We start from the raw sequence: 144,179 nt of genomic DNA on the forward strand, positions 1-144,179 counted from the left end.
AACTGTTACTTTATGATTATAGAATTTTAAATGTACAATGATATTTGTAGAGGAAAGCGTTTAATGATCATATCTGAAGAATAATATTACAAACCGTACAGCAATTCAATCTGTAATCAGAACAGAGGAGGTAACGTTTGAAAGCTCCATACATAGTCCACAGATAATATGTTCTTCTTGGATTGAAACTACATCATGTATGAGTTAAGGAGCCAGGAAATTAATATTGTGCATATTAAAATTGTGAGATTAATCCTGTAAAATAAAAAAAGCTCTTGTATTTATTACTTATACTTAGATTGAGTTAACTACTGTGTAATAATTATTCATTATTCTGTTTGCATACTGATGCAAGGAGACTTGGTTTTCTTCTATTAAGATGTTTGTTCAGTCTATGATTTTAATGGTACTATAAAATTTATTTTTAAATGATTCTACTTGCCATGACTTCTTGGACATTTCCATCCTGTAGTGGATAAGTTTGATCAAATAATTCCTTACTTCCCTAAATGTGGTAAACACAGAATTAGCTTACAAAACTCTACCCCACTAAGGGAGAGCAATGTGGATGTCAAATCTCTCAAGGCAAAATAATGCTGTGTATATAGAAGATACTTATAATCAATGAGGTCAGTAGTTCAGAAGGGCAAACATTATAACATGATTAAAATTAGTTTTAATACAGTAAAGTAAGGCATCCTGTATGGCTCAGTAATCCCTGCAAACAACCCTAATAGAGTATATTAAGCCAAATAGATGAGTAAAGAATTTAATTTTCCTCATTTATACTTTATATGTGTGTGTTTTATGACATTTTCTTGACCTTAGAAAATGTACATACAGAGCAGAAATGTACTGCAATTTTCTTTAGTAGGAATGATGGTATAAGTAAGATACCTGACTTCAGTGCTAATGTGAACCACGTTTATTCCTGGTATTGTGATGAGTGCATGTGTGTGCCTTTGTGCTATCTCACAGGGAAAATAAAGCAAATCTAGAAAGCAAAGGAAAGAAGAAATGAAAGAGACAGACAGAAGTCATAGGCTTAAAGAGGACAAAAGTGAATATAGGCTGGTGTCTGCAAGAGCATGTGTCGCTGAGAGGTGTGGAGGAAGAGGTGGACAGAAAACCAAAGACTATAAAGGACATTGCCTCATCAGTTGAAGATCCTATTTTCACAGTCATAATTCTATACACTATAACACATACAGAAATCCTGTTGTTTTAGTGATGCCCTTTTTCAGCTTTACTGAAGTATAACTGCAAAATAAAAAAAAAATATGAGTTTAAGGCATACAATTTGATTTTTTTGATATTCATATGCATTATATTATCTCAATGCAGAGCATTAATAGATTAACAGTCTCATCACTTCACATATCTTGGTGTCTTTGTGTCTGTGTTATCTCCTAAGAACTTTTTAAAGCATTTTGATATGTCAAGGGGAAGCTTTTGCTGAAGATGGATTTTTTACAAAAGTAAGCCTTTCAGTGCTCCAATAGTACATTTATATGTTGAAAAACATATAAACTTAATGATAGGATATAAAGACTGCTTTTAAGACATACAAACAGATGTGATGGCTTATCATATTCCTTAAGCCATGTGCTACTATGCTGAAGTTCATAATGGAGAAAATTAATGGAAATATCAGTTTATGAATGAGAATGTGGACATTGAAATAAAATACTTATTCTGCAAACAGGGATTCTAAGATTTTATATATAAAATTATACATGTGTTATATATTATGTTCACAAACAACTATATTATATGTATAATACATAATGTTTTACATATAATTTAAAAGTTTAGATATAATCATCACAAAATGAGACTTACCAGTGAAAGTAGATGCACACTGAAGTCTTTAGTAGCATAGACTCTCAAAAAGAATTTTCCTTATTTAATTCTATTTAATTTTTCACACTGTGTGTTACTATTGTGCCCAGTTTTTGAAAGTGGTGCTTCCTTTGGGTCTTTCATTTCCATTCTTCTCTCTACAACAACTCATAAATTGCTGTCAACTCTCCCTCTTGTTTCTCTTGGATCTGTTACTGCTGTTCCTCTTTTTTCTCTGAGCACTAACACAGTCTGTAAATGTGCTTCCCCACCATGAAGTCCCTTGCCATCCTCTTCAGGGATACTTGCTCTACATTCAGCATCAAAACTCTACTGATCTCCTTATTGTCTTTGGAAATATGGGCAACCCTGATGAAAGCTCATTGAAACAAAAACCAAACTCTCTTCTCAACTAAGATGTACTCAGTTGCCTACACATATCCATGTGCTTCTAAAAGATGCTGTAGTTCTTTTGACTTGGACCATGATTATGTCCCACATCTGAACAATTCATCCTTGAGCTGTGCTTCTTCCCTCAGTCTCTCTAGCCTGCAGATTATCAAAAATGACTTCTATTCTGACATCTGCCCCGATCTTACTTTCTGTAGTAGTATCATCCCTTAGCCAAACAAGTCTGACCCTTTTTAAAATATATGGTTCATTAATTCCCAAGAATACCTAGTGATAGCTTTCATATATTAACACTAAATTATTAATTTCAAAATTGGGCAGACACAGAGAGGAAGGATTTCTGAATTAATAAGCACAATGGAAAGGTACTTATAAATGTATTGTTTTAGTATATTAAAATACTGAGTTTTCCTGCCAGATAACAAAAATATATATGTCTTTAAATAAATGACGATTGGATAAAAGTCATCATGTTTACATCATTTCAAAGTAAGAAAATGGAACATTTGAGTGTGCTCAGTTTAAAAATATGAAGGCAGATAAAGGTTGCTAAATTCTAACAGAAGATGTTTTCAACTTTCCCTCATGGACTTTTGCACTTCTAATTTGATCCATTAGGGGATATAACATTTTCCACAATCATAAAACAGGTTGTGCAATGTGCAGTAAAGAATAGTCTTTCTATTACAACTAAATTGATGACCTTATGGGAATAGCAAAATATGAGGACAGATTTGGCTCAAGCTTTCCAAAGGAAAGCCATGCCAATCATCTAGAAAGCAAAGCGCAGTTTTAATGGTTTCTGTCACATAACTTTTTATTTCTGTGAGCCCTACTGAAAGCTGCCATCTTAAAGCTTTTATTTGGAATGTTACATGTAAAGAAAGATTGTAAAAATTAGTATAACATAAATTTTTAACTTTTCATATTTAATTTCTGAGATGTTTTACAATGAATTTCAAGGGGTGTATTTTATTTTTCCCAACCTGCACCACCCACTCAAGATGGATATTATTTAAATAAATCCTATTATGTTTTTATACAGTCTAAATTATAGTATTATTAAATTTCCCTTAACTATAAAGATACTAAACATAACTGCCAGAGCTGAATATGTTGTTTATAAGAGAAAAATTATCAGAAAATCAGTGTCAGTTTGCCTATTTTATGTCTTTTATTTTAAAGCTTTCTCATCCAAAGATCTACTAAGTATAACAGGAATTTTAAAGTTCACCTCAAATCTACACCATCCTAATTTACTCCAGAATATTACCTATATATCTTTAATGTTTTGAGTACTGCATCAGATGTTAGACTAAGAATAGCATCTTAGTGGCAAGGCACAGTTTCTTTAATTTCTCAAAGTTTTAGAGTATGTTATTCTTGTCAATTTGTCAGAGTAAGTGAAAAAATAAATAGAAACCTAATACTTCCCTTCTACAACATCAAGCAGCAGAAAAGGTAGGAGTCAGCTATTTTATATCATTTGATGATTTAGGACCCTCTATTTATTATCAGGGTTGTGGAAAAATAGGCCAAGGATGTGTTTAGCCTGAACAACTTATATATCTTTTGTGGGGTCCTGACAATGTCTGTGTCATGATGTACAAAGACTTTAGCTCTAAATTAGACTATCTGTATAAAAGTGGTTTGAATTTGAGTAGTAGTTAGTTTTAGTGTTCAAATACTCAGAGTATCCACTATGCTGAGCATCCACTAATTTTCAATATTTAACTGCCTGTCATGAACTGTAAGAGAATAACACATTCCAGCTAGATTTCCAAGCATTCCAGATATCCGAGAGACTCTTTTATGTCAGTCCCAAATAGTGAAACGTTGCAATCAATCCTATGCTCGTGAAAAATTTTCCGGTTTGGTGTGAGGATGGCCTCCTGGCCCCATTAATATCTTTAAAACTCTTTTATTGGGCTGGCTGTCTCCTCTGTTCTCACAGAACACTACCAAAAACACGCGTTTAGTTTTTGTTGCAGCAAAGATAAAAGGTGAGCTATATTTCTGAACTTGAAATTTTCAGATCATAATAGTATTTTCTCTCCTTGGTGCTTCTTTCATTTTGACAACTGGGTGACTTGTTGAAGGGAATAAAGAAAGAAGGCTCCATACAGGGGAAGCCACTGATATCATTGGCAAGTGAAGCTCACGACAAATGACATATTGTACAGGCAAACACAAAATGAGCTTTCACGCAGGGCTCTGTCAGCGTCGTTCATTCAGCTTTGCCTGAATGGATCACCCTCTCACGATTTATCTTCCATTCATCAAGGCAATGCTTCGCATCTTTTCAGTTGTGATGGATAAAACCTTACTAAATTGACTACTGCCTGCTGAGCATTGTGGAGCCTGAGAACTGAACAGGAAGGGGGATGCAACCATATTTCATTCATCTAGTAAGTCAGCCATACTCAGTAGAACTAAGGACTCAGAATTACAAAGATCCCGTTTCAAGTGGCCCACAGATCTGGACCACAGAGTGGTCAAGGATCTCTGTTAGTTTTGTGGACTTGAGAGGAAAGTGGAAATGCAGGTTGGTAGGAGCTGACTAATAGGCAAACTATGAATTGAGAACAATTGGTCAGCAAGGAACCACCGTTTCTTTAGATATTGATCTAGATAATATATATTAAGTACATTTATTTTAAATATATCTATTTTAGCACATAAATAGTTGTACCAAATAAATACTAAGATTCTAACCTGCATTACAACAGTAAAATTAATTGACCAGTTCTTCAGTTTCTAGAAGACTATCCAAATACCAAGTAAAAATAACGTATCATATATAAAAGATACTAAAGAATTCTTAAGTTTTTGGTAACATGAAATTCTTACAAGTCTCATTAATCTATTCACATAGAAATTAATTTTTTCGCATTAAAAAATAGGAACAAGTATGTCATATATTTAAAAAAGAAGAGCAATCACAAAATTTGTTTGCATATTTGTGTGTCACTTAAGAGTTAGTTAAACTTCCAAGCACAATGCATTGACATGGATAATTTTTTTGTTTGTTTGTTTTAAGGGAAGCAGAAGTTGAAATTAGGAGGCTTTGGTAAAAATGTATTTAGTATTTTAATGAGGGACACTATTCAAAAGAAAGTAATGGACATAAGGTGGTAAAGAAATATGTGGAAACTGAGTGCTTATCCTTGTTGGTATGTTTTTAGATTTTTTTCTGGCTGAAATATTCTTCTAGTTATATTTGCTTTGAATTTTCACTTGAGAAATAGAATGTACTTTATGGAGAAATCAAAGTAAATAAAAACAATCCTCTATAGTTCTTTAAAGCATAAAGAACATTTCAAAATTGGTCAAATGTAAAAGGAAGGTATGTATGCTGGCATATGTCTTCACACACACACACACACACACACACACACACACACACACACACACACCACACTACCACATTGCTAAAGTAAATAAATTAAGCTAATTAATCTCCATGATTTCTTTCCTAGATTTGGTGACAAAATTTTCAAGGTTAATTTTTTTCTGATAAAGAATGAATTACCTCAACTGAATATACCAGGTTCTGTTGACTCCCCATGGGAGGCCTTGCTTTAGAGGAGGTGGGAATGGAGTGGGTTGAAGGGAAGGCTAGGGGCCAGGAGGAGGGAGGAGAGTGGGATCTGTGGTTGGTATGTAAAATGAATAGAAAATTTCTTAATAATTAAAAAAAGAAAAAAAATGAACAATTCGTTATATAAAGGAATGAGCTACAAAAACCTTGTGTTATATTTTTAAATAATTTTAAATTTGGGTAGCAGAATGTTAAGGACATAACTTAAGTAAAGTAAATATGAGGAATAATCAGACTTCTCTCTAGCCTGTTATTAAAAGACATAATGAATGGGTTTTATTTCATTACAAGGGCATTATATGACATTATAGTTATGATGGTATTATTTTGACTGCCAACATTAGTTAATAAGCAGAAAATAATTCAGTAATTTTAGTCTATGTGGGTTTTTTTGAAAGAATAACTGCTGATACACAGTATTACCTGCAAAATATAGTAAAGCTCGTAAGTAGGTTTTATTCAATGTTTTCTACCAAAAATATTAACAGAACTTTTTTTATTTCTTTTTTAAAAATATGTATTTAATCTGTATTTTATTCATATTTTTGCCTGCATGTTTGTCTTTACAACACATATATGCCTTTTGAAGAAGGGATCAAATCCCCATAACTGGAGTCAGGGTGAGCATTGGGATTGCTCGCAATCGAACCCAGGCCCTCTGAAAGTGCAACAAGTGAACCTGTGTGGCTGCTATCCAAACTCCTTTGCAGAGTACTTTCTATGTTCCAGGTTTTATTCTAGGAAACTTAGATGAATTATTGAATTATCTTTATTTTTATATTTGTTTATATCTATTATTTATCTATCATCCATGTGTCGATCTGTTATCATCAATCATCTATATCTATCTATCTATCTATCTATCTATCTATCTATCTATCTATCTATATTTATCGTCATCTATCATCTACTTATCATCTCCATCTGATTTCTTGAATTTGAGATATAAATTACAGTGCATGTGAAAATCATGATTATTATCAGCCATCATTTTAAAAGACCCAGTATTTCAATAAGCTTAACTAATAGCCAATGTATCTTTCTTTAACATAGCCTCAGAGCTGTTGACTTTCACCATATAGATTTGTTAGCCTTGGGCATCAAATAATCAAAAAGATTAAATACATAATGCCTCTAAGTTGCCAAAACTAATAGTTTCAGAGTATCAGTTCTTATTTGATTTTCTTTATTCATTTGGATCTGAGTTTTGTGCAAACTGAAAGATAGAGATCTAACCTCATTCTTCTGATATTGATATCCAGATTTCCTAGAACTATTTAATGATGCTGATGTTTTGTCTCTAATGAATATTTTTGGTATCTTCTAAGTCTTCCTCAGTTTCTCTCTTCAGTGTCTCAAAGTGTTCATTGTAGAGGTCTTTCATTTAATTGGTTAGGCTAATTCCATTTTTTTAAAATGTGTCTATTGTGAATGGGATTGATTCTTTAATTGTTTTGTCTTTAGGAAGTTATATTTTCTCATCGAGACATAGGAAAACTGCTGGTTTTTGTTTACCAAGTTTGTATCCAACTGCTTTGCTGAAAGTAATTTTGTCAGTGCTAAGAATTATTTTTCCAGGAATCCTTAGTGTCTCTTATGCATAGAATAATCTCATATGTAAGTGGTGATACTTTGATTTATTTTTATAATATTATCCCCCTTTTTATCACTTATCCTGTTGCTCCAGCTAAGACTATATACATTATATTGAATGAGAGTAAAAAAGGTAAACATCTATGTTTCATTCCTGACCTTAGTGGAAACAGTTCCTGACCTTAGTTTTTATCCATTAGTGAAACCATTCCTGACCTTAATTTTTATCCATTTGGCCTGATGTTGGCTATTTTTTTTGCCATATGCAGATTTCATGACCCTGGCCCACAAGCACTATCAAGTTACTAGACTTAAATATCATCCATGTGATCTTTCTGAGTTTCATGTAGCCATGTTCTTTTCCTAAGCTGCACTGAATAAAGAAAAGGGGATTAGTATCATTCCTGACTGCTATAAATAGGCCTCATTATCCTATGTAGAATGTTTATGGTAATATTTTTAAAGGAAAAACAGGAATGTACCTTACCTAGCATCTCCAGCAAAATACATGCATTCAGTGGCTGCTGTACACATATCTATTGAGTGAATAAATAAAGAAAAATAAATATCTAAAATAGTTGTTATTATTCCTCAAAAACCTGCTTTCTTTTTTAGTCCAAATTAACTTAAAATTAAAAATATTTTCTCCAAAGCTTCAGAGAGAACTATTTCAAGGTTCTAAATCTACACAAGTGCTTTTGATGAAGTAATTTTTGTTGAAACAAACAAAATCCCTATTTGCATTAATAATAATTAGCATACTGTTCATTAAATCATACTAAGTTGCTTTGGTTTTCATAATTATGGGTATGAAATTCTGATAACCAACTGCTTGTTGAGTACTACTCATTCTGCAAGGAGGTTTAATATATATTTTAGAATTAACAAAAGTCTCTTGCATATGCTAGAACCACAAAATCAAGTGATAATGGTGAGATGCTGAGGAATTAAGAACAACTAAAATCTACACTCGGGCTTGCTATAGATTAAATTTGTCTTTAGGTACTGTGGTACTCCAAAACCTTGGTGTCATTCCTTTGGTGTGAAAAATGACATAATTAAGTATTGAGAAAAGTTCATTTCTCTGACCAGTTCTTCAAATATCAAAGAACTGACAATTGGGGGTAGAAAGGGGAAGGTGGACAATCTGGACGCCTTACTCTGTCACTGAGCTTCAGCTTGAATCTCAGTTACGTGATCAGCCACGCATGTGAACAAAGGAGACATTCTCAGAAGAGAGGAAGGGTTTCTGATGGAAATCACACAGGAAAAAAGAGAAAACGGTTTGGGAAATAAAGCGAGAAGATGGCTGTGAGGGCCTTGTGGGTTTTACTAAACGGGTTGATGGCCCCACACTCTTTGCACTAATTCTTTGCTTCTTAATCTCCATCCTTCCTTTTCAGAATGCATTAGTCCCAAGCTCAGAACCTCTTATAAAAGAAAGTTTTGTGTATTTTTGATGTCTGTGGGAAAGAAGAGTCCCTGGGGAGACTTTACTTATGAACCCACATTGGAAGCATTTTCTGGGAAGCAAAAAAGGTTTAAGGGGAAGATGTACTTGGATGATTATTTAGCCTGAAGTTCTGTGGAGACATGTTGGATGCTTTTCTCATATATGATAGTATATTGTATGTCCACAAGAATCAGTGGTCTACCTCTACACCCAGCTGAAGGACATGATATCTTTGATGAAATGTCTTGAGCATGCACAGTGCCAGGTTCTTCTTTTGACCCCAGTTACTGAAGGGATTGTGAAAATAAGCTTACTGGCAAAAATATTGACAATAATGAAAAAAAGATGCAAATAAAAAATATAAAAACCTGTTCAATACAAATTCTTATGGAAAATTATAATATAGAACCATGAGAAAGCATAGTTGATGTTTATTCTACTCCAAGTTAGAAAAACAGAATTAACTCTGTGAAATATAGTCAGTTACTATTATGGACAATGTATCTAAATAGATTCTCAGCCAACAAATACGTTCAGTACTGAAGGACTGCTTTAATTTATTTGCAGCATGAATTAAATGGAGGTATAAAATGGAGTTTTGTACTTAACTGTACTGTTCAGGCTAATGTTAGCACTTCTTTGCTGCTCTTCTCAAGTTCAAAAAAAACAAAAACAGAAACAAAAACCAACAACAACAAAAACACACTACCCAACAGGTAATCCTCAAAACCTATTGATATCCATTGAAAATTCAAGATATTTCAGACAGAATAATTAAAATGCGTTGAATTCAGTGCCTAGTCTAAAGTTATTAATACTAGCTCTGTTGGAAGAATTGGAAGAATTTTAATTTTATATTCAAAATGTAGAATTTCTTGTGTGTCAAACGTTGAAGTGCCTCCTGTTCTAGCTAAAAATTATAACTATTCAGTCACAAGCAGAGGAGGAACTTGATTGCTCTCATCTTCCTACTCAGCCTATTTTATCTTGTAAATTTTAGCAGAGCTTCCTCCTAAATACCTGCTGCTATCACTATAAAAATGGTTAATAATGCTGGCGAAATCATAACTTTTTTTTTTAAAAAAAGACATTTTCACTATCTTCTCTAGTAAACTTACCTTTAATAAAAAAAGAAAATTCAAGTAATTTTGTATGTCATTTGTAAACAAAACCAGAGAAGATTTGTGTCTTGGGATAAAGCAAAGCTTAGTGAATATCATTGGTAAAAGATGCTTTCATTGATAAATGAACCAGTAAGACAACTTTCTTAGATTTAATGGCATGCCCAATGCTGCTGTGAAAGATTTTATATATAATCTTCATTTATCTGTGGGAGAAACTCAAGAGTAAATACTACTGAGAATTTCCTAAATCTGCCATTTCTGTGTTTCTTCCTAAAACTGCAATATGTGGCTAATAATTTTTTCCAACTGGAGTTTTTTTTTTTCTCCCTAATCACAAGGCTATTTGTAGGGAAAATCCCATGGCATGCTCTTATTGAATCTTTGATGATGATTATAATGGTAATACAATAAAGACTAATGTGTATTTTGTGCCATTTATTATTAAGAGGATTTAACAGTTATCTAATAAACAATCTTCTTCTTGAAAGAAACCAAAGAAGCTACCGCAAATTTTATTAATACTTTTATAATTTGCATAAACCAGGTGGTCACTTTTACCATTGTAATCAGTCAGTTTCATATGCCTTGTCCTAATATAATGCATGTATTGGTTGTCTCTGGCATAATAACATTTAATTATGTAACAAACATAAACACATATGTACATAGTACACATATATGTGTTTGTATGTGTGTGTGCATCAAATTTTATAACAATGGAAAATTACTGAGCCAAGAGTTGCTAAGTAAAATTTTTATATCTTATGATTTGGTTTCATGAGCTATTTTTTTTATGCATGGATATTATTGGCCTTTAATCAACTTGCACACACTGCCTATTAATTTGACTTGTATTAAATCAATGAGCACCTTTTCACAATGTGATCAACACAGTCTCACATTTTTATTGATCTCCTGTTTTATAAGTATTCCTAACACTTAGAAGCAATATCTTTAAAAATTATTCTGCTTATGATCAGACAGGCAGTTATGGCATTAAGCAAATGCCTAGATCATGAGGAGAACCCAAAACTAGTTGGCAATGAGAGTTCTCTGTTGACCTGATACAGTACAGGTAAATGAGTTCCCATACTATGGACAACAATATCTTTGATAATAAGCTTAGTAAAGACATGAATGTTATTAAGTTTTGTCTATCATTATTTTTCTTGCCTTTAATATTTATCATTAGTGAAAAGCATACAATCCTTTATTTTTCAGTATTTTTGTATGTTATAATTCTTTATTAATAAATATACTACTATTTTAGTATGCAACACACAAAAAATAGCAGTTAGCTAATTCTTTCAAAGAAATCAAATTAATTAAAAAGCAAAGCAAAATTGATCTAGTCAACAAAACTTAATGGCATTTTAAATAGTTAGATTTGATTGTCAGAGCAAAAGTATATTAACAGCAATAGTTGGTTTCCAAGGGCAGATAAATGTTCTAAAATATTTGTAGCATATTCCCCACAAGGTTCAAAAGACAGCGTTTTCTATCATCAATCATTCTCTTTGCTAATAATGAGCCATTTCTAACCATAAAATATAGATCAGATTTGCTGCCCTCTCATTGAAAGTCCCTGGGTCTCCCCCTGCACTGATTACAGTACTGCCATGCCTAAAGGAAAGGTATTCGAAGAAGAAAAAAAAAACCCAAGGATCCATTAATCATGAATCATTATGTTTTGTCAGTTGGCAAAGGAATACTTTGCTCATTTATCCTTTGAATGAAATTAGTTCTGGCTCAGACCTTGTAGAAGGAAATTCTAAATTGTCTTGGCATCTTCTTATAGCAGTTTGTGTATCTGCCATAAAATGGCAGATGGGGCTTATTAATGGCAGATGAGTTTACTTTGCAAGGGTTTTCTCCTCCCCTTTCTCTATTTGATCATTTTAATATTGGATCTACAATAAGGCTCATACATTATTGCTGTATGTTTATCTGTGGAGATATGTTTTAATGGGAAAATAGACAAATCTGGCATTATTCATACTGCCAAACACCGTCAAGGTTTTTCCTCTCCCTGCTATGAAAGAAAGGCCCTGTTTCTTTAAACTTAAGAATTTTACAGAACCTAATAGTTAATTGTTTAAAAAAGGTTCAATAATATAGGCAAATGATACTTATAAGCAGATACCTGATAGACAAAAGAATAAGTCAAAATGATGACTATTTAACAGGCACTTGAGGAAGTTTGGGAGAATAAGTCCCTTTCATGGATAATTTCTTCACTAGTTTTGCTGTCCTGGTCATTTTAACTATGGAAAAACTAGAAGACTTTTACTATTAAACATTCAAAGTTAATTATGTACTGAATCAATCAAATAAGAAATTGGTATTAGTGATCAACAGATGATTTACAACTTACTAAGCTGCCTTATAGTATAATTGAAGTTTAGACAGACATATATTTTTTAACCATAATGCATATCTGGCACCTGTATGTACTGGGAAATATGAGGGTCTTTCAACTACTTATCTAGCTTTCACAGAACAGACATTATTACTGGAGAGAACTAACATATAAAAGTGTTTTACTATCTTTAAAGATCCACAGACAATAAAGATGCTTTCCAGCCTAAAAAGGCTTTACATTTTGTGAATAAAATGCTTACTTTGAATGTCCATGTATTAGATATGGAAAGAATTGCAAAAGGTTCAAGCATTTTAAAACATCGTTTTGATATGTGGTAGCAAAGGATTAAAATGTGTTGTGAGTCATATATTCTATATTTAGAAAAATTAAAGAAAAAAGGATACGACATAACTTGTTTCATTTATTTCTGTATTTTTGTTGTTGTTAGAGACCAGCTCTGACTGGCTTGAAACTCTGTGTCTGGGCTTGCTTCAAATTCACAATCCTCCTGTCTCTACTCCCCAAGTGCTGGGAATATGTAGCTGGAGTTTTCCTGGTTCTGCCTTGCCCACGGTCAGGACAAATCTCTCTCACCCACCAGTCCCGCAGATGCTCAGACCCAACCAAGTAAAGACACAGAGACTTATATTACTTATAAATTGTATGGCCGCAGCAGGGTTCTTGTTATCTAGTTCTTATATCTTAAATTAACCCATTTCTATTAATCTATATGTTACCCCATGGCTTGTGGCTTACCGGTATCTTAACATCTTCTCATGGCAGTGGCTGGCAGCGTCTTTCTGACTCAGCCTTCCACTTCCCAGAATTCTCTTCTCTCCTTGTCCCGCCTATACTTCCTGCCTGGCTACTGGCCAATCAGTGTTTTATTTATTAACCAGTCAGAACAACACATTTAACATACAGAACATCCCAAGGCAAATATACACCACCATGCTGGGATATCAACAAAATTACTCCAAGTCAAAGAGAAACTGTGCCTGAATAAATAGGCAGGTATACAAGCTCCATAACAAAATATGTGCTTATGGGCTGCTAAGATGTTTCAGCCTGTAAAGGCACTTGCTATTTAAGACTGAGGACTCGAGTGTCATCCACAGAACCTCTGATGGAAGGAGAGTCCTGACTACTGAAACCTGCCCTATCATGGCCACAGGCTTACTCTTTCATAGGCATAGGAACATTCAGACACAGACATATCACTCATTCACACACACACAGACACATACACACACATGCCCACACAGGTGCACACAGACATACACACACACACACACACACACAAACACTAAATTTAAGTAAAACATGCTTTCAGGAAGGGATAAAATACCAAACTATTATCATAATGTCTTTCAAAATAGTAATTTTTCAGTACAGCATTGAGTATCTTCTTTGTCTATTAAAGACTTCATCATCTTCACATAACACATATTTTATAATAAAGGAAATTGCTAAGCTCAGACTTGGTAGTTTTGAATGATAAAATGAATTATAAATATGATTTAATGTCTTAAAATAAGGAAAAGACTAGAGTATTATTCAAGTTCTTTTAAATGCTATTTCCTTCCCATTATGACAATGAGAAAGGCAATTTGGAGTTTAAGCCAACATCAAATGAGTTTAATCTGTCACTTTTTTTTCTGAATATACTAATGTTAGAATGAGAACTGAATTATCCATAGTGGTACCAATTACTTGTTTTATGGAAATAACATAATTTTTTGCTAATAGCAAGAAAGGATATGAGATGATTTACAGATATGATGGATATGGCTTCTACACTTGTGGAGATTTTACTTAAATTCCTTATAACTGCAAAAAAAAAAAACCACACAATAAAGCTTCTATTGCAGTTATTGTTAGTGCTACATGCATTATTCCTGAGTCAATCCACATGTAAGGAAGAGTTTTGTGGTAGTTGTTGTTTTAGGACTGAATAAGTAGAATATGTCAGGATCCAGCCATCACAGCCTTCACCTTTAACTTGTGACGAAATGCGCATCTCCACTTACATATAAAAGGGTAAAGGAACCACCAGAAATCTCATTACCTGCAGCTGAATGGTATTCTTCTTAAGGTAGAATACTGGGGAGGGAAATGTAAAGTTGCTTCAAGAACTGGAGCTGAAACTAGATGCTGTTACACCATCATAACATTACTATTTCTGACAATACTTCACATAGACAGAAAGCTTTTCTTTGGTGTTTAAACCTCTTTTAAGGTTTACATAAATGCTAATATTTTCTTCTCCATGGTGCAGAATATGTGTTTATACACTTTTCTTCTATAACTTCCTTTTTTTTTTTCCTTTTTAATAGGGTCATTCTTATTTCCAATATGCTTGCTCCTACTTCACAAGATTATAGAATGTTAGAGCCCATGCGTTACTAATTGTGATGGGATGTGGCAGTAGGAGCATTCATTGACAGGAAAAAGTGTAAATTTATCTGCAGACACATTATGCTTGAGATCCAGAATGTTTGCTAGAGAGGAGGTAACAAAATACATATGCTTTATATGCAAGACTGTGTTTATACATATTCAATTTTCTATTCCTCCTGACAATTTTAGGAGATGCAGACACTTAGCAAGGGTTTACAGAAAAGGTATTGCAACATAAAGATGGTGCAAAAGCCACACCTCTTCATTAAAAACTACTTTGCATTTCTATCTGTTACTGAGAATCATCATCTTGCAATCCTGGGCAGAGACAGGAAGACCCAGCTCCCAGTCCAGTTCATAGTCTTCTCAGTCAGGATGTTTAGTGGCTTTGTTCTCTTGTGACATTGGGGTGTCATCTCATTATCAGTGAGGGAGCAGCTATGTAGAAAAGAAGTAGAAGGAGCACAAGGAGGAGGAGGAGCAGGAAGAGAAATAGCTAATTACTCTAATTGGAAGTTGATGTGCATCTTAGTTAGGATTTCTATTGCTGGGTAGAGACACCATGACCATGGTAACTCTTATAAAGGAAAACATTTAGATGGGGTTGGCTTACAGTTTCAGAGGTTTAGTCGATCACCATCATGGCGGGGAGCATGGCAGTGTGCAGGCAGACATGATTCTGGAGAAGGAGCTGTAAGTTCTGCATCTTGATCTGTAGGCAACAGGAGACTGCCTCACTAGGCATAGCTTGAGCGTATGAGACCTCAAAGCCTATCCCCAAAGTGACACATTTCCTCTAACACTGTCACACCTACTCCAACAAGTCCGCACCTCCTAATAGTGCCGTTCCCTATGGGGTAAGCATTGAAACATGAGTCTATGGGGGTCATTCCTATTCAAACCATCACAATGTGTAAAAGAGATCATAAACTTTTTCTGTTTGTATCCTCATTAGAAGACCTACTTCAAATTGGCCCCGAGGAGGAGGAATGCTGAATTAAGGGATAGAACGGGATTATGACATAATGATATTAATTAATCTCCTGGATCTCAAAGAAATGGGACCTAGCTGATTGAAAAAGAACTGGTTCATGCCTTTAATCCCAGCATTAGTGGGGTTGGAGGCAGAAGTAGGTTGATCTCCATTAGTTCAAGGCCAGTCTAATCTTGTGTAATGAGTGCCCAGATAACAAGAGATATATACAGAGACCATGAGAGAGAGAGAGAGAAAGAGAGAGAGAGAGAGAGAGAGAGAGAGAGAGAGAGAGAGAGAGAGAGAGAGAGAGAGAGAGAGAAGGAAGGAAGGAAGGAAGGAAAGAGAAAAAAGAAAGAAAAATAAAGGCAAAGAAAAAGAGCAGAGAAGCAATGATGCACTAAACATGTAACAGAATCATTGTATCAAGTACAAAACTCCATGCTCACTCTTAGTGTTACCATCAAATTATTGAAAACGAAATGCTTTTTCCCCAGTAGCATTCATAATTCAATAGGCATGGTAATGTTAAATTAGAAGAATGAATTTCTAGCTGGCAGAATTCTGTGTTGAGTCAAGATTTTATAGTGAGACATTATCTCCTTGAGTCCTTTCAAATCTCCCTAGGTTCACACTAAGCCATGTACTTGGACCCTGTTATGTGAAAGTTATTCTGGGTGAAAGGTCACAGAGTCAGAGACCTATGTGGCCAGACTGATGTGCAAGTGAGTGAACCAGACCACATCTGCAAACTCAGGTAGTTTGCAGTTAGTTATTATGTCCTTGTTGTTGTGCTTGAAAGAAGATGTGGCCAAAGTAAAAAGGATCACATAATGACTACAGCAAGACAGAGAACACGCTGCTTCCTTTCTGAAAGTTTTCAAATATTATACATTTTTTTTTAAAGAAAAGGACTGAGATAGGGATTTTATGAAAAATTCTAATTATTAATCACTGATACACTTGTTTTACTAAATATTGTCATAAATAAGAGGAACAAAATAACAATATACCAAAATAACAATAATAAAACCATGTTGTCATTGGTTGCTTTACACTTATCATATGATATATTGACTTTGGTAATGTTGCAAATTAAGAAATTGACAATCTGAAATATATCTTTTTATTTGTTACAATAACTCACTGTCAAGTTCTTTCCAGTTCACAGAGAAGAGGAAAAAGTTCAAAGACATTAGGTGAGTTTTTTCAATAATATATCTGAAAGCATAAATTCAAATTAAAACGCTATAAATCAAATTCAAAATACAATGTAAAATAGCATGCTATTCATTAAGTTGCTTATATATCTCAGGGAAAGCATATTTTACTGAACAACTAGTCCACATCAGCTCCTATAAAAATTGAGAAACCCTGTGGGAATGGGGTGACACGGGAATATTTTATCAGAATTTTTAATTGTTTAAAGGTATTTTTATCACTTTTTGAGAATTTCATACACTGTATTCATTTTCCTCCCAGATTCACCACCTATTCTATACCCACACAACTTTTTGTCCTCATTCATGTAAAAACCCATAAAGTCCAATTAGTGTTGCTGATATGCTCTTGGGTATGCAGCAATCCACTGGAGCCTGTTAGACATATCAGGAGCCACACCAGAGAAAACTAGCTACCCCTCTCCCAGCAGCACTAAAATGGCAGTAGATCATCAGAATAAGGTAAGCCATTGTGTCAGCCTCTCACCTCTGTATGAAATTGCTTCTGGCTTGTGCTTATATGGCTCTTGGGCAGGCTGTCACAACTGCTGTAAATTCGTATGTTAAGTTGCCTTAATGTGCATGGAAAGCAGTGATTTCTTGTTGTCATCCTCCTTCTCTTTATCTTACAGTCTTTCCATCCCCTCTTCTACAAGGATGACTGAACTTTGGGAGGAGGATTGTTCTACAGACTGATTCAGGGCTAAGCCCTCTGTGGTCCGTTATTCTCTGTGCCTTGAGCAGTTATATGACTCTGGTTAGTTACCACCTACTTCATAATGGCTTCTTTGATAAGATTTGAGAGATGTACTAGTCTATTGATAAAAGCACATCTTTTAGTCACTATAAGCATGCATGCAATTACAGATGAGACTGGACATCCGAAAACCTAGGTTAATATGTAAAGTGTGTTGATTCCTGAGATGAGGGCTTCAGAGTTGAGTAGTTGTGGACATAATTTATATATAATCATAAAAATTCTCAATTTTGAGTCACTCAAAAGTTGAAATAAATAAAATACCCATCCAGTACTCAGTGTATGGGCTTATACACACTGCCTCAATTGTATTTGAAAATGTGTATGTGTTTCTGCACATATACAAAGGATTCTATGAAGAGAGTTTGTTATCTATCTCTTAAAAATGTCTGTGACCACATGAAAATTAAAAAGCATAATATTTGGGTTTTTATTTAAAGATATTAATACAGTAGCAATGGGAAATCAAAGGACATTGGAGAGATTATCAAGTGTTGATGTTCTGGTAAGAGGAGTGTACAAATTTCATTTGTATATTATAACTCAGAGGAGAATCATTTAGAAACAGAGAAATGTTAGTAAAACATTTATTCTACTCAATAAAAGGCAACTGTGGAATTCTTAGAGCAGAGGATACAAGTACCAAATGGTCAGTCTTGAAAACATACATTCAGGTAACATTACCCAGACTGAGTAGGTTGTATTACATATGTATTATATATAATATGTATGCTACAAAAACCAACGGAAAAAGAGGCCATGAATTAAAGGAGAGCAATCAGAGTTATATGGTAAAGTTTGGAGGGAGGAGAGGTAAGAGAGGTGATGAAATTATATTATAATCTCAAAAATAAATGAAACAACAACTTTATGTTCTTGCTATATTTTCTCCTTTGGTTTCTTCTCTTTGTCTTTTCCTACTTGACATCCTTCTCGACTTCTTTGTACAAGATTTCACGGCTGTGCAAGGTGTCACACCACAGGCACCAAGTTCCAGAAGCCTGCCCATAGACCAGGGACAGATCCCGATCCCCCTGACTGGGTGCTCCCCAAACAGTTCGAGCCAAACAACCGTCTTCCATATCCAGAGGGCTTATTCCAGTCCCATTGGGGCTCCACAGCCACTAGTCCACAGTTCATGGGTTTCCACTAGTGTGGCTGGTCATCTCTGCACATCCTCCCATCATGATCTCAACGTCCCTCGCCTACAGTATCTCTCCTCTCTCTCATCAATTGGATTCCCAGAGCTCAGCCTGGTGTCTGGCCTTGGATCTCTGTATCTGCCTCCATCAGTCACTGGACAAAGGCTCTATGATGACAGCTAGGATATTTGCTAGGCTGGTCACCAGAGTAGACCAGTCCAGGCACCCTCTGGACCACTGCCAGCAGCCTTGGTGCAGTGGGAAGGGGCTTGGACCTGCCTAGGCTCAGTGTGCTGGGCTCTGCTGACTCCCCATGGGAGACCTTGATTTCGGGGATGTGGCGATGCGGGGTGACTTGGGAAAGAGGGTTGGGGGGTGGGAGGAGGGAGGAGGGGGGATGTGTGGATACTATGTGGAGTGCATAGAAAATTTCTTAATAAAGAAAAATAAATAAATAAATAATAAAAAAAGATTTCACACACCTTTGGTAGCATGCCTCTTGCATGACTAACATTCAATGTAGACAATTATGCACAATGGTTAAATCTAGAATAACGTGTGGCCATCTCTTCCAAGCTGTGCTGTGTCCAATGATGACCTTTGTAGTTGTAAATTTTTGTGGTTTGGCTTTCTTCTCCACTTCCTCTCTCCCTCCTTTACATACCTTTTTCCTTTACCTTTTTTAAAATCACATTTGTATCTTTATTTTCTTTTCCTTTATTGTAAGTTTCATGCTCTGAGCAAATTACTTCTTTTAACACTATGTCCCACACATAATCCATGAGGGAAGGAATTGCATTCTAGACTAGTTGTTTTTTTTATTTAAATCAAGGAGAAATCTGATATAGGATGTTCATATAGACATATTTAAGTATATATACACACGTAATATATATATTAGAAAAGTCACATTAATGATGTGAATAGTACTTAGATCTTGGAACTGAATTCAGTGTGTACTTGTGGCATTGCTTATTAGTAATCCACATGGCATTCTGTCTTCAAATTTAGTTCAGACACTTACAGCAAACATTGATTCATATGTAAAGACTATTTGGATTTCACGTCCTTGATGAATGAAATGTATTAACACAGACTTTTAACATGTTTAAATAAATAGCTTCTGCTCACTGAAATAGCAATTAACTCTAGCCACAAGTTTCAAGTCCTTTTGAGCAACCCAAAACAATCATGACATTGATCGAGTCACTACATCGTTTATGCATTCATCTTTTAACCTGAGTCATTGTTAACAGCTTTCTAGCTTTAAAATTCAGACTATATATGTGTGTGTGTGTGTGTGTGTGTGTGTGTGTGTGTGTGTATACATATATGTATACAATATATACAAAGGCTTAATATTTCCTCTTCCCTTTATCCATCCTATGTAGATATTCACGTGAAATTTAGCCAGCATAAAACTAAGCTTATATTAACGCAGGATTCTCTTAAAAAGAAGTTAAGAAACAAGTGCAATCTTAGAAGCAAAAAAAAAAATGCCAAATTTTATTCTATGTAATTATCTAAATAATTTTGACTTGCCATATTTGCACATGACTTTTAATACCCACATGTTTATTGTCCAGTATTCATTCACTGATTTTATATTTGACATTTCTGTGCCTTCTCTTATACAAGGATAAGCCTTCTAAATATTGACTATAGATTCCTTTTCTGTTTCTCTGCTAACTTCTTCTCTGTGGAGCAGAAAATCCCAGGAATAAATTTTAAGAACTAAAAAATTAGAATATAAAAGTTATCAGATAAAATAATAGTACATTTATAACATTAAGATAAATCTATACATATTTTACATATATAGTGAACATTTTTTTTTACCAAAAATAAAGTTAAGGAAGGAGCTTCTGAAAGAGAAAATTAACAGCTATATTTCTTGATGTCTTTCTTTTCTGAATATTAAATAATATTTGCATACATCCTTAGCAAAAATGTAGTATAATATAGGGAAATATATGTAAATTAATATGGTACTTAATATGTATTTATATTTCCTGGGGCTCCATTTCTGAAATTGAACAATTTCCTTGTGGCTAATTAGATGAAGCACACAGGCAGCTTGCATTACATCGTTGCTGCTGCCTTCCAATTTAATTATGTTAGCGTAGTGAAGTGTTTTATAGATTTACTGGGTATTATTATAAATGTCATTTGAATCTGATGTTGGACATTAAAATGTCAGTTATTTGCTTTTAGGTTAATAAACGTTTTTACAAGAACAAGAGTGGTGTTATGCAATGCCATGTATAAACCAGTCTTGATATGCACATCATGTAATTCTAGAAATTACTCCATAAACAATCTATTTAATCATTTCTCCTGACGAAGTTGTACTGAAATGTCTTTCTTGAAGCATTTGTTCTTGTGAGCAAGATAGCTTGACCACCTAGTATTGTCTATAGCAGACAATTTAAGAATTGTAGAGGACTAAGAGTGATTTCCTTCATTTCTACTTTGCCGATGAGATAAAATCATTTGTCTGATAGGACAGCTGTTAGAGAAGATAGCAAAGAGCCTAGGCTGTCTTCTGAGGCTGATAACACACAGAGTGGCATCAGATAGGGGCTGAACATCATTATATAAAATTGGAGTCCACACCCCAGGGACCTCTCACTTGATCAGGCACACATTTATGCCTCCCTCCAACATTTATTTTCGAGATAGGACCGAATGCTCCAGTCGGCCAGGTAATTGCAGATTGCCTGTGTGTTTGATAAGTGCATAAGTGTGACTACAAACTTTCATGTGTAAACATGAGAAAGGCAAAAATACTCTGTTTCCAGGGGGATGGCCGTGCCAAGCATTTGAGCAAAGTCGTGGTCTCCTTCAGCTATGTTTACTTGAATCATCCATGGTTGTGAAGGATGTCACTCATAGCTAGAGGGAGGTAGTGCAGATCATGGCCTGAAGGGCAAACTGGAAAGAAAAAAAAAGGCAGCTACTTTAGAAAAAGGACCATGGCTAGCAAAATAACCAGTCTTTATTATGTGTGGTAGTTAATTTTATGGAGACCGTAGAAGTCTGACCAGTGTTTGATACTTGATGGAATACCCCTTTAAAGCTCTAGCCTCTCTCTTCCTAAACTGGAACAGCTAATAACAAGACTCCATTCTTCCTTTTTCACTGATGTTGGGGTATTATAGAAGAAGAAAAGCTTCCCCACATATGAAAATCTATCAAGGCTAACGCTCAGTTACCAGAGAATCCCGAGGGCAGGATTCCTTCTCTGTTCTCTGAAGGAAATTTGTACTAATATGGGAAGTCTGCTTAGGCCTCTCAAGAAAGTATCATTATGTAGGCAACAGATGCTTCTAAATATCTTTTGTATACAATATTATTATATTTTACATTAAAACTGTTTTGCCAGGGTTCCATTCTAATCCACATAGAAATAAACACTTAAAAATTTGTAATAATCAGAAGCAGGTAGGCATTTTCTACAATCACATAATAGGTGATATCAAAATAATGAACTCATAGAATTATTATTTTCAGTAAAATCATTTTGTCACCAAATGTTTTGTAACATTATTGCATAGTAGATGTAATGATGATTATTAATAGTATGTAGTGAAAATGTTTATATAGCATTTAACAAAAATTGTTTATTTCTTTTGTATAAAGTTTAAAGAGGTAAAGGGGTCATTTTTTTTAAAGTACAAGTTTTATAATGTTGATGTAGGAATTTATTATGAACTTTGTATCTTAAAACAGCAGAAATTTATCCATGAGTTGTGGAAACTGGATGTCTAGAACCAGTGTGAGCTGGGTCTCTTAATTCCTGCTGGAGGCTCTAACAAACATTTTTATCCCCATTGTCCTTTTGTTTTCTGCGGTTGTCATAATTCCTGGGCTCATGGGTACATCTCTTTTTAAGTTTTCTTTCAAACCCTGTGTATGCCTCTGGGAACTGCCGTATTTGTTTCTTCTCTCACTTCCTAGTTCTTGTAAGGACATTTGCCATTGTAATAACACACACAGTGAAAAACCAAGGAGACATCTCCAATGTCCTTAACTTAGTAATATCTTTTACATGTAAGATAATAGTCTCTATTGGAAGAATTGAGTATATGTAAGCATTGAAATTCCAGTTAAAACAGATATGTCCTCATAACTACAAGATTTACTTTAACATTTTACTCCCTTTTGTGCACTCAATACAACACCTACCACTCTGGATGCTAGACACTGAGTTGTATTAAACTCTTCCCATAGCTCACTTCTTTTCTGTCTAGCATTATATGTAAATATTCTATAAAACTGCATGCTGCATAAAATGTCAATTAGTCAATCAAGTTTAATTAGAATATAAATGAGATGAGGAAATAAATCATAAGATATCCATTTAGTCTAGGATCAACATTTTTTTTTTACTCACTGTTAAATATTTAAACAAAGAATAATTTATATATGTCAATTCTCCCTTTGTATCTGTATTTCCATTTTCAGGCCCTTTATCCAAAGCATTCTATGGTTTTGACTTTCCTTCATGACTACTTAATTCATTGTATAATTTGAGTTTCGCTCATGTTTGCTCTGAAGCTAACTCTTGGGACCATTTTTAGGTTGTACTAGGTTCTTGAGTGACCTCAACTTTAAATGCAGATTTTCTGTCTGTCTAAACCACAACCTTTCTTGGTAGGACTCTGATGTGGTTCTTTTAGTTTGAGAAACTGTACATTTTCCTCAACTACAACTACATTAAATCCTCCACACCCTCATCACGCTGTTTGTGTCTTCCTGGAATGAATGAGAGAAATAAGGAGAGTGGGTACATTGTTTTATGAAGAAGAACAAAACTGAATCATATATATCTCTTAGAATAAGGATCCCAATTTCATGTAAAATGAAACAGTTTCAACATAGACACATGACATCCATGTCCTCTCGGAAAAACTGAAGAGTGGAAGTTGTTGATTTGCAATGCTTCCCCACCCTGAGGTTAATTCTTACTGACCTTTGTTTTTACAATGACTCTTTCAAGTATGGGCTTTTATAGTGATCTTCCTAAATGTGTAGCATATGGAAGGAGAAATCACCTTTGGTACCACTGGCTGGTAGTTAGATGGCATGAGACCAGTTTGTCCTATGCAAGTCTCTTGATGACAGGAGATAATCATTGCTACTGTCTGATTTTTCAATTTCCCAGAGATCATTGCATTTGGGGGTAGAGCCACCTCTTTTCATAACTATTGTGCTGTTTATATATGACATATAATTTTTATGTAGAAAGAATTTCTGCAGTATTTAGTGGTAGAATTGTCTGTTTTAGGGACAGGATAACTCTAAATATAGCAATCACCCCAGGATTAAATTCACTTCTTTATATTCACAGGACTCAACCAGCCATATGTAAAAATTACTCTAAATCTTGAATCTGGACTTAACTCTTTCCTTTTTTTTTTTTTAATTTCCTAAGCAATACAGGATGACAACTAATCACACAGAATTTTCATTCTTAATAGTTTGAACACAGTAGACATGATTTAAAGTCAAGTTAAGATATATGAACTTTATGCAAGCACTATACTGTTTACATGAAGGACTTTAAGTATTATGTTTTCTTATGCAAAGAAGTACTAGAATTTAGCATGGGTGTGCATGTAGAAATAATCCAAACTCAAAAAGACAAATATGGTATGTACTCACTCATAATGGATACTAGATGTAAAGCAAAGGATAACCAGACCACAACCCACAGCTCTAGAGAAGCTAGCTAGCAAGGAGGGGGTGGGTTGGGGGAGAAAACTGGGGGGAAGGGTGAGGAGGTAAGAGTGAGGGTTCTGTGATTGGTATGTAAAATGAATAAAAAAATTTCTTAATAAAGAAAAAAATGAATGCTGCGCTTTAGTTAAAACATCATACCTCTCTCTATGCCTTCTAAATCTTACAAAAAGCAGTGTAAGTATGACTTCTAGAAATATATTTATTTCTCATTTATATGGATATTTAATATCACAGTGTTACAGAAATTATTTAAATTAACATCTGCTCTGTTGTCAATGAAAATGTTCCTTTCCTGTCCATGTGATATAAAGAATGACTGTAGACATAATTTATATAAGACATACTCCCTAAATTTTCCCGTTGACAATAAGGGATAGGCTAATAAATGAATTGAAAATGACCATAATGATTTTCAATAGTTGTGAGAATTTAAAGGACTGAACAGTAGCCAGATTTCCCTTGGGTATGATTAACACATAGATCAGCAGCTGAATCTTCTTATGGGCCAGGAACAAGGCAGCATTAGTGTCATTACAAGCACCACAATGAATTCTAAAAGAAAAGGAAAACTGAATTGTAGGATTGCCTGTGCCTGGGGTGGTTAGCACATATGCAGCTACATTCATGGAACTCTGGCATCCCTAGAAGTAACAGATCTACAATTCTGAAAGAATGTATGGCGAAGTGGTCTTTAAGGACAGTATGTAATACACTTTTAATCAACATTTCCCCCTAATTGTTATCTAATTTCATCTTCTACACAGTGAATATTATATTTAAGTTTATGAAATAAGTCAAAGTTGTTGGAATTTATCATTGAGACAAATCACAGGAACATATATTCTTCTCAAATGAGATTTCTAGATGTGGTAGAAGTTCATGAAAACACAGCTGATATTTCTCTCCTTGGGTGTAGTTCATTCTGCCTATGATACATGTACCCTTTAAACATTAGCATTATCATAAAAGGTTTATTACAAGTTTGGTATATCAAATTAGTTTTACTGGAATGGTATTAACTGCATTAGCCACTTAATATGAAAATCCATAGCAAGATATTTGATGAACTTTAACATCTTCTGCTTCTCAAATGTGTCAGTTTCTTTTCCTTGAATTTGCTGACAGGGGTTAATCTTTGACACTTGAAAACTATTTATTATTTTTGAGTTTCCAGTTGTTAATATCAATTAACAAATTTCTTTTCTTTATTACTAAGAAATTTTCTATTCACTTTACATACCAACCACAGATCCCACTCCCTTCCCTCGTCCCACCCTACAGCCTTCCTCCCCAACCCACCGTAGATCTCTGCATCTGCTTCCATCAGTTACTGGATGAAGGCTCTATGATGATCATTAGGGTATTCACTAGTCTGCTCACCAGAGTAGACCAGTCCAGGCACCCTCTCGACCATTGCCAGTAGTCCAAGGTGGGGTCATCCTTATGGATTCCTGAGAACTTCCCCAGCACCCTGCCTCTTCCTATTCCCATGATGTCTTCATTTATCATGATATCTCTTTCCTTGCTCACCCACTCGGTCCCTGTTCCAGCTCGACCCTCCCATTTCCTTATGTTCTCATCCCCCATTCTTTGCCCGCCATCATACCCCCACCCCACCACACCCAGTTTGCTCATGTAGATCTCATCTATTTCTCCTTTGCTGGGCTATCTATGTGTCCCTCTTAGGGTGCTCCTTGTTAGCTAGCTTCTCAGGAGCTGTGGGTTGCAGTCTGGTTATCCTTTGCCTTACATCTAGTATCCACTAGTGAGTGAGTACATACCATGTTTGTCCTTTTGAGTCTGGGTTACTTCACTCAGGATGATATTTTCCAGTTCCATCCATTTGCCTGCATATTTCATGTTATCATTGTTTTTTTTTACTGCTGAGTAGTACTCCATTGTGTATATGTGCTACATTTTCTTTATCCATTGAGAGGCATAATACCATACTTGTCCTTTTGAGTCTGGGTTACGTCACTCAGGATATTTTCTAGTTCCTTCAATTTACCTGCAAATTTCATGTTATCATTGTTTTTTACTGCTGAGTAGTACTCTATTGTGCATATGTGCCACATTTCTTTATCCATTGAGGGGCATAAATATGTAATGTTCTTCCTGATCTCTTTTGACAAATTTCTAAGTAAAGGATATATAAAATAGTGCTTTTAAAGACTTGTTTGTCAACACATTTGCTATATTGTTAGCATTTACGAGAAAAAGTATTTGAAATACTTGACTGCTTAGAGCTGTGTAAGGGCTATCTGGATTCTGAATATTACTATGTATATTCACGGTAAGTAACTCACTGTGATACACTAGCTGGTAGGGATATGGCAGCGACACCTGTCTGAGGTGTGAATCTTAGCAATCCTCACTCAATTATAGGGTCTCAGATATGATGATGAATGACATGTCATATGTGAAGCCATTGCAGACAGGAGGACTCACAAAAGAAGGAAAGAAATAAATGTAAGGAAATAAGCAAAATACTACCAAACAGAGAACAAAAATGAATTTTCCAGTTCCTCAATCATATTTGAATTCTGACATCCTTCTTTTTCACAACTTTGTCTAGTTATTCACTGATTTACTAGGGGAAAAGTATAAAACTTTCTAAACCAATAGTGAAAATTGTGATGGACTTCCATAAACAAAACCATCAGCATCAGATAAAAGATTGCTTAATTCAGTATGAACATGTACTGCATTTTCCAAGCCAGGCTCGTTTGGCAAGACAAACAAGTACTTTTCAGGATTTTATGAGGAGAATAAGCAAAGAGGTTGACTGGAGCTACCTTTCTGCTCTTGCTCTTGTTCTAGGATTTCACATAGCTCAAGTTGGCCTGGAGCTTCTGATCCTTCTATCTCCTTCCAAGTGCTTACATCCCATGTTTGTGCCACCACATGTGAATATGAGCCAATCATGAACTGTGGGCCATTATAGCAGCTCCAGTCCTAGACACTTAAGCTAAACTGTCACCTGAGGCACTCTGATAATCTGATGAAGATAAATGTGTATGAAACTTTTGTGTGTGATCAGGAGAACTGCCTGGTGATGGATTTCCAGAGGTTGAATTTCGCCTTGACAGATTAGGAACACATTGAGAACATCACTATATCTCTGACATATGTTTCCTAAATGAGACCCACAAGTTCTATGCCTAGTACATTTTCAGTTCCGCCAGCAACATGCCTAAGTCCTCAATTCCACTAGCCCTTGACAGTCCTAGGAAATCATCTGAAGGTAGTGTCTTTGGGGAAGTAAATCCATTAATGGGCAGAGAAAACTTAGAGTAACACAACAGGAAAGTGAATCTGCGGATGCGAAATGTGAGCAAAAGAAAACAATCCACTGGTAAAGCGTGAGCCGAGTTTGGTGTAGAGATGAGGATAGTGTGATTAGAGATTGATGAGTCTACAGAATTCAAATCAAATTGTAGCACAGGAAGGCTAAATGAATATGAGTTTAAGAGGAAATATGATATAAATCTACTTACTGTTTATTGAGCTCTTAAAAAATACTCTTTTTGTGCTTATTTTCTTTTATCCATAATATAGCTGTGCAGCATTTTTAAATCTATTTGAAATGGTACATGCCTTATAGGTCACCACATCAGCTATATATTTTTGCCACACTTACATGCACACAGAGATATATTTAATGCAGTACCAAGCTAACTAGACCATAATATTGTGATTGCTATTGTTATGATATGATATTTTTTCTTGAACAAATAATAGGGCTTCTAAGGGTGAATAATAATTACTAACATTTGCCAAGTCCTTATGTTTTTGCCAAGCCTTTTCTCAATGCTCTTTAACTATTAACTCTGCAAATTTTATTCAGTGCACCTGTGACCACAACTGGTTATTTAAGGAATCAGTAAATGCCTTTGGTCATAAAGATGCCTGTGTAAGCACTAATAGAGGAAAGCAATGCACCTTCGTTTTTTTTTTTTTTTTTTTTTTAAATAACTGTAACATGGGACTCCTGATGGTGCAGCAGCAGCAGCAGGTCTTAAGAGTGCCATACTATGCTTGGTAGGAAAGTGCTCTACAAAGAACAAACGATTTATAATAAGTGGATTTAAGTTATGACTCTCCTCATTCCTCTTTTCCTGCTTGTATAATTCTGACTCTCACTGTTACACTTCCTTGCATGTGAACGTGCACATGCATGCATGCACACACAGACATACACACCTTACACCTAGAACAAATGTTTTCTTCATGTAGGAAATATTGCTTTAATCCCAATGCTATGCTAAGACTGGGAATTTAGAAAAGGCATAAGCAATGTTCTCTTATTCAGTCGGATCTCTTACAGTTCCAAATGTAGTAAAATGAAGTCATCATTAGTCTTTGTCATTTTTACAATCCAAAGTAAAGTATTTTAAGGAAATTATATAAAGGAAATTCTATAACATTTTAAATCCTAGCTTCTTGTACGTCAGTAGAATAATAAATGTTATATCCAAGATGACTTATTGAGTCGATGTTTCCAAACCACAAAAAGAGTGGTTTGTAAACTATCTTACTATGATGGCAAATATAAATGACCTTGCCAACAGTCACTGGTGGCAAATAGTATTAACAATAAAATTTTGAATAATTATTTTGTGTTCATTACTATGTGTGTGTATATATAGATTATATGTACATATATATGTATGATATATATGCAATATATATATGTGTGTGTGTGTGTGTGTGTGTGTGTGTGTGTATATATGAAACATCTTGACTTGATTCTACAAAAGTCTTTTGAGTCTTCTGCCATAGCAAAGCCCACAGCACATGTGTCACAGAAACCTGTTGGTCTAGATTGTATTTTGAAGCAATTACTTGGGGTTTTATTAAAGCCAGACATTGTTCAGTGTTCTCTCAATGACTCTGCCTGAAGCTGTCTCTTAGACGTCTCCATGAGACTACATGACAAAGATGGGGCTTTAAGTCTCTTATCTTACAGGGTGGTGCTATGAAGGCAGCAGTAAATGCTATTAAGCAGGGTATGTCTCATAAGAGCACATTACTAACCTCTCCTGTCTTCTCTGCACTGTGTGATAAAATGCTCACAGGATAGTTAAAGTCAGTGATCCAGCTGAGGCTGTAGATTCCAAGGGAAAAGATCAATTGTTTTTTCAGCAGGTTCCATGAGATAGCCACTTTCTCTCAATTTGTTTTTATATGTAGCCCCAAATATCACAGAAGTTGTATTGAAAGAGAAGAATACATTCACCAACAAAATCCTTAACTTTTAATATCTAAAAACCTCATACAAATCTACTGAGAAAAGCTTTAGTGTATCTCCAGTCATAAGTTTAAAAATTAAAACTACTGTGATAATAAATAATACTTATAAAGATCTTAGGTACTACAGAGTACTCTTGAACACAATAAAACAAATAACAACAAATAACTTTCAAAAATCCTATTTTAAACTTCAAAACATTGAGCTGATGAGATGGCTTAGCAGATAAGGGCACTTGCCACTAAGCCTCATGAACTAAGTTTGATCCCTGAAACCCATAGTTATAAGAACATTATTTCCATAAGTTGTCTTTTGACTTCCACACATGTGCTATGGTGCGCACCCATGTGCACACACACACAAAAAAAAATGAATAAATTCAAACATTCATATGATAACTATAAAGATAATATAATTTTAAAGAATTTGAAAATAACTTTGAGTTCAATATTCTGGGTTCATTTATCTCACTCACTGATTTGAGAGTGTCCATTCCATTATGGAACATATGCATATCTTCAGTCTCAATTGTAGAAGTAAAATGTTTACAGGCTTGCTATGTCTTGTGTCTTGAAATTAAATACTTTACATTTCCCATGTTAATAATCCCTTTTATAAAACTAATGTTTTGCTAATGACTTGACATGATATGATTACTTCAAAGTTTATCATATCATATCACACTTACAGACACACATACACATAATCATTTATCAAGCAAATCACCAACTCTTATGCTGAATCTTACTACATTTGCTGCATTAAACCAACTTTTAATGACTTAGGGGTTCATTTTTCATCTGAAAGCTGTTTCTGGTGCTTATTGCTATTGTCATTTCATAAAAGCAGGACTCAAACCCTCAGGGCTTAATTCCTTCAGAGTTAAAGTTAACACTTGACTGTACATATTATAATTGTGCTGGATTTTTCTAAGAAAGTGCAGAGAATGGAATAGCAAGGAACTGGATGACCCAGAGACCTAGTAAAAAGCAAACCTGACTGGAGGAAAAACATGTCAGTGTAATGATGCCTAATGATATTCTGCTATACACTCAGATTGGTGCCTAGCCCAATTGTCATCAGAGAGGCTCCATCCAGCAACTGATGGAAACAGATGCACACTTGCAGCCAAACATAAGATGGAGCTCCAGGAATCCTGCAGAAGAGGGGAGAAAAGATTGTAGGAGCCAGAGGGGTCAAAGACACAAGAAAACTCACAGAATCAGCTAACCTCGGCTCATGGGGGCTCCCAGAGACTGAACCGACAACTAGGGAGCCTTCATTGGGACTAACCTAGATACTCTGCATATATGCTACAGTTGTGTAGCTTGGTCTTCTTGGGGGACTTCTAACTGGGTACAGGGGCTTTCTCTGACTCTTTTACTGAATTTTACAACCCTACTCCTCATACTGGACACCTTGCCCAGGCTTAATACATGGGGAGGTGGTTAGTCTTACTGCAACTTAATATGCCATGCTTTGTTGATACTCATGAGAGACCTGTCCTTCCCTAAACAAAAATAGAGGAGGAATGTATTTGTGGGTCAAGACAGAAGGGCAGGGTGTGTGTAGGGGATTAGGAGGAGAGGAGGGAAGAGAAACTGTGGCTGAGGTGTAAAATAAATAAATAAATTTAAAAAGAGTGAGAGAATGGGGGACTGTAGGCACAATTGAGGCCAGGGTTTATCTAGGAGATCACAAGAATGTCACAAGCTGGTAAAAATTGACGATGACCTAAATCAAAACACAAAGATCTCGATTCTATAACAAACAATGACAGAGAAACTATAACCTTGGGAAAGTTCCTCAATTTCTCTAGGTTTCTTTTCATTATCTCTAAAGCAAAAGGTTCTGGATAACATAGTAAGTGTTATGCCTTGTTTTGGTTTAGCACCTAAATGGAAGTTATACAAGAAACATGCTATAAAAGACAAAAGCTCAGTTTGTATATTTCCTCTTTCTTTCAATTTGTAGTGATAATGCTGTAAAACAATAGTTGACATGCTTACTTTTCACTCTACAACATTGCTTCACCTCATGCATCTATGATGAAAGACTTATCATCTGAAGCAGTTATTTAGGTTGCTACAGTCCCAAGGAAAGATTATTTAATATAGCCAAGAAGTGTAATGGACTGGTTCAAGCACACCACTTGGAGGACCATTTGCATAAAAATTTTTCCATGTACTTTTGTCCTTTTGTGTATCTATGCACTTGTGTACTTTGTATAACAAAGAGAATTTAAACATTCCTTGTAGCCAGAGAAAGAAAAATCAAAAAGTGTGTAGGCAGATCTTCTCTCTCCCATCAATCAGTCAGTTCTTTCCCATAAGCTGCTCCCAAATAACCACATGGAGACTTATTATTAATTATAAATGCTCAGCTGATAACTTAGGCTTGTTACTAACTAGTTCTTACATCTTAAATTAACCCATATTTCTTATCTATGCTCTACCACATCATGGTACCTTTTTTCATCTTCTGCTTCCTGTGAGTCTCCTGATGACTCTGCCCTCTCCTCCCTGTGCTCTCTTTTTGTCCACAAGTCTCCCCTAAGCTCTTCCTGCTTAGCTATTGGCCAGTCAGTTCTTTATTAGCAATGAGAGCATCACATCTTCACAGTGTGAAAAAGGATTATTTCACTGCAACAGTGTAATGTTGAGGATCTCTTGTGTCCCAGGATCACAATACCCCGTATATGTAGTGACTGTGTATGGCATGCACAGTTTGAGCCAGTTGGGCCTTAAGAAAACTTGTTTTGGAGCTACAAACCTGTGAAGATGGCAGAAGTTTCCATCATAACCTAGAAAGGGAGGCAGTAAAGGCACTAAAGCTATAGCCAAAGGCAGGGAGCCACCCCAATAAGTTCTCTGTGGTAAGCTGAAAGAATATTTGAATTCTCACCAAACACTGTGTATGGGTAAAAAGGGAAACAAACAACAAACTTGTCAACCATTCCTAGGAATGGAGTTAATGAGTTCTGTGTTGTTTCCAAAGTCCTATGTGTGTGTCAGGGGGAACTGAGTATTTGGAAGGAATCTGTGCTTTAAGCTGGCTACTAGATGAGAATATAGTCATACAATCAGATGACAACATTAAGAACCAGCCTTCAAAGATCTCACAACAAATCTTGGATTTTACAGACATTGAATTGATTAGATGACAACTCAGTTGTATTTTTTCAAGAGTTAAGGAGTTGGACTAAAGATATTATTATAATCAACACACATTCTCCTCCCTCCATATCTCTGTTATCAAAGCCTTCTCTTTTTGACAATATCTGTTCCTCTTTTCTTACAGTTCCCACAAGTCCATCTCCTATACTGGCAGAAAAGTGGCATATGAAAAATATCTCATAGTAAAAACTACAATTTTATGGCTACTAAGAAAGAGAGATGAGATATAAAGGAGGAACTGAGAATATACTGTAATCTGACATTAATTCATTTTGTTAAGAAATCATCCTTTTTTTAGATGACAGTTATTACCCATAATATTATATATTTCTAGTGGTTGACAGAAAACAAGGGAGAAAAATGGACAATACTACAAATAGAGAAATGCTGGAAAATTATTCATATGGTTAGCAAACACATCCAAAGTCTCAATTCACACATAAATAAGATACAAATTAGAGGAACCATATGATATCCAATCACAATATGAAGCAAAGGTAGGGATATGAGAAAAAAGATACTCACATTGTTAATAGAATTATCAAATGCTGCATACACTACAAAAACAAAAACAAGCCCTGTGGTGGTGATGGCATACACCTTTAATCCTAGCACTTGGGAAGCAGAGGCAGGTGGCTTACTGAGTTCGAAGCCAGCCTGGTCTAGAGAGCGAATTCCAGGATAGCCAGAGATACACAGGGAAACCTTGTCTCGAAAAAACACCAACCAAAAAACAAACAAACAAAAAAACCCACAAATAAAAAACAAAGCACAACAAAATAAAAACAAACAAACAAAAACAAACTAATCTGGTAATAATGAATAATAATCAATAATTAATAATAATAAATAACTATAGTTGGATATAGGAGTTTCATTCTCAGGAAAATTACAGTATTGAGTACCACTGTCCTTGGATATATATATATATATATATATATATATATATATATATATATATCATTCTTGATCTCTTAAGGTGATTTATTTTTTTTCATGTTGTGTCTGTTTGTGTTGCTTTCACACACACACACACACACCTGTGTGTGTATGGAGGTAGGAGGACAATTTTAAGGAATTTGGTTCTTTCTACCATGTGGGTTCTAGGAACTGAACTCAGGTCGTCAGGCTTAGTGGCAAGCCTATACCATGCCACAGGCTGTGCTCTCTCACTGGCCCTCTTAGCGTGGTTTTCTGATAGCCATCTCAGATTGACCACAGAACCTGAAACATTTCCCAGTGCAAGAAAAATAAAAAGTACCTGGCATTCTCATCACTCATTTCTCATGAGAAGTTTTAGATTTGAATTTAACTACAAGGAAAGAGATGAGAACATTAAGATAGAATTAACATTTTGTGATGCTTGTTACCATGTCACTGAGGCCATGTCCCGAAAGGAAAATATCAGGTAAATATTCACTATGATGCAATGTCTGGACAAATGAGGAAGGTTCTACTTCCTGAACTGTTTTTAAGTTTTGTATTTGTTGGAAAAATTTCCCACTTCTTGAGTGAAAATAAAAAACTGTAAAATGAACATCAACACTGTAAAACATTTGACATATTTTCCTTTAAAAAGCTAATAAGTCCAACTTTAGTCAATAAGGGAGTTTAGGAATGAAGAGTGTTTCTTAATAGAGAGTCATCTTTCTAAAAATTATTTAAAGTGCTTTTCTTGTAATTTAGGTTCTGCATTTACTTTGTCTAACCCCATTTCTGGAACTAAGTAGACTCAATAAATGGTACTTACAGGTTGGTAATATTACTATTAGTATCGTGATGTTAAAATACTAATTTATATATTCATCATAATTTGGTTGATTTTGATAAGATAAATATTAGTTGGAAAAACAGTAAATTCACATGTAAACACTGGTATCACTTATTTTGCAGATATTTTTCAATAACTTTGGAAAGAAAGGAGAAGATATAACAAACAGGTGTACAGTTGTAATGATTCTATGGATCACCCTTTGAAAGCATCAAAATAATACATTTGAGTCTTAATTTGACCTACACATTCACAGTGGTGAAAATGACATCATGACTTAGTTTGTGAAAATAACTACCTATCCCTTGAATAAATGCCTCTTATATAAAGTGTAATGATCACCCAGGCCAAGCATAGTAATGGTGAAATAAACTGGTTATAATTCTGATTTTCTTCTCTTCCTCATCACTAATGTATAGCTCACCTAGATGTTGCTCTCTGGGACCATGGAAGGCCAAATAAGAACATGGGTTAGAAAATAGTTGAGGAAATATCAGTCTTTGCCCTTTCTGGAAATACAGATATAACGGAGGTGTCAAGAACAGAATTGACAGTGACGGTTGAGCATCTGACAGCTCAAACACAGCCTGCCCATCAGTCTGATGCTGCCAGGCAGGCGATGGCAGGATTCCACTGTATAAATAAATCTGCTACCTTGGGGTTAGAAGGACTGCTTTTGTCTTCATGTGAGCAGAGGTGCTCATTATTATTAAGAGGCATCTTTACCGCTTAACCTGAAGCTTTAGTGCCAATACTCACTCTCATTCACAAGATCTATTTACAACATTATCTCATTTTAAATACACATATCTGAGCAATTTTCAAAATGTGGGCAAGAGGAATTACAGTTCAGATGCGTTTTTGAGATCTGTCATGTTTCTTCATTTATATGGCTCAATCAAGTTTTGAATTCTAATTTTCTGGCTTAGTCCTATGATCTGAACTGGTGATATCAGCAGTTAATGACAGTTATGTCAAGTGTTGCTTATGCCTTCTATCCTTAAGGGACTCATAAATCTCTCTTGCATCCCTAAGCTGTCAGAGAAGAATAAAAGTGCCGGTCACTAATCTTGTCATGATCAACATTGTTTTCAGCATCCTGGTTTACATCTTGGCTTTGATTTCAATGAGTAATACAAATGTGTGCCTTGTGTATTCCTTCTGCTTTTGCCATCCATTGATCCTCTTTTCAACTGACAGTCCTCTAAATCATGTTAGACAGGTGCTACAGAAAGTTGAAAACATTTCTTTCTGTGCAAAACTTCCATGTGTATGTACTGAAGAAGTTATTGACCAGTTTATTCAAATTTCTTGGGAGTAAGACATCCTTTGAAGTGGCTCCCCACTTTGAATTCATCTGTTTTAGTTACAGGTTAGAGTAGAAGGGAGAAGTGATGCCACAGGGATGTGACCAGTAGTAAGACCAAGAGTTCTCTGCTCAAGCCACCACATTAAATCCACCATTGCTCCCTTGATGGCCTGTGATGGTTCATTTCTTTCAGGAGAGAACACTTTGGTATCCATGGCATATTCAATAATCTTGAACTTTTCTTCTGCGGAAAGGGTGGACATTTTCTCAAATTGTGAACGTTGAGTTTCAGAGCTTCAAATTGTTTTCATTTCTTATACCTTCAGAGTGGATAGGCACAGAATTTCATTTTCTTTCTGTTAACTTAATTTTTATTAATAAGTATGGCTACAGTTCATGCACATGCATAGAATAATTTAATCTCATGACTATAAAGATTAAAAGTTCTTTGTTTACTCCCAATCCAGATTTGTAAATGCTCATTTTTTTTCTGGATGGAGTTTATATTTTCAAAAATAGGGGGAATATAATTTTTAAATGAACATGTTGAAATTATTACTTTATTCTAATTTGGATCCTGGGACTCCCTTTACATCCTACATAATTTCTTGGTACTTGGAAATTCATTACTGTGAAACACTTTCATTTTACATCTTTATATGGCGAAGAAAGAAAAAATGAAGAAGGAATGTAGAGAGTCAGAGAAAGGGAGGCAGGAAAGGAGGAAGGAAAGAATGAGGAGAAGAGTAAAAGCAGCTCCTACAGTGTTAGAATTCTCCCAAATAAGCAGCTTACAAGCATCAACAGCAAAAATGAGGTATCAAATGACTTTGAGAGCAAATTATGCTATGCCCAAGATTCCAGAGAGGTGTATTATTGACAGGATATTTGCTCTATATTTTTCAATTCACTCATCTCAATAATAATAATAATAATATCATCATCATCATCATCATCATCATCCACAACAACAATTTTAACAATGCCAGCACTAACCATGTGAAGTATCTAAGAAGCGGCCACTCCAACTTATTTCCCAATTAAGTCTCTACCTCATATGAGCAACAAGATACGTACTAGCTGATAACACAATATTTTATTTCTATGAAATCTGAAAAGTATTGCCAGTGACATCTAGCTAAAAAATAAACTCCTTCAATATAGTCTTAATTTTTATGATGTATTTTGAACAGTTTACTTTCCCAGTGGCCATTTTATTTTCACAACAAACCAAGTGCCATTTTGTGCATGGAAAGAGATCTGCATCTCCACATCTTTTTCTTCTTGGCTACTTTTGATCACTTACTGCAGTAAGTTTGAGTCAAGTGATCAAATGGCAGGTCACGCCAAGAATACTATGATTCACTTTGCTTCTTGGATCCACAGTGGTCAGAAAACTTTGTTCCCAATCTTCACTCAGGTAGAACTTGTGAGAATAGGATCATGTGGGAGACGCTATGACCAAAGGTATAATCTAAAGAGTGAGTAAGAGTCTGGACTTCAAAGTATGGACTTCGAAGGAGCAGAGTGGGAAATTTGGTGCAAGGTTAGCTGATTGGCCCATATGTCTGGTTGAGCTTTTTCTATCCCGTCTCCCCTTGATTCCTTATACTGACCAGACTCAGGGGCAGAATTTTCTCTGCCCTTGGATGGGAAACTATCTAAACAAAACAATTTCTAGAATGAAACTGTGCCTCATCTCCAATAATGAAAAAAATCCGTAAGTCTAAAATGGTTGAAGACTCTCTCTAAACAGTCACCTTGTTGGTTACCAAATGTTCATATTTGTAGTGCCAAGCTCCAGATGTGCAGCTTTGAGTATGAAATATATGTATGTATATATTTAAATTCACAGCACAGCTTTCCAAAAAAGTACAGTGTCTGGCACATTTGTTCTGTGCCTGGAGTTGCTTTCATATTGACCTTGCTTTTTGCTCTAATTTAGAATCAGTTAATCTGCTACTCCTGGGAGGTATGAAATTTCCATATTCTCATTGATTTATATGGATTTCCTGTAAACTGAAGACAGCAGGATGAAATCAATCACAGCGATGCCTACAGCAGTGGCCAGGGGTAGGACTTAAGAAACACCTGATGTGTTCCATTCTTATTAGGGATAAAATGAGAACATGCTGTTTGCATGATGCTCTCTACACTGTGGAGATTATCCTGAAAAACTCATGCCAATACAAGAAGAATAGAGATATGCTATTCCTTATACTTAGTTGGTGGCTAGTGATGGTAAGAAAAGAACAGATGAAGAAGGTTTCTGATGTTTTCTAGAATTCCTGATTTTTTTTTTTACAGGATATCTATGGGTTGGGTTGTGACTGGCACTCTGGAATGTCAGAAATTGCTGCCCAAAGTCATTTCAGATACCATGTCCACATTCAAAGGAAAACACAATAGTTTCGAGATTCTGAGCTCTCTTTATACCTTGAGGAGAAGACTTTGAGGACACTCAATCTAATTTGATTACTGATGGGAATTTTTCAATTTTTGTTTGCATATAAGGACTATTCCATGAATATTGTTCTGAAAGTCATATAAATCCTCATTATTATAATGAGAAACATTTTTAGGAAGAGAATATAGCATCGTGACAGCAACACCCGATGGTAGCAGGTTGTGGAATATTTGTTACCTTACAAAGGGAAAAAAGAGCAAGAGCCCTCATAGAGCCACAGTATGGGCTTTTGGTAGTTGCTTCTTATTACAATCTTGTTTTCTCAGTGTCCAAATTCCCATTTGTCATGGAAATTTAAAATTAAGCCTCTCCAACGTGCACATTTTAATTTAATACGAGAGAATGTGATTTATTATTTGGCACAGATTTATTGTTGTAAAAAGCTCCCGCTGATGTCATGGTAAATTCTGTGCATGAAATGAGGGCAAACAAATGATTCATTTTCCATGAATATAAACAGTAAATGTTAACACTCCCCTCAAACTCTGGAATAAGGTTCTTTATCAAAATGTTCTACTGTATTTAGCTATATTTCTTTCACTGAGGACATGAGGAAGAGAGAAATTTTATAAAAATAGTGTAGTGTATTATAAAACACAATACTACAGAAGCAGCACGTGATTGAAAGTAGCCAGATCTAATTGAATGAGATCTGTGAAGTCCAGTGTCAAGTGATGATGACCACGCAGGTAGGGTAAAACTTACTTGTAACTTCTGATTCATTTCCATGGCTGCCTTCCCATGTTACATTTGCTGCTGAGATGTTATGAACTAACTCGTTTGTACATATAATTGCATAATATAAAGAAAGCTCTTTTTAAATCATCCATCTTTCATTCAACAAATAGTTATTGAGTTTATTATATGTTAGGATATGCACTTATATTTGAGTCAGAGATGCTACCTCAGTGTCATTGAGCTTAAGTTTAGTGGAGGTCACTGACAATAAACCAACACAAATAGGAAAAGGATTGATTTTGTGTATTATGAATACTATAGTCATTTCTGTTCTGTGGATTGGAATATAGTTGTTGTCCAAAGTCCCATGTATTATAATGTAGCTTTAAAGAGAGAATTTTCCTCAAAAAAAAACCCAATGTGAATGCATATTACATTTCATTTACAAATGGACACACTTTATTTTTCTCAGTGTCTCTTCAGATATATGTTTCAAGAACAGAGCACATCAATTGGTTTTCCAGTGCCAAACTGTCAGCCCTGAAAATGTATATGCAAGTAACATTACATAGACTAAATGGGTTATATTTGAGAATATATGTATGTAAATACACACAGGTGCATTTGTATGAATATATATATATATACACACATATATGACATATATGTATATGAACGCAATAACAACTAGTGAGAAAAGAAGTCATGAATTTGAGGGAGAATAGGGAGGTCTTTGTGGGAAAATTAGGAGAACAGAAAGGGAAGGGAGAAACATAATTATGTTATAATCATCCCCCAAAATAAATAAAGAAACAAACAAACAAACAAACAAGAAAAGAAGAAAAGCCCCTTACTGTACAACCTAGCTACACAATCCATGAAATTGCTACAAACTTGCTTTTGTTAGTTAGGACTGCTCATCAAACTTCCATAAACAAAGTGGCTTAAACAATAAAACTGTGTTGCTTCTAAGTTCTGGAAGCCAGAAGTCTAGAGTCGTAGTCAGCAGGGTTGGTTTCTGCTTTGACTCTGAGGGAGATTCAATTCTATGCCCTCTGTAAAATGCTAGTGGCATCAGACAACCACAATAATTCCTCATCTTATTTTTCATCAGGTTCACATCTGCCTCTGTCCTCACATACATTCCCTTCCAATTTCTCCTAAAATTGACCTAGAGTTCTCTCTAATTCAAATGACATGACCTTGAGACCTTTACTTTGTATGCACGTGGACAAGTGTTCTTATTTCAAGCAAGATCACATCTTGAAGTTTGAAGTGGACGTTTGTTTGGGGAACGACAACATTTAACTGATCATATTTGTGAAGCACACCTTATATATTCTATAGCAGACAAACAAGTGTTGTTAATGAGGGTAATGAAACAGTTTTCCCTATCAACAGTTTCAAGTACAAATTTACACCCATCAGTCTATGTTGGTCATTGTTCTTATTATGTATTCATCAGAAACAATGTGAAAGAACTGCGTGGAGATAGAGGAGAACTCACTCCTGTAGATTTGGAAATATATACAAAGAACTGATCCAGCATTCAGAAAAAAATAGAGCTATACAGAATTGAATGTTTTTAATTGACACTGACAGCACACTTCATCTCACAATGATGTGCATTTTCCACATCCTGGACCCTGTAATATTCCCTTTTAGATATAAGCAAATAGAAATAACACAAGCTGTAGTCTCAGATCACAGTGGTATCGAACCAGAAATCAGTAACAGAAATGCACTTGGAAATTCACCAATTCTTATAGGCTAATAATTTTTAAATTTTAAAAATTAAAAATATTTAATACTTTGAACGAAACCATTCTACTTAAAATGTGCACATTAGAGTATTTGTAGGGGAGTTTATAATATTGAATACATATATTAGTAAAAAAAGAAAAATCTAAAATTAACATTCTATTTTCTTTACAAAATTCTGTAAGAAATATTAGGTTCAAAGTCAGGTGAAGAAAAAAGATGAAAATAAGAAATCAATAAAACTGAAAGCCCAAAATGAACAGAATGAGAAAATTATGTGCACGACTGTGAAAACTGTATCTAATTTTGGTAGCTGCAAATGGTTTCAGGGGTAGATTAGGGCGGCCGTGTCATGTGGTAACATGTAAGAACTTCTCATATAAATTTATGAAACAATTACCACAGGGTACTCCTGAATCTGGTCTTTGGACCACAAACATTTTGTTTTCCTTTGATATCAGTTCTAGTTTCTACTTGAGGATCAAACAAACTTTATAGTGAATCCCTGAGCAATTTGAACAATGGGAAGAAGATTACTGGTAAACAGAATAAAGCGAACCATCTGTCAGTTACCAGAATTCAGAGGAATGTAAGGTTTCAGAGTTGAACTGATAGGCCCCCATCCATGTGGCAAGTCACCCCTAAACAGTGCCTTAGTCTAAACACAGTAAACTTGCTTAGGCTGAGAGCTAAAGAATCTTGGGAGTTTGGGGACTTCCAAGATCAAGTCTTGGCCCTAAGCCTCCAACTGATGTAAGTTCCAAAGGTTTTTTCCATTAGCTCTGGTTGTCAGTGAATTATTCTGAATGTTTCCTTTTCTAAGGCAATAATACCTAACACACTCATGCAGTTATATGCATTAATAACCAACCTTCCTTCATTTTCTCAGACATCTGGTATACCACCCCACACCAGCTAGGAGCCATCCCTTCTATACCATGCAAGCAGAGAGCTTTAATAATGGCCTGATAGTTTGAAGTCTGGACCAATCTATAACTCTGCCACTTCCCACTGGTGGAGTGATTGCAAGCCATAGAGCAAATGACACAGGAACAAAGTCCCCTCTCTGGCTGGCTTTCTAAGACGGCTTCTAGCATCAATTAGTCCTTCGTACACACACAGGAAGCCAACTTAGGGCATAGAAAGTCCTCTGAAGGGTATTCTTGAGGAAATGCTCTTGAGATTAACTTTGAGGGAGAAAAGGCACCATTAGTCAAAGGTAAGAGTTGAGCCCTAGTAGAGATTCAATGGAGGACTCAGTTATCATTCTCCCTACAGGGGAAACTAGGCTGCAATCACTTTTTGGAGATCAGGTCAGAATTAGTGTCCTCTACTGGATGGCTATTTCATCCACTACATGTATGTTTCTTCTCTTTAATAATAAATTCACCTACAAGGTAGCCTTTCTCAAGTCTTGTGTGTGTGTGTGTGTGTGTGTGTGTGTGTGTATTCTTAGTTGTCCTAGATTATAAGGAATCATTTGTAATGTAATCAGTTGTTTGTAAGTTCCAAGAAGGTTAATTCTCTGCTTCATTGGCCTTTCAGTATGCTAGGTTGACAATGTTCCACAGGTAAGCAGTAATAATGTTGAAAGAGACTGGAGTTTTTAAGGGCAGAGGTGGGAACCTGTGTATGCCTGTCCTAATCACTGAGAATTAAAACTGCTTCCTAGTTGGAAAAGGTCACAGAAGGGAGCTTAAATGTGGCAATATCTCCTGGATGTTATATTGTAGTTGAAACACACACACACACACACACACACACACACACACACACACACACATGCCAAAACAATAACTAACTCAGAACTCTTTAGGGATTGTTAGAAAAGCCAGAGACCATTTAACTGGATCATGAAAGCTGGTAACTCAAAGTAGTCTACTATTCATAGAGAGCAGAGGGAGTTGCTTTGGTCCTGAGGGATCTTGTGTCTTCACCTCTACAGTAAGAAAATAGCAAAAAGCAATATTGAACACCTTGTAATGCGAGATTTGTTCCTGATGCAAGAAGTAGGAGATGGATGCACTACAGTACACATTTTGTGCATCCTTTAACTTCTAAGCTATTGATTATCATTTTCTACTTCTTAATGGATGGGGACAAAATGAAAAATAGGCAATGTCATTGAAATTTTGGCAAGAAGACCATGAAAGGTTTATAAATATTGCATCTGTGCTTTGCTGAAGTAGCCATTGCACAAAGTTAATGTTTTTTGGCAGCCCTGGGTGGCCCAGTGCTGAGTGACTGACTGGCATAAAGGTCAACTGCTTAATTCATAAGCTCTCCCTCCAGAAGAAAGACACCAGTGCTGACCCGCTGGCAGAGGAAGCTGCCATTGTCACCGTGGATACAACAGTGATGATGATTTAAAAAGAATCCATCCACCTTCTTTGATCTCTGTCTCTTGTGATCAATGGCACTTAAGCCAGGTCAGGATTAAGAGCTGGTGCTTCAAAGGCTGGATAACAATTAAAGCTAAGCTGCTAAGAAGCATCATTAACTTTTGCATTCTGTTCTAACAAACTGAACTTTCCAGATGCAGATAATTACTACCTCACTCTCTAGACAAGTTCATTTTCTATCAGTTTTAAATGGCTCAAATAAGAATTCAATGACTCCACAAATAGAATATTATTTTTAAACTCTTTCTCTGAAGTATGTTTTTTTTTCTTCCTTTTCTGTGTGTGTGAGAGAAGGAAATGGGAGTATAGGAGAGAGAGAGAGAGAGAGAGAGAGAGAGAGAGAGAGAGAGAGAGAGAGAGAGAGAGAGAGATTTTATTTGTGTGCATTCACTCATGCAGCATGTGGAGGCCATAAATTGACACCTTCAATTTCTTCTAGGCCTTGATTTTTGAGATAGTACCTCTAACTCTATCCAGAACTGTCCTACCATTTTCAAATATACTGATTGGCTCGTGAGTGTTTGGGATTTGCTCATCCCTGGTGATCCTGAGTCCTGAAGTGAGATGAGCACCACCAGTCCTGGCTTTTTATGTGGGATCTGGGAATCCAAACCCAAGTCCTCATTCTTGCACAAGAAGCACTTTCTCCGCTGAGCTATCTTTCCAGACAAAGACCATGGCTGTCCTCTTATGTGCACGTGTGTTGGGGGCAGTCTATGGAGATGAGAGAATGACCTGTGGGCGTTAGCTCCTGGGCAATGCACTCACATCATCAGGCTTGGCATGAGGAGTCGTTAGCCACTGAGCCCTCTCCGCCAGCCCCAATTTAGCTGTTTAGGTACACCAGAGATCCTATACTGCACTCTTTCAAACACTGACACAGAACCGATTGCAAAAATTTATGAATGCTGACAACTGTAACAGAACCAAATTTTACTTCTTGAAAATATAATCACACAATTTAGTGGATTGTTTCTCAATTTAGATACTAATGATATATGTTTGAGAAATTGTTAATGCATTATAGGATGTTTAGCTGCATCAATGGTTTCAACTTCTAAAATTCAGTAGAAATCTTCAGCTGTGACAAATTTATTTATAGTTATTGTCAAATATCCCCATAAATTAATATCACTGCAGATTATATACTGCTTACTTAACAAATAAATATTTTTTTTTAGTTTCATCTTTCTACAAAAAAAAATGAGCACTGGACACTCAAAAATATATAATGGGGCTTCTATTCCCAAGTATCAGAAACTATAGTTTAAAAAAGTTAGGGTATGGAAGGAGAGAAGGCTCAGTGATGAAGGCATCTGCCAGACAATTCTGAGGACCAGACTTGAGATCTCTATGGCCCATGTAAAAGCTATCTTGTGTTGTTGTGGCTCACTTGTAATTCTAGCACTCAAAATGAAGAGATATGGAATCAGCATTTTGGCTTGCCCCATTAGTCATATCCGGGAGCTCTGAGTTCAATTGAGAGACCTTGCCTTAGTGAATAGGGTGAAGAATAGTGAATGAAAAGTTCTCGTGTCGAATTGGGCTATCACATGCACAGGCATAGATACACACACATTCCTGGGCATTGTAGAATATTATTTTAAGGTGTGCTGCTTTTGTTTATGTTGCATTTGTTTAACTCTGTGAAGCTGAGTTATTGTTTAAAACACCTAATTGTCTAATAAAGAACTGAACGACCAATAGCAAGGCAGGAGAAAGGATAGGCAGGGCTGGCAGGCAGAAAGGATCAACAGAAGGAGAAATCTGGAAGGAAAAAAAAAGTAGCCAGAGAATGAGAAGGACATCAGGGGTCAGCTACCCAGCCACCCAGCTGCAAAAGGTAGATAGGATAATTTAAGTTAAGGAAAGCTGGCTAGAAATAAGCCAAGCTAAGGCTGGGCATTCATAATTAAGAATAAGCCTCCAAGTGTGATTTACTTGGGAGCTGGGTGTCAGGCCCCCCAAAAGAGCAAGAATAAACAACAACAAACACATGGGGGTACATGTTCACTCACATACATGTGAACTTGCATATACATGTACATACCACACATATTGCACATGAAGAGACCCAGTAGGTTAGTAAATGCAACTATTGATGTGTATATGGATGGTTTCAGCATTTTAAGTGCTTTCTATGGTTTAAAGTTTCTCATTATCTAGTACATAGTGTGTTGGGTGTTGTTTGTTTGTCGGTTGCTGTTGTTGTGATAACATACTCTGGCATTAACTATAGAAGAAAAGTTTTACTTTGGCTGACAGTTCCATACAAAGTACAGTTCATCACGGCAGGAAAGGCATGCCATTCAGGAAGCAGAGTGATCCCATTTCATCCACATATGGGAGGAACAAAGAGAACAGGAAGTGGGGCCAGGCTACAAGCTTCAAAGCCTGTCCCAGTGAAGTACTTCCTCAAATGAGGCTCCACCTACTAAAGAGTCTCCAACCTTCCCAAACAGCACTACAACTGGGACATCGGGATCAAACACGTGAGCCTATGGAGGACATTTCACATTCAAGTTACCACATTGGCGCTGAACCATGCATCGGTCAGTTAACGAGACCACTCCTTGTGGCTTTGCATGGAGGAACACTGAAAAACCTGGAGTTGCCAGAGAGAAACGCTGAGCATAGGGGGCCATGTTTTAGGTAGGGTTTTTATTGTTATGATGAAACATCATGACAAAAAGCTACTTGGTGAGGAGAGAGTGTATTTGGTTTACAAATGCTGGGTCACAGTCCATTGAGGGAAGGCAATGCAGGAACTCAAACCAGATAGAAATCTAGAAGTGGGGGTTAATGCAGAGGCCACGGAGGAGTGCTATTTGCTAGTGTGCTCCTCACAGCTTGCTCAGCCTGCTTTCTTATAAGACCTAGGACCACCAACCCTGGGATGCAATCACCTTCAATGGGCTGAGTCCTCCCTGACCACTCACTAATCCAGAAAAATCTCCTACAGGCTTGCCAACTGCCCAATCTATGGAAGCATTTTTTTTTTTCAATTGAAGTTCCCTCCTCTCAGATAATTCTAGCTTGTGTCAAGTTAACATAAAACTAACCAGGAAAGGCCATAATGAAAATAGAATGAAAGTGCTGAAATATGTGGCATGAAGTTTAATATCGTAGAGATTGATAACCTAGTATCTGAAGATGAAAAATGATGTTAATTGAAGGACATCAATTTTTAAAGGATCTACAATGTAAATGTCATAGCTTTTTGAAACGTTATAAAAGGACAACATTATATGGCAATGAAACTACATTGACACTTGTAGGGGACCAGCCCTCACACTTATTTACCCCAGGAACTCAGGAGGAATGAGGGATAAGAGACTTAGTTAGAAAAAAAGGGGAGTGAGAAACAGAGATAAAACACAGGATAGTCTCGGTTGGGCCTGGATCCTTATCCACCAGCCCAGAACTTTATTCAGAAGGTCTATTTATAACAATGCCAAGGGGTGGAGCAGAAGACCTCCCCCTTGCTAGTTACAGTCACCTGGTACCTAGGCCCGTGGTCCAATCAACCTCTTATGCAGTCATGCTGGGTATAGCCACTAGGAAACCTAGTGGGCTCCAACAGACACTGAATGGTATCTAATCTTACCACAGCTCTTTGACCTGACATAGGAGCCTGGCTTTGCTCTCACACCCAGTCTGCTACATTTTCCACCTTCAAATTAGAAGTTAAAAAAAAAAAAAAGCATACTTTCCTGAAACTGACAAAAACTAGAAGGTGAATCCCAGCAGTGAGAGACGTGCTACCCAAGTTTGGTGCCACATACTGAATAGATAGGATAGATCCTGTTTAGAAGCCAGGCTCAGAAGGCATCAGATCAAACACAGTGAAACAAGGCAGGCCTCAGTGCAATCTTCAGAAGGAAACTGCTAATGGAACACAGTTTTCAGTCATGACACTCAAATTGAATTTGTACTAGTTATACGGCAAGAAATATTACTTAAGTCAACCATTTTGGGAAATTGTCCAGGAAAACCACAACCATATGCAATTCTTCAATGGAAATCAATAAGACCCATAGCTGGTTCCCTATGTGAGGAGTCATCACAGCAGTTTAACAGCAGGCCTGAGATTATAACTATGCTGCCAGCAGTCCTGGGCAGGAATTTTATCTTCTAAATCACATATCCAGTAGCATGTAAATACTCATTTCACATTCTGGGTACAAGTGTGATGAGCAAAGCAGAAATGTACAGTTTATATAAAATTTCTTTTTGACATTAATGAAAATTATCTAAGTGATTAAAAAGGGAAGGTATCTCCTAGACTAAAATCATTTTATCTTTGGACGATCAACTTTTATTTAGGATCTTAAGTACTATTCACTAACATATTCCTAAAATTCATAGTAAAGTTTAAGTTCTAAGAGTGAATCAAGGTTAATAGAAATAAATCACTCAATATGAGACTCAAAATTATTATCTTTGTCTTAGGCTCAACTTAGACTCAAGAAAACACGTGCCGAAAACTCTGCACATAGATCTCTCATTCCTGTTTTCTAGAGTGAATGGATAGATGTGTACACTCAATTCAGTAGCAAGCGGATTGATTTACTTTCTCAAGCTCCTGCTTCAATACAAACACATCCATACTCAGGACCACTTGCAACCTACTACAAGTAAAAAAGACACAACATGATAAGACAGAGTGACAGGTGCCTGCTTTGAATTTTCACTTAATACAAACACAGAGGACTCACAAGACACTCTGTGAGTTGAACAGAAGATAAACCAAAGAAAATCATATCCTTAATCTGAGTGCTGTTTAGAGTAATGCAAAATAAAAGAACTAAAATAGGCTCTATTTAAACATCATTAACTGAAAAGAAATTAAAATAAAACCTAGACTGTCCTGGAAAAGGGAACCGAAAATTACTTATTAGCTCTGGCAACTTTTAGAAATGTTTGTATGTATCCACATTCATAAAATGAATTCAACGAGGTTTATTTTTTCTTGCTTAGTCTGTTCTTAGTTACCCAGTGCAGACAGCACCCTACAAATATTAAGGAGGTTGTGAGAGGGCAATTTTGGAATGGCCAGTTTGTCTTTCTCTTGCAGCTGTTGGGATTGTGCTGAAAGTTTCCTATGAAGTTGATGGTGTTCCAATCAGCATCTATGAGGACAAGAAAAAAATTCCAAACTTGTCCCAGATGTTTATTTTTTTTGAAACAAGACATTCTATTAAAAATACAGCAGACGGCATATTTTCAAACATACATTCACAAAGAAGCTTAAAATTTGATGCTTTTTTTCAAGCAGTATATTGCATTTGCCAATAAAATTTAAGGAACATGTAGTATTGCTTTTATTGTATGTGTTTTCATATTCTTACAATTATATTTTAATGCTTACAAGTGAGTGGCATGTGTCTAATGACACACAGGATGCAGATTTATAGGGATGAAAACAATAGATCCTGCCTATATACCCCATTATATTTAGTTGAAATACAAACTGACTATTCAAGTCACAAGATGCATTTGCAGTCTAATTTATAACACATTTATGTTAATGTAGTGAGTTATTATATACTATTTTTATAACTTTTGGTTTCTATGCTTTACATAAATTTCAATACATGTTTCTAGAGAAACCAAACTGCTCTTTACTTAACAAAGGAACTGTAAAAATGGTTAACATAGATTTAAAAGAAAATATATAAAAAGTATTGATTATTTTGAACCAGTATTGTTTTTTACTTTCCCAAATTTAAGAAACAAATCCTGACTAGAAAATGTTAAAATAAGAAAGGTATCAGTTTCAGAGAAGGTCGGTCCCTTGGTTCTACTTCAGCTGCATGTAGTTCGAAGCAGACTTCGATTTGAGTACCATTCGTCAGGTGAAATCAAGTGAACCAAGATGACACCAGAGAATTAAATGAAGAAAAAAAAGAGATGCTGAGAAACTCTTATCTATTTAAAAATAAAGTTAAACAAGAAGGCATGTAACATCAGGATTTATACATGATTAAGCTATTGGTGTACAAAACTACACTGAAGTCCATATCCTACCTCTCTGCACATGAGAGCAGTAGACTTTGTATGGCCATAATGCTCATGTGGAAAAAGTATAATAAGAATATGCACGTATTTAGCTATTTAACTAAAAGAATACAAAAGAATGATAACTAAAAGAATTAAAAGGTGGTTGCTGACAAAGTTATTCCTTAGAAATCTATTAAGAGATTGCTGTCTTGTAAAAAGACAGTGACACTTTCTTCCATTTCATTAACTAAAGTGAAGTCTTTGTAACATGTTCGATTATGACAGTGAGATAAATAGATAGTCCATTGAACAGGTATGATGTCAAATATTCATAAATCTTATTGCTCTGTAAATCAACCCACTCACAAAAAATCAATTCTGGCACTGGATTGTATCTGTGTTATAATTTATTGCCATGGAAAACTGATGTTGGGAAACAGTATGCTTGCATCCATGGAACAATGTACAAAAAAAAAAACATCTGAAACAAGGGTGTCATTATAATAATCATCTGTAAAGAAGGAACACAAATTATATGGAGGCATTTCAAACACAGAGCGTGGCATTACATGGTAGAAGTAGCATTGTACTCACATTTATTTCAATTCATTTTATGCTATTCAGGAAAATAGATACACCTTAGCAGGTGCTGTGCAAAAGGAAGAAAAATGAAGCTTTCTATTAGATGCACCTGTGGCTTCTGAACTAAGATAACAATAGCCAAACAAAATGCAATCAGTATGGATTGTAGGCAGTGGGACGTCAGTGCTCTTCTCTGGAATGTTTTATTAAGCCTTGTGGTATTAGATCTTTTCAAATTAAGCTGGAGATCATTTCTAGCTTTTATTATGTGATTTAGCATGCTGAATACGAATGCAGTTGCAGAGTATTTTTAGGGTGTCACCTGGGTGAGCTATTCTATAGCCCTCTATATGAAAAAGACATTAAAAAGAGAACCACAGTTTTTGAGTTATTGTTAGCAAGTGCTTCATAGTTATTAATTACTTCCTAGGCCAAAGAAATTCTAAGAATATTGGCCTATTCAAAATCAAAGGAAGTACATATGTGGATGAAGTAAGAACTTAAACAGTATGTCCATTCTCAAAACAGAAAACTAAAAAATATGACATTACAATTGATCTGAGTGCAAAGAAATGTAATCTCTTATGCTTATAAGGTCATACAATCTAGATACTCATTCTAAATGAACCTTGTTAATGTAATCACATAAAAATGACAGTTATCAGTTTCCTGTTATTTACCAAGTGCAAGGGTAAACTCACATTTTTCTCTATATTTATGATTGGTAATTTTTCTCTTCTTGAAAAAATTGCTAGAAAAGATCTCCAAATAATCAAGGGGATTTTTTTTTAAAGGAAGCTAAAAGGTTGTTTTTGTTTACCTAATCATTAATTATCATGCCAGGGAAAATCTTATAGGTGAAAGCATAATGATTAGAACTTGGATTCCCAGACCCCATGTTAAAGCTTGGTGCACGTGGCAGCATGCTGGTAATCCCAGCCTTACAAGGTTGAGGCAGAATCTGGCTAGCTAGACTAGTCAAGTTGGTTAGTTACAGTCAAATAAGATAGGGAGTGATTCATGAAGGCATCTGATGTCAAACTTTGGGCTCCATGTGCACTCATTACATGGGCACACCACACACACTTACCCTCAGATTTACTAGCAACACATGTATAGGAAACACATGTGCAGTCTGCACATACAAAAAGGACCTAAAGTATACATACGAACGGAGATCAGTGGAGTCAGCGGGATTTGTCATTTTTACAGAATTAAATTCAGGTACTCTGACAAAAAAAAGAGGAGCCAACAGAAGAAAGTAGGGAAAGAAGGAGAGTGACAGAGGAAGAGGAGGATGGAAGAGAAAGAGAGGCTGAGCGGGAAGGACGATGGAAAGGAAGGAAACATGAAGGGAGTGGAGAGACAGTGGAAAGGGAAAAATGTTCTAGCACAAATTGTAAAAATACAGAAACCACTTACTTATCTGAAACTACGCAGGCTCTTTCCTCCTTTGGGTTTATGCACTGGAATTTGAAGCCACGCTACCAACTAGAATGGGCCTGATGGGGGCTTTATCTCTTGATAATGAAAAGATCTAGAAAAATAACAAAACACCTGTTTCAATTGTAATAGGAAATAAAATATAAAGTGCTCAAGCTTCTCTCTCCCACCTTTTTTGGGGGGAGGTTAAGTATAAAATAACAACAATTAGCAACGGTAATTAACGTGCCTTGCCAGCATCTGATCACCCAAGTAAACAGGCATAGAGAGAAGCTAACCCGGTCTACATGAGAATCTACTCATTCTAATTCCTGAGGACCAGCGTAAAGTAAAAATTTTGCCAGTTAGAGAGGAAAGAGAAAAGAGAATTCATCTTGGCTTCAGAGAATGAAGAAACAAAGCAGTTAAGAAATGATGCAAGAAGAGTGCAATCTGGGTGCAAAGAATCAGAGGAAGCTCGGGAAAACAGTCTCACCAACGCCTGAAGGAAACACAGAAGACACACAGCAAATACAGAGGGAATAAAGTGGGTCTTGGCAAGAAGGGAGAAGACCAAAGACTAGATGACCAGAGAGCCCCGGAGGCAGTAGGTGGTAGGAGAGCTGGTTGGTGTCAGGAAGCTGTGAGAACAGTGCCAGTGACCGTAGACAAAGCAGAGGCAGAGTTTGTGTCCTAGCCAGCAATTTCTGTGATAAGACAGTGGGCCTGAGATTATGACTTGGATTGAAGAAGAAAAAAAAATCAGGAAAATGGGGTTGAAAAGTAAACACTAGATTTCTAGCACAAAAACATATGGAAAATTGGAGCCTCCCCAACGCAGAAAGCAGAACAAATAGAGTAAGAAAAAAATAAAGGAAAAATACCTTTCTGAAATCAGAAAATAGCTGAACTGACACATTGACAAGGTTCACTTTGTTCCCAGAAATGCTAATAGAGAACATTCAAAACCAAAAACACATCCTGCCTAAATTATTGAATTATAAGGGATGAAGAAAATGCCAAAGGCATTATATATATATATATATATATATATATATATATATATATATATATGTATATGTATATAACAAGTTACCTATAAAGAAAAATAAATAATAATAGAGTCTTGCACTTCTCTAGGCTATCCATGTGGATTGGAGTTAAGTCTACAGTATTCCCAAGATAGAGGACCATGGAATTAAAATACCACTCATAGGTTAAAAAAAAAACAAAACTAAAAGTCATTTTCCTATTGCTTTGGAAATGGGAGAACAATTACCTGTGAGCAAGTTTTCACCGAATTTGTGCAATCAAGGAACTGGGCTAATCGAGACAATGAAATATTGCTAGGGCAATTTTGAGATTAAAAAATACATAAAGGAATAAATCCAGAAGTTATAAGGTAATATTTTTGTTTTTAAGGTTTAAGTTTATATATATATATATACATATATATATATGTATATATATTGCTTAAAAGTATTAAAAACCAAAACCAATAAAATTGGTAGAGCAAATATAATTTATAAAAAAGTGAATCAGAAGTGTGTGTGTGTGTGTGCGTGTGTGTGGTGTGGTGCATGCATACAAATGTGCAGCTATGCACATATGTACATATATACATGCATGAGGACGCCAGAGTAGGACACTGTCTCCTCTTTCACTCTCTGACTCATTGCCTAGAGAGAACATCTCTCAGTAGATGGGAAGCTCCCCATGCTGGTAAAGCTGATGGGCCAATGAATGTGCAGCCATGCCTGGCTTTTGATGTGAGTAGTGTGACTTTGAATGAGGTCCTCATGTTTGCCCAACAGGCTATTAGTCCATGATAATATGGTCTCGTGTGGCTGTCAAGCAGTAGGAGGTTTTATAAATGATGGGAAGAAGAATGCTTTTATGAGACATAATGTATGAAAAATAAGCTTTTTATTAATGTGTTTCAAAATATATGGTATCAAATACTTAAGGTGTATTCTTCACATATAAAAAAATAAGCCGGGCGGTGGTGGCGCACGCCTTTAATCCCAGCACTCGGGAGGCAGAGCCAGGTGGATCTCTGTGAGTTCGAGGCCAGCCTGGGCTACCAAGTGAGTCCCAGGAAAGGCGCAAAGCTACACAGAGAAACCCTGTCTCGAAAAACCAAAAAAAAAAAAAAAAAAAAAAAAAAAAAAAAAAATAATTTGAGCTGGTAAAATGATTGAGTGGGTAATGGTGCTAGTTATGAAAGCCTAGTGTGCTGAGTTCAACCCCAGAACCCACATAAAAGTACAAGGAAAGAAGAACTCCACAAAGCTTTCTGCTGACCTCTACATGTCCCTACACACATGGAGAGTAATAATAATTTTTTAAAATGCAAAAAGTATATAATATTATTGTCCTTTAGATCAAATATGCCCAGATAAGTAAGGATCTGAATAAAGAAATTAATACTACTGAGTCAAAAGAAATGCACATCCAACAAAAAATGCATCTTCTCCAGGATCAACAGAACATTTACTGAATAGGTTTAGCTTAAAATTGGTGAGGGAGAAAAAAAAATACTATGAATTAATACTAAGAAAATAGATGCTACCCAGCGTCTATAACCTAAGCAATGATGAGAAAATGTTTTGGTTTGTTTGCTTCATATTCATAATTATTTCACTCAGTTATTATTTGAATGCCTTAAAGCTAGGAGAGTTTTACCTGGCCATGTAGACCTAGTGTTTGTGCTTGTTTCAAGTGAAGCACTTAAACAGGATTTTTCCCTCTAAGGAGACTGAAAATATTTGCATCTGTGTTTCAGATTCTGGGAAGCAGCATGGGATGTCAAAGACAGATGAGCTAGTTGCTTCAGAATTCCATTTTATGATAGCATTTCAGGAATGTTAACTCTGGTGGCAATTTTGCCAGATCAAAAACCTGTAATTCATTGAGGACATAAATGCTGAGCAGTGAGTTCTGGCTCTGCCATTTTGATGCCATCTTTACATTCACAGATCAATCCCCCATACACCGCTGTCAGATTAAAAAAAAAAAAAAAAAGAAATCACGAGATCGTACTGTACAATTTGTCATGATTGCCTAAGAGGCTCGGATTGAACCGGCATTAATTAGCTATGCCTCGCTATTATTCATTCCAAGTGAATTTGCTCTTGCTTTTCAGATCAGCAGTGAATTCGCCAGCACAGCAGTGGGCAGCAACAATATGCGATCAACTCACTGACATTTGGACGAGTATTTCCTACACAGAAAAGTCAGTGCTGTAGAATTTAAAGCCTTCCAGTTTTTATTCCCATCCTTTTCAGCAGGAATGAATCACACATAAAGACAGTCTTGTTTAAAACTGTAAGTGCATCTCTGTACTTCCTCCCCTCCCTGGCAAGTCTGTCTTGTTCAATTTACACATTTCTCCCTTTACCTAGCATGCTCCTGTGTCTTTTATGGGACTAATTTACAGAATTCAAATGTCTGAGTTTGTCATCTTCCTATATGTAATTTATATAGATAAACTTATATTATAGGTTAGGATTTATAATTTATCTTGATTTGGGAGCCCCTGGGAGGGAGAATATCTACTTCATGATTATGCCTTTACTTAAATAATATGTAAATCTAATTATATACAAGGTTAAGTAATGATCTAAGCTGGGGTGGTTAATATTACTTGTGATATTGTTAATCACATTAAAACATTCTAGTGCATCTGCTTCATGTCAGAAACTGAAACTTTATTCTTTTTTTTAAAAAATATCTATATTCATGCAAAAATATAGGATAGAGACTGTTTAATTTTGTTGTGAAGAATCAAAGTAGGCAGACAGAACATATAGATTGTATGATTTGAAAGGGTCATTGAACAGCTCTGTCCTATGGTTCTCCATCATATATGTGTGGAACATAGTATTAAGGAGGAAAGGAACTGACCCTGTGATGGATGCCCAAGACAAACTAATAACATCTACAACTTAAGTCCTAAACCCAAGCGTCAGAGAAGATTGTGGGTAAGGGCAGCATAGATTGTATGAAATTGTGTCTACTAAACATGACAGGGACATTTTATCCATGATCCTTCAAAAATATGGCTTCCTAAACAAGACCTGAAGAAGGACACTAGCAAAATACTTGCTGAGATGGGAGAAAGAAATTCATGGGGCTTGCTCCAGAGACAAGGAATGCTGAAAGTGGATGAGAAAGTCTTCCATAGGGAAGAGTTCCCTGATTGGTTACCTAATACCAAGTGGGCATCCTAAAATCAAAATCATACTCATAACATTATATAGACTGAGCAGATTTTATTTTTATGTAGTGTGTGTGTGTGTGTGTGTGTGTGTGTGTGTGTGTGTGTGATAGTAGATAAATAGCAATAACTATTGAAGAAAAAAGGTTAGGAATTTGAGGGGGAGCAAGGAGGTACATTGGAAGGATTAGAGGGAGAAAAAGAAAGAGGAACTTACTTAATTATATTTTTGTTACAAAAAATAATAAAAAAGGAACTCAAGGTAGATGAGTTCAAGGAAACATAATGAGATGTAGAATATCAATTGAACAAGGCATATATATATGAACGGTGCAAACAATAAGGGCCCACAACAGAAAATAAAAAACAAGTACAAAAACAAAAACAAGAAACAAAACATTCCTGCTATGAGAGCTCCACACTTATCTGGCAGAGGTGTACATTAAGAGGAGGTGGTGAGCCAGGCGGTGGTGGTGCACACCTTTAATCCCAGCACTCGGGAGGCAGAGGCAGGGGAATCTCTGTGAGTTCGAGGCCAGCTTGTTCTCCAAAGCGAGTTCCAGGAAAGGTGCAAAGCTACCCAGAGAAACCGTGTCTTGAAACCACCCCCCCCAAAAAAAAATAGGAGGTGGTGAAGAGACTTAGGAGAAGGGAGATACCAAATCCACAGGATTTAAGTGGACACAATTCTCATCTTTTAATTTAGATGAGGACAAAGGAGGGTCTTTGACATCTCCACTCCACTGTTACGTTTATAGTCCAGACAATAGTGATCCATCTCTTACCTGAGTCACCATGTCTATTGTCAGTAAACAACTACTATTCTTCGGAATGTATCAATAAAATGGGGAAGACAGCAAAGACCTTCCTTCTCAAAAAGCTGAAACAACAAATGTTAAAATAGAAGACAGATTTGAAAGCCAAATGTACAAATAAGATATGTTGAGAACAATAAATATAATAAACAATAAATAGTCTTTCAGAAACTTATAAACCCAATGTGGAAAAAGAGAGGAAAATGCAAAGCAAGGTGATGGTGCTTGGGAAAGTAGATGGGGTACAGTTTTCAACAGAGCATTTCCTATATTCTATATTCTATATTGAAGAGAGGTTTCAGTAAAGACTTCTTGATATTCATATTACCTCTGCTTATTGATAAGGAGTAAAAAATGTATCAAATGTATGAAGCATCAATATATTCAAACATACTTCTCAATTGTTTAAAAAACTATGAAAACCTATTTGATTAAAATATACTAGAAAAACTTCCATTAGTGTCTACAGTGGATGCTATCATTCCTTCTTATGTGTTAAAAATGACCATACTGATTGACTTTTTTCTTAAATGATTGACCGATAATGGGCACATTCATACTGCTGTGCATAGCCCTAAATTTTACATTCACCTCTATGCCATAACCACCTAGATTTAGGACTAGCTGGAATACTACCTTTTAAAAATGAAGGTTACCTTCCAGTAATTTAAAAATTGACTTGAGAAAAAAAGAATCATGGGCTTATGAAGCATTGAAAAGGGAAGATTTTACCAGCTCTACCAAGGGGAAAAATGTCAATGATCAATTCTACTGATCAAAGATATGAAAGACTGCTTTTAAAAAACTAGATATCTCCTCAAAAATCCATTTATTCTTTTGCTGTAAAATATAGAAAGTGTTACACTTAGGTATAACTTCAATCAACATCTCATTTATTTCTTTGGATATCTCTGTTCATCTAGTCTCTAGATACCTAATCTAATTGGTCATAATGGTTATTTTTTTCCTCCTACAATATATTTTGATCACATTCTTTCATCTCCCTTAACTCCTTCCAAATTCCCCCTCCCTTATATATTGCAATACAAATAAGGAAAGTAAATAATAATGGGAATGCAGTGTACAGTTTAGAAATCAACCACTACACCTCAGACCAGCCCATAAAGGCAGTGCTTATCTCTCATTTCTAGAAATCTGTTGCCAGGAAGTGTTGGAAAGGATGGAAAAGCTCAAGTAGACAAGGACACGTTTACCTAACAGAGTAGTACCACTCTACTTTCCTTAGATTATATCTTAGATTATATGTGGTGTTATTTTTAGTACATTTAGCATATCTTGTGGGTATATTTAGAAATGTGTGTAAAGGAAGGTATGTTAGAAGTAACATACATTTCAATGAGTAGTGGCATTAGTGAACATGAGAAGCAGGTCAAACATTTCCTTTTTTTTTTTTTTTCAGTTTTTTGAGACAGGGTTTCTCTGTGTAGCTGTGTAGTTTTGGAGCCTTTCCTAGAACCCACTCTGTAGCCCAGGCTGGCCTTGAACTCAAAGAGAGATCCACTTGCCTCTGCCTCCCAAGTGCTGGGATTAAAGGCCTGTGCCACTACCTCCTGCTCAAATATTTCTTGTTTGTTTGTTTGTTTTTGTTTTTTCGAGACAGGATTTCTCTGTTTTGGCGCCTGTCCTGGATCTTGCTCTGTAGACCAGGCTGGCCTCGAACTCACAGAGATCCCCCTGACTATGCCTCCCATGTGCTGGGATTAAAGGCGTGTGCCACCACTGGCCAGCTCAAACTTTTACTAATGTGAAGAAAATTCCCTCCCTGCTCCTCTGACCCAAATAATAACACTGGACCTACAGAGAAACCCTAGCATGTGTAGAATGGCAAGGAGAGTCAAAGGAGTGTGGGAGGCTGTACAGTTAACACCATGGGGTTAACGATGGTAAAAGGAGGAATTCTGGCTGTGTGGAGGGGGAGAGGATGAAGCACGGGTGACATATCTCACCCATTTCTAATACAAATGCAGGTAACTTTCCTCACACTTCAATACAGGAATTTTTATTCTAATCACCAAGAAAACAGAAGCACAAAGAAGAGAAATAATAGAAATTCATCATACAAATGAAATTTGGAACCAAGATCCAAACACAATTAGTTTCAAAATTTCACCTAAAGTGAAAGATACCAAAACATTGTTCTGACATCAAGCGTAATCACCTCCTTAATGTGTGTTTTAAATGCTATGTATAAATACAAAGACTGCCAGGGCCTCCACAAACAGATCTAGCCACATAATTGTCACCCACATTCAGAGTGTCTAGTTCGGTCCCATGCATGTTCCGCATCTGACAGGGCAGAGTCCATGAGCTCCCACCAGCTCCGGTCAGTTGTCTTGATCTTGACCTCACTTGCTCCTGTGACCCTTCCTCCCTCTCTTCAACTGAAGTCTAGGAGCTCTTCCCAAAGCTTAGTTGGGGATCACTGCATCTGCTTCCATCAGTTACTGGATGTAGGTTCAATGATGACAATTAGAGTAGTCACTAATCTAATTATAGGAGAAGGTAAGTTCAGGCACCCTCTCCATTATTGCTAGGAGTCTTATATCTTGCTCAGCCTTGACACAGGAAGGAGGAGCTTGGTCCTGCCTCAACTTAGTATGCCAGACTTTGTTGACTCCCTGAGGGAGGCCTTATCCTCTCTGAGGAGTGGATGGGGGTGGGACAGGGGGAAGTGGGGGACACTGGGATTGCTATGTAAAATGAAAAAAAAACTTTTTTAAAATAAATAAATTCAAAAAATAAAAGAGTAACAAATGAAGGATGATCAGATCTTGAATAAATGAACAAACAAACAAACAAACAAACAAAGAAGACTGTGATCACGAGCTTGGCTTTTCCAGAACCCCAGTCTTTTTGTAAAAGACTATGGACTAATATTACTGTCATTCATAACAGTATTAATATACACCTGCCTGTCAAGTATTATTCTTTCAAAAGGCTAGGAAGACTAGTGTGCAAAGGGTAAACACACAGGTAATATGATGTTGTGGTGAAATCATTAACTGCATGTTTTTAAATTAAGAATTAATGACTCCCATATATCTCTGCTTTTTGCCCTACAATTTCATCTTTTTTGAACTTACTCCAAGCCAGTCTTGGACTTCTTTTTTCCAATAAAATGATACAGGATTCAGGATGTGTACACACAACCCTAGATCTAAAAAGATTTTTGCATGCCTTCCTAATTGATTTATTCTACGGTGCTACTCTTGTAAAAACAAACCTAAATTAACTACCAAAAATGTGATAGCTTGAGTAATATAGCTCTGTTAGGTCAGTCAAGTTTATCTTGGATCACCCTATAGCAAGTGTACCCCAAGCATATATAACAGTCCATACTATGAAATGCATCTCTGCTTCTTTTAACTGGTATTTTCTGTAGAAGTTAACACTACTGAAACAAAAATAGTTGCCCAGCTCACACATAGACTCAGGAACACTAAAAATAGTTACTTTAAGCTATTACAATTTAGAATGGTTTGTTATATAACAATGGTCCACTGGTATCGATGACTTCATTGGCTGCTTTTTAGAATGCTTAGAGTTAACATCCCCCAAAAGAGCCTATCCTTCTCCAGCTTCTCAGGAACTGGTGATTCTGAATGCATTGGTAGACCATATTCTTTTTTATTTTTTTTAATTTTTATTTTGCAATACAATTCAGTTCTACATATCAGCCACAGATTCCCTTGTTCTCCCCCCTCCCGTCCCCCTCACCTTCCCCCCAGCCCGCCCCCCCATTCCCATCTTCTCCAGGGCAAAGCCTTCCCCGCAGACTGAGATCAACCTGGTAGACTCAGTCCAGGTAGTTCCAGTCCCCTCCTCCCAGGCCGAGCCAAGCGACCCTGCATAGGCCCCAGGTTTCAAACAGCCGACTCATGCAATGAGCACAGGACCCTGTGCCACTGCCTGGATGCCTCCCAAACAGATCAGGCCAATCAACTGTCTCACCCACTCAGAGGGCCTGATCCAGTTGGTGACCCCTCAGCCATTGGTTCATATTTCATGTGTTTCCGTTTGTTTGGCTATTTGTCCCTGTGCTTTATCCAACCTTGGTCTCAACAATTCTCGCTCATATAAACTCTCCTCATTCTCGCTAATTGGACTCCCAGAGATCCACCCGGGGCCTAGTCATGGATCTCTGCATCCAGATCCCTCAGTAGTTGGATGAGGTTTCTAGCACGACAATTAGGGTGTTTGGCCATCCCATCACCAGAGTAGGTCAATTCGGGCTGTATCTCAACCATTGCCAGCAGTCTGTTGCGGGGGTATCTTTGTGGATTTCTGTGGGCCTCTCTAGCACTTTGCTTCTTCCTATTCTCATGTGGTCTTCATTTACCATGGTCTCCTATTCCTTGTTCTCCCTCTCTGTTGCTGATCCAGCTGGGATCTCCCGCTCCCCCAAGCTCTCTTTCCCTCAACCCTCGCCCTTCATTACCCCCACTCATGTCCAGGCTGTTCATGTAGATTTCATTCCATTTCTCTGGGTAGACCATATTCTTAATATAGATCCTGGCCTATCTATCAAGGGAATGAGGACATCTCCAGTAGGAAAACTCTTCCATGCAGCTTAAAGGTCTGAAGACATCTGCTAAGGGAGGCTATCAGAAAAGAACACAGTGTACCCCATCGGAGACATTAACAGATAGACTGACTTGCTAGGATACATGACTCACCATTTTGGACTACCCAGGATGTTGAAAATTTCTTTTAGTTAAACCTTTTGGAATTGAGTCATGATACTAGAAAATTAAAAACAAATCTGATCAAATTTTAGATGTTTAAAATTATAAATCCCCTGGCCTACCAGTTATAAAAGCAAAGCTATCTTTCCATGCAATTAATCATGTCTGTCTTGGGTGGTTCAAGTGAAGCCAGAAGGTTTTGTCCAAATGGCATTTTGGAATCCTTTTCCACCCATAAGTCCATAATTTTAATCATGGGAGGAAATTGTTACCAAAGGAATTGCTTATTCTACACAGAATACTCTTATTCATTATTGATAAGTCTTGTGTAAGTCAGCTTCAGTATTTTAGGAATCTGACAAAATCTTCAAAGATAATTATTGAGCAATTGGCATGCAATAAACCTTGAAGCCATCTTCAAAGGAAGAGAAGATTTAAGTGGGAGGATCTAAAGGCTGGGAATTATAATAATCAAATTTTGTGGCTTGTAGACATTAGATGTCGCTGTGAGGTCTCTGGAACATAAACATGGCTGAACCCACACTGAACGAGTAGCTGACATCAACAGATTTTGTACCGTATCCTACACAAACACATTGGGTGGGAAAAGGAAGCTTCCAAAATTAAATGAGTTCATCATTTCCAGACAACGTTCTTAGAGCCTCACCACCATCCCAACTAGGGAGGATGTGCAGGAGGAAACCCTGAAACCCTGATAAATCATCTTGCAACCACTAAAATGTCATCTTACTTGGTTTGGAATAAGTAGTAGACTTGGCTTACCAACCCAGGAATGTTCCTTGGAGTATCCTGGAAAACCTGCAAGAATAAGCCATTGACTAACGTGTTAGTAAATTTATTATCTGTCTTTATTCTTTATACAATTGTTTGAGGACAAGAATGATGCAGATAGTTCATAAAAAATGGTCTGTGACATTCATGTATGTGCAATTGGTAATACAATATAGTCCTTCCACAGTGAGTGTTCTCACTATGTTCATTTTTGTATAGGGAAAGCATATAGGAGTTCTAATTATTGAGTCATTTCCTTGACCCATAAAAAAATTCATAAAATCAATTTATGTTGCAAGTAAAGAACACAAATATCTCTCTCCAATCTTATTTTAATAAAATATTATCTGAATAGTGTAGCTGTTGTTATCCTGTTTCTGCCTGGATCTCATGGCCCTCAGACCCAAGTAAACACACAAAGACTTGTATTATTTACAAACTGTATGGCCTCATGGCTCAGGCTTCTTGCTAGCTGTTCTTATATCTTAAATTAACCCATTTCTATTAGTCTATAAGTTGCCATGTGGCTTGTGGCTTACTGGTCTTTACATGTTGCTTCTCATCATGGAGGCTGGCAGCATCTCCCTGCCCCAGCCTTCCACTTCCCAGCCTTCTCTTCTCTCCTTATCCTGCCTATCTTATACTTCCTGCCTGGCAACTGGCCAATCAGCGTTTTATTTATCAATCAATCCAAGCAACACATTCACAGCATCTCCAGCAGAATAGATTAGAGAAATATGATCCAGTCAGTGATTGGTAAGTCAGTGCACCAAGGGTGAGTCCAAGACTGCCTAGTCTAGGAAGCATCTCATGTAACTCACAATCTTGGCTAAGGCTGAGCTGGAAGATGAGCTATGAACTCCATCCTTCACACAAGTGCACTTTTCACTATTCCTAATGTAAAGACGCCTGTTTAAACCCCACGGAAGTATTTACACAATCTATGATTATGAATACTAATCAATCACAAATGGCTCTTGTCTCTTCCTATCCACATCCCCTGTCCCAAAATAATGAGTAAAAATAAAATAAACAAAAACCCCATTTAACTTATGTTCATTGAGGGACTCTGGAGAAAATCAATAGTTACTTCACAAATCAGAAGACAGTGTTTATGATACCTAAAACATATAAAATATTAACAATTAAAATACAAAAAATACCTGTTACAAACCAACAAGCCCAACTTGAAAGGTTACTGGGTTATGAACAGGCCTGGCAGCATGAAGAAAATAAGAAGTGAATGAAAGTGTGATCATACTCACTCCTAATGAAGTTTCTTACTTATGGATTGCCAGGTAACACAAATAAAACTTAGAGGCTCAAAACAGAAATGGTTAATTCTGTGCCTCACCTAAATGTGGCTGTATGGGATTCATTCTTCTGTATTCAGCTTGGAGATTTTCCACACTGTCATAGCTGTCTGCTCTTGAAAATCCGGAAGCTCAGTTGTATTTGGGGAGCTATAGGCTGTCCACCTATTTCTCTTTATTCAAATCATATCTCCATCTCTTTAGGTGACTAAATTATATAGATGCCCAGGGATATCAATGAACAAAAGCAGATGTTCCATCTGGCATAACCTCATTTCTCCCACAACTGACAAGATGAAAAAAAAAAAAAATCCCAAAACCACATTAAGGGAGAAGGGGCTTCAGTGTCTTGATTCTAAGAAGGGTCAAGACTTTGCAATTATTTAACTGTCACACCAGATAAAAGTTAAAATAACAGGAAGCTACTTACTGCTCATCATATAGGCAAAAGGCATACATTTTAATATGATTTGTGGAGATGTGAGAAAGAAGAAATTTTAAAGGAGATAGACAGAAGTGAATTGGGACATGGATTACTCCGAATTGATTATAACACACTGTATACATGCATCGAATTATCAGGTAGATAACAATTCTATACAAATATTATATCTCAATATGTAATTATTATTGATTTAAAAGCACATTTGAGTTTTTGAAGTATTGTATAAGAATTCAAAGACTTAATTTTATCCAATTTTAACAAATTTTATTCAACAGTAAATTAACATTGTAAAATGAATAGAATTTCAAATAAGAGAATAAGAATATCATAAACAGGTTTAAAATTTCCAAAAATATCACATTTTCTTGACCTAATTTATCTCATGATTATTTCTTATTCTAGACTACATAATTTTCTTTTAGGTTTTGAGTTACCCATGTCATGCTGAAGTGGTCAGATATTATTTCCTAAATTTTATCTATTAGTGTCATCATATTAATATTTACTCATGTAAATAATTCACTTTGAAAATGCTTCTTGATGAAACTATTAATATTTCAAGTATTGTTTACACCTTTAATGCACAAGTAACACATGAGCCACTGTTTGTTGAGAATATAATGTAACATAGCTCTACTACATATATAGCATGCTGTCTTTACCTCAAGAGATAATTATCTTTAATTATACCTAGGTTTTTTCTGCAACATTACCAATTTCAAGACAACCACTTTGAGAAAGTTGGAAATTCATTTTAGTAAGCCATCTTCAGGATAGCAACTCTTGGGTCATAATACAAATCAGTAAACACATTGAGTCAAAATGGTTTCATAAAATTCAAGAGGCGGACCACAACTATTTCTTAATGCTCTGTGTGATCCAGTAGTAGCAATGAGTCTTCTCTGACCCTGCAGATGCCAGTCGACTCTTTTCCATCATCAGACTCTACTGCCATCTTTGTACTTGGTGTGTATGGAGGTGACTGATTTCCTGGTCTAGAACATACCCTAAAATTTATTTTCAAGCCATCTAGTTATGCGATTATAAGAGGCAAATGTTTTCAGTTTAATGTAGAAAACGGATTATGAACTAATTCATAAAACCCCTGTATTTCAGTCCTTCACTATGCCTTGTCCTAGCTATTCTATTACACATTTTCAGTGTAGGCATGAATCTGTCTGGCTATCCCAGCCATTTTTCTTGCATTCTCCCCAAAGAATAGGACAACAGGCAAGATGGATGAGCTGTCACTTTTCCACACAGGGATGCCAGCAAGAGACACGCATTCCTGATGTAGATTTTGGCATTGAGTCTAGATTGGCATCACACTCCTCAAAGTTTCCTTAAATAACACTGATTAAAGTTTTCTACTCTGTGGTGATGCCAATCCCTGCTCCTGAGGAGAGAACTTTTTTTGTATTGATTTTGGATGGATTTTAAATTCAGCTTTGACATGTAGCTTTATTTAACTGAAGAACAAAGAGGGGTTTGTTGTTATTTGTTTGTTTTGTCTTGTTTTCTTGCAGTCACGGACATGCTGGTTTTTTTTTTCAAGTTACCCCATCCTCAATCCTCAGGAGATGTGGCTAGATTGGGTAACAATCAAATCCCTAAAGCAAATCTCTTTAAAAACTAAAAATCAATTCTTCACAGTCATTCAAAAATGCATAATAATTGGGATTTTGTCTACTGGGAGGTATTACTTTCTCAACCATGAGTTCCTTCCATCTTGCTCAGTCTCCTTGTAAGGACACAGTGTGTGTGAGCCTTGGGTGGGCAGGGTGTTATCATGATTCACTCTACAGAGCTCACATTGCCACTGTCTCGCCTAGAGCGATTGTTCTGCATTTCTTTGGGAGGCTGTTTTCTTTGTACTTTCTTCTAAAATGAAAATATGCTTGAAAGCTTGATAATCTGATAAATATTTTAATTGCAAGCTACACATCATCAAGTCTTTTCAGTGTGGTGTTAACAATGTAAGCTCTACTGCAGAGAACACACTGAAATGGTTAGCTAGAAAACTTCCTGTTAAAAGGCAGGACTGTGCACTCTCTCTTTTTTTTTTTTGTATCATCTTACAGAAGCAGCCAAATGACGCAGATGTTTGACTACATGAAGATTAGTGAGCTCAAAATTGTCACATGACTAAAAAGGATCAAATACTGTAGTCCTTACCTTAACACTGGGGGTTTCATTTATATCTGTGCTGCCTTTCTAGGTAGTCCTGTCCATATTTCTAGCATATTGTCTCTTTAATTGCATATAGGAGCAATTATGACACAGAGATTTTCTCTTTTACCTTTGTGTTATTGTTAAAATAAGAGTCAGGGTTCGGCCATTGTAGAAGATCAAATCACCGTACTATAAACAAATTTTGAAATGAGCTAAAAAAATTCTCACTAAGGATTCTGTAGTATCCACTTGACAATACAATACATCAAACATCCTTGTGGATTCCTGGGAACTTCTCACCTTAGATTACTAGCAATAGTGGAGAGGGTGCATGAACTAGCCTACCCAGGTAATCAGATAGGTGAATACCCTAACTGTCATCATAGAGCCTTCATCCAGTAACTGATGGAAGCAGATGCAGAGATCCACAGCCAAGCCCTAGTCCAAGCTCCAAGAGTTTAGTCAAAGAGAGTGGAGAGGGATTCTATGAGCAAGGGGCATCAAGATCATAATGGGGAAACGTACAGACAACCAAACCAAACTAGTAGGAACTCGTGAACTGTGGACCAATAGCTGTGGATCCTCCATGGGATTGGACTAGGCCCTCTGCATAGGCAAGACAGTTTTGTAGTTTGTTCTACTTAAGGGGCCCCCTGACAGTGGGATCAAGACCATCCTTGGTGCATGAGCTGGCTTTTTGGAGCCCACCGCCTGTGGTGGGACAGCTTACATGGCCTTGGTGCAGGGGGCGGGGCTTGGACCTGCCTCAACTGAGTGTATCAGGCTTTTCTGACTCCCCATAGAAGGCCTTGCCTTGGAGGAGATGGGAATGGGGGCTGAGTTTCAGGGGGAATGTTGAGGGGTGGGAGGAAGGAGGAGGGAGATCTGTGGTTGATTTGTAAAATTAATAGAAAATTTCTTAATAATAAAAATAAAATAAAATAAATACATCAAACATATTTTTGATATTCATATTATCAAAATGGGCAAAACAATTGGTCTAGTTATTCAAGAAAGAGTCCAAGAGACATTTAAATGTTCTTGGATAATCTTAGAGGGCAGAAAAGGTTACAACATGGGTAGAGATGAAAGATTTATGAAGACTATGAGAGATATTATCATTTGATTCTTTAAAGGGCTTTCTGTGGAATAGAAACATGATGTGTAACTCAAATTTATTCCATGTTCAATATTTACTTTGGACATTAATTCTTAATATAAGCCCAGAGACTTATTCTAAGGGCCCTTACCTTTTATCTTATAATATACACATGCTATGATGAACAAAGACTGTTGGTGTTGAATAGAGATAAAGGAAGAAGGAAGAGGATGTTTTGAGCAAAACCAAATGGACATAACAAATGGAAGAGTACGCATGTGCAAAACATAAGATCGTTGTATAATTGGCCTCTGCTCCTTTGGAGAACAGAGACAATGAGGCAATGAAAAACACAAAGAAACCTCCCAAGTTCAAAGACTTACTTTCTACCCTTTCAGACTCTGCTGTAACAACACACTTCTCTTCACAAGATCTTAGAATCCCTTTCGTTAACATTCAGACTCCTCTCAAGACCTCCTAAATGAGTTGCAATTTTACATTTTGTGTCCCGATGCAATATGCTGTGGCATAAGGGCCTCTGCACAGGAAAGAACTCATGTATAATATTATAAGCCTGTCCAAGAATCCATGTCTAGGGAGGTTATAGGCTCTACTAATATTTTGTTGAGGAACATAGTATTAAACTATCTTCTAAAGACTTATACTTAGGCTCATACTTACATCTTACTCCCTCATCAAAGAGACTTGTTTATGCATTGAGTCTTGGTTAATAGAGAGACCGACACTGACAACTGTTTGAAATGCAGAGAACAAATGATTGAAGAGTGCTCAGCCCATAATGAGACATCTGTTCACATTCCCCTTCCACAAGGCTCAGCGAACATAATGGAAGAGGAGAGAAAAGATTATGTCAAATGATATATTCTGGACATGACAGGACCATTGCATTCATGAACTCATTGTAGCTGTGATTGCCAGCTCAAGGCTGCACAAGACCAAGCCAGTCAAAACTCAAGCCTGGTGATGGAAGGAGCTCAGGAGGCCTTACACCTACCTGAGGAGCTGGGAACTGTTGATACCCCTTGGGGAAGGTGAGTATTTTCCTCGGCAGTGTGGGCAGGATTGATTTCCCGTATTCCTAATGGATAATATCCTATACTTCTGCACATATGGGCAGCACTAAATAGACTCAGTGGATTACAAAGAAGAAGAGGCAGAGGAGGAGGCTGATGAGAAAGGAAATAAGGAAAGAAGAAAGAGTAAAAGGGAGAATGGGAGGAGAGGATGAAAGCATATTCTTAGAAAGGGGAATGTAGGCTTGGGGGTGATCTAAATACATTGTAGTTACATATGATAATACAGAAGAACAAATAAAAGTTTTATAAACAGGACAAAACAGAAAAAAGAATATATAAAAACCCGAACAAGATGATAGTCATTAAGTAACGTTTCTTTTTAAAAGTTCTAAATTTGAAGGCTCTGTGGTAAAGAACACATGCGGTTATCACAGAAGATCTGAGATTGATTCCCATCTCCCATGCTGAGCAACTTCAGACTATTTGTAACCATAGTTCCAGGGTATCTGAGGTCTTTTTGGCCTCAATGGGAACCCATACATGAGGCATATACATACTCACACACAGACACACCACACACACACACACACACACACACACACACACACACACACACAGAGGGAGAGAGAGAGAGAGAGAGAGAGAGAGAGAGAGAGAGAGAGAGAGAGAGAGAGAGAGAGGTACACACATAAAAGTACATCTAAAATAAAAAATTAATTTATTCAGATATTCCATATTTTATATCATGTCTTGACCTATTGTTCTATAAGTAAGGTATGTTTATTTCTTGCCTTCTTAGGTATTACGTGATTTGGTGTAATAATCAATTCAAATTCTAGCTGTTATCAGAAATTATTGTGGCACATACAATGATTTTTACTAAATAACCATGTAAAAAATCATCAGATATTAAACACCATTAGCCAAATGCCAAGCTGATTTTCCTGCAACATAATTCAACCCATGAGTAAAATTTCTATATTTTAACATTAACTCTTTTAAGTTTCACAATGGGTGCATAAATAAATAATAAAATTGAGAACCTAAAGCATTATTTAAAAGTCATAATCGTATATGAGTCTGAAACAAAAGCATTGAAGGCTGCAAGATACCACATGTAATAAGGAAGCAGGAAAAATCCATGTCCTGGTTTAAACTAACAGCTCGCTGTCCTGGTGGGAGATTTAGTCCTCTCCCACTCCCCTCAACTTTCACACAATAGCTGATAAATACAAGTAACTTATTCCCTTCTGCGAGCAGCTCTGCATACAATCCTGTCAGTATTCACTGTGCTGAAGTGCTATAATTAGAACTTGCTGGAAGCGAAATTATAGTGATAAATAATTATATTTTCTCTACTAACAGCACATGTGGGAATACAATAGAGATAAACACGATGAGAGAGGGAGGAAGAGACAAAGAGCCCTTTCTGTCTAACATCTGATTCTGAACTGCATCAGAGACAGGCAACAAACTTAGTATGCAACCAATAACCCACTCCTAGGAACCCAGAGCTGCCCAGTTTTGTCAATGTCCGGGAAGAAGGAGTCACTGGCATGCTTAGGAAACCCGTGGCACTGCCATGTTCAATGCTCCTTCATGGGTTACTACAGGTCAATCTACAAATCCCTCTAACCTCATTTTCCCATTATTTTTCTATTTTCTCTACCAGGTTTTAGTTTCCTTTATTGACACAGAATGGTTAAGCAAATATCAGCACTGCCAAAAAAAAAAAATACAGGTGGATTAGCTGGGCAAACATAAGAAACACAACCACCTACAAAATGTACGGGGGATATGTTATAGAGGATGTATAATACAGACCACAGACAAATGTTGGATTGACAGTTATGTTAAGCATTTTGTCCACATTGCCCAGAAGAACTGTAGGATAGAACCTGAAAGCTCATTTCACAGGGGCAACCTCAGCACAAAAGTGCCCCTGATCATTACTAGACCTGTCCATTCAGTACTTCTTTTTCTCTTCACTGTGTCACTTCATAAAATAAGCACGTAGAAAGCCTGTTTAACCTTGAAGATTACACAGCCTAGACCTGTGTAGGTGCATGGTACAGCTGAAGTCACAGCCTCAGGGCAGATCTAACATCTTAAAAAAATAAGATCTCTGAACAACAACAAAATTTAGGTTATCTAATATATAATTTTAGGGTCCTACATCGAATTATCTCTGTGCTGCTTGAGAAATATCCTTATGAAAATATGAGCACTCTCTCATGGGAAAACTTCTATTTGTAAGGAGTATTTGTGCATACGAATGATGGAAACTCAGGTAGTCTCTTACTCCAATTCTCATTTGTTTCCAAGAAAAGGAAGTTTTTTATGAAGTGTGTGTATGAATGTATTTCCAAAAGAGAGGGTAAGCAACAGGGGTTGGGGAAGCAAGAGCAAAGAATACAATAATATAAGCTCAGTCATTAGTGTATTTCTCTATAAAGCTAAAAGGACCAGCCCTATGTGAGTTGTGCAATGAGTAGCACAAACCTACTGTGTATGGATGCTACAGCTTATTGAGTATGAAGAACTGAATAAATGAAGGTCACTTTCCAAAGAGCCAACATTTTCCGGGCTAATTCTTACTGTTCTGTAGCCTCTATTTCATTTATTTCTGCACTAATCTTTATTATTTCTTGTCTTCTGCTACACTTAGGTTAGATTTTTTTTTTAATTTTACCCAGGGCTGTGAAATACATTGTTAATAATATGAAAATGATTATATTTCCAAAAGTAATCAATAGAATCAATGTAATGCCCATCAAAATTCCAAATGATATTCTTCACAGAATAAAAAAATAAAAAATATGAAGTTGGTATAGAAACAAAAGGACCACAGATAGCCAAATCAATTCCAAGAAGAAAGAACACAGCCATAGATAGGGCATTACCTGAATTAAAATCAGTCTAAGTATGATTCCACAGTGATAAATATGCCCTAATACTGGCACAGAAACAGAAAGTAGACAATGGAACAAAATAGAAAACACTTAAATGAACACTACTCTAGACCCCTAAGTTTTACACAGGGGTCAAAAGTCTACATTAGAAGGAAGGTAGCTTTTTGCAGTAAATGGTTCTAGCAAAAGTGGATATTAACTTGCATAAGAATGAAGTTACAGCGCAGCATCTCTCACTATCTACACTAACCAGTGCAACTGGATCAAAGATCTTAATTCAAAACCAGCAATACTGAAACTCGAAGGGAATTGTGGGTAAGTACTCCAGGACATAGTTGTAGGAGACAAATCTCTAAATAGAACACATAACACAGGAAATAGCCCTAAGGATTGACGAGTAAGATTGCTTGAAATTAGAAAGAACCTGGATAGCAGAAGAAACAATTGACAGACCGAATAGCCTGCAGACATGAACACATGTTTGCCAGACATACTTCAGATAAGGGTTAATGTCAAGGCTAAATCAAGAGCTGCAAAAAATAAACTCCAGAAAAACAAAACTGAAATGAATTAGCAGGCGATGATCAGAACAGAGAGTCTCAAGAGAAGGAACATAAATGGCAGGCAAATACTTTTTGAAGTGTTCAACATCTCTAATCACCAGAGAAATGCAAATTTAGGTTACATCTCACCCCAGTCAATGGCCACCATCAAGAAAGCAAATGACAACAGAAGCTGGTGAGGATGCTATGAGGGGAGAGATACACTCATTCCCCGATGGATGGTGGGATGGTGGGAATGTAAATTGGTGTAGCAACTGTGGAAGCAAGTATGGAAGTTACTCAAAGGAAAAAAAAAATCAAAGAGCTAATAATATAACTACAGGACATAGATATAGGGTACCAGTTTCTACATACAGCCTAGTAACACAAGAAATAACCCACTTATGTGACTCATAATCGTTTTACCTAAAGGTTTTTGTACCCTACATCTGAGAAATTGACATTCATGGTCATCACTGCTCTAGTCACATTAGCTAGGAAGGAGAATTAGCTTAGGTGTCCCTCAGCTATAAGGAAATAATGAAAATTGGCGGCCAGGTGGTGGTAGTGCACGACTTTAATCCCAGCACTTGGGAGGCAGAGGCAGGTGGATCTTTGTGAGTTCAAGGCCAGCCTGGTCTACAGAGTGAGATTCAGGAAAGGCACAAAGCTACACAGAGAAACCCTGTCTCGAAAAACAAAACAACAACAAAAAAAAAAAAAAAGAAGAAGAAGAAGAAGAAGAAAATTGGCTACATATATGCAATGGAATTTTATTTAGCTATGAGGAAAAACAGAATTATGGAATTATCAAGAAAATGGATGAAACTGGAAAAATTACACTAAATGAGGTAACTAACTCAAACTTAGAAAGACAAATACCATATGGTCTCTCTCATTTGCAAATCCTAGGCTCTAATTGTGAAACACGCACATCCAGGTAGAAGTAAATATGGGAAAGGGACAGAAAACTGGAGTAAGGGGCCATGAAATTGAAACAAAATAAAAATTAGAAAAGGCATTGAGGGAGGGAGGAGACAATAGGTCAAACAATGTAGACTTTTTAGGCAAAAGAGTATAGCAAGAAAAAGGGAAAGGAAGGTGGGAGGCAGAATCAATCAACTTGAATTAAGTTTGAAAATCCTGTACGGGATTTTGATACTTTGTAAGCTAATATTGAAAAAAAAATAATGTATTTCTACTGAAATGAAATTTCATAATTTACATTGCTTTTAACCTTATTATGCAGAGCCCCTTGATTCAGGCAGGAAGCAGGACCATTTTATCTTTGCTGTGACAACCTCTTCATTAACTATTATCAAAATATACAGAGAACCTGTCATTCATTGGGCATGAAGGTATAACCTAAATGATCACAAATCAGAGTATATACTCTTCCAGCACATGAACATGTCAATTTACTTTTATTGGCATGGGACGTTTGGTTTAACTACTCTATCCTATTTCATCTCCACTCACAGTGGGTTAGGCAAACTTTCTCAACTGCTGTTCTTGGCATAGATCCTGGGCTAAAACTAGGTGGCGTCTCTGAATTGGCTACTTGTTTTGGTGGGTAATACTTGTAACCTAAGGAAATACATCTTTACACATTCTCATGTTCAGAGACTAACTAATTTTTATTTATTATTTTCAATCCTGCTCCCATTTCCTCTTTTTCTTTCTCCTGTCTTTGCTAATCACACTGGGTCCCTAAGAGCCAGGCCCTCTTAGTTTACACTCTTACTCTTCTCAGATGCTATGACCTTCAGTTATTTTACCCAGGCCTTGTATTATCACTAACAAAGCCACTCTTTTAAAAAATACATATTATATATATTCTATCAAACGTAAGGATGACACCTTTAGAAGCATAACTGGGGGTATTTCTTATGAAAACTAAGGAACCTTCTTTCTTTCTTTCTTTCCTCTAATTTCTGTTAAACCTAAATTCTAAACACTTTTTCAGACAGACCCCGCCTTATCAGACAAAAACAGTTTATAGATTTGCATCCGTAAGGGAAATACCCACTGAGGCTACTGATGAGGAAAGGGAAGTTTCGTTTTAACTCAAGTTTTTGGAGGTCCAAGTTCAAGATTTGGTGACCTCATTTGTGTGAGTTTATGAAATGAGTAACACACTGTGGTGGGATCATGTTAGAGCCAAAGTTCTTATCATCCTTATCTTACCAGCAGCATCCCACCACCTGATTTGAGTGCTAACTCCACAGCCTTCCTGCTAGGCCTTAAATGTTAGTTTTTTTTTTGTTGTTGTTGTTTTTTTTGTTTTGTTTTTTTTTTCTCATCATGGACATCAACGTATCAGAGAATGACACAATGAGAAGGGTTATTAGTATTGTATCTTTATTTCTTAGGTATCTGTCCATCATAGTTAGGAGGGGATGCTAGAATGTAACTGTTGGGAAGTAGGGTAAGAAGAGGGACAGAAAGAGACCAGCGAAATCTATGGCTCCAAGGACACAGTGCATTACTCCCTACAACTTAGCAGCATCCGCCACCTCTCACCAATAGTGATATTTTGTGAGTCTATCAAGGGTTTAATCTATTGACCATGTTGATTATGTCATAGTCTTCATGATCTAATAATCAGAAAATGCCTACACACAGAGATACACACACACACACACACACACACACACACACACACACACACACACACACGTGTTACAGCCTAGGCATTTCTCAATACACTCAAGCTGATAATGTAATCATCATAAAAAGGTAATAAAAATAAAAAGTAATAAAAGTACATTAACCATTACCTCCTGACACTTAAATGAGTTTTATATTGTATAGTATAATCACCCTACACACAAAACCCTTATATGTGAATCTTGAAGAACTCTTAAATTATCCAAAACCCTATCAAATGATAAAAATGCAAATTTTATTTATAACAAAACAGATGACAACTAATACGATTAACTGATCAGAGTTAAGGTACAGGACTGGGCAATAAAGCATATTAAATTTATCTAAATTTCTCTACTAGATATTACAACATGATGTGAGTTTTCTTTTATCAATTTTCAACTTCCTTCTGTGAGCTAAAGCAAAACTGTTTTTCAACAGTCTAGTCACTATGTCTTAGAATATGTGAAGCCTGAAGTTCATTTTGGCTCAGTTGTCCATCATGATTCAAGCAAGAGAAATTTTGAAAACCAAACTCATCGAGATAATTGACCGAAATTTCTATTTCTCTTTAGTATGTGGACACAGTCTATAACTATTTCAGAAGGGATTATTTACTTCATTTTAAACAGCTGATTCCCAGGATAAATTTAATAAAAGTGATTTGTCGTCACCATTGATTAATGCTAAGTGGCTGTTCTAGGAGTTGGCACTGGAGGCTGGATTATGAAACTCTGCAAAATTCAGGATTATTACCTCTGGGAGTTTGGTCATTGAGCTGTACAGCAGGACATGAAACTTTTCAGCATCAGATGGAATATTCAGCAACAGGAATGGCTTAAGCAACATCTTCAGAGATTTTTGCCAAACATGGAGAAGAATGTACAGGGATCACATCTTCATGGGAATGTTCTTTAACTTTTGTCTCTTACAAGAATGTGTGTGAAACCTGCTGTGTTTGATAATATAACTCAAACATTTCATAAAATTATATTCAGAAAAAGTAAAAATAAGCTTGGATAAATTTTCCCTTTAAATTTTATTCCTGGGAGAATTCTAATTGAATGTCCTGAATTTGATTCTGACTCATTTTTCAGCTATTAAAGCATTACAAGTGATAAACAACACATTAGATCCTTAGTTTTATATAAAATTTCTATAGGAAGCAAGCAGGCTTTGAGATCACTGGAGGATTCAATTGTCTACCGAGCAGCATCTGTAGAGCAGAGAGAATTTGTCACTTTTCAGACAGTGGTATAGGACACAGAATTTAAAAGAAAAATTACTCACTCACTTTCTCACTTCAGAAATGAGAAGGAATATATTTTGCCTTACACGATCTATTTCACAGATTTTTATCAAGCATTTAAAAATGAGCTAAAATTAATGCTTCTTAATTTTTTTCCTGAAAGTCAGAAAGTAAGGAATACTTAACTCATTTTATGAAGATGTTGTTACTCTGATATCATAGCCAGACAATGAAAGTACACCAATAGACTTTTCAACACTGAATTTAAAAATAAGCATTCTTCTTGAAAATAGAATTACATCACTCATCATTCCCATACCTTTCCTCCCTCCAGCCCCTCCCAGTACCCTCCTTCCTTTACCTCTAGCCCATCCACTCTAAAATTGATGTGCTCTTTTTCTTTGATTATTACTGATACGTATTACATCTATGACTCACAGAACATTGTGGAAGAGGAGGTGGTAAGATTGTGAGGTACCAGAATGTTTGTGGTGAAGTAGTCTTTCCTAGAAATAGCTGTATAAACAAGCCTGGAACGATGGCCATATTGATAGACATACTGATGTGCAAGGGAGAATTTTCATGGAGTTCCATTGTGAGACAAGGAACTCCTGGCAACTAATGACTACTGAGAGATGGAGAATTAGCATCTCCCAGGTATAAGCTGCTCTATTGGTTCTCTAATACAATGACATCAGTCATGGAACTAGTTGTATTTAAACCTCAACAAAACACTATTAAATGGAATACACTAACATTTAATGAATTAGATTCATGTTTCTGTAACACGGATCTTAAAAGGTCTTACAATTAAAAAAAAAACAGAGCCAGATATTGGGGTGAAAGCTGAAAGATCAGAGAAGCAGAACAGCCAGCCACTAGATTACCTCTACAAAATCCTCAGCCTCAAGAAAACAAGTTCCTGTTTCCTCACGCCTTATATACCTTTCTCTGCCCTGCCATATTACCTCCTGGGATTAAAGGCATGTAACACCACTGCCTGGTTCTGTTTCTCTCCTGTAGTCCAGTGTGGCCTTGAACTCACAGAGATCCAGATGGATCTCTGCCTTCCAAGTGATAAGATTAAAGATGTGTGCCACCACTACCTGACCTCTATGTCTCATTTAGTGCTGTCTCTGTCCTCTGACCCCCAGGTAAGCTTTATTGGGTTATACAATATATCATCACATTTCCCCCTTTTTTTTATCTAAAATAATAAAAGAAGGTTATAACTAATATAAGAAAAACTATATAGTAAGTACAATAAGTATGTACAATATATAAAAGCAATAAATACATCAACAATGTTTAGTCCATTTGCATTTGACAAAGTCAGAGAAAATACTCCATTATCTATCCTGTCTTTGTGAATCCAAAGGATTGTATCTAATTCACCTTCTATCCTAATTTGCATTAACAACCCAAAACTATCTTTTGATATCTTTCAAACTTATACAATTTACACCTCTTTAGTGAGTTTCTTTTCTGAATTTGTTAATGAGAAAAACTATAACTATCTAATCTTCAATTCCATCAAAGACCCCAGAAGGATATAATATTACCTAATTAAACAGGAAGTGCTTTGTAAGCAAGTACCAAAATCTTGGAAATGACAGAGACAGCTGGCTGCCTGGATAGCCACCCAAAGTTTCTCTGCAATGTTGGGGCATCCATCTTCAGCCTATAGGGCTTGTGTCTCTCAGTCACTTCTCCCTGTGTCCTGCAGAATGTCTGGCAGTCTATGTAAGGGCACTTTCTTGCCCAGTGGCTAACTTTTGTCACAAAGAAAATAAACTCCATATGGAAGTTCTTCAATGCCCATAGTCTTCTGTGAAGTAGACTGATGCTTTCAGGAACAGATATATGTCATTGTCATCAAAAAAGAAAAAAAATCCATGTTATCAAAACATCTTAAATGTCATATTCTGAAGATCTCTGAAGTTGAAGATGACCTGTCTATCTAAAATATATTTCTTTTTAACCTTGAAAACATACCTAATATGACTACAAGTTTGATTATAATGACTATTAATTGGCATTTCTTATGTCTTAATCAGTGGGTAATAATAACTTTCAAGGACTAGCAATTTGCATTACATTGTTAAATTAATTGTATAGGTACAATACCTTGAACAAGATTAGAAATAACGTACAGTATTTTCTAACAAAGTCAATCTCAAATTTGTATTAATGTACATAATTTGTATACAGTATACAAAAATCTACTCTAATATGAAATATTTAAAACTAGTAGTTGCTTTTTAAAAATATCTTCAATAATCTACTTTTTTAAATCTTATATCTATATTCAATGTAGCTGGAAGTTTCTCTGGTCCCACCTAGCCCCACGGCTCTGCATAGGGAAAGAAACAAATGCTTGAAATCATTAATTGTTAAAAAATGCAAATAAATAGAACAGCAATGATATGTCATCTCACTATAGTTAAAAAGAAACAGTAATTTTTATGAGGATGTTATAATAGTTTGTTCAACCCCAGGGAAAGTTGTGTGGAAATTTCTCAAAATATTAAAATTAAAAGTATAACATGGTCCAATTGTCCCAATATTGATCCTACATGAATAAGAAGTAAGATAATTTTTACCAATGAATACATGCACTCCTCTGTTTTATAAACCCTATACAAAACAGTCGAAAGATGGAAGTGAATAAAGGGTCCATTGATGGGCAGGCAGATAAAAGAAATATTGTTTCTTTTGTTCTTGTGACAAATACTAGGAGAAATGATCTGAAAGCAGGGAAGAATACTCTTTTGGCTCATGCTTTCAGACACTTTCTTTTCATTGTTCCTGAGGAAAGGTTTGAAAGAACACCACTGTTGGTAGAAAACCATTTTGGAGTAAAGCTGTCATACCATATTTTCTTGGTTATAAAGAGAGACAAGATGGAGGCCTGCATTAAGCCATGTTTCCCAGCACAAAATGAACATATATTTATGGTCATATATGCAAGTACGTATGCATATATGCATCAAATTATAGCATGATACCACATAAAGTGATGCAACTAAGTTAAAATGATTCCAAATGAAATAAATGCAACATGAGCATACATAAAATGCAATGTAATACTGATCAGCTTTAGGAAGGGAGAAACTATGACAAACTGTTACATGTATAAACTTTGAGGACATTAAATAAATTTAAAACAGCCTATCACGAAAAATATTCCATTTGGCCACATGCCTTTAATCCCAGCACTCAGGAGGCAGAGCCAGGCTGATCTCTGAGTTCAAGGCTAGCCTGGTCTACAAAGTGAGTTCTAGGAAAGGCATAAAGCTACACAGAGAAACCCTGTCTCAAAAAAACAAAAAAAAAAAAAAATTCCATTTGACTTCATATTTAGAATGTATTTAGAGTGGCCAAATCACAGACACTGGAAACAGAATGGAAGCTCTCAGAGCCAAGAAGGGGAGGTTCCTGATGAATTTTTATATGAGATAGTAGCGACAATTGCAGAATGAGATAGATATACTTAATAAGACTGAAGGATGAAAAAAATATGAGTCACAAATTTTTACATTGGGAAAGTTTTCTCTCAATAGAATTTTGGGTTTTGTTATTGTCATTGTTTTATTTTGTTTGAGAAGCATTGTCTGTCTAGGAGCTCACTATGTAGACTAGGCTGTCTTAGAATTCATAAAGATCCACTTGCCTCCAGAATGTTGGCATTGAAGGCATGTACCACCATGCCTGGTCCCAACTGAATGTTAAAGGAAAAGGTTTTTTTAGACCTTATGATTTCTTGGTGGAAACCTAGTATTAGGCTTTTAAGTATCTGCCATGTTGTTTCACATGTGATTGGCTCACTTTTATGCTACTTGTAAGATTTCCTTTGATATGGTCTTATACTTTCTAGACCTGGGAGATATTGACATCAATATGATTTTTCAAGTGTTTCATCAGTACTACCCAGAATTTATCCATCTATAATTTATTACCGATACTATATTCAACTTGAGATTTTGAAATTAAATAATATGCTGATTAAAGTAAAAACTGAGTTAGAACAGGTTTAATGATAGAGAAAATTGTATGATAATAAATAATGCTGATATTAGCCCAGCGGTTGTGGCGCATGCCTTTAATCCCAGCATTCGGAAGGCAGAGGCAGGCAGATCTCTGTGAGTTTGAGGCCAGCCTGGACTACCAAGTGAGTTCCAGGAAAGGCGCAAAGCTACACAGAGAAACCCTGTCTCGAAAATCCAAAATAATAATAATAATAATAATAATAATAATAATAATACTGATATTAATGCAATGCTTCCATATGCTATCATCCTTCAAAAGGAAGAAAAGTCTAATTTGTATTGTTTTAGGTACTATTGACATATTACCACAGTGAATATTCCTAATACATCTCATTTACAGACATTTTAATCTCATTTTACAGATTACAGTACCTGCCTGGTTAAAAAGACATGTTATTCCAAAATGTATTCTAAATATTCTAAATCTTTTCTCTAAATGGCAAAAAAGATATTCTTTAAACCTTTTCATGTCTTCACTCCATTTTAGTACATTGTTTGTTGTAAGTCTCTAAAAATATAGTGGAAAGAAAATTTGCTTAGTATCATATCATGACCATTGATGTGGCCTCTCCTTCTTTGTAGACTGCCTTTTAGATATGGACAGGGTGGGCTTTTCTCTTTACTCATGTCTGGCTGGATGCTGTCTTAGTGAACTCTTGAAAAGAATTCTCTTCTACCAGGCCATGTACCACTCCTATAACATCTGTCTTTTATTTCTTCCTATTAATTGAAATGTATTTACATAAAAGCATATTAACGTCACTTATTGTCTGTCTGTCTTCTAACCAATGCTGGACCATCAAGGCTGGAAACTGTGCTTTGTGTACTTACTGTCTTACACCAGTGGAACTGGAGCTGAATAGTGTTTTATTGGCTAAAATGGTACCATGGGGTATTCTGACAAGACAGGAGTCTGTCTTTATCAGCTGTCAAAATTTCAGGGAAAAGGACAAGTCCTTTCCATAAGGGCTTTACTTTCTTAGGATGTAATGTAAGCATTGATTTAAAAAGGTTCAGATATCTGTAAGGTGCAGTAGTGGCATTTATAACTCACCAGTATCCAAGAGCTGTCTAATTGATACGAGACTGCCTCAACAGGAGAGAAATTGTGTTTGGTACTGGAAACTGACCCAATTACCCAGGGCTAGTGAGGTCATAGATCTTAGAGAAGAATCTACTGTTAACACTTTACTAAATTGATGTAATTCCTATCTGCAGTTCTAAGTATCTAACTTTATACCCACAAAAAGTATATTTTTCATCTTTCATCAAGAAACCTTCTCATTTCAGCTGTAGACTGTTACAGAAAGCCAAAACTGATCAAAATGTAGCCTACTGATCATGGGTTCCCCACCCACAATTGATACATTGAGGTATAAGTCTCACACCTGAGGCTCATGGAACATCAAGAAAGAGCAAGCAGAGAGATTGTAACAGCCAGAAGACCAGAAAGTCTGCCGCCAGATTGTATGTGCTAGAAGTGGCAAGGAAGCTATACCCATGTTGCCTCAACTACGTGGCTGCCTAAACAAGACCTGAACCATGATAAACAGAATAAAATTGCTAATGTGAAAGGGGGAATATTACAGGGGCCAACCCTGAACAAGGAACTACAGAAAATTAATGACTGTTAAAGGAAGGAGAACTGGTCTCCCCAGGGATGAGCCCACTAATTGGCTATCCAGTGCTAAGTTGGTAATCCTAAACAAATACAAATATTAGCAACATTAAATGAGCTCAGCAGGTTGTATTTTTATGTTTATGCATATATAATACATATGTACATGTGTACACACACAAACACACATATATATGTACACACACATGAGTGTGTAACAATAATAATTAAAGGAGAAGAAGCCATGAATTGGAGAGGAAGTGAGAGGAGCATGAGTAGAGTTGGTGTGAAGAGGGGGAAATACTGAAATTATATTTTAATTTTAAAAATTACATGAAAGACTGACATTTTATTATAAGGTGAGAGATACTGAATTATCAGGTACTTGTGTGACAAACGGACACTAGTATAGGAATTCCATGCTTCCCCGTAAGTCCTCATAGGATCTATAAAGGATCATCAAATTTGTCGTTCTTCAAATTGATCATTAGCTGGTGTATTGGGATTAATTGGAATGTATACATTCACATAGCATTACTTCATGTCTATCTTCCTGCATGGGAAGGACAAAATAGCAATTTGTTTACTTAAGACATCTAATTTCCTAGGAATTATTTCATAAGCCATGAATTCCTGATTTACTTTATCATGAATAGAAAGAAGAGCTCATCTCACAGAAAATGGCCTAGAAATTCTACTTCTACAGAAACCTAACTGGTCCATGGGTAATACAGATTATTTTACAGGAGTACCAGTCACAGCAGGTGGATTCTTTAGCCAGGAGAATGACCACAAATGGAGCCAGAGTATTTATTTTCTTGTCTGGTGTAACCACCCTACAAGGAAATGAGGAAATCAACAGAGTCGGCTAAAAATGGAGAGTCTCAAAGGCTGCTGACTTATACATTTCATCACGTGACTGTACAGTCATTTGATATTATGCTATAGGATCAGGCAATTCTTTGTTGTATTGTTTTGCTGACTGGAATGCCCTATTTATTTCAGATGTAGAGCATTGTCCATACTGTGTTTTCTATCATTTCCAGTGTCAGTGTCTTTAAGTTGAGAATTTTAAGACTCCAATTGGGAGTTGTAATTGAGAATTTAAATACAGTTTGAAAGCATCATTAGGGCAGAATCTTCTTGAACTTCTAGGGCTTTGACCATGATACTGTGAAAAAACTCCTGACATCTCCACAGAAGCTTAGTTTAGTGACTTGCCTCCATTAAATCTTTTTGGAATAGCAAATTCCTTTTGTGCTAATAAGGAAAGAATGAGTTAACGTTAAAGGAAGCTCCTTCTGGACAATGTGTAGTGTCTTTCAGAGCTCAACAAAGGGCTTGCAGTTTTGATGACTGACAATGCTCCAGATGGAACCTTTGCATGAGACAGTGAATGAAATAGAACCAACTGCAATAAGCTAGCTCATTTGTAGTTGGTTGTTTTCATAAAACATACCCATCAATCAACTGAAACCAGCTGCTCAGTTTTCAGAAGCTTTGGGTGAAATTCTTTACTGAAAGAGATAATAAACCCACGACAAAAATACATATGAGTCTGTAATTCAGAATTGCCCTGTTAGGCTTTTATTAAATGTACACAGAATAAAATATTTTTGATACTTTACTTTTTTTTTGGCGTGTAGGGGGGAACTAGGGTTTTAATAACCTTTGTGGTTCAGGAAAAAAAAATATCTTGGTTTTGTGCCGATTTCATGTTCTGTTCCTGCTGTATGAGTGCATCTGAGGCAATGCTGAATGGAATATTTTTATCAATTTAAAAAAACACAGTTTTAATCACAGGAACACATGTCAATTACTGCTCCGCAGTTTCATTCAGCATGGTAGTGCCTTTCTGAAAGCTGTGAGGTTTACAGGCCCCATAACTCAACTGCATTTGTATTCTCTCAGTGAGTGCCAACTGCTTTAGTATTCTGTCCCTATAACTTCTCATCACATCCTCAATTTCTCGGGGATATAGCATTTTTAATACATTTTCCATGAACAGTTATTATGCTCAAAACAGTCAAGTTTTCTTTCATGCCACTTACAGAATTTAGGCTAAATTTCTAATTTTTGATGGTGGTTTTAACTCTAAGGTATGCCCATACCTCTTTACATATCCATAAGGCCTGTGAATTGAAATGATCATGTCAGTCCTGTGCCTTCCTCTTCATTTATATGGTAAAATCTACACATCTGGCAAACGAATTCAGAAACCAAGACCGCGTCTTCCTTTTTATTCATTTTATTGTTTGATAGTTTCATACATTTATGCAATGAATTTCAATAATTTTCTCCCTGCTCTCCTCTCCCCCATTCTCCTCTCTCTCACATTTGAACTGCTCTCAACAGTTCCTCTCTTCATGTCATGCCTTCTTTTTCTCTGTGGCTCACAGAGTTCAATATGACCTGAGTGTGGGTGGGAGGTGATTTGGTGCAAGAGTGACCACATATCTGTGGCCCCGCCTCAGAAGAAAGTGAAACTCCTCCCTCAGCAACCATCAGCTGCCAATACTCCCCCTTGCGCGGGAGAAGCCCATGGAACCTGTCCCTCCATTATGAAATATTGGTGTGCCCAATCTTGCTCAGGTCTTGTGCAGATAACCATAGCTATTATGCATTCATGGTGGCAATGGCTAGGTCATGGGCAGAAGGCACCTTTCTACTTCCTATCTACCCCACCTTGGTGTTTACATTCTAAGAGGGAGGCATATGGCTCTCCCATTAACAACTAAACACACTACCATCGCTTGTTCTTTGCACTTCAACAAGCTATGGGTTTCTGCACGTAAACCACCACCACCAGCAGTGTGAAGCTTTTCTGTAGAACACAAAATACACCATTAATGAATGACTATGAGGATTTGTATTTAGGAGACACTGTGACTACATGACTGTTTAGTTGAACATGAGAGCAGATCTCTTGCTTGTATCCAGATTTGAATTAGATATTCATTAGCCACCTTTTCTTGCTTTACACCAATCCTGACCATCAGAAGACAAGGTATTTGGTAGCACGAGAAGGACATCTAGATTTGCATTTTCCTTAAACAAATTCATTTTACAATGCTAAGGGCCCTTGATCTAAAACTGGACACATTATGTTCTTTTCAGGCAAAAGTTGCAGATGCCCTGTCTATCTAAATTATTTTAAGAATGACAAGTTTGCAAGTAAATGACTGTACTAAAGCTATATTTGAATTTGTTCTGCAAGATTTGTGGATCTGAAAGGAAATGCAAAACTATTTTTGCATTAAAGACTTGAATTTGCACTATATTTTCCCCATTAACTTAATACTTCAAATATGACAAAATAAGATACAAAACACAATGACTTTCTGGCATTCAAGAAGAAATATCTGGAAGGAAAAATATAAATAGTAAAGGAATATACAGTAAATAAAAGAAAACATACAGAGACACACAGAAATATAAATAGATATTATAGCAGTCATGTTATTAACACAAGCTGTAACTTGATGCTCATTTAACAGTAAATAATTCATGCAAAAGACTGGAGAAAAGAAAGATGAACATACAAGAGGTGCATTTTAAGAATAGAAGATGGATCCTCTGGTTTATTTCTCATTAACTGACACTCAGAGGTCATAAGTAAGACACACTGAACACCAATTAGAAGTTAATGGGGCAGAGATCTTACAGTTTCAGTCTACTGTTCTCTTTTTTTCTTTTCCTTTAAAAAAAATCTTTTCTTTTTTTCTTTCTTTTTTGTTGTCTTTAAAAAAAAAAATCCTGATCACATTCACTTCCCTATCTTCCTAGGTCTACTCCCCCTTCCTTGTGATCTCCCCCAAAGAAAAGAAGGAAAGAGAAAGAAAAAGAAAAAAGAAAAAAATAGGAAGGCCAATTTGTGTTGCTCAGATACTCATTGGAGCATGGTCGCATTCCCAGTGGCCAAGCCCTTAAAGAAAACGAAGTCCTTCCCCACCCCCACCCCGACCAGTAGACATCAACTATGGAGAGCTTCACATCAGGATCCCTATCGCGATTTTTAAGAATTCTCTTCAATGGCTTCCTGTCTAGACTGTTTCTTTTTTACTGGAGAGGGGGGTTGTCACAGAAACCTTCTATGCCTCTCATTCTCAACTGTGAGTCTGCTGTCATCCATATCACTGCATAAGAGCATTCCTTGACCTTTACAGTCCGTGGCAGCATGGATCATGGACTTATACATGCTTTCTGGCCGCAGTACAGGCGTTGGACATCAACATGACTTCAGGTGCTCCAGTCGGGGCTGAGCCTGTGCAAGCTCCAGGCGGCTGCACACCACCCTGCCAGCCCTACTTGGCAGCAACATCCTCTACTGTCCACCGAAGCTTTGTCCCACCCCTATCCCCTCCATTGCATCTCCAGTTCTGCCTCTCTGCACCTCCCGTGTGCTGCTCTGTTCTCCATCTTTCCCACCTCTCAATTGTATATTTGCTCATCGAAGTGGCATTGGAAACTGCAGTGTGTCCCACAGTATATAAAATTCATCTATATTTTCCCAAACAGCTTTATGTGCAAATACTCATTGCAATGAGTCATTGGTCTGGTTCAAGATTTCTGGCTTCTCAAGCAGCATAAAAAGACAATTGCCAATACTCCTCTAGGACATCCTGCTGCTAGATAGGGTGTCTGGGGGCAGGATTTTCGCTAGCTCCAGGCCTTGGCACACCTGCCCTGGGTGTAGGCCTCTGGGCATGACCAGTGTGCTTGCAGCCTGGGGGCAACACCTGGACCGCACTCTCCTGCTTCCAGGAAGGCAAACAACAATAGCGATTCCATGTTGCAGGCTGACATTCAGTAATGCCGTGTTCTTTGTCAGCTGCTGCTGCTCTCCCATGTCGCTCTGATATCCGTCCCTGCCGTGTCTCTAATTTAGCCATTCTTCTCTAGCAGCTCCTTTGCACCATCTTCCTTTCCTTCCAGTTTCATGAAATCACTTTCTAAAAGCATCTTCCAATAGGACCTGAATTTTATCTTTTTTTTTTTTTTTTTTTTTTTTTTTTTGTTGTTGTCCCATAGCAGGCTATAAGGACTTCTTGCAGCAGATCAGTGTTGGGGCTAGGGCTTTGGTTCCTCTGCTAGGGCTCCATCTTGGAGGCTACAGGGCTGACTGAGAGAGTGGGAGGGGACACTGGCTTGGTTGGTGGTGGCATCTCTCATCTGTGCACTGAGCCCTGCTTGACTGCTGCGGATTATCAGCTGTAGCCTGGTGTGGCATACCCGGAGCCGGTGTGCCGGGAGACTCCATTAGGCCTCCACCTCTAACCGACCACAGGAACTGTGTGCACCAAGGCCATCTTGGCTCCATCTCTCCTAAAATCTTAATTCTAGTCCACTGTTCTCAAATAGCATTGCACCTAAAAGTAACAAGGGAATCCGTCAAAAGCATGTTTGGGGATTAACACGCAGATGTTCTGACTCGGTGTGTCTGAATCAAAGTAAGAAATAAACATATTTGACTCCAATATAGTGCGTTTGACTAAATATCTAAGACCCTAAGCAAGATATCCTCAAGACTAGGCCTTCCAAAACCCTGTCACAGACAGTAAAGTGTTTCATGGTGCACCACCCCTCTCTAGGATTTATATACAGATAAAAGTTGATGAGGTGGGGACAGGTATTTTTCACAGTGATACAACCACTGATAAGGTTGCTCCTCAAATGCCCTCCCAGCTAAGGTCCTACAAACAATCCCAGTGAAATCCCTGGATAAGAAGACGTGAACATAGAGACGTGTTAATTGGGAAGAGGAAGGATTTTAAGAGCAGTGGGAGAGGGATAAGAAAATATCAAGGAACTAAATATTATCAAAATATATTATGTACCTGTGTGGAAACGCCATATTGAAATCCATTATTGTGTATAATTAACAGATGTCAATAAAAGTTTTTTGGGAAAAAAAGTACAGCCATTAGGAAATATAGAAGCGTGAGCCATTCTGCTTGAACTTGCCTTTAAATCAACCCAGGACAGTTTTAAGTATTCATCCATTTGTTCATTCAAACAGGAAATAATTTGTGCATGCCTATATTGTGCCAAACATTATAGCAGTCATTGATGATGGAAAAACCATTAAACAGTGGCGTACACTTAAAACAGCAACAACCTGAACAGTACACAAACCTTAGCCTGGGCTTTTCCTTAGGGCTAATTCCCTCATCTGTTTATAATGAAGTGAACATTTTCATCAGGCTTGAGAAATAATCTCAGCATGTATCCATAAGTTACCATTTCCATAATTTCAAACCACATACGGTAAATTTGTGCAGAATTGATCACTATTTGACAAATAAGCTGTTCCATGGAGCTTTAAGAGATGAATTCAACCCTGGTGTTGTTTGATTGCTTGAAAATCCAGTCTCTCCGTGGAGCCTAAATTTGTCCTGAAATTTGATTGATGAACAGTGTGTTACAACACAGTGAACTTTTTGTTCCATTTAAATCTTCAGGATAATCCAAAACTATGTTGACTGAGGCACTTAGAGTGTCATTTCCTCAAGGTAATAAAATGCACAAGAAGCAACAATAGCTAGTCATAACGTCATTTGAAATCAGTTCAAGTCTATCTTTGAACTTCAGCTTTTAATTAGTCATTAACAACAAGGACAGGGACTCGATGCTCACAAAACCTCAATGGTCTCAGTGTTATCACATGAAGTAGTTGTCACAGAGAGAAAAACCTCTGCTGTTTTATTTCAGAACACTTTAAAGAAAGGCATCCACCACCCAAATCACTAACAAAAACTGGGTACACAACTTATCAAAAATTGTTTTTTAGACCTCTATAAACAGTGTGATCTGTTCACTGAAGGGCAGTGCTGCACGTTATGAGACACTCTCTCAAGTAGAAATGTGACTTAATGATCGTACTTTAAAAGTACAGTGTCTTCTTATATCTGGTAGTGAAATTCTACTTTGATTATCTATATATCAGTTTTATTAGTTTCATTGAAATCTAGAGTAATGTTCTCCAAAGTAAGACGCAAAATTTAAAGAGCAACCATAAACAATTAGATACTAAAAACTCTATTTTTAATATATGATTTTCCATTTGTATTTTTTAATATTTTATAGTATAAATATATAGTAAAATCATGCACCTACAATATAAAACAGGAAAATATCAGATCCTTAGTACCAAAAACTACTGTGCTCATTATATTTTATGATATATCTATAATAAATCATATAAAATTTCCCATGTATATTGGGGATCAAGAGTTCAAGGCAATGCTCCTCTACACAGTAATCCTGTGAGGTTAGTCCACAATTCTATATTGCATCAGTTTATGCAAATGACCTCACTCATAGATGGGATCCATGACCAAGAACAAGAGAGAATTGTTAGCAGGTTTTTTAGCTTTTAGGTTTTGCCTTTTGTTTTCTTGTAGTGTTTTGTCACTATGCATATGCATGTGTCCTGCAGGCATGCCTGGTGTTAGCAGAGGCCAGAAAAGGGCATAAGATCCTCTGATACTACAGTTATACATAGTTGTGTTCTGCCATGTGGATGCTGCGAACCCATGAGCAGGTTTCTAAAAGGATATGGTTTTGGGATTGGGAGGGAAAGCTCAGTAATCAAGAATTCATATAGGCCCTGCAAAGGACTCAAGTTTGGTTCCCAGAACCCAGGTTGGGTTGCTCCCACTTGCCTGTAACTCCAGCTTCAGGGATCCCCTGGTCTCTGAAGATACTACACCCACATGCACATATACACACTCAGAAACACACATCATGAAAAATATTTTTTTTTAAAAAGGCATGGTACTGACAAAGGAAGTTGAATGCCATAGGTAATTATAAGACAATGGATAAATGTGAAGTTCTCATGTACATGAAATTACATAATATTTGCAATACATAAGCTAATCTAACATCTACCATATAATTTTTTTAAAGACTTCAATCTGTAAAATGAATTATACAGTTCCAAATGTATTATAAATATTATTACACAAACCTGAACATGTATATAAGTAACTATAAAAATATACACATTTATTTATACTACAATAAATTTTTAATGTGTATATATTATAAATAATACATCTTATTTCATGGCCTAATATCTAAATTATATTTATGCCAGGAAAAATATCTTATCATTTGAAAACCACATTCTGAATAACTGAGTCATTTCATAGAATTGAGTGAAAATGTTTTTTTCTTCAGTCTACTATTTGATAAAATAAAAGTTGAAAAGTATTCATCTTCAGAGTCATAATGATATTATATATTTCAGATAGGAGGAAATATATGCAATTCTAGGGATTTTAGAATTTGGGCATTTCTGTTGTACAGAAGCAATGGATGTGTATAAATTATTAAAATACACACACACACACACAAATCACTAGTTTCAACAACTTGAAGAGACTCATCTTTTCATAGCCAACATTAAGTGCAAGGAAATCCTAAATGGAATCATTGAGGGTCCACTTTTCTAGCAGCGCTAAATGGGAGCATGAGCTTACTCTTTTCTTCTCGCATTTTTTTTTTATATAGCGTTCCAATTTGCTCTGTTTTAACCAAAAGATTTTTTTAAAGTCATATAGCCTCTGTGAAAAGTGGAATACTTCATAACTACATAATGGCTTCATCAACAAATACGTGTCTGCTTCCTGCAGTGAAGCCACAAGTATGTTGAAAAGCCCTGGCTTTCGGCAGGATGTACAAAGATCTCCATTCCAGTCTCTTTTGGACCATTTCCCCCTCTTTGTGGTGGCAGTGGTTGTCTGGCTGTGTGGGTGTACATTTAAACACATCTTACAGATTTCTTAATAGTGCATTCTTTGGGAAGAAGAGAAACCATTTTTCCTATGCTATAAGCACTCAAAACACTTTTTTATGATTTATCATTTTTCTTTTTCATCAGTAATACATGATTGATTAACTGGTGGTAAATAGAGATTATTGAAGTATAAAAAAATACCTCAAGTGTTTCGTTGGTAGACACCAAACTTTTTTGTATTCATTTATTGTGAGTGCTATAAAATATGTGATGGGCAAATTAATATTTCAAGTAGACTTTTTCATAGTGGGTTAAAGGAATTCTCATTTACTTACTGTATAGGTGTTCCTTCTGGTTATGTTATGCACTTCATATTAACATGTTCATTTGTTCACAATCTCCACTTGATGCACTTAGCTGTGGGGTGCTCTGGTTCTGAAACCATTACCATCCCCAGCACATACACACAAGGAGTCTTCTAGGTCAGATATTACAGAGGGCATGTATCCTGAGGATTGTTGTGACCTACTTAGACTGCTGATATGATTAGCTGATGAGTGGGAAAGTTTCCCCAGGGAGTCTCCTCTCATCTGTGCCTCTCATAGCCAGCCAGTCTTCAGTAACGCAAACAAGCCTGGTCTCTTCTGGTTCGTTTTGTTTCAAAGCTAAGTTTTGTATCCTTTTGTAAAATTCTTTCAAGAATAATATTGACATATTAAGAGAAGTTTTCTGTGGCTACTTCACTGTCTGTCTAAGAGATAGTTTTAAATAAATTGGTGTTATTTCCAAATTCCAAAAGCCTCTCATGAAATTATTGTATCCTCACTTTGTAAATATGATTCTGTCCCTTTCCTTGTAATTACACCATAACATAAAGGCAGGATTAAGTTTTTAAAAAGTTAAAATGTTATAGAAAAATGAAAGTTTCAATTGAATTATTTCTCCTTATGTGACCTCTTATACTTTCTTTTCTAAAGATTTATTTTTATTGGTTGTGAGTGTGTGTGTGTGTGTGTGTGTGTGTGTGTGTGTGTCTGTGTGGGTGTACATGTGCACATGTGTGCCCTGTGTGTAGGTAGGTTCCTGGAGAAGCCGGAATAACACATCAGATCCTTTGAACCAGAGTTATAGACAGTTGTGAGGCACATGATTTGGATGCTGGAACTGAACTCCAGTCCTCTTTGAGAACAGGAAGTACCTCAACCATGGAGCCATTTCTCCAGTCCCGACTCTTAGTTCAGTACTCTGTGGTTTTAACGTCTTTGAGAGAGGAAAAAAAAAAAAACAAAAAAAACAGCCTCCTGGCTGACTCAGGTGTTTTCAATCCCCAGGACACACATGGTAGAAAAGAACCAACTCTTGCAAGTTGCCCTCTGACCTACACACACACACACACACACACACACACACACACACACACACACACACACTACCATGCAATACACTAAATAAATAAAATGCAATTTTAAAAAGTTTAAAAATTAAAGCCTTTAAGCATAATGTCTTTATCATTCTCATTCATCTTTCTTCCTTGCAGATCTCTACAGTAAAGGAAGTTAGTCCTCATTAATCTTCCTTCCAACCCGCCCAGCCTAAATTATTCAACTTCTTATACACCATTGTTTTGTCCTGTTTTACCAAATACGGAAAAAAGTAAATCTTTGACCTTTATAAGATCACATCTTATCTTAGCAACTATACTTTATCAATTTTCCAATGTCTAGATTGCTAGCAGAAACTTCTTGCTCGTGTCATTTGCAATTTTTCTTATTTCATCCTTATTTGTGAACTTCAGTCCTTCGTGGATGGCAGCTTCATGTTTTCATGACTAAAACTCCGTTGTTCTAATTTAGATGCTTCCATACAATCTCGGATTGGTTTTAAAGTGTCACTTTTACCTTCCTAAACCATCGAGCCAAAGGAATGTGCCAGGCATTCCCACTCACCTAAAAAGCTTTTAAAACTTTACAGAGAAATTATATAATAAACAATCCATTAGAGCTTACCAGAATAAATTCTCACTAGGATTTCCCACTCAAAGTTAAGTGTGTGCATTCGCTGATAACATAAGTGAGTTCAAGGTACAGGAGGCCTTTGGTTCTGGAACCAGCTGTGATGCAAACATCCTGCCTGCAGAGGCCTTCTTCTCTGTAGGACTTCACAGCGATCGGCACTGGTAACACTTTAGAATGCAGATACCACTATGACCTCACTGCTTTCCCAAACTGCGGCCCACATTTGCAGAGCTCTGTCATACGTGAATCAGGTGCACTAACGTATATACATTATTTCAGGCAATACTCCTGTCATGCCTGCAGTTCATGCCAAGTCATGCCACGGTCTTCATAAATTCACACATCAGAAATTGAACATTCAGAGGAGCTGCAGCCTGGAGTCCACACAAGCAGGAGACAGGATTGGAATTCAAGCCCAGGCAGGTTTGACTGTCATGTCAGTGTCTTCCCTGTGCTCTCTGTCTGTGTCTTACTTACACTGCTCATGAGTCATGTCAGATTTGTCCCTCTCCTGGTGCATTTCAGCCATTAGTCTATGTGACAGTTCCAAAGAACTTCCTTCTGAACACAAGGATAGAGCTTCGAAGAATAAACTTTTAAAAGTTACTATAGATTTTAAAGTAACTTAAAAGGTAAAAATAATGTGCTGGAATTAACATTTGGAGTATGATTTTGCATACACACACACACACACACACACACACACATCCTCTTTGCTTAAACAAAAACTAATGAGTGAGCATCAATTTCTGGGTACATTGCATCTCTGCCCTTGGGAAGTCTCCTTTATCTGGGAAGTGTAGTTCATGCTTCAATACTGTGGCTGAAACGAAGTATTTTCATTTATAGATACGTGCTTTAAATCAGTGCTTTCATAGACAGAAATTTTAATATTTCAAAGATTGTGTCTTCATATCATAAACTAGACTCAGGGCTTCTATAAATTGAAGAAAGTTATCCAAAACTTTCAATCTTCCCAGCTTTCATAACATTGTCACAAGGATCCCTCTTCTCTGTTCCCTCTGACTTACAATTATAAATCAAAGAATAGAACAATTATCTCACCATAAAAGATATGCTGAACATTCCTCTAAAGGGGATCATTACTCGTTTTCAAAATTTTATGGCTTTAAAAACCTTTTCAGTTTTCCTGATGAATTTTTACCAATTGACCAGTAATCAAAACAACAAAAATAGCTCAAGTAATTTTATAATGTTGCTCACACAGGGAACTTACAAAATATTTCCCTTTGGATGCCAGCTTTGCTTTGTTTTAGGAGTGTGATCCAGCTCCCAGTTAAAGAATTCTGGCTTTTCTTTGAAAAGTACTTATTTGCCTCCCGACTGCGATCATGTGCTTTCAATTTCTTCTGCGTTTCACCACTTACTTTCTACAGCATTCTTTTATGGCTGAGCGACTGCCTGGCAAAATAGGAACTGAACCACAGTATGTAATTAAGTTCTTTGCACAATGGAAGTTAGTCATCGACAGGATTACACCACTGACTCTGGATGCTGCAGGGGGAGCGAACAGCACAAACAGAGAATTCTCCTACAGCCAGTGTCCTGAAGCATGGCATTGAGTCCTCCAGGCTGTCTTGATGCCATAACAAGAATCTCCAATAATTTGTTCTTCCAATTGAAAAAGAATCCATGATAAGTAGTAGCTTATGTCTTTTATATTTTTACAAATATTTTATGTGGTAACAACTCTGAATGGAGGTTTGGAAAACATCAGTAGCGGAGCTTCACTATTTAAGCTGTGTTTTTGTTCATAGCTTTAAAAAAACATCATAAATCATAAAGCTACTTTGGAGAATAATAAAAACAAATGCAGTTTCCCCTAATGTAATGTAAACCTAACAATTAATGAAATAGGATATCGTATGAACTAGCTTAGAATCTTTGAATAGATTTCAGATCTTTAAAATAGAACATTTGTATTTAAGGGTGATTTTAAGATTGAGCTAGAGAGGCTGGTACGATGGTTCTGCTGTTAAAGGCACCTGCTGTTAAGCCCGGTAAACTGAATTTAATCCCCAGTTTCTGCAAGGGTTGAAGGAGAGAATGGAATTATAAGTTGTTCCCTGACCTCTGCACGAGTGCTGTGGTGTATGCACACCTTCTTTCAACCTCACCCTCACACATCTGAATGCACACACACAAAAATAACAAATGTAATAGATAAACAATACTCTGGAGCTGTTTTAACATATGATGCAAAATTCAATTTCAACTTCATGATCAGATATGTACCCAGAATGAAAAATAAAATGGAAAGCCATTATGTGCTTGAAAAAGTAATAAAAGGGTGAACTGGGACAATAACTCAGCTAGTAAAATGCTTGCTGTGTGAGTAGGAGTACCTAAGTTTTCATCCTCAGTACCCATACACAAAGGGCATGGGCCGTACTGCAATCCCCATCCTAGGGAGGTAGAAAAAGAAGGATTCTTGAAACTCCTCTACCAATCAGCTGGTAACCCCAGGTCCCACTGAGAGATCCTATCTCAAAACAAAACAAAAATAACAAATAAGACAACTAAAAGCCAGGTGGTCGGAGCTTGAGGTTAACCTCTGACTTACACACATGCACACACCCACCCCACACCCCCCCACACCCCCCCACACACACCTACAGAAACACATGCAAGCCCTCAAATACAAAAATAATGAAAGAAGGAAACATTGTAAGTATGGCTTTCTTGGCAACATTTTTTTTCAAGAAGCAATCCTGTTATTATTTTTAAGAGGAAAATAATTCATATTATCAAAATGCTTCTGAATATGATTAAAATAATATCAAGAGGGGTTAGGTGAGGTGCCGGTGAAGATAAAAACATACAGTGTAGAATTCTACAAGTATAAAATTAATCATAAAACTCAGGATTTCAGTGCCTTCATTTGTTTGTGATATAGTGAAAAAGAGGCTTGTAAAAAGAACTTTGCTTTGGAATTAAAGTATTCAGAAAGTCCTTGCCCAACTTTGATCTGAAAGCATCTCATCCGCATTATCCTCTGATAATGTCAAAGTTCCAATTCTTAGACAGAGGGTTACCTTATATTCTAACCTGAATTCTCTACAGTCACAGACAGGGTCCTGTATCAACCCCCTGTGTGTAGCTTCCAGCTTTCTTGACTATGTTTGCCAACACTGTCTTTGTAGTGCTGTGTACTTTTGACCTCTTTGTCCAGAATCAGATGGCTTTGGCTGTGTGAGTTTATTTCTGGATCTTGTATTCTACTTCACTGATCTAAACAGCACCATGCTGTTTTTATTACTACAGCTCTGTGATATAACTTGCTGTTGCTTCTTCACAGTGAATGAAATGGTTGTTGGATCAGAGACAGCCTGTGTACTGATGGAGAAAATCTTTGCCAGATATTCAGTGAATACAGAATACATAAATAATTCAAAATATTTAAACACCAAAGAACACGTGATTTGACCAGTAAATGGGCAAGTGAAGTGAACAAGCATTTTTCAAAAAGATGAAGGGAAAATAGCCAATAAGTGCATTAAATTTTTTTATTATATTTAGCCATGAACAAAAAATGTAAATCGAAACTACCATGAGATGTCATCATAACCCAGCTACAATAGTTATTTTCATCAAGAAAATAAAAATCAATCAAACAAACACATAAGCAAGCAAACAAACAAACAAAAATACTAGAAAGTGTCCAGAGAAAATTTTTATACATTATTAGTAGGAAAGTACATTAGTCCAGATACTATAGAAATTAGTCCTAATAGAAGTAACAATGATCTAGCTATGCCACTCTTAGGTGCAAACTCCTAGTAATCTAAGTCAGAACACCTTATAGATCTGTCCATCCATGTTTATTATGACAGTATTCACATTAGCCACAATACAGAATCATCATAGCTGCATATATATGTGAGTTTAGCACACATACATATATAAGTGGTGTGTGGTGTAGTTTTAATATATATAAGAGGTTTTGCAGTGATAGTAATATCATGCAATTTTCAGGAATGTGTGTATAATTGGAGTTCATCATGTTTTAAGAAATGTGAAATTGGAGGGCTCTGTTAAAGAAAAGAAAGGGATCAGAGAAACTATGGGTGAGAAACCGAGGTTAGCTGAGGTGAAGGTGATCAATTCAGATTCTATGCATATATGAAAATATCACAGTGGAACCATTATTCTGTATACTTAATATGCACTAATACAAAAGAATAGTGGCTAATAACATGATCTTATGATTTATAAATTGCAAGGAAAAACTCTGTTTTGATATTTTTGCTGTAAAGTTTTAATTATAATAACAGGCACTTAAAAATACTGATCATAGGGAACCAAGAAAAATGAAGATGTTCAATGTGAGTATCCTGTTCAAAAGTTAGGGATCACACTAGGCATGGCACTGTGGAGCTCGTAGACATGTAGAGCCTGCAGTATAACATGCTTGTGAAACAGGTCACATTTAGATCTCTGTGGAAAAGTAAGAATGACTGGTACCTCATGTGGACCTACAGGCTGTTGAGCTGGATGTACAGAGTAACCATTATTGTCATGCCCAGAAGGATTCTGTCAGTCACCCTGACCCAAAAAAGGAGTACTGGGTCAGGCTCAAGATATATGTGGCTTCTGCCATCTATCTGATGTTCTTGATCCGAGATGTATTTGGTGGGCACCTGGCACACAGCTTAGCCATCATGACTGATGCAGCTCACCTGCTTTCCGGTTTTGCCAACATGCTCTTTCTCCCTCTGTGTCTCTTCACGATCAGCTACCAAGACCATGATCTATTGCTGTGAGTGAGCTGAGGTGATTGTGTTGTCTCTGCAATCCATCTGGGTGGTGACTGGTGGGCTCCTATACTTGGCTGTATATTGGTTGATTTCTGTAGATTATGAGATCAAAGGGACACATTGATCAGCACACTGTGGCTGTTGAACATCATAATGGGGTTGACCCTTCATCATTCTTAACAATTGGAATAGCCATGGCCAGAGGCATAGCCATGATAACAACAGCTAGCAACAGGAGAACCCCAATGTCTGAGCTGCCTTCATCCATGTGGTTGGGAACTTTGTGCAAAATGTGAGCGTATCAGTTGCAGCCTATATTGTATATGTCAATCTTGAGTACAAGTATGCGGATCCTATACACACGTTTATCTTCTCCATCCTTATCTTGGGGACAATGTTTATTATCCTGGGAGATGTGATCTTTGTACTTGTGGAAGGGAAAACCAAAGTTGTGGACTTCACATCTGTGAAGAATCTGCTACTGTCTGTGAATAGCATGGAAGCTTTGCACAGCATGTATGTCTGGGCTCTGACAGTGGCCCACACAATCTGTCTGTCTGCATAACCATCATTCAGAATGCCAAAGTGCAGCCCGTGTTGAAGACGGCTAGGGATCTCCTCCAAAGGAAGTTCTATTTCTACACTATCACCAACCAAACTGAGAGCACTCTCAGGAAAGTGAGAACTTCTGGGAGTTTCAAGGTCTCTTGGACCAATTGCTTGGCTAGGTGCCTCAGGGACATGGCCAGGGCATGTGGGTGGTACACTGAGTGTCCAGCCAGGACTCTGAATCTTCTTCAAGTTCAAGAAATAGCTTGAGCCACTTAACAATGGAGCTTCTCTTCCTTTCCTCTCACAAGCCCACAGCCAGCCTCAGGACAGGAATGAGGCAGATAGAAAGCCAGCATGGTCCTACTTCTCTTCAAGGGTCAGCTTCTAGCAAGGCTGTGTTAGGGCTGTATCCTGATGTCATCCCAACACCACAGCTGGGAAGGCTCTGAGGAAACAGCACAGTTTCCAGAAGGGGAATCTGAGCTTTCCTTTACCACCCAGGGTCATTACGTCTTGAACCAAGAACTGAGCAAGATACATGTTGCTGCTGAACTGAGGCTCCCTTTTGTGGGTATCTACTCTAATTGGTAAAATAATGTTCAATCAAGTGTGTAAAATTATAGATATCCAAAGATAGTCTGTTACTGGTGTTTTCTAAAACTAATTTTTAGATTATGAATTCAGTTTTCCTTTTATCAGAGATCATAAATGCCTTTTAGTTGATAGTGGTGGGATAAGACCACTTGACTTACTCCTCTAGTCACTATAGCATTTAAACTATTTGAAAATTAGAGTGTCAGACAATAATTGATGGAATAAAGATTATGAGCAAGTCTAGCTTAATTTTGGAAACAGATTTTTAATTTTCCTGTGACCATTCTGCATCCACCCCCTAAGACTACCTGTAACTTTTCCCAGTTTCTTTCCTTGAATTTTAGGATTCCATCAGAGTCCTTTGCTCAGCATTTTGCTGTAGCTATTTTCTCCAGGAAACTTACCTTTTAATGAGCTGGCAAATGCCTATAGATTAATACACTGCCTCTTCAGCAAAAGCAAGAAATGCACTAGGGCTTATTCCAGAGAGTGCTCCCATAGCTGTGATACCCTTCAGGCTTTGAGCATTCTTGGAAGCTGTTTTATGACAGTATTCCTTTTACATGAAAGAAGAGAGACCTACTGAAATTGTCCTATAGTGGGGAGAGACAAGCCTGACCTCAGAACTAACTTTTTCTCCTAGAATTTATTTATTTTATATATATGAATGTTTTGCTTGCATATATGTCTGTGTATCATATTATGCAGTACCCAAGAAGACTGACAGATGGCATCAAATCCTTTGGACTTGAGTTACAGGTGGTTGTTTGCTACCATGTAGATGCTGGGAATTGAACCCAGGTTCTCTAATAGACAATGCTCTTAAACATTGAGCCATCTCTCCAGCCTCTATAACTAACATTTCATAGACCACTTTCACATCTGATTTTTAAAAGGCTACAATAACTTTATTTACAGAAAATAGTGTGTATAGATGTATATATATATATATATACATACATATATCATATAATTAAATCAGAAACATATCCATTTAGTCGGAAAGTAAAAACTAGAATTCAAAACTGTCAACTGCAGTATGTAGAAATGCTAGTAGAATATATGTTACTGGTGTTGTATCTAATAATTTTTGAAAGATTGAGGAATGACATGGGGTGTCAGTCATTGAAAATCAATAGCTGGCCATAGGAAGGAATAGCAGGCTACCTGGGCAGACGGGCTGTAGTCAGGAGTACATGCATTGAAAACACAGGAGTATGCATGCTCTGCCCTGTAGTCTGTATTGCTACTCTCTGATAGTCAGGTCTTCCTTGAGCTCCATCAACGATGTCATTAGGCATGTGCATGATTTCTCATGTGATCTATTGTATTTGGGGGTGATTTTCAGTTCAACACGTGCATTCCTTCATGAATCTTTGCCCCTAATTCATCAGCTAACCACCAATTCTCATATCTAATAAGATGTGAATGTTGATATTTAGGGAGATTTCAAATCTCAAATGAAGCATGACATTGAGATGGGTACCTTCATGGTACCACATAGGGACTTGGGACAAACATGGAAGGTGCATGGAACATAGACTAATAGGTTCTAAGGTTTTCAGAAAGAGGAGGCTGCTCTTCAGCAGTGACAAACAGTAATGAGTCAGACTAAGCATCAGACAAAATGTAACAGCTAGAGGATGAGCAAGGCTAAAGGAGAGAAGTCTGTCCTCCAGTGCTTTCAAATCATATGCAATGCACAGCAAAAGCAGCTAGCAGAACCTAAGTGATATTCGCTGTCATGCGCACAAACCAGATCTTTAATTCTAAGCATCAGTGAACCATTAAAGTGTAAACAGAGAGAGGGCACTTTGAGTTATCTTTAACGGAGATTATTCAGGACACAGTAAATTCAATTATTTGGAAGATAGCCAGAGTAAAGGCAGGAAAAATAGTTAAGCAATTATGAGAATCAAGAGGATATGTTTCTCTTTTAAAGGAATAATTATGACCAGCATGCTTGTAAAAATCCCCCCATTTATTTAAATATCTCTCCTAATACTTTCCAGGATTGTTTGTTCTCTTTTTAAGTTAAGAAATTGTGGTTTATCCTTTTTACTTTCTTTCAAATGGTCTCTCAATTGCTGGACCATGTCAGAGATGAATAAATATTATTGAACAGATGATGTCTTCATCATCAAAGTCTATATACTATGTAAATAGGCATTAAGAAATGAAGTAATAGATGTTAAGTACCTTTGTACAATGAGATACCAAAATGAGACTTGGTAGGAAAATTTCGCTTTAAGTCAGGGATCACCAAGCATGTAGATGATTCATGGGTTGCATCATTCAGTTGTAAGCATGGTTTGACCACTTACAGAAGTTATTATATTAACTATTTTATTAACCAGTTTTTCCTATTCATACATTTATTTGTGATGAACAGGGGTGTGTGTGTGTGTGTGTGTGTGTGTGTGTGTGTGTGTGTACCATAGTACATGTACATAGGTCACAGGACAAATTTAGGTGTTGGTCCTTGCCTTTCCATCTTATTTAAGACAGGGACTCCTTGCCAGTGGGTAGGCTAAATTAGCTGGCCCACACCTTCTAGAGCAGTCGTTCTTACCGTTTCTAATGCTGTGACCCTTTAATGCAGTACCTCACGTTGTGGTGACCCCTCAACCATAAAATGATTTCATTTATACTTCATAACTGTAATTTTGCTACTGTCGTAAGTAGCTGATATGTGACTTCTATGGGGGTTGCGACGCACAAGCTGAGAAACTGTTCTAGCCACTCCTCAGTTTACTGGGATGACAGACACGTATGCCACTGTGTGCCCTTTTTTGTTAGGTTTGGAGATCTGAATTCAGGTCATTAGGCTTTGTTTTTTACTCATTGAGCCTCACCTTAACCTCTAACAGACTTTTCTCATAAAAACTGATAGAATCAAACCACTTAAATAAGATGACATTGGTGTGAACATTTATGGAATAATCATAGTAACAAAATCTGGTAATGTGTTCATACAAAACCAAACGTAGATATTAGTGGGTACCTGGAATTCTAACTTCAGCTAGTTTATCTTATATTAAAATAAATAAATTTAAATTTTATATTACACACTGACTGTATTTGCTGATTAAAGAGACTTTTCTTGACATCAAAATATGTGAGTTTGAATTTTAAATTTTTTTGTTGATGGTGTGCTATCATTTGCTCATCTTTCAGAGGTGTCAGATGGAATAAAATGTTTATATAATGTTCTTTTCATTGTAGCTAACTCTGAATTCCAGTCATGCATAAATTTCTATATATGTATGCACATATATATACCAATAAGTAATGAAAAATGCAAAAATTGAATATAAACAATGGCCAGTGTCTTGGTTTAGACACTTAACTTTCTACCTTAATTTTTCTAGCATTCTCTTTATGCAATGCAAATTTAGTTCTTTCTCTTCCATGCCTACCCATCATCTATGGTCATTTTTACTTAATTGCACATAAAATATAAGCTATATATGCTAGCAGTTCCAAAAGCTTAATTTGAAATTATAATGAAAGAAAAGAGATGTATGTCTTCAAATTTTTGTATGTATGATTTGGGAGAATAAACGAAGTAGTTATCTCAAATATATGCATAAATTCTGAGAGCATCAAGATAAGCTAAAGTTCAGAGCATGCAGAGGACCTTCAAACTCCTTTATAAGTATGAACGAATACAATTATTAAAGGTCTTTACATCCAAGAGCCACAAATTGTTTATTGGCATTCAAACTCCAGTTTTTAAATGCTGTTCAGTTGTGAGTACTCTACTACCCAAGGAAGTGAGCTATCTTAATGTGGTAACATGGAGCCTCTTAAACTTAACATTCTTCTCAAATCAATGAAACTGTGTTGAGTTTTCCCTAAGTTACTTTGACCTAAGTACACCACAAATTTAAACATTCCTTTTTGGTACCCCTAATTTACTTTTTGTGAGGACAACGTAAATTTTGATGACTTATTTAGAACCACAGCTTTGAAAGTGCAAATGCTCTGTATATCAGTTTTTTCAAGAAGCTTATTGTGACTCTCATGCTTTCTACAAGCGTTATGAATTCACGGAAATATTCTGTCCATTACCTCAAGATGCCCCCAGTAGCTGAGCAATTTTCATGTTTCGGTAACACTACAATAAAGCCTTTGAGTGTCTGTGACAGCTAGGATCACAGCCAAGATAAATTAAGCTTTTCTCATGATCCTTTGAGCCAACGATTGATGGGCATTTCAAAACTATAAATGTGATTTGGAAAGGTCATATTTTATTAAACAAAATAGGATCATTTTGATACTCTATACTATGTTAAACACTTCATCTGTACTTACCATGACTTCCCCAGTTCAGCAAAGGAACTGTTTCCATGTTAGCTTCAACTGACCCTTATGATTACCATTTTTGTTCAAGTTTACACAAATACAGTGTAGTTGATGGAGAGTAGTGGATAATTGACCTCAAATATAAGATGTTCATTTTTAAATACTAATTTTCCTAATGTATAGAGTGAAATGCTTCAGAATTAACTAAAGTACCGAAACTTGTAGACAGGATGGGGTTCCATTAAACCTAAGCTGTGAATATGTCTGTGTGTGTTTCTCAATATATGAGTGTGTGTGCGTGTGTGTGTGTGTGTGTGTGTGTGTGTGTGTATGCATGCATAAGTGTGTGTCTGTCCATCTGCCCATGTATCTCTGTGTGTGTTTCTGTCTGTGTGTGTTTCTGTCTGTGCATGTCTCTGTGGTTATTTGAGTATGTCTATGTTTGTGCATTTCAGCAGTGTGGATGCAAATTTTGATCACAGAGGTTCATATTTTGCCATAAAATTTTTTGAGACAATATTAAAATTACAGGATTTCATAGTATTCTTGTTTAGTTGGAAATCAGAAAGGAGATAGTGATGGAGAATGTCTTTGGTTTACTAGTTATCAATGTGTATTTGAAATCTACAAACATTTGAGTTTGAATTAAATCTTTCTGCCTTAGGAAAAGTATCAAACATATCCAAAGCAGATGGACATAGTCAAGTTAAAAAACATAATTAGTTTAATTTTCATCATGCCTTTATACATTTTCAGCATTTCTTGGTTGCTATCAGAAGCAATTTCTAAAAATTATGCATTCTTTGTGAATCCACCAACTTGAAGTATATTTCTTCCTATTAAAAGCCTGAGAAATCAAAATATATCCTGTGGACTCAGGGTGTCTCCATTATTTTCTCAATTACATAAATTTTATCATGTCTTTCATTATTTAAATAAGATATTTTCAGTAATATTTTCCATAGAATGAAACTGCAAGTTAGTTAAACATTCAATCTCTGTGCATTTAAAGTAGATCTTCTTTATAACAGCAAAAATAGCACCGTAAAGAAAAATGGAGCATTGAAGGAAGCCTTTGTGGGCATCGTACAGAGTCATGTCAATAGCTCTCTATTAGAAAATCCAACATTATCACAAGAAAAAAAATCTGACAATAGATTTCTAAGAAGACATTTGGGACATAACAGCTTCATCACAGTCAATGATCATCCTGGGAATGTAATCTTGGAAGAAAACACATGCTGAACTGCTCTGTTTGAAGTCTTTAACCACCATCTGAGCGCTCATCACATTTGCTGGTAGGTGAACATCATTTTTTGTACCCAGTCCAAGCACAGGAAAGGGGTTTGGAATTAAATTGCTCACTTTTATTTTATAGAAGAACAATACAAGGTAGTAATAGATTAACCTATTCATACACATCTACAAATCTTAAAAGCAATGTCTTATCTTTGTTCTTCCACTTTTCTCCTTTCTTTCTGTTCTACCCTCCCCCCATTCCCGGTCCCCTTGTTTCTCTCTTTCCATTTTTATCCCCCAACCATTTTTCTACTTTCCTTTGATGTCTTTAGTGTTCATAATATTCATAAATTTATGCTGCTTAAGTACTAAGATTACAGAAATAATAGGAAATACATAGTATATTTATAATATAAACATGAAAATCATACCTGTTTGTTCCTATGGAGTTTGTATTTTGAGACTAACAGGGATTATACACTCACACACATATTTAATATAGACAGTATTTCATTGTCAGTCTTAACATAGTAATAGGAAACATAATTTCGTGAGTCAGAGTCTGCTTGACTTTAATCCTTTTAGACATTGCAACCATTTGATTAAGTACTTTATGAGCTCTCCCCCAACACTCTCAAAGTGTCATCTGTCATAGCCTTTCTGTCACAGCTGTAATATATGACTGTCTAATGATATTAGAACCAAGAAATACGATGCTGAGTTTGGCATTTCAGATCACAATGTTTCTTTACTGTAAGCCATAGTGAATGGTCCCTGTGTATACAATGAAAAAGAATATATGAACACAGTAGATTTGTGGGAAGCAGAATAAAATGTTAATGTTACCTTACTTTTAGTTTTCTTCAGTATGAAATGCAGAATATCACAAAAATAGACTGTCACATAATCCTCCTTTAATAAAATGTCTATAACAGTATTGTGAATTGTGAGAAGCGATGTATTTAAGTTAAATGACCTGATCAGCATCTTAGAATATCTAGTTGCCTGGTTTAACATTACAATTAAATGGATATTTTCTGGTGTTTAGATGAACCCTAATATGCTGCTGATGTTTAAACTGTCAACAAAATATCATACACATTCTCGGACTTTGAAATAAAACTATGAGTTAACGTTTTTCCCTGTATTTTAGTTATATATATATATAACTACTTTAGTTATAAATATATATAACTACTTCCAGTAGGTGACTGGCAGAGACTGATGTGAACTAGGTGGAAAGAAATCAAATGTGAAGAACTTAGCAGAAAGCTTAAGAGATAATCAGATAGGAATGCAGTTATATTTATCACTTCAAATGTGGTTAGACAGTAAATCTTACACTTCTCTCCTAGGTTGCTGTCTGTAATTTGAAAGTTTAGATGACTGTAACTAAAAAGTAAATAAATGAAATTTGTGAAGACTTCAAGGAAGTGTACTGTAGCTTATTGAGAAAGTATTTTCAAGAATTCTTGTTTTGATATATGTAGGCATGTATAAGTAGAAAAAAAAAGATGGAGAGAAGAAACAGCCCACAATGCAGGAAAGATGGCGAGAAGGGAAAAATGGAATCTGTAAAATGGAAGAGGTTTAGCTATTCTGCTAGATATGGAGAAAAATCACATATTTTTGAACAAATAACTATTGAGAAAAGTATACAAAACTCAGAGCCATCAGATCCTCCTTCCAAAACACATGTGTAAATGGAAGAACTGGAAAATACATAAAGACCCTATGAGAAAGATGCCAAGCTGAACAAAATGTACATAGGGCAAGAAACACGTGTGGAATCGTGCTGTGACAATTTCCTTGGACCCTTTTCCAAAAATGAAACAACCATGACTTCCAGCAGAACAACCATAACTCATGAAAATTATAAAAAGCAACTTCTTAAGTCTCTGGAAATTGTCCTAAAGGCATACATCTAACGGAGAAACATGTATTCCAAAAAGTCCATGCAGTCTCACTCTGTGTCATTTCATCCATAACTTGCTCCTGTTCTCCCGCACATCCGTGAGACAAGAGTCTGAGGAAGGCAGGTGCGATGGGGCAGATGAAAAGTGCTCTTTCTGCTGCTTCAGTTTAATGTACTGCCTTCTCCTAGAGAAAAAGATATTTTAACATCCCTTGTCCTTTCTCCCCAGGCTCTCGCGTTGCAAAGTCTTTTTTTGTTCCAGGAAAGAATGCCAAGAGATCTTAGGTTCATTTTTCCCCTTCTGGCTACCATGTGTAGAATGGAAACTCTAACCCAGGTATGGAGGGCCAAACAATAGTGAAGCACAGTTGTCCTATATATAGCTTTTACATATGATAGAAGCTCCCTGCTAGTAAAAGCAGGTGAGAAAATATTACCATCAATAATACCATGTACTGATGCCACCATCCCAGTGCCTTATTCTAGGCTACAGTTGTGCTGTTCATTGTGTATGTCCTCTATCTTAAATTAGCAAAATTACTAAACGGGGAAGATTTTGGCTACAAGACAGTTGTTATAATAATTTTCTTTAAAGGGATTGACTTTATTTGAAGTGTAAAAGAAGCAACCTGTCCTAGGGCACTGTATACATCAATGGAGATCTTGTAGAACAATTAGAAGATAGCTCCACAGTATGAACAAGCAGGTCATGCTTAAGTTTAACAAAAAGATTTAGGAAAAGAAAAAGAAGACTTTTTCATAAACCTCAAAGGATGTTATGAAACAAGTTATTTATTCTTCCCCTATGAATGTGGCCATGCTTATTTTGGAAAAGACTGTGGAAAAAGTTAAACCCCAGAGCCTTGTTGGAACAATATACCAATTAGCTACCAATTAGTGAGCAGTAACTGGATGTGATGCCACTAGAGACAGACCACCCAAAGCTTAGGAGGGAGATATGGACTGAGACAAGAAAATTTATATTCACAGTCATCCTTGTGGTGTTTAAAGAAAAAGCTGACCATTCACTCCCAAGGTTGTACCCTGTACAGGACAATATCAGAAACCTTATCCTGTGAGAAAGCAGAGTTCAGTAAAATAGTCCAGTCAAATCACAAAGCACAGACACAAGCAAACAATGAACCCAAGGAAGAGAGATTTCTGTTTATCTAGAGTGACTACAATTGAGTATCTAAAAATGTACACTTTTCTGGTGTGTAATATTAGTTTAAGTTGTGTTACACTTGTTTATGCAGTGGAATATTTGTTTAATGATGCAAAATGTGTTGTAAACTTTTATATGTTGCATTTGTTTAACTCTGTGAAGCTGTGTTACTTTTCCTGCCTAAAACACCTGATTGGTCTAATAAAGAGCTGTAAATCCAATAGCTAGGTAGAAGAAAGAAATAGGTGGGCTGCCAGGCAGAAGAGATTAAATAGAGAGCTAAGAATGAGTGAATAAAAGGGAGAAGGAGAGGCAGATACTAGAGGCCAGGCACCGAGCCACACAGCCAGCCACAGAGTAAGAAGGGAAGGAAGACATATAGAATAAACAAAGGTAAAAAGCCCAGAAGTAAAACATAGAAGAAAAGCGGGTTAATTTAAGTTAAGTTAAAAAAGCTGGTGAAAAACAAACCAATCCTATCACTCAGCAGACAGGGATCTGTCTGGATCTCTGTAAGTTCAAGGCCACACTGGAAACAGAGCCAAGTGCTGTGGCACATGCTTTAAATTCCAACACTAGTTAACCATGGAGGTATGGAGGTCTGTACAGACAGACAGGAAGTGACAGAGCTGGGCAGGAAGCAGAATTGATGTAGATGGACAAAGAGAGCAAATCAGATGGCAGAACAGCAAGGCATGTAGGTGTGGGTAGACAGGAAGTCGCTCGCATTTGTAAGCTGCAGAGTTGGTGAGGTGAAGTTAGCTGTGGCTGTTCCTATTTCTCTGATCTCTTTCAGGCTTTAACCCCTATGTCTGGCTCCATGGTTTTTTTTTTTTAATAAGGCCATATAGAAATTCATCTACAGTCATCGACTACTACACTGGAGTGAAAAATTTAGTGGAGGCATTCAAAAAGGGATTTGATCAGTCATTTTAAAATTCTGTATACTTGGAGATAGATTGAGCATGTTCAATGTGAAGAAGAGAGGGTACAAAGGAATATGACAACATGAACAGAATTTCAGAGAAATAGAAGACACAGTTAAATGAATCAATATGTGCATAGTAGATATAGCACAAAGGAAAGGCAAAAATAATGGAAAATGAAAATATTCCAAGACATAATGTCAGAAAACATCTCAAATTTGGTGAGATAGCATTCTATGTATCCTAAATTCCAATGATCAGCATTTTGAAGAAGCAAAAGGAGATCTTTACCTAGGCATATTCTAATCAGCATGTTAAAAGTCAAGGACAAAGATGAACACGAGAGGCAGCAAGCAAAAATAATAAGGCATTCACAAGGAGCTTTCACTAAGGAAAGCTAATATATGTTAGTTGGCCTCTAATCCAGAATAATGGAGAGGCCTTGGGAATAAGCTCAGTCAGTAAAATGTTTGCTTCAACCTAAGTTCAATCCCAAGAAACCATGTGGAAAAAATCAGGTGTAATGGTACCAAGCTCTAATTCCAGCCCTAGGGAGGTGGCAATAGGTAGATAGACCTCTGGGGCTCAGTACCTAGCCAGCTCTGCTTGAATTCCAGGATCGTGTAAGACCATGCATCAAAACAGCAAGGTGGGTGGTGCCTACAGAATGACATCTAACCTTCACCTATACAAGCACAGGTATCTGCACACATGCACATATGTGTGTGCAGACTTCATGCATGTGCACACATGCATAGGTCAGAAGACAGCACTGCAGTATATTCAAAGTACTGAAAGAATCAAGTAATGTCAGTTGAGAATTATCTGACCAGCAAAATAAAAACAAAATATTTCAATACACACTATTGGCGTGTGTTAAATATCACAACAAACCCCATTTAGGTGTACAAATTATTAATGTTAATCAAGTATATATACTCAAGTAAACATATATATACACATAAATAAATATATATAAATTATATAAATAATATATGTTAGTTAAAGGATTTCTTACATCAAACAACAATGTAACAAATATAATAAGCATTATAGGTTAAAAACAACAGGAGATATTAATTCAGATCCGTACAAATAAAAATAAAGAGCAGTAGCAACATAAACACAAAATAAATAATTGAGTGTTAGCTGCACTCTTTCCCAACTGATTCCACAAGGACAGTGTTACCCTTGTATCATGAACAAGCAATGGCATAGGAAAAGAAAAATAAAGCCTAGAAAACTACAGATCGATATCTTCTCTGCTACAGATATAAAACACCTTAGCAAAATATTATAAAAAATACAGCAGCATACAATAACTATTACACTTTATGGCAAGTGGAGATTATATGTGGAATCATTAAGCAGAACAATTAACTATTAATGGGATAAACATTTTCAGCAATATGTTTTAGTTTCCTTTCCTCAATAAAATCAGCTTAAGGGATAAATGGCTTATTACATATCACAGTTCTAAGATCTATTCCATAATAGTGGTGAAATTAAAATTTCAGGAGTATGAAACAGTTGGTCACATTAATGTCCACCATCTGAAAATAGACCAAATGAATATATGCATGCTTGCTGATGCTCAGCTCCCCTTCTCAATCTTTTTCAATCCAAGACCTCAAGCATAGGGAATAGTCTTGCCTAGAGTTAAAACAGGTCTTTCTGTATGTATGAAGGCAAACAGGAATACCCAAAAGGCATGCCCAGAGGTACATCACCCAGGTAATTTTAGATTCTGTCAAGTTGACAAGCCAGACTAAATTACATCACATGATTGTTTTCATCATACAGTAATTGTATTTAACAATTCCAACAAAATTTCATAACAAAAACAGAATAAGGCATGCAATTCTCTGAAAATACAGACTAGAGAATTCTTCTGGAAACTATGCTTGGACATTACTGGCAACCATACAGCTGCAATTTTCATTCCTTGAGATGCCTCCTGTGAACAGAATAACAATATATATCCTTTGTCAGTAGCTTGTTTCACCTTCTATCACAACCTCAGTATTTATTCATTTGGAGAACACGTCATTTCCTTCTTTGTGAATACTGGGTAATACTGCAGTATAAGTATAGTCTATGCTTTCTATTTCAATTTATCCATCAAGAGATATTTGGATTTCTTCCACCTCATGGTTATTTCAGATAATGATTCAGTGAGCAGGAACGTGCACATTTCTCTGTAAGAGTCTTCTTTGAATATCCAGAACTGGTATTCATAGATTACATGGTATTTCTGTTTTTAACTATGTGAAGAACTTCCACAGCATTTTTTTTTCAAAGCACCAGCATTTCAGTTTACCGCTTGTGGTGCATGAACATCCAGTTCTTATACTACATTGCCAGCTTTGTCAGCGTTTGCTGCCTGCTTATTTAATAGGGTCGTGACCATGTTAATGCATGTAGGTGATATTTCATTATTGTCTTTATTTGTATTTCTCTATGATTAAGTATATGTAAAGCCCTTCAGTGTGTTTTCTGGCTACTTCTGTATCTTCTTTGGAGAGCTTTCTATTCAAGTCTTTTGACCATGTTTTAACAGGCAATTTTTATGCTTGCTGAGTTGCAGGAATTCCTTATTTGTTCTAATATAATTTTATTTTATATATGATTTCATAATGATCTCTTCTACTCTGTAGGTTTTTCTTTGCTCTGCTGCTGCTTTCATTGACAAAGGAAAATGTTTTCAAAGACTAATATTTCTCTTTTTAATTTTTATATTCATTTTACATACCGACCACAGATCTCCCTCTCATTCCTCCTGCTCCCCCACACCTTCCCCCCAATATTTCTTTACATAAATGTGCTATATACAAAAGTACAGTACTTCTTTAAAGACAGTTAAAATTAAACAGTGCTTCCTCATGGTGCTGGCTCCAGGGGCAGACATCAAGCAGATTCTGTCATCTCCACCTCTGCTGGACCCTGAAGAGCAGTGTTAGAACCACTGATGTAGCTGTGTCTGGAAGCTCAACATAGATGCTGCTCTTGACAGCAAGCTCAGTAAAATACATCTCACTGGCCTCAAAATGAGCAACGACTTCATGCACTTGACCAGTCAGAGCATAGCAATTTATGAACAAAACATAACTACGATATATGACAGACTGGACATGTGACATTTTGAGAATCTTACATGGAAGATGAGCTATGTCTCCTTAAGGTAAATAATTCCTTACAGTGAATGACTGACTGACATTGTAGTTGAGACCTGTTGTATCCTATCACAGACATGCTTGTCCACTCACATTTATTCCTGCTCTGTTCACAGTAACTAGAAAATGGAATCAGCATAGATTTCCAGAAACTGATTAATGAATGTTGAAACAGTGGTATACATACAGAATGGAATTTTATTCAGCTATAAAGAAAAAGAAAATCATATGAAATTTGCAGGTAAAAGGATGAAATTAGAAACATGTATACGGAGTGTGGTACCCCAGACTCGGAAAGACAGCCATCTCATGCTCTTTTTCACACGTGGATCACAGCTTAAAAACCTTAGTCACAGAGGACTGATATCCAGAATATATAAGGAACTCAAGAAATTAGACATCAAAATGCCCAACAGTCCAATTAAGAAATGGGCTATAGAACTAAACAGAGAATTCTCAACAGAGGAAACTCAAATGGCTGAAAGACATTTAAGGAATTGCTCAACATCCCTAATCATCAGGGAAATGCAAATCAAAACAACTCTGAGATACCACCTTACGCCTGTCAGAATGGCTAAGATCAAAAACACTGAAGACACCTTATGCTGGAGAGGATGTGGAGCTAGGGGAACTCTCCTCCACTGCTGGTGGGAATGCAAGCTTGTACAACCACTTTGGAAATCAATATGGCGCTTTCTTAGAAAATTGGGAATCCATCTCCCCCAAGATCCAGCTATACCACTCTTGGGCATATACCCAAGGAATGCTCAACCACACCACAAGAGCACTTGTTCAGCTATGTTCATATCAGCATTGTTTGTAATAGCCAGAACATGGAAACAACCTAGATGCCCTTCAACTGAAGAATGGATAAACAAAATGTGGTACATATACACAATGGAATACTACTCAGCAGAGAAAAACAATGACATCATGAGGTTTGCAGACAAATGGATGGATCTAGAAAAAATCATCCTGAGTGAGGTATCCCAGACTCAGAAAGACAAACATGGTATGTACTCACTCATAACAGGATACTAGATGTGGAACAAAGATGACTGGACTGCTACTCACATAACCAGGCAGGCTACCTGGAAAACAGGACCCCAAGAAAGACACAGGGATCGCCCAATGACAGAGAAATGGAATGAGATCTACATGAACAGCCTGGACATGAGTGGGGGTAGTGAAGGGCGAGGGTCGAGGGAAAGAGAGCTTGGGTGAGTGGGAGATCCCAGCTGGATCAACAACAGAGAGGGAGAATAAGGAATAGGATACCATGGTAAATGAAGACCACATGAGAATAGGAAGAAACAAAGTGCTAGAGAGGCCCACAGAAATCCACAAAGATACCCCCACAACAGACTGCTGGCAATGGTCGAGAGACAGTCCGAACTGACCTACTCTGGTGATGGGATGGCCAAACACCCTAATTGTCGTACTAGAAACCTCATCCAACTACTGAGGGATCTGGATGCAGAGATCCATGACTAGGCCCCAGGTGGATCTCTGGGAGTCCAATTAGCGAGAATGAGGAGGGTTTATATGAGAGAGAATTGTTGAGACCAAGGTCGGATAAAGCACAGAGACAAATAGCCAAATGAACGGAAACACATGAAATATGAACCAATGGCTGAGGGGTCACCAACTGGATCAGGCCCTCTGAGTGGGTGAGACAGTTGATTGGCCTGATCTGTTTGGGAGGCATCCAGGCAGTGACACCGGGTCCTGTGCTCATTGCATGAGTCGGCGGTTTGAAACCTGGGGCCTATGCAGGGTCCCTTGGCTCGGCCTGGGAGGAGGGGACTGGACCTACCTGGACTGAGTCCACCAGGTTGATCTCAGTCTGTGGGGAAGGCTTTGCCCTGGAGGAGATTGGAATGGGGGGCAGGCTGGGGGGAAGGTGAGGGGGGCGGGAGGGTGAGAACAAGGGAATCTGTGGCTGATATGTAGAACTTAATTGTATTGCAAAATAAAAATTTAAAAAAAAAAAACAAAAAAACCTTAGTCACATGTACTTATCATGGAGTGCCTTTTGAGAGATAGGAAACTTGAAAGGGGACAACAGAGAATTGGAATACCTATGAAGGAGGAGAATAGATCCTAGTAAATTAGAGTGGGATAATAGTAGAGGTGAAAGCCTTAGGGAGTAAGGAGTTAAAGTAGTGATGGAGACGGGTGCTGCTTAACACAATGAAGGGTACATGAGAAAAGCCAGAAGTAGACATACTATTTTGTAACCCAATTAAAATTTATTGTTAAAAATGAATTAGAAGGGTGATAATCTGAATATTTGGGTTAGTAAACAAAAAAAAATCTCAGTACTCTTTGTGGAATACCTCTGTATGAGTTGTAAGTCAAGACAGCCCCACCAAAACAATACAACACTGATTACCTGTCAGAACTAGATGATAAAGTTCTACTAAGGAAGGTATCACACACCTTGATGGCAAGATGAAGAGAAACCAAACGAGAACACAGCTGAAAACTTCTTTCTTAATATGGAGGTTTCATAGTCAGAAGATGTTACCTATGTTGCCCAAGGGAAAAAAAGACATCAATAGTCTTACCCTGCTGTGAACCTTAAGAACTTCAATACCCCTCTGCCCAATAATGTACGTCCATTTGTGCATAGTGGCATAACTATAATGGTGGTAAACAACTGATCTCTCATTTGGAGACAGCTCCAAATAAAAGAACTCATGCATCATGCTATAACTAGGTCAAACATATACAGCTGGGGAAATCACGGACCCTAGCAGCAAACCTATTACTGTGGTTTAGTTAAATTAACAGAGCATCAAACTCTCTTCTAAATATCTATGTTTACGGCCATAGAAAAATGCTACTCTCAACTTTGATGAGAGAAGTCTCTCTTTGATTTATAAATGGAAGCAATTTTAGGGACACACAACAGCTTGAGATGCTGAGAATAATCTGTGGTTGAATGCTAAACAATAAACAAGACTATCCACCGAAAAGGTTTAAGGGACATCCTGGAGGAGAGGGCAGAAAGAATGTTAGGACTGGAAGATAAGAATGGCTGTGAAATGCCATGACACAATCATTACAGTATTAAACTCAGGGCAACTACAGTTACTTCCAGGGACCTGTATAGGACTGGCTCGTCAAAAATCAATTGTGAAAGGGCTCATGGGTTCTTTCCTACCCCTCTCTGTTGAACTCTTGATGACTGAAAGATTTTGTGAGAGGAAGAATCATTGTCTGAAAATGTCTATTCACTGGGGATGCCCAACCTCCAATAGATAATTCCAAACTCATGGTCATATCATTTGCCTTAGTTGAGAAGGCCATAAAATAATTCATGAATGTGGGGGGAAAGATTTCTAAGGGAAAAGAGTGGTCAACCGTCATAGTTGAGAATAATCAGAATGTGTTTTATACATGTATGAAAATGTTGAAGATCAAATTTAATTAATAAAAATTGATTTAAAATGAGCACAAAAAGTCATTCTTAATGCCTAATTAAGACAGAAAATTACCTTGCTGTGAGTGATGCAATACCATTATATTGCACAATCACATTCTAGGTGAGCCATGATAGAGTCATTTGCTTTTATGCACATATTACATGAGGTAACTTACAAGCCCCAAGATTTATTCATTTAGTTAATACCATTGATTACATATTTTTCTCAAGGTACTTATAATTTTGAATAAAGAAAAGAGACCTCACCTTTATTTTAAAAAAGTGCATGGAACTTACAAAAGCAAGACTGGGCAAATATACAGTATATTAGGTCATCTAGCTCAAAGTCTGTGATGTATATGATGCTAGAAGTTACAATAGGTCCTGTCAAGTCTTAGGAGATGGACAAAACACAGGCAGAGAATGTCAGCTAAGACAGTATTTCCTCATCAAAGATAAAGAACAGATTTCTGCTATAACATCTCTATTAGGAATGCAGAAGCTACAACTCTAAATTTTCCTTTATGATATAAATCCATATAATATTTTTCACTTATGATATTGCTTCATTTCTCCAAAAGTTAATGACTTACTGAAAGTCCATTGGAACTTTATTGAATCTGTTTTATTATGTTAATGACAAGGTTTTAATTTACAAATCTCTTAGCATATCTTATCTACATTACACTTCTCATCAGATTTTTACTATGCTCTTAAACTTCTTTCTCCTATCTGAAAATTTATATGGCATGTTTTCTGGGTTTAAGCATCTGTAATACCAAAAGTACTGTTCTCATACTTAATCAGTACAGACAACATAGAGAATTTCCACTAATAATATCAGATAAAAAGATGGAACGACAAAACTACTCAGATCCATTAACTTTTTAAAAAGTAAACATAAAGAAATCATGCCATTGAAATCTGCAGTGCCTTTGGTCTACTCCAAAGAGAACAAAGCTATAATGCTCGAAGGAACGTTGTCCAACCAGTAAGGGGGACATTCAACTGAAAAGATGCTTTAATTTTAAGGTGAGCTGTTGTATTTCAAGTGATGTCCACACACGTGAAACAAACCAGATACTTGCCGAGCACCCACTGTCTCCAGTGTATTTCATTCTATTCCTGGTCTGACTGAGGATGAACTTCCCAGATAAAAGATGATACATTATTGGGTTTTAGCAGTGGTGGTATTAGTTTTTCAGGCTCTTACCCTGAACCAGTGACAGGGGCAGATTTATGTTAATCCCCAAATTGGCTGGAGAACCTCAGCTTAGCATGGGAAGGCAAATGAGATGTGAGTCACAACCAAAACAGCCCATTTCATGTGAACCTGGTGTGAGGGAGACCGTTAAATGGCATTGACAAGAGTGTGAATTTTCTTTTTTGAGAGCTCCACCTGCCTAAAAGTGGAAGCTGCCCATGCTGCTGGCATGCTGTCCTCATTTGAGGGATGAACAGAAGTCTCTCCAAAAGACTGTCAATCCAGCACTTTGCTCAGGCACTGAATTCATTTAAAAGTGAAAAAAACAGTGCTAAATGAATACATTGTCGAACCAAAAATAATTTTAATTTTTTTAAAAGAAACGTGGCAATCCAATTATCCTGAATAATTATCTTAACAATATGTAGTTTTGTGTTACCTGTTCCTGTGATAGTGAGAAGTACAATGTCACACCTGTGATTCCAGTCTGTGGTTTCTATTCCCAGCAGAGTTAGTAAGAAATGCTGCCAAACTGACTTACACAAACACTATAGAAGCTGACTGCAAAATACTCTTTCAGTATCTATTACTGAGAAAAGTATGGATTTAATTCAACATTATTAGCTTTTATTTTCTAACATTATTTACAAACTGTATTGGAAAGACTCTGCTATTTCAAACCAAATCATTATTTTAGTATATATTGACTCATTTGAACAGATTTGATTTACAAGAGAAGCTTATTAAAGCATCTACTGTTTCTGAAGGCTTTTTCTGTTTTTGTGTAAATAATTATTGCCAATGGGTTTTATTGTGATTTTTTTTCCAGATTCTTCCTCTATTGCAGGTTAGAGATGATTGTATCTTATCCATTCCTCTTTGGTTAATATATAATGCCTTTGGTTATAATGCATCCCAGTCTTTGACTTTCCAGTAATCAAATTGGAACATGTTTTCCAAGTGTTCCTTTCAAGTTCTGCTCTTCAATTTCAATTCATCAGCAGGCACACAGGGCCTGATCAAAGGTGGGATCTAGTTAATACTCTCGACTCATTGTACTCACAACAGCCTCCTCTGTTCTGTTGTGACCCTGAACAGGGCACAATAGGAGGCACTTTTGTCCTTATTGTGCATAATTATTAAGGTGTGACAAAGGGATGGAAGAACGGCAGAGGCAATCTGCTCATCTATCTGGACTGTCTGAGGACTCTTCAGAGCAACAGAGTGTTAATTTCCTGAGAATTTTGTGATAAGTACAAGGCTTCTCTGACAAGGAGGTTGGAGCAAACATGCTGGGGGGCTCAGTTTACTCTCTGGTGTGATAAAAACCGCACATAAGTAAGAAGGTGAATTCCGTAAGTAAAGAAGCTCTTGAGGTCCTTTAAGCAATTCATATCCTGAAGCCAAGGAAAAAGCAAAAAAGCAGTATTTTGAAAATTCTTGATTTCTGCAACTCACAATAGCCATTAATTCAATGATGAGAAAAAGATCATTTCATAATAACTTCTATGATAATTCCTCTTTGAATAGATTATATAACACTCTTAATTTACACCAATACAGTTTATAGGCTTATACATTATTTACTTGTACATTTTGGTCCAAATAACTGTGAAAATTATTAAATAGACTTCAAACCAAAATTATATATTACACAATAGAATTATCAACTTCAAAATCTTTTTTATACAAAAATGGTTCTGATTGAATATGATAAACTAGAAAGGAAATCTTGGGTACATTTTGTTTTGCAGCCTTTAACATCTTGGAAGAAAATGCTCTGTTCCAGATAAGGATATGAATTAATAATTTGCCTTTGAACTTATTTGAGAAAAAATATGATAATAATAATTCAAAATACCAATTCTACCTTTCAGCTAGAAATATTAGGTTATATCATGCAATTGTGGCCTGCAAAGAAACCTATCAATTCATAAATAGGAGGCCATGTTTCTCAGCCACCCGAGAAGCTTCACACCCAGAGTCCCTAGAGAATGCTTTCTTATTTTATGCCTCTTTGAGAGATTCAGACATCATCAGCCTGAGAGCTAAAAGCAGCGGTCTTCTGTCAGAGCCTTTTGTCTGAAATGTGAAGCTCAAATCTGTGTGAGTGATTTCTCAATCTTGTTTAGTTCTTTAAATCTAACTGCCAATGTACTTTTGTCTATCGGTTGAGTAGAAATCCAAGTGGTTCAGAGTAGAGGTAAATTACCTCAAAGGAGTATTAAGAACCTACAACTGAGATGCATCATGAAATAGAAATGTTTTAGTCACACGCTACTGACTACCATTACTCAAGTAGAACTTAAGAAGAGAAATTACTGTTTCCCACTGTCAGGGAATCTTATCCATGTCTAGGTTTATGACCAACCATCTCTCTGAACATGAAACAGGTATCCTCAAAGTGTTTGGCACCCCATCTGCTAAGAAAATCCACAATATATTATACATCCAACCAGTTATTGGAAAGTACCACTAGTCTTAAGTCACAATATGTTGTGAATACAGATGAAACACCATTACCCTGCCCACCGACAGTTTGTAAAAGTCCCTAGAACAATATTCTGTGTAGTTTTTAGTGTCTGGGATATTTGTGTCATTTGGGCTTTTGCCACTTATTTCTGTTTTATGTCTGTAGCTATACAATTCCTTCAGAGAAAGAATAAGTCTGCTTCTTCTGATTGTAAGGAATTCCCTGTTCTTGTTCTTATCTACAGAACAAAACTATTTGACTTAGGTTCTTTCTACTGTGATCTTACTCAGCTGAAAGTTAGGGGAAAGTTGCTTATGAAGAAAAAACATTAGAAATACAATCTAGTTAAAGATTCAGTACTTGGTTTTTGGAAGGCTCAAAGCCATTTTACTCATTTCTGAGTGGATAGAACATTTTACGCTGTGACTTCTTTCTAATGTCGGTCAACAAAGGTAAATATTTCAAAGAACAAAATAACCACAAGAGTGAGCTTTTTGGCTTGCTGGGGTAAGAGAGGCTAGGTGTAAAGAAAGCAGAAAGATGGAAATGTAAGGAAGATTAAGAGCAGAGTGATGGTGTGTTACTTTCCTGTGGCTGTGGCAACAAACTGCCCCAAATTTGTTGGCATATAGCAACAGAAGCTCATAATTCAGGAATTCTGAGTCTGAAATCAGTGTGGATAGGATAAATCAAAGGTAGGGCTGTGTGTCCTCTGAGATTCTATGTAGAAACTGAGGCCTTGTGTCCTCTTATTCCTTATGGCTTCTACCATTCCTCACTCATGTTCATAACTCAAGCCAAAGTTTCTAAGCCTATGTCAACTCCATTGAATCATCTCATTCTCTTCCTTGTATGTGGCTGTAAAGTTTTACCCATTTCCATCTTAGAGGCTGGGTATGGTCACATTTAAGGTCCACTTAGATTATATGAAATCATTTTATCTTTATAAGAGAGGATATGAGATTTTCTATATTTATACACAGAACATGATATGCAGACGAGAACTCAATCATTGGGAGTAATTTTTCTTATTCAAATTTCTTAAGTTGATCACTTGGGGTTATAATAAGGGAATATACATAATAAATAAAAACCTTGTGAAGGAAGCTCTCTGAATTTCAGAGTAGAAATGTTTATCAGAAAAGAACATGAAAATTTTATTCCCTTAAAGCACTGGAGTAAGCTATCCCAAACAGGAATTTGCACAAGATATACCTTTATCTAAATACCAAAGTGTGGTATTTCTTAGCTGAAATATAAATGGCTTTTAGTTTTAACTATTTTACTTTATGGCTACTAGGAATCTGTTTTTGAGTATTTACACATTTCTGAGAATTTTTTCGGATACTTGTATGTTTTCTTTTCCATCTTTTCCATTGTTGACCTTGGCATCCCACTCTGACATGAACACATCTTGTTTAACTCTGAATGGCACACACTTATTAAAAATAAATAATCTCAGGCCCAATGCAGTAGGATATCATATCTGCCTACTCTTTGGATTGTAGCTTCCATTAAGGAAATGAAATCCTCTTTTCATTTCCATTAGCATATCATGTGGTTTAAAGGGAAAAGAAGAACTTTGAGAGACAAATTTAAGAACTACGCTGGTGCTTTGTAGACATGATACTTTCTACCCTGAAGGACTTGGCTACCTCGACTAGGAAGCCTTTCTTTATTTAATGGCCTGGTCCCTATCAGAGGTTGTGAGAAGGTGGAAATAAAAGGATTGTTAATGAATGACCTTACATGAATTGGTTAAGGAACGAGAGTCTTGTTACCGAAACTTGTAGCTAGAGTTTTCCTGCCTGGCCCACAGTCAGGACAAATCTCTCTCACCTGCCAGTCCCACAGCTGCTCAGACCCAACCAAGTAAACACAGAGACTTATATTGGTTACAAACTGTATGGCCATGGCAGGCTTCTTGCTAATTGTTCTTATATCTTAAATTAATCCATTTCTATAAATCTATACCTTGCCACGTGGCTTGTGGCTTACCAGCATCTTCACATGCTGCTTGTCATGGTGGAGGCTGGCAGTGTCTCCCCCCACCACCACCCCCGCCTTCCTGCTTTCTCTGTTCTTCTCTCTGTTAGTCCTGCCTATACTTCCTGCCTGGCCACTGGCCAATCAGTGTTTTATTTATTGACCAATCAGAGCAATTTGGCATACAGACCATCCCACAGCAGAAACTACCACACCTGGAACTTTCAGAGTGCTGATGATGGCTCATGTTTCCAAAACATTCCAGTTTGAGGGATATCAGTAAATGCCGAAGCTATGAGTCATAGCTTTAACAGGGCTCCTGTGCTGTCCTTGCAGGGTGTCCTAATATTGCATCCCTGTTCAGAATGAAGATGAGCCCACAAAGAAGAGGATGAGGCATGCTGAGGAAACATTTCCACCTCTGGAAGGAAGAATGGACAAGGTCTCTAAAACAACCCTTCTGGAAGATTTAGGCCTTTCCTCCACACCTTTAGAAGCCAATTATGACTATTGGCAAGAAAAGTCTAAATCCAGAGAAATGTGCAGGAATGAATTCTTCTTATTGCATGAGAGAAGAGGGCAATAATCAGGCAACTTCTCTGATTAACACTTATGATTACCTTATGCTTTTATACTCATACGTAATCTGTTTTAAATTATAAATATTCCATTGCTTTACTAAGAGCAATCAATTTTTTCCCTTCAGTAAATACTTTATGGATATCTTTATTAGAAAGGAATTGTGTCATATCCATTATGGAAAAACATTGCTAATAATAATCTTCAAAAGCACATATACAAGTAATATTATATGGACTGAACAAGTTATATTTTAGAATATATATGTTTATACACATACATTTATGCATGTAGTAATAATTAGTGAAAAAAGCCATATATCTAGGGGAGTAGAGAGGGTTATTGGGGTGTTTGGAGTGAAAGGAAAGGGAGAATGTTGTAATTGTATTATAATCCCCAAAACAGTACTGAAGAAATATCAAATAAAAAAAAATCATTGGGCACACTTCTGCACAATATATTGTGGAATATAAAAAAGAATCTGATGAAATTTTTCTTACCAACAGAAGTTTATTGGTATGATCCCCAAAGCAGTAAAATGTGCTAAATGAAAAGTTGTGAGTTTTCAGTTAAAATAAAGCAATGCCTTGGGATGGGAATCCAATTTATGACATGGAATATTTGAGATTTATGTTTCACTGTTCATAACCTCAACTTTGTGTAGTTTTCAGAAAGATATCACTACAGAAATAATAACCAATATGTTCATATTCAGCATCATACTCAAAAGCAAAGAACCCAAAATAAATATGATCTAGTCACTAACAGCAGAAAGGCTTTGATCCTATGTAAATTACAGGTTTATGGAGTGTTTTCTAATTGAGTGAGTTTCTATGTGTGCATCAGTGTGTCAGAGAGGGGGGTGGGGAGAGAATTAAGCACAGAATGCTGGACTCATTCAGTAGAAGCATTTGTAGGTATAAAATTTATTTTACTTTTTCCCTCAACCTAACCTAAAGTTCCTTTTGGGGTTTTTGAAATTCTGTATATACACACACACATACACACACACACACACACACACACACACACACACACACACAATTTATATACTGCTTGGAAAAATTTTTGTCCAAATTTTGCAGTTTAGCTATTTTATTAGCTTCTTTTTCTGTTGATAAAAAGCCCTGGTTAAAACCAACTTCAGAGAGAAAGAGCTTGTTTCAGCTCACAGTTCAAGGCACAGTCCATCATAACAGAACTGTCCTGAGAGCAGGAGCTCAAAGCACTTAGGTACATGGAATCCACAGTCATAAAACTGAGAAGGAAAAGTGCGATGATGTCCATACTCAGTTCCCTTTCTACATTAACACAGTGCAGGATCCCAGTCAGAGAATGTTGCCTCCCTTGGTAAGAGGGTCCTCTCACTTCAATTAACATAATAAAGATAATACCTCAAGGGCAATCCCAATGGCTCGTCTCTCAGTCGCTCCCTGATCCTGAAAGTTGACAGCATTAGACATCACAAATACTCTACGCAGTGTGACAAACTTTTAGAAAAATCCTACATCTCTTTGGTAATACAGTATCATCAGTGGTGCAATGCTGTGTGTCATTACTTTGTGTATTTCTAATGTCAGAGTGACTGAGATGGCGTTTTGTGGCAGTCACCCCATCAAGATGGAAAGGCCTTCCTTCTCTTAACTCAAAACTCAGTTTGGTTATAGATATTGATGATGTCACAAACTTACCAAGAGGTTATAGAAAGGTTTATTGCTTACATCCTGACAACATATGAAGGAAAAGAAGCAATCCCGTAACGGGTTTATGGATGGCATAAAAAAGAGAGGGGAAATGATGCCTTTAGGGTCTGTATAGTTGAGAGACAGTGGGAATGGGGTGAGCTTTTGTAGCTCAAGTCCTCACCACTAGTGGAGCAATCACCAGGCTCTTAATTGTCTCACGCATATGTAGAGAAGAAAGGGAAAGGCGGGTGTTGGGACTGAAAGCTGTTCACAGAAATTAAGAATGGAATCCAACTCTTACAGCAGTTCATCTCTGATTTTGACTGGAGGTGCAAGTGCGCATTATCTCACTGAACTGAATTTGAACTTCCCTTAAAAAGCCATCGCTGTGCTCCATCAGGACTTCTGCCTGAGGCTGGAAAAGAAAGTGATTCTTCACCTCACTGTTTTTTGTTGTTTTTTTTTCCTCCCAGGACTTCAGTATTGGGTAGCTTTGGAGGTGAAATGAGTATTTTGAGTCGCTATCAATAGACCCTAGAAGTCTGAATGCAGTATACTGTATTTTAGTATCACCTGCCATTGTGGCTTTGACATCTTTAGAATTTACAGGGTGTTTGATTCATTTCTTTGCACATTAGACGTTATCCAACTTCATTATACTGAAAGAGGCAACCTTAGGCATGTGATTTCTCATTATTGGCAGTCATCTGGACAAAGCATTGGCGATGACCAAGAGTATGTCAAATGCACAGGTGAGGCCAATACTGGTCAGCATAGTCCACGCAAAGGTGCTTTCATTAAGCCCAGCCTATTGTACTGATTCTTTGTTCTCATTATTGAAGAGGGGCATTCTGGAAAAAATGAACAAAATAATACCATTCCAGTAGAGTCCTCACCCCCACATGTGATGGTGGAACAGGTGTTCCTGAGGTATATAAACTTTGCTTTTATGTTCTCTGATTTGGACTCAAAGTTGAGACCAAGGGATTTAGGGTAGAGTCCTTTTATTATAATGTTAGAAAGTAGCACTATGTGGGATTAGAAGGGACATCTAAAAGATGAAGTATTCCAGAGCATATATTTTGGATTCTGTACTCCAAAACAATATTCTGAACCCATGGACTGCTGCCTCTGTGACCCAAGACATCTCCTGTATATGCTGAGCAACGGGCTCTGGGTTTGCATGATTCTCTGTTCAAGCAGAGTCCAGTATAGCCCACACACTGGCTAAGACTATGTACTTTGGGCCCAAGTATGGAGCTTACTCAACCAGGGCTTCCTGGGAAACTTACGGCCATTTTGCAAGTTTTAGAACCCAGGAAAGAAGGTTAATAAAATAGCAACTCTTAATAGTAAAAAAGAGTTTCTGAACTCTAATAATAGGAATGTCTATTCTCTAATAATTTAGAAAAATTCTTGAGCCCACATTCTAAAATGTCTAGAATGTCCCAGTCATGGTGAGATGATATGGAACAATATAAAACTTTTCAGTAGGACTTTAATAGAGGAATCCATTGCCTCTATAATTAAAAATAGATGATGACTGTTATTAAATTATGAATGTTTAAAGTAACAATAGCTGTATTCTGACAATGTCAAGAATACAACAGTCCTATGATTGCCAAATAATCTCCAGGAATTTAGCCAAGGTTATATGCCTTATATAAATATGGGAGGATTAGCCAGATTATTCTCTTCCTGTGAACTTTATTGTCTCTTTATGCCCTGAGTGGGTATATCTGACATATCACGTTAGAAGAGGAGGTCATTCACATAAAGTCACACGTGGCATTCCTGGAGAAAGGTGGATTGGTTGAGAACTTGCCTTTGTCACTGTGTGATGGCCATGCATACTGTTTCTTTCATGTGTAACCAGATAAAAGTACATTGGAATCTTCCCAGATGAAGGTAAACTGGCCTAGCCTGTTGAAAGAGGAACAAATGTACTGGCCAGAGCTGGAACTGCAAACTATGGAAGAGTGGCTGACTGGACAGAGTAAGCAGTCTTAATACAGCTGAATATCCAGGCCTTGATGAGTAAAATGGGCATCTATAAAGCCATACATCATAATTTCCATGTGTCCTCCTTAAATAAGAGGGAAAATTACTTTGTTAAGTACAGAAGTGATGGAGATAGCAATACTTTTCTAAATAGGTCTTACATAATATGTTTTCCTCCTCAAAGGCCTTGTTTTGCTTAACTTTATGATAAGTTAACTATCGTAAGTAATTCAAAGAAGGTACATGCAGTGACATTTGTTCCAGCTGTTTTTAAGTGGCAAAGAATTAATTTTATTTTTATTGCTTTCAGTGGAGTATTTAAGACACTGAGAATTAAGAAAGTAAAAACAAGTCAGTATCTCCATGGCAGAGGCATGCTATTCTTTTTTTTTTTTTTTTAATACGCAAGAAAATATGGGAGGTGCCTCAGTGAAATGTAGTGCTATTCCAGAATTAGGTGTAATTTTAATGCCAGGAATACTGTAGTCTTGATGCTGTGCCAGTTGGTGGACTTTAGCAGAGGTTAAAGTTGATTCATGACCTATGCTGACCCGGAAGAAAATCCAGTCAGTATTTTTTACAGGATAAATTTCTTTAGTAAAGTTTGTGTTTCCAATTGAGTTACACTGACAAGTCTTGTTTTAGATTTTGTTTGTCCCTGTATTTACATTCTTCCTTTCCTCTTTAGTTACTTGTTTCACTGTTTATGAACACACACCAGGGAAGCCTAACTATGCTGACAATGGATGTTTCATATTGCTTTAAAATCTATGGTCTTAAGTTGGTTTGTGTTTATCACCTCACGGAACCATGAACACATCATGTTGCCTATGGATCTTAAAGACGAGAATCTTTGTGGATTTCTGTGGGCCTCTCTAGCACTTTGTTTCTTCCTATTCTCATGTGGTCTTCATTTACCATGGTCTCCTATTCCTTGTTCTCCCTCTCTGTTGTTGATCCAGCTGGGATCTGCCGCTCACCCAAGCTCTCTTTCCCTCGACCCTCACCCTTCACTACCCCCACTCATGTCCAGGCTGTTCATGTAGATCTCATTCCATTTCTCTGTCATTGGGCGATCCCTGTGTCTTTCTTGGGGTCCTGTTTTCCAGGTAACCTCCCTGGTGATGTGAGTAGCAGTCCAGTCATCCTTGTTCTACATCTAGCATCCTGCTATGAGTGAGTACATACCATGTTTGTCTTTCTGAGTCTGGGTTACCTCATTCAGGATGATTTTTTCTAGATCCATCCATTTGTCTGCAAACCTCATGATGTCATTGTTTTTCTCTGCTGAGTAGTATTCCATTGTGTATATGTACCACATTTTGTTTATCCATTCTTCAGTTGAAGGGCATCTAGGTTGTTTCCATGTTCTGGCTATTACAAACAATGCTGATATGAACATAGTGGCAATGGTCGAGAGACAGTCCGAACTGACCTACTCTGGTGATGGCATGGCCAAACACCCTAATTGTCGTGCTAGAAACCTCATCCAACTACTGAGGGATCTGGATGCAGAGATCCATGACTAGGCCCCAGGTGGATCTCTGGGAGTCCAATTAGCGAGAATGAGGAGGGTTTATATGAGCGAGAATTGTTGAGACCAAGGTTGGATAAAGCACAGAACCAAATAGCCAAACGAACCGAAACACATGAAATATGAACCAATGGCTGAGGGGTCACCAACTGGATCAGGCCCTCTGAGTGGGTGAGACAGTTGATTGGCCTGATCTGTTTGGGAGGCATCCAGGCAGTGACACCGGGTCCTGTGCTCATTGCATGAGTCGGCTGTTTGAAACCTGGGGCCTATGCAGGGTCCCTTGGCTCGGCCTGGGAGGAGGGGAATGGACCTACCTGGACTGAGTCCACCAGGTTGATCTCAGTCTGTGGGGAAGGCTTTGCCCTGGAGGAGATTGGAATGGGGGGCGGACTGAGGGGAAGGTGAGGGGGGCGGGAGGGGGAAGAACAAGGGAATCTGTGGCTGATATGTAGAACTGAATTGTATTGCAAAATAAAAATTTAAAAAAAAAGACGAGAATCTTTGTTACAGGATAAGGAATGGTTCTCAACCTGTGTGTCATGACTCACATATCAAATATCCTACATATCATATATTTATGTTATGATTCATAACAGTAGCAAAATTAGAGTTATGAAGTAACAACTAAATAATTTTATTGTTGGGGTCACTACAACATGAGAAAATGTATTAAAGAGTCACAACATTAAGAAGGCTGAGTACTACTGGGATAAGGCAACAACATCACAAAGGTAATTTGTTGGTTCCACACCAAGCATTTGATTTCAAAACTAGCCATGCTATGCACTACTTAATTTGTCCACTGACACTACTACTCCATAGGTTTCTCAATTGCACAGAGTGGCAATGCCCCTCTCCCGTACCCAGAATGGAATACAATCAATGTCTGCTTGGTCAAAACAGTAGGGCAAAAATTTTCTCTCTGAGAGGTCTGGACTGATCCACAAGGTGCCTTTAAAAGTGGACTTTGAAGAGTCCATGGCTTTGTCTGTAAATGTCCGTTGCTGAAACAAGGCTTTTGTGTTACTTGAATCTGTAAAAGGGTCAGTCAGATTCCACAAATGCCATAAGGCAGCATGCCTGAAATCACATTTGTAAAAGATAATCAGTCCAGTGAGCAAGTCCAAGGGAGAGAGGAAAACATCCCAGAATGCAGTCACTTTCATTGGTTGTGGAAAACATTGCAGTGGGCCCAAATCCGGAGAAGAGATGATCCCCGCCCAGATTTGGTTCTGGTGTCAAACAGATGGTGTTTGTCAACAGAGGGGAGCAGGTTTTAAAAGGTTTTTCTACAGTGGTGCTTTCTGGGCAGAGCAGGCTGGATTAACAAGGGTGCTAAAAACAGCTGTTGAGAGTGAACAGAGACTAGCTTGGGAGACCCACCCGTAGTTAGGGAGTGGAAATGAAGGGTTGTCTACTCAGGCTGGAGCCTACAGGATTTCAACTTCTCCAGTGAAGGAGAGACATGAGACTGCTTACCTTCCTTCCCAGTGTGGGGCAGAGGCAAAAAGAAAAGCAATGGACTCGGAAGTTTTTGGTAGTCAAACATTAAAAGGAGACTCAAGTTCAATGTCATTTTATTATAGTCTCTCTCTCTCTCTCTCTCTCTCTCTCTCTCTCTCTCTCTCTCTCTCTAGCTTTGTGTGTCTCTCACTGTCTCATGTGTGCATACATGTGCCTATGCCTACGGTGTTTGTATATCTTATTAATATTACAAGAAAATACTTTATTAGGAATATTATCACTGTTTTTTTTTTCTTAGTAGTGATTCCCAAGGAGAGGATGGTTATAAAAAAAATTACAGAGTTAAGAGTCAGGCACACCTACATTCATATCCCTATTAGGCTTCTACTGATTCTGTGCTCAGTGAAATACACTTACACTAACTGTTTTCTCAGGAACTACCAAAGGAAGGATGCAAAATGAGAGCAGGTAAGCTCTTGAGGCTTGCTAGCATTCTAGCATTTGGGCATTATCAGTGCTAGCCCATCCCTATTCTTCCTATCTTTCAGCATTTCTAAAGGGAGACTCAGAACATGGCAGGAGGGTTTTCCTGGACAGCCAATTCCCGATTATTCACAAGTGAGCTGTACTCTTTGTGGAAGACGCCATGCTGTGGAAGTTTCTTGGCTGGCATTTGATCTGGCCTGTGCTCTTTATCCTGGGGTAAGGATTGAGTCATACCAGTTAATTTAGTCACGTACCAAATTGGATTATACAAGGTTGTTTTCTCTATTGGGTGACTTTAAACCATAAAAAGGCCTATTTGGACCTTTATATTTAATCCTTATGAATCAATTATCTTTCCAACTTTGAATTTCAGGATGTTTAGCATGCACATTTACATCATTATATTCTCACTTTTAACAAAGATGCATTGTGTATACTGTGGTATACATTATGGTTATGCATGGAGACACAGAAAGAAAAACATAAAGAAATTAAATATGTGTATTCAGCAAAGCAGAATATTGCTTGTTAGTAGACATACCTGGTACTGTCTTGTTCTAAACCTTTACCCTAGTGTCTCATGAAAGCAGATTCGTAACTGTGAATATCATTACTTTGCTGGTATCTTCATTTCATAAGGTCCATAGTTGTATCTGTAGCTCATGCATCCAATATGTTGCTGTGGTTTTACATTGAGGGCATAGACTCATCCTGCTTCCACTATATCATTGGTATGATTGATGAATTTCTCCAGAGTTGAAGATCATTCAGCCCATACAGCAAGCATCCTGCAAACAGAGGTCTCAATAGCCGTTAGGAGTAGCTCCCAAGCAGTGTGACAGGAGTTGGCATCTAAGGTCTCTGTCTTCCTCATTTCTTAGACAAATTAGTACTGAAGCATGTACTTTGCTTGGTCCTCCAGAGAGCTTTGCAATGGTCGTACACTCCATTCACTCATAGGAGGCACTGGTCTTAACCTCTTACCCATAACTGATCTCATCTTTGCTCATTTATCTGTTCAGCTAATGCTCCTTCTTGCTAACCCCAATTGAGCCACTTGCTTTCAGTACATTCATTTAGAATCTACTCACACATTTAGAATCTGCTTTCTAGCTCAATTAAGATATCCACGGCAAACTTTAGGCTTAATTTGCTAGAAAATTTAGGAAGAATCAATATGCTACATTCAGCCCCCTATCTCTGTTCAGATCTGTGAAAAATCTTTGGATTTCTTATCTATGTGTGAGTTTAAAAATTAGTCAATTGCATCTTCATGGTTACTAAAAGAATATAGAGGCATTCTGGTATGGTTTACACTATGCAAAATAAACAAAAGAAACTTCTGCTCTTAGCATTTATCACTGCACCAAGGTTACAGGGCAGTCATGCACATGGACCCAGCTGAATGCTGGATACTCTGTGGGTTTGTGTCAAAATCAAGTAATTTTGCTACTTTTATATTGGTGGGTATGTAAATCCACTATACCAGGTAAGCACCCACTTGACATCCAGGCCTTATAGCAAAAAGCTTCCCTCTCTCTCTCTCTCTCTCTCTCACACACACACACACACACACACACACATACACACACATCTGGTTTATATTAATTTTTCTTTTTTTTTTCTTATTCATAATAAAACAAAGGGGGGAAAACTAAAATAAATCAGACTTGTCATTTCCAGTCATTCTAATTCAGAATGCATCTTTGAGTTTTGGTCTTATTCACACCTACCATGAGACAGTGGCTGTAATATTTTCCTGAAGTCGAGGGACCAGTGTCAACTGCAGAAAATAAAATACAGTGAGTGCAAGAGAAGAGGTACAGAAAGAATGGTGGAATTCTATATCTGGCAAGAGTCAGGTTGTGGGGGGCTCCTCAATTTTCCTGGGGGCATTTACACCGCTATGACAAATGAGGGTCCCTGCAAAGACAGAGAGGATAAAGCACAAATGTAGAGAAATGGAGACAGGAGTCATTAAGATGCAGAACATAGTATATTCAGGGAAGGTCAGGAGGCAGAAAAAAAAACCATAGGGATTGGAGGAAGTGATTAAAGTGGGGTGGATAAAAACAATGGTCACTAGATAATAAGGGGGTCTGGAGCCAATCAATGCTTTCTTAACAAATATAAAGTACATATTTAATTGAATGTGATATTAAATTAATTGGGGTCTTTATGTGATAGTCTTGCCTTTCCCATCATTCTTAAAGCAGTAGAGTCACATAATCTGGGGTGTGGAGGGACCCAGCAAATCAATTGTTTCTTTGTGCTGTACCCAGTAGTACATAAAAGCACTACGTAAAGTTCTCTACCAGAATACCCCGAGTCCTCACCACAGGCAATAACAAAGTACTGTTTTAAAGACTTCTCTATTTCACTAGCAGAACTGAGATAACATATGAATATTGTGGGAACGGATGATTCAGACATCAATGTATCAGTCTCAGAATTCAAACTCTCCATTTTCCAGCCCCACAGGGGAATTTACTTCCTACAAGACCTTCTACAGTTGTATTACTTCCTCAGGTCATATTTTCTACATCTGTAAACTAGGAGTGGAGAGTTTAATTCCTCACGTTTAATGTTTTCATGGCTTAACATGAACATTGATGCAAAGTACATGGTTAAGGACCTGGCACACATGAATGGCCAAATGTATACTCTTAGTTCTCCAATTTGAGTTGGAAAGGGATAGTATTTGACAGAACAATGTGTGTAAAGTCAATCCTCTGAATACTCACTTGGCCACTATTAAAATATTTAAGTACTTTTCAAACACAATGTAGTCAAGATGTTTATAAGATCTATTATTCTTGTCAATCCTGAAATCTGCTCAACTCAACACATCAAAATCTGTTACCGGGTAAACTTGGCCAAAAAATTTCCAAAGTAAAATGCTTTACTTTCAAGAGTCATGCTGTGTGTGTGTGTGTGTGTGTGTGTGTGTGTGTGTGTGTGATATATCTAAAGCTAATTGTTTTTCTAGTTTTAACTACATCATTGACTTTTTTGTTTTTGTTTTCCTTCTGTATGTGTGGTGAATAAGTGCACACAAATGTAACTGATAGTGAAAGTGTAAAATCGCAAGTGAAGTGCACAGCTTCAGAATTTCTACTCTAACTGTATAGAAATTCATTGAGATTTCTAGACGTTGGATCAAGTTAATCTGGGTCACATTGTTTTGTTTTCTTTTATAATTTGGAAGTTACCTACAATAAAGTTTTAATGTTGAGAAAATTCCAAAATAGTTTTAGGAGGTTGATCTGTGGTTCTCTTAAAAGAAAATTTTCATGTATTCATTTACTAAAAAAACAAAAAAACAAAAAAAAAAAACAAAAAACCCTGATGCATTAACTTCAAACAAATTGCTTCCACATGCTGTAGTTCAATCGAAGAGTTGACATACTACCAAAGCAATGCTGAGGGTGGGTAAATGAACTTTCAACAGAAACTTAGCAATTTAGTCGCTAAGAAATATCCAACATGGAACACTTAGTTCAATACTCAAGTTTTTTTCTCCAATATATTTCACTCTAATTGGAAATGAAGAAGGGTGAATATGTGTCACCCTGTACCACAGGCGTCTGTAACACTTCTCTTGGCCAAAGCCCAATCCAGAAGCTACAAAATATACCCCCTTGGATAAAATTAGGGCTTTCCCACTTGTGTGCACGCTGACCCAAGTCACAAACAATGCTTGTGCCAACAATGACATAACTCGTGATGTAGCTGTAGCGAGCCTGCTGCTCCCTCTCTCTGGAGCACACTTACTTGTCGGTCATTTACCTTGCTTCCTGTTGCTGTTTCACTTGACCAGGTCCTCTAAGCACTGGCCCCCAAGTTCTGTACCACGGAGCTCACTCCTATGCATTTTCATTCTGAAACTGCACAGTACAATGGATTTTTTTTTTTTTTACCACAGTCCTCTATGTAGTCTGCCATTCATGGCTTCTTAGAAGCTTGTCCTGTGTCTCCCTGTCACTTCTCTGTTGGCATAGAGGTGACACAATTTCCGGGAATTACATGAGGGATTGTCTATTCCAACTCCATTACTTTACTGATGATAGGATCTCATTTCAGTTCCTGCTAGATTACAACATTCCTCATGGGAGTTTTATAGAAAACTTTGTAAATCACTTCAAATGAGAGGCTAATTTTTGGAAGTTTTCCACAATTGGCTAATCTTTCCTTCCGACTTATATTGATTTCTAATCGTTTTATTCATCAGATACAATTGCTGTCTTGTCCCCGGAGAAGGGACCTTCTTACTGATAGTGGACATGAAGAGAATATTGATTAATGTCTCCAATTGTAGAAGCACAGAACTGAAGTAACTATATACCAGATAAATTAAATACATTCTGGAATTTATTTCCCCCTTGGTTCTTTCTTATGAAATTTACATATCTATATGTTTAATGCTTTCAAGTATTTCAATGTTTTATCATACTCTACTACTACTAATAAGGAATAATGGTGTTGGGAGGAGAAATACATGACTTTATTATAAAAATGATTACATTACAACTGGGTAGATTGTAATATTGAAGAAAAGTACTTAAGAAAATATCTGACAAATGGATAAAATGGAATGTTGATATACTTGAGATAACTGAATTCCTTAATTTATCCTCCCACAAAGCTAAGAGTTTGAAATACTCACAGATGGTAAAAATATTCAAATTCCTTATCTCATTGTATGCCATCTTTGTGATGTGCTAAAAGCAAAGCTAAGAGCTACATCTTTGTGATGGGTCATGCTAAAGTAAATCTTTATTGCTCATCTAACATTGTTCTAAAATATGGTATTCATATTTGTCTCTGCAATTAATTTGGATGACAGCAAAGTTACTTTGAATTTTAACTATTTTGTTGTCTAAATAGCTAAACGAACATTTCAAAAGATATAAAATTGGCAGTGTCTCTCAAAATACATCATACTCCATGAGAAGAATATTCTTCAATGTTTTCCCTGAAAAGAGATTTGAAAGGAGTAAGTAACTAATGCTGTGTCTCAGTTTCCTCAAGATCCTCATTTGGAAACTTGGTTTAATATTCTACTAAGGAGATCAAAAGTGAATCCATTAACTATTTCACTAGTACATGTTCATCTTAAAGAGTGAAAATCTTTCCATTAAAATTTACTATTCTGCCATTCAGGACTACACATTAATCCTTCCTTCTTTATCTAGAATGTAGGTGCTTCCTCTGAATTCCCAAGGAACATCAGTCAGGAACATCAACATTTTCCTTGTCCCTCTAAATATTATTTCTTTCTCCTTATTTCAAGAAATTCTATAAAAGCATATTTCCCCCTTTAAATTATCAAGTTTTACTACTTAAAATACATGTGCTACTATATGCCTCTCCTAGTGACATAGCATGAATTGGATCCCTCTCATTTAAGAAAGCTGACGCCGTCCTCAGCGTCATCGTCACCCTATAACATCAAGTCTCTAATTCTTCACTTTACATAGCTATTCCTTTGGAAATAAACAAAAATTCATTTAACATAAACATAAGTCAGTTGACATTGGCGATCACTCTTCTAATCTAATCTTTGCACTTAAGGCTATCAGCAAAAAGTCACTCAGAGTAAAGTGGAGCATACATTGTTACATTGTAGCTGTGATTAGTACATCACGAATGCACAATAACTATTTATTCTTCCAGCAACTGAACTAGTAACAAAAAGTCATTTAGAATTTTTCATTTTATATTTGTACGTACCAAAAAGAGTCTAATTCAAATACTTTAAATCCTGGCTTAACTCCTTACCAAACTGACACTCAGGTAAAAGAAACCCACAGAACAAAAGGTTCTCCATTCTCTCATCTGCCCTGCAGCAAAATAGCTAAATGAATTAATGGCTGGCTAGAGATACATAGAAAGATGATGGATAGGTAGGTAGGTGGGTAGGTAGGTCAGTAGGTAGGTAGACAGACAGACAGATGATCAGACAGGTAGCTACACAGACAGATACAGGATATATACTGACAGACAACAGACATGTGAGTAAAGAAATATATGTGTATAGATATAGATGATATAGATAAAAATATAGAGGGAGTGGTAATAGACAAGTACAGAGTCTTTTAACTATAATGTATTTAACTACTTGATTTATAAATTTATGAAAACTGCCCGGTTTCTATAGGCATTTGATTGCCTGTCCTCTCTAAGTAATGTATAGTGGCTGAAGATACTGCTTTACAGCAAAAGGTCTTTTCATGGTTGGGATGAGGCAAAGAGGATACGTATGTGCAGATCTTACTGAAGCATGGAGTCAACAAAGCATAGGAAACATTTGGCATGTAAGCGCATCTTTGTATCTTTCCAAAAAGGCCATTAGGAAAAGTATACTATTACAATTCACAAATGGAAGCATCTATGTTGATCTTTAGAAAACATTCCCAGATTCAACTGCAGTGTTTCTGAACTTATTTAAACTTCAAGTTTATTTGCAAATTTATTTAAAAGGAAACTGATATACACATAGAAAAAAAACTTCATTTCTTGACAAAGTCAAGGACTCATACCTTACTTTAAGTCATTAAATGCATACAAACAAATATGTGAATACATTACATACACTCGCACACCACACAAATGCATACACACACAAAATGCAAAAGTTACCCATACATGACAGTATGCCCGTGATAAAATAAGATATTTGAAATATGTTTACTGGAGTGGCATTTTGCACTAGCAGTCTTAGATTTATCAGTCAGGGATACTGCATGTGTCCATGGTAACAGATATTTAGTTGTGTTGCCTTGTTCTGAGTGCAAACGGCTTTGGCTCACTAGTAGGTAGCCATTAGTTTTCCAAAGTGTTTCCTGATGGGCTGAGGTAATTGTTTCCAAGCATAATATGAAACACAAGGAAAAATAATAACAATAATAACAGCAAACATATTACTTTGGTAAGAAAACTATAAAAAATCTCCCAACAAACAAAAACAGATACCTCAGATGTCTTTGAACACATTGCATCATTCACATTATCCTCCAACTTCTTCATCTATGATGCTCTGGAATTATGCTGGAAATTATCACAGTTGTATTTAATTGTTATTTGATATCAATTACACCTTTTATCTCACATTTGAAGAACTTGTTTTTCACTTAGACTATCATTCACTACATGTTACATAGAAAACTGAGTTTTGAACCTGAGTTGAAAATAGTTAACTATTTTTTTAAACTTATAAAAGCTATTCTATGTTATATTGAAACAAATGGTAGTACCAATTTAATTTATATGCATGCTTAGAAAAAAAATTAAAGTTTCTTTGATTCAGACAAATTATTTGGAGGGACATATATTTCAAAATGTATTTATTGATTATCTAATATTTGCCTTCATTATTCTAGGCATTGAATGTAATGAAATAAGCAGATTACAAGGGACCACATGTTTGTTGGTAGACAGACACTGAAAATCCCCAAATTTTACTTTGGAGTCTGAAATATAAATGCTCTCAAGGGTTGTTTGCCTCCTTTAGCTTCAGTTTATCTTTGGTTAATTGTGACTCTGAATGTATACACAGTTGTCTTCACAATATTGTTGTGAATCACAAACAAAATCAAAGTGTGTTATAGTATTTTACAATGTTGAGGTAGGTATTCCAAAATAAGACAATGCTGTTATTTGAAGATCTTGGTGTACTGAGGGGCATAAATGACAGGACAGAAGATGGAATGTAATGAACACCTCTGGAACTTACAAAGGGCTTAATGATGTGCCAATAAACTAACATACATCAGTTAATGAATGAAGAACTTGGGATCTCAAGGTATGTTTTTACTCAACTTTTCCCAAACACATCCACTCTTAGAATGTATGTAGGAGCTCTACCCTAGGTAGGGCAATGTTGTAAGGTGGTCAGTATTCTACACGACATATGGTAATACAACAAAAATTCTAGTAAAGGCCACTGGAGTCTAAATAAATAAACAGCTTGCTTTTCCTTAGCCCCTCCTACATAATTACTGATGACTCCCTAAAAGAAAGAGAAATGCTTCTGCCATTTAAGATTTACTATTAATTTTTATTTTTGATGTATATTTTAAGTTAAATAAGTCACTTTAAGCCTACCACATTTGCTTTCAAAATGTTGGCTTTATGTCTAGATTTAGAATTAACAGTAAGAAAAATGCATTTTTCTTGGGATCTAGAGCAGCTGCAGATATGATTTCATCACAAGAACTGAAGTCAACTGTTCATTCTGCAAAACATTGTTCTTCCCAGACACTAGAATGAATATTCTGACTAATATATGCCAGATCCGCATTATAAATGGCATCTACCTATTCTTCCATTGAATTCAGTCTACGTTGGAGGAAAAGAGGTTAAGTATAATGGCCAACTATAGAAACAACCCCATTCTAAAAATTCGCATATGAATTTTACAACCAAATATTGATTTTAGAAATTTTGCCAACAATTTTATAAATAGCTAGTTGTGAAGAGGAATGAAATAAAAACATGTAGAGTCATTTTTAATTTGCTCAGCTGTCATTTTAATAATGATACTTTTATTCCTAATCAACTTCCCTTCCCTTTATTTTTGTTCCACATAAACTTGAAAAAAATCATGAGAAAAATGTTTTCTCTTTACCTAAAAATATTAGATATTTTAACATTTGTCTGAACAAGTTTTGCTACAACATAAATCAACTGAAATAAAAGGAAAGGGGAAAAGTGAAACAAATATTGACATGAGAAAGAGCTAAGTGAAATACATTTAAAAGTATAAGATCCTAGGTTTTACCCACCAACTTAGAGTTCTCAGTAATATACCTTTTTACTTAAGAATTTATCTCTCAGTTCCATGCAGGCTCTCTGGTTGTCAATTCAGACTCTGTGAGTTCATATGTGCCAGGTTAATTGTTTCTGTGGGTTTTCTTGTGATGTTCTTGACCCCTCTGGTTCCTACAATCCTTCCTCCATAACTTTAGCAGAATTCCCCATTATCAGCATAACTGTGGGTCTTTGCATCTGTTTCCACCAGTTGCTGGATTAAGACTCTCTGATGACTATGGGGCGAGACACCAATCTATGAGTATAGCAGAGTATTGTTTGGCATCATTACACTGACATTTTCTCCCCAGTTGTATTTGGTTCTATCCTAGGTCTCTTCATCCGGGTGCTCCATCAGTGTCAGAGGTGGGCTCACTCTTGTGGCATGACTCTCAGGCTGGACCAGTCACTGGCTGGGCACTTCTACAATCTCTGTGTCACCTTCATCCCCAGAACACACCATAGGCAGGACAGACTGCAGGTCAAATATGTAGTTGAGTTGGTGTCCTAATCCCTCTACTGGAAGTATATATGACAGTTGTGTAGCTTGGTCTTCTTGTGGGACTCCTAACAGTGGGAACAGGGCCTGTCTCTGACTCCTTTACTGGTTTTTGGAATCATATTCCTCATACAGGGTTACGTTTGTCAGCATTAATACAAGGAAAGATACTTAGTCTTACTACAACTTGATATGCCATGCTTTGTCGAAATCCACAGGAGGCCTGCCCTTTTTTGGATAGAAATGGAGGAGGAGTGGATGGGGATGGGGTAGGCAGAGGTGAGGTGGGGGGAGGGACTGGGAGGAGAGGAGGGAGGGTAAACTGTGGTAGGGATGTAAAGAAAGAAAGAAGGGAGGGAGAAAAGAAAGAATTTCTCTCTCAGATGGTCCCACTCCTCACTAAGAGCATGGGGGAGCTGGCCCTGATGGTGTGAACATAGGAGAGCTGATTCCACCTAAGTGGGGGCAGCCCCGGTGCCGGATCTGACCCGGTTCAACTACCACCCAGGCCCACATCCAGAGCTTTGGGTTGGCCCACCCTAACATCTGCCCCATCTATGACCTACTGAAGCATGTGAAGGGACTCGTCCTGCTGGACGATACCCACAGGATCTCCCTAACTCATGGTGGCCCACAAGGATATCTGAGAGGAGCTTTGATGAGGGTTCAGTGATGATGGTGTACCAGAGACCAGGGGCCTTAAACCAGACTTAGGACTCATTGCAATGAATATTTGTAAGTAAAGCTGATAGGACAAAAGGTATACTTCAGGACACACCCCAGCCCCCAATGCCACTAAAATGAATGAAGAGGTGTTGGGAAGGCAGGAAAGATGGACAAGCAAAGTGGGTTTTTTTTTTTTTTGGTTAGTTGGTTTGGTTTGAATTTTTTAAATTTTCTTTTGGAGATTGCTGCACAGGTGAAGGGCAGATATGGAGGGACCACGAAGTGAGCAGAATTGGAGTGTATTAATAAGAATCAATAAGGAAATTATGTTTTGAAATTATGTTTTAAAAAACTAAAAAGAAAAGAGAATAATCTCTCTCTCTCTCTCTCTCTCTCTCTCTCTCTCTCTCTCTCTCTCTCTCTCTCTCTGTACCCAGAATACTCATACACATTTAATGTCATGGGATAACAATAATCTGTTTTGTGTTTGTATTTCTTGACATATTGATGCTGGAACAGCAGACAATTCAAACATCACACATGGAGTTATATTTTTCTTTTGAAATAACAAACAGAAGGGAAGAAAGAACAAGAAAAGGGGAAAAAAAGGTTTTGATTAAGGTTCTCAACTGTCTAATACACATTGGAAGCTTTTTCTTATCTTCCTAAGTTGTAAAATGTTCAAGAACATTTCGTATGCTTTTATTTTCTAGTGGGTTTTTCCCTGGGTGCTCTCTTAGGTTCATAGAGTCTTTACTCAAGAGTGTGGGGTTGGAGGTCCTCAAATTTGAAAACAAATAGAAACTTGGGTAAAGGATAGAGGATTCAGAAACTGGATCTGTATAGAGTGGTAACAGAATATAGTAGATTTTATTTTTGGGAGACACAAATAAAAGATACCATAACTATCAACAGCATTAAGGGAAGTTGCCCACAATCTTGTCCTTCATCTCCCTGGAGGAAAGGAAAGGAAATAGTCACAATTGAACTATTAACTTTGAAATCAGAATGCATTTTTTAAATGGATGAGCAATCACCATGGTTATTTTGTAGCTTGGCATTTATATGTGTTTGACTATAAGAATTTTAAGTTAGACTCTCGTATCAGTTGGTTTAGATGTGGTCCTACATGAGAGGGAAAAAAAATGTAAGAAGCCTTTAGGATGCATCCTTTACCCCATTCTGTAAAGTGAAGTTCAAATGGATGCTTTCCTTCCCACAGACTGATTTAAACGATCAGATGAGATGTCTTCAGGGAGTTTCTCCAAAGTAAAATTCCTTTTCCATAATCCCCCATATTTTACTCTTCATCTCATTCATTCTTAATTATTTATTTTACGGGTATAGAAGTCAAAGAGTGTCAGACACTCAGAGCAGTCTGTATGTAGTCCTTCCTGCATGAGTTGAAAAACAGCATTTGGAAAAGCTTATGCTTATATTTCTAAGACCCTGAAATAGAAACCCCATTGAGAATAGATTTACTAAAGAAAAGCACACACACACAAAAACACAACACAAACACTAGACACTACATACACCACACACACACACACACACACACACACACACAACCACACACACACATACACACATACACACACTTATGCTCATATTTCTAAGACCCTAAAATAGAAACCACACGGAGAATAGATTTACTAAAGAAAAGCACCCACACACAAAAAACTACACAAATACTACACACTATACACACTACATACACACCACACACACACACACACACACACACACACACACACACACACACACCCCAAATACTGGAAAGACACCAGTGTATTTATTTAAAGTACCACTTTAATTATAATTGAGAATTGTACGTTCTTTATTTCAAAATAGCAACTGAACTTGATTAATTGCAAGTGTGTCAAGCTGTGTTGTGTTATTGTATTCTCCAAAAGCACAGAATAAATGTGCAGAACAAAGAAAAGAAGGTTTTAAAAAGTGATGATGTCTTAAAATACATCTTGAAAATAATATTTATTTCCTGAAAAGAAAATCTATATTTTTTCAAAGGATAGTAACTAATTTCAATTAATTAATATTTTACTGTCTGTATTTGTAAAACGCAAGGATTTTGTTCTGTGCCTCCCCCCCTTCCCAGAGTACATTTTAATTTATCCTATTTCGACTATCACTACAGATGTTAGATTTTCTTTTCTTTTCTTTTCATTTTTTTTTTTTTTTTTTTTTTTTTTGGTTTTTCGAGATAGGGTTTTTCTGTGTAGCTTTGTGCCTTTCCTGGAACTCGCTTTGTAGCCCAGGCTGGCATCGAACTCATAGAGATCCACCTGCCTCTGCCTCCCGAGTGCTGGGATTAAAGGCATGTGCCACCACTGCCCGGCTTTTCTTTTAAGGTAGGTTCTAGCTATATAACCCAGGCTAGCCTTTACCTCACAATCTCCCTGCCTGGACCTCCCAAGTTCTGAGATTAGAGGTAGATGTCACTGTACCTGGAAGAAGTTTATTACTAATGAGCAAAAGGATCATTAAAAAATATATCTGTTCACCTTATGTTTTAGCATATGATTCCTAGCTTCAACAGCTTCCCCAACTTCCTGTTTTTCTTATTTTCTTGCTTTGTGTTTTATGTTTGTGGAGGTGGAGGTGTGTGGGTGGCTCCATATGCTCAGGCTCACGTGTGAGTGGATGCAGGCATGTGCTTGATGCTTGTGTGGAGGTTAGAGGAACACCTGGGGTACCAGTCCTCATATTCTACCTTGATTGAGATAATACCTATTTTCTCTCTCTCTCTCTCTCTCTCTCTCTCTCTCTCTCTCTCTCTCTCTCTTTTTCTTCACTGAGCTTGCAGGGATTTTCCTGTCTCTGCCTCTCAATTCCATGGCTGAGCACTGGTGACAAATAGGTGCTGTGTCTTGCCAGCTTTTACGTGATTCTAGAGATTCACGCTCAGGCCCTCACACTTTCGTAGCAAGTACTTTTTCAGCTCCACCATGTTGCTACTCTATAGCTTCTTTATATTGATTTTTTTTTTTGGTAGAGGGCGACTTGCCGATGTTTCTGTTCCCTGGCTTCCTTTCAGTCAGAAGCAGCCATGGCTTGCACCTCTGGCCTGTGAACTATGGGAAGATAATGCAGAGGATTTATCAAAAGGGTGCTGTGGTTCCTTCTGTCAGCTGCCAAACTAGATGTGGTAGTTAGAGTTGAAACAGCCACCTTTTCTAAATATGTATTTTTTGTTCTGTCCATGTGTGTGTAGGGGGTCTGCCCTGCATATGCTCTTGCCCACGGGAAGATGGTTTTTCTGATCTCCTGTAGCGGGAATTACAGGCAGTTTTGAGGTATATGGCTGCCAGGAACTGATTTCAGGCCCTCTCCAAAAATTGCAATTGCTTTTAATCTCTGGGCCATCTTTCTACTCTGAAGCAATCATCTCTTGACAATGTGGCAGAAATATCAAAAGAAAATATTTCTTCCGAGTATCATAAATATTGGGAATAAGACCTTTGATGATGTTAGTGAACTATGAATTAGCCATTCAGCTATTTGTCTCTAAGTACCATGTCAGGGATGTCATATATATTTAAAATAAATACTTCAATATTGAAGCCTCAATCATTCAAGATTTGTGCAAATAGATCAAAGGCACATGATGATGATGCTAATTATAAGTAGTCTCACTATAAAGAATTAAAAATACTACAAAAATCTTTAAGAATCTGTAAGGAAATATTTAAAAAACATAAAAATTAGAGGAGTTATAGAAAAGTATGTTTTCTATATATAAATATATAAATATTTAAAAATTTGGACATACAATTTTGATTTACTCCTGTAATTATAAAAAATATCCAAAATACCACTTTAAATAAATTTCACATTGTTCAAATTTTATAGCACTTTATGGTTAATAGCTCTATTGGTCTTTGGTAACACCATAAGTATGTGGTGTGTGTGTGTGTACATATACACTGAAAAATTTTGAACCCTATACAGGCAATTTCTCATGTTGGAGAATGTGACTGATAGATTTTCAGATTCTCAAATATTTCCTATGAAACTTCTTTCTTTCATCCCTCTGTGTTTACAATATACAATAATCTAGTTCATTGATTTTTACTTTCAGTTTCAAACTTAGAAATAAAAAACCAGAATTCTTTGCTCTTCCTCACTCTGCAAAAAGACTTAGGAGTGGGGGGTGGATTCAAAGCAGTGTCAGTTAATCAAAGCCATTCTTTTAGAAACAATCACAGATTTAACCAGATGGAAATGAGTTGTGAGGGAAAATTGATAAGAATGAGTAAGCAGCTAAAACAAGTTCCCAATCATTCTCATTATGTAGCATAAAATCCCTCCAACTCCATTCTCTAATGAACAGAGGAAAACCAGGCCTTCGTCATAGGGAGTCAGCTATGATTCTCGTTAGATGTCTTTTCTTACAAATAAACACAGGCGCCAGCTCCTTTTCCTCTCGTCTCCCCGCTTGTGCTCACCGTCTTTAATAATGTACATCTGACACGCTAACAATCAGGCACATGTTCTGTCACTGTCGTCTCATCTCAGCTGTCTGATAATGGCTCCAGACGAACGATGAGTGGAATCACACACCCAGGGTCCCCTTTGTTGACAATCTAGCCAGGGTGCATTTCCAATTTGCAGTTTGGTGCTGTGGATTTGGAAGTGCCACGTTTGTTTGATATCTGCTGGATGCTGTGCCATTAATCTACCAAACGCAGAGGTCAACTGGCCTGACAATGTGTGGATGGGGAATCAAAGATAAGAGCTTTGCAGAAGTTTGTGAAGAAAAAAAAATCAAAGAAAGAATTTGTTTTCCAGGTTTCTGGAATCTGCAGATATAATATAGTAAAATGAAAAACTTAAAGTATGATATGTACATGCATTCTAAACTATCTATAGATTTGCTCTAAAAAAAGTTTCCTTTTTTTGCCATAATGAATGAAGAGTCAATCTGTTCTGTGTTTTACCATTTGGAATTAGTCCAAGGCCAATTACTTTCCAGATTAACCTCACAAATGTACTGTATCTCAAAGTCTTCTTTAGGGGAAGATAAAGTTTTCCAACATTTTAAACATTTTATTCTATTCACACATGCTACTCGTGAAACAATAAAACTTATAAAAATTAAATTCTGCAACCTGGTAAAGCCCTTCTAGAAGGGATTTATTACAAGTATTATACATATTACATCATATACATATATGCATAATATAATTCTATATAGAGATTGTGTGTATATGTATAATATAATATGCATAATATTGTATTACATTGTGGGCATATATAATGTAATATGTATAATATTGTACATATGTGTGTATATATAATATAATATGTATAATTATATATATATATACATACATACATACACATAAATATATAAAACCTATGGGAGGGAACTTGCCATGGTTCATGTCTGTAGGTTCTAAGCCAACTTAGAGCTGTCAGTTCTCTCCTTATACCATGTAGGTTGTCCTTACATACACCATGTAGCTCAGGTTGTCGGACATAGGGGCAATCACCTTTTCTCACTGACCTGATTAACTGAAATAGATGGTATTGCAAATATACTCTTAGCCTTATGCAAATTAATACTGATTAAATCTTTTCTGATATTGCAGCCACATTCACAACAAAGAGACATCATTTATCATACTACATCTTTGAATATGTATGTATACACACACACACACACACACACATATATATTTGTAAACACAAATCAACATTTCTTTTCTCCTGTTTTACCTTTGATTATAAATAGGTAAAAAAAATATTACTTTTTTATATCTTTTCAGTATTGATAGTTCTCTTTGCAGAGAGTGTAAAGCAGACTCATACTCAAATTGCTTTCCTACAATACTATAGACGTGTGCCAGATGAGCTACGCTTTGTACCTGGATTTATTTATACTTAGTTGTGGTAAAATACTTATTTTGTTAATTTTATTTTATTATGTGTATTTTTTGACCTTGAGTGTATAGAAAGAAAAGAGCAAAGTGACTCTGCATAAATTTAGTAAATGTCCTTTGAATCTCCACTCCCTTCCCTGAGAACTAGCTTTCATGGTTCATAGTAAGGCACTATGCCAGCTTCCAGAGGAGGAAGGCAAACTCCAGTCCAACCCAGCTATGACACATATGAACCATATCAGTGTCCAGCATACCACAATAACCTGAGGCTTCACTAGCAGAAGCCATACCTTGGAGATAACCAACAGCATTTAATTGGATTTAAAACCCTCTCAAGAAGAGGAGTACCATATGTGGTACTGGAAACCCAGCTAATGACTTGTTAGTGCAGTCATGATTATTGGATGAGGATCTACAACTACTGTTTTACTAAGCTAGCATAATCCCCAACAACAATTTATAAATGTTTGTCCTTATGCCCACACATAAATGTGGTTTTAACAATTCATCTATAAACAGGAGACCACTCCAGAAAACCATGTGAATTAATACTGCATTTTATGGCCACTCGATATGCTTGTCGTTCATACCACTGTGAAAATATTCTATGTGTATACCTTGAAAAGTTGTAAATCATGTATAGATAATGTCTCGAGTCTGAGAATGAGGCTGACAGACTTTCAGAAACTGAGCAAAGGTCTGTAAAATAAGTTATGTTACAATATAAAGTGCTAATAAACTGATCTTCGCTGGCTGGCTAGAGATTCTTCTTTAGTGAACACCTGCTCAGAAAACAAACTCATTAGCTGAATACTATTATTTTCTACAAACATCGAAAGATTGAAGGGTCTTAAATACTAACTTCTATGGCACTTTCTTTTAATCTGAGGTTTATCTATTGCACCAAAAATCTATTTTTAACTTTTAGCTTTATAATACATATTTTACATTATTCAGGATGCAACCTGGTCCTTACTACTAA

The 144,179-nt window shown here is 36.8% G+C and overlaps 1 long non-coding RNA gene and 1 pseudogene across 1 annotated transcript; one reads left to right on the forward strand and one right to left on the reverse strand.

Annotated features, from left to right (window-relative positions):
• Positions 1 to 21,258: 21,258 nt before the first annotated feature.
• On the reverse strand, positions 21,259 to 91,961 carry LOC131922597 (uncharacterized). The gene is made up of 3 exons (XR_009382338.1): positions 91,812 to 91,961; positions 29,661 to 29,730; positions 21,259 to 21,812 (listed from the first exon to the last, which is right to left on the reverse strand). It is a non-coding gene; the product is annotated as an uncharacterized LOC131922597 (long non-coding RNA).
• Positions 91,962 to 96,248: 4,287 nt separating this feature from the next.
• On the forward strand, positions 96,249 to 97,417 carry LOC131922876 (proton-coupled zinc antiporter SLC30A2-like; annotated as a pseudogene).
• The last annotated feature ends 46,762 nt before the right edge of the window (positions 97,418 to 144,179 follow it).

This window comes from Peromyscus eremicus, chromosome 12 (genome assembly GCF_949786415.1).
Source record: "Peromyscus eremicus chromosome 12, PerEre_H2_v1, whole genome shotgun sequence".
In the NCBI taxonomy this organism is placed as follows: domain Eukaryota; kingdom Metazoa; phylum Chordata; class Mammalia; order Rodentia; family Cricetidae; genus Peromyscus; species Peromyscus eremicus.